General features: G+C 46.4%; 6 protein-coding genes and 9 long non-coding RNA genes across 20 annotated transcripts; all 15 read left to right on the forward strand.

Moving 5' to 3' along the window:
* The first annotated feature begins 8,402 nt into the window (after nt 1-8,402).
* Nucleotides 8,403-17,584, forward strand: LOC148378076 (uncharacterized). The gene is made up of 8 exons (XR_015856210.1): nt 8,403-8,568; nt 8,692-8,769; nt 10,614-10,702; nt 15,513-15,542; nt 15,733-15,900; nt 16,013-16,089; nt 16,295-16,380; nt 16,557-17,584. It is a non-coding gene; the product is annotated as an uncharacterized LOC148378076 (long non-coding RNA).
* A 4,879-nt stretch (nt 17,585-22,463) lies between these two features.
* On the forward strand, nt 22,464-24,667 carry LOC148378077 (janus kinase and microtubule-interacting protein 3-like). Its single transcript, XM_088368014.1, has 9 exons — nt 22,464-22,577; nt 22,795-22,857; nt 22,944-23,042; nt 23,128-23,361; nt 23,482-23,547; nt 23,609-23,677; nt 23,754-23,831; nt 23,888-24,121; nt 24,201-24,667. Exons 1-9 carry the CDS (start codon nt 22,509-22,511, stop codon nt 24,315-24,317), a joined length of 1,029 nt encoding a protein of 342 aa, XP_088224140.1. The 5' UTR covers nt 22,464-22,508; the 3' UTR covers nt 24,318-24,667.
* Nucleotides 24,668-30,126: 5,459 nt separating this feature from the next.
* On the forward strand, nt 30,127-39,307 carry LOC148378078 (uncharacterized). The gene is made up of 8 exons (XR_015856209.1): nt 30,127-30,292; nt 30,416-30,493; nt 32,338-32,426; nt 37,237-37,266; nt 37,457-37,624; nt 37,737-37,813; nt 38,019-38,104; nt 38,281-39,307. It is a non-coding gene; the product is annotated as an uncharacterized LOC148378078 (long non-coding RNA).
* A 4,215-nt stretch (nt 39,308-43,522) lies between these two features.
* Nucleotides 43,523-44,092, forward strand: LOC148378079 (uncharacterized). The gene is made up of 3 exons (XR_015856205.1): nt 43,523-43,593; nt 43,730-43,834; nt 43,979-44,092. It is a non-coding gene; the product is annotated as an uncharacterized LOC148378079 (long non-coding RNA).
* A 90-nt stretch (nt 44,093-44,182) lies between these two features.
* LOC148378080 (janus kinase and microtubule-interacting protein 3-like) lies at nt 44,183-46,397 on the forward strand. Of its 2 annotated transcripts, none has more exons than XM_088368025.1 (9): nt 44,183-44,290; nt 44,499-44,561; nt 44,648-44,746; nt 44,832-45,071; nt 45,186-45,251; nt 45,313-45,381; nt 45,458-45,535; nt 45,592-45,825; nt 45,905-46,397. In XM_088368025.1, the coding sequence occupies exons 1-9, from the start codon at nt 44,222-44,224 to the stop codon at nt 46,019-46,021; spliced, it is 1,035 nt and encodes a 344-aa protein (XP_088224151.1). In that variant the 5' UTR covers nt 44,183-44,221; the 3' UTR covers nt 46,022-46,397. The 2 variants fall into 2 exon arrangements, with proteins under 2 accessions (XP_088224151.1, XP_088224153.1); XM_088368027.1 differs by having other exon boundaries at nt 44,832-45,065.
* A 5,446-nt stretch (nt 46,398-51,843) lies between these two features.
* Nucleotides 51,844-61,977, forward strand: LOC148378081 (uncharacterized). Its single transcript, XR_015856208.1, has 8 exons — nt 51,844-52,009; nt 52,133-52,210; nt 54,055-54,143; nt 59,905-59,934; nt 60,125-60,292; nt 60,405-60,481; nt 60,687-60,772; nt 60,949-61,977. It is a non-coding gene; the product is annotated as an uncharacterized LOC148378081 (long non-coding RNA).
* A 4,222-nt stretch (nt 61,978-66,199) lies between these two features.
* LOC148378082 (uncharacterized) lies at nt 66,200-66,769 on the forward strand. The gene is made up of 3 exons (XR_015856204.1): nt 66,200-66,270; nt 66,407-66,511; nt 66,656-66,769. It is a non-coding gene; the product is annotated as an uncharacterized LOC148378082 (long non-coding RNA).
* Nucleotides 66,770-66,859: 90 nt separating this feature from the next.
* On the forward strand, nt 66,860-69,089 carry LOC148378083 (janus kinase and microtubule-interacting protein 3-like). Of its 2 annotated transcripts, none has more exons than XM_088368023.1 (9): nt 66,860-66,967; nt 67,191-67,253; nt 67,340-67,438; nt 67,524-67,763; nt 67,878-67,943; nt 68,005-68,073; nt 68,150-68,227; nt 68,284-68,517; nt 68,597-69,089. In XM_088368023.1, the coding sequence occupies exons 1-9, from the start codon at nt 66,899-66,901 to the stop codon at nt 68,711-68,713; spliced, it is 1,035 nt and encodes a 344-aa protein (XP_088224149.1). In that variant the 5' UTR covers nt 66,860-66,898; the 3' UTR covers nt 68,714-69,089. The 2 variants fall into 2 exon arrangements, with proteins under 2 accessions (XP_088224149.1, XP_088224150.1); XM_088368024.1 differs by having other exon boundaries at nt 67,524-67,757.
* A 1,874-nt stretch (nt 69,090-70,963) lies between these two features.
* LOC148378084 (uncharacterized) lies at nt 70,964-85,151 on the forward strand. The gene is made up of 11 exons (XM_088368020.1): nt 70,964-71,026; nt 72,591-72,761; nt 72,885-72,962; nt 74,527-74,697; nt 74,821-74,898; nt 76,743-76,831; nt 83,076-83,105; nt 83,296-83,463; nt 83,576-83,652; nt 83,858-83,943; nt 84,120-85,151. Exons 1-8 carry the CDS (start codon nt 71,024-71,026, stop codon nt 83,321-83,323), a joined length of 648 nt encoding a protein of 215 aa, XP_088224146.1. The 5' UTR covers nt 70,964-71,023; the 3' UTR covers nt 83,324-83,463; nt 83,576-83,652; nt 83,858-83,943; nt 84,120-85,151.
* A 2,405-nt stretch (nt 85,152-87,556) lies between these two features.
* LOC148378085 (uncharacterized) lies at nt 87,557-88,698 on the forward strand. Its single transcript, XR_015856201.1, has 3 exons — nt 87,557-87,702; nt 87,827-87,940; nt 88,172-88,698. It is a non-coding gene; the product is annotated as an uncharacterized LOC148378085 (long non-coding RNA).
* Nucleotides 88,699-89,018: 320 nt separating this feature from the next.
* LOC148378086 (janus kinase and microtubule-interacting protein 3-like) lies at nt 89,019-92,264 on the forward strand. 2 transcript variants are annotated; one of them, XM_088368019.1, is made up of 12 exons: nt 89,019-89,288; nt 89,373-89,443; nt 89,580-89,684; nt 89,829-90,140; nt 90,362-90,424; nt 90,511-90,609; nt 90,699-90,932; nt 91,053-91,118; nt 91,180-91,248; nt 91,325-91,402; nt 91,459-91,692; nt 91,772-92,264. In XM_088368019.1, the coding sequence occupies exons 4-12, from the start codon at nt 90,072-90,074 to the stop codon at nt 91,886-91,888; spliced, it is 1,029 nt and encodes a 342-aa protein (XP_088224145.1). In that variant the 5' UTR covers nt 89,019-89,288; nt 89,373-89,443; nt 89,580-89,684; nt 89,829-90,071; the 3' UTR covers nt 91,889-92,264. The 2 variants fall into 2 exon arrangements, with proteins under 2 accessions (XP_088224145.1, XP_088224144.1); XM_088368018.1 differs by having other exon boundaries at nt 89,831-90,140; nt 90,699-90,938.
* A 3,786-nt stretch (nt 92,265-96,050) lies between these two features.
* On the forward strand, nt 96,051-108,318 carry LOC148378087 (uncharacterized). Its single transcript, XR_015856211.1, has 9 exons — nt 96,051-96,129; nt 97,694-97,864; nt 97,988-98,065; nt 99,910-99,998; nt 106,243-106,272; nt 106,463-106,630; nt 106,743-106,819; nt 107,025-107,110; nt 107,287-108,318. It is a non-coding gene; the product is annotated as an uncharacterized LOC148378087 (long non-coding RNA).
* Nucleotides 108,319-110,723: 2,405 nt separating this feature from the next.
* LOC148378088 (uncharacterized) lies at nt 110,724-111,865 on the forward strand. Its single transcript, XR_015856200.1, has 3 exons — nt 110,724-110,869; nt 110,994-111,107; nt 111,339-111,865. It is a non-coding gene; the product is annotated as an uncharacterized LOC148378088 (long non-coding RNA).
* A 320-nt stretch (nt 111,866-112,185) lies between these two features.
* On the forward strand, nt 112,186-115,431 carry LOC148378089 (janus kinase and microtubule-interacting protein 3-like). Of its 2 annotated transcripts, none has more exons than XM_088368016.1 (12): nt 112,186-112,455; nt 112,540-112,610; nt 112,747-112,851; nt 112,996-113,307; nt 113,529-113,591; nt 113,678-113,776; nt 113,866-114,099; nt 114,220-114,285; nt 114,347-114,415; nt 114,492-114,569; nt 114,626-114,859; nt 114,939-115,431. In XM_088368016.1, exons 4-12 carry the CDS (start codon nt 113,239-113,241, stop codon nt 115,053-115,055), a joined length of 1,029 nt encoding a protein of 342 aa, XP_088224142.1. In that variant the 5' UTR covers nt 112,186-112,455; nt 112,540-112,610; nt 112,747-112,851; nt 112,996-113,238; the 3' UTR covers nt 115,056-115,431. The 2 variants fall into 2 exon arrangements, with proteins under 2 accessions (XP_088224142.1, XP_088224141.1); XM_088368015.1 differs by having other exon boundaries at nt 112,998-113,307; nt 113,866-114,105.
* A 5,722-nt stretch (nt 115,432-121,153) lies between these two features.
* On the forward strand, nt 121,154-131,485 carry LOC148378090 (uncharacterized). Of its 2 annotated transcripts, XR_015856214.1 has the most exons (7): nt 121,154-121,232; nt 123,077-123,165; nt 129,410-129,439; nt 129,630-129,797; nt 129,910-129,986; nt 130,192-130,277; nt 130,454-131,485. It is a non-coding gene; the product is annotated as an uncharacterized LOC148378090 (long non-coding RNA). The 2 variants fall into 2 exon arrangements; XR_015856213.1 differs by lacking the exon at nt 121,154-121,232 and having other exon boundaries at nt 122,815-123,165.
* Nucleotides 131,486-132,240: the final 755 nt, after the last annotated feature.

Here is a 132,240-nt window from a genome sequence, read left to right on the forward strand (position 1 = left end):
GTTTTGTTGATGGGTCTTCTAAGAAAAATGAATCTGGTGTGACCCTTACTGGGTATGCCATTGTTACTGCCGACATGGTTTTGGAGGCTGCTAAACTGCCATCCTATATGTCAGCACAGGCCGCTGAGCTCATTGCTTTGACTGGGGCCTGCAAATTGTTTGCAAACAAATCCGTCACTATCTGGATTGATAGTCAGTATGCTTTTGCTACAGTGCACGTTTTTGCTCAGCAGTGGAGCAACCGTGGCATGATAACTTCTACAGCGAAGCCCGTCACCCATTCCACATTACTAACTCAACGTTTGGACGCTGTCCAGCTACCTTTAAAGGTGGCGGTTTGCAAATGTGCTGCTCACACTGCAAGATCTGATCCTGTTTCTCTTGGTACTGCTTTTGCTGACAAATCCGCTAAGGCCGCTGCAGAAGGCCTGCTCCATGTCCTCTCGTCTCTCGCTGATCATGATTCGATGTCACACTTCTCCCCTGATGTGTTGCTTGACATGCAGTCTCGGAGCCCCTCCCAGGAACGACACTCTTGGGAAAAACGGGGTGCAACTAAAAACACTGATGGTCTTTTTGTGTGACCTTTGGGCAGACCTGTCTTGCCTCGTAACTTGTTCAAATGGGCTGCTATTTCGAGTCATGGGGTCACCCATGTCTCGACAGGGGGTATGGTGAAACAAGTTGAAGCTATTTATACGACATACGGTTTTGCAGCTTTTTCACGAGGCAATTTAAGACCTCAGAGAGGAAAGTTCCCGGCTCTATTGTATCCGTTTCAGGCAATACATATGGTTTATATCCAATTACATAAATGTGAAGGGAAAGAATATTGTTTTTTCTGCATTTATTTGTTTTCTGCATTTATCTTATTGTAAAAAGGTGATCTCTGCAGACCCAACCTAAGTACGGAAGGTGAGCAAAGTCTGGTAATAGTGCCTGATCCTGGTGCCAAGATCCAGGGTTGACACGAAAGCTAGCAGAAGCCAATTTCCAAGACACCAACCCGAAGCTCAGGGTGTTGACTCTGAGGAGATCCAAACACATGAGCATTAGAGGGTCATTTGGTGAGTGCTTTAATCAGGCTGTGGCCTGCGCTAAGTCTGCCATGTGTTTTTGGTTGCTTTTGCTGGTTTGTGTTACCATTGTGTTTTTTTCGGGGGTTATTTTATTTGGAGGGATAGAGTACCATGAGCCTCGAACATTATTCTCTCAGGCGACTGCTAACGCTAATTCTAGTCGATGTGGCTCATGGGGAGAACTTGCTAGACATAAGCGCGACACTAAATCCCCTTTTGATCATGTTGTTTGTGTTCCAGGAGCCGTCCGTGTTCCAACCTGTGTACCATGGCTTTTGTCTTTGGCTTATAATAACTCATTAATGTTTACTGTGGCTCCTAACACATCTTCTTCTATTATTTTACCTTTGAAAAGTTTGAAAGGGTTTCGTAATGGTCGCCCCACTACTGGAGATAGATGGCTCGGGTATTGGTGGTATTTAACTGGCCACCCGGTTAACACCGGCTGGGGCACCCTTGTCACCACGCAAATGCGAGGGTATTGGCCCTCTGGTTCCAGTGACGAGGCTGTGTTCTTTGCTAAACGAGTGACTTTGATAAATCGGGGCACAAGCCTCCTTTTGACTCTTACACTCCCTGATGGTCATATTCGTCATCCAAATGCCACCTTGTTTAACACTTCTTGTTGGGGTTTCAACTGTGGGCTTGGTCCTCTGGAATCGATCCTCGCTTTCCTATTGCTATTTGCCTTAATAGAACAATGTCGGTCGCAGACCGTCCCGTTACAAATAAATACACCCTGTCAGCAGGAGCGAAAATCACAAGTACGCTCCTCACTGATGTAGACAGCTATTTTGTGGCCTCCACAGGGATAAGCGGTCATACTAACAACTGGCTTCTTATGGCTGAGCAGGCCGCAAAGATGGCTGGCGCCAGTTGCGTTGCATGCATGGGTCCAAGACCTCTTTTGAAAATCATACCTGCGAATATAGGTCCTAAGTGTGCTGTTACTTTAATGTTAAGCCTGTCCATTTCACCCACTCATGATTGTTTTAAATGGGATAAGGTTTACCCTGTTGCCTCTATGACAAAATATAAACCCCTTTTTTCGTCCGATGTAGCTAAGGGTAATTTTACATGTATTAGATTACCTGATACCGGTGAGAGGCTCGGCGCCCTACCTCCTCTATGGTGTGGGTCCATGACCAATGTCACTGCCCCTTTTTTGCCCATTGCTCGTAGTGATGTTTGGTTTTGGTGTAATAGTAACAAACTTTATGATAGGTTGCCTTTCGACGGCTCCGGAATTTGCGCTTTGGTAACCCTATTGCTACCTGTTCATTTGTTACCGATGTCCTCTTATGATCTAACATCTTTTGCTAAGTCCGTGGTTCCCGTTTTCTGGCTGAGAACGAAACGAAGCGCCGAGTGGCGGGGCGCGGCTAATCCAACTTACATTGACGCCATTGGTGTTCCTAGAGGAGTACCGGATGAGTATAAGCTGGTGGATCAGATAGCAGCTGGTTTTGAATCCGCCCTGTGTTGGTGGTGTACTATTAACAAAACTGTTGACAGGATTAACTACGTCCATTACAATGTGCAGAGGCTTGGAATCTGGTCCGAGGCGGGTTTCAGGGCGGTCCACTCCCAACTGGCCGCTACTTCCCTCATGGCTTTCCAGAATCGACTGGCCCTTGACATGCTTCTCTCAAAGGAGGGCGGTGTCTGCGCCATGTTCGGTGAGCAATGTTGCACGTTTATTCCGAATGATGCTGCAGCCGGCGGAAGCCTGTCCCAGGCCCTTGAGGGCCTGCGGACCTTGAACGGGAAGATGGAGGAGCACAGTGGGGTGAACACAGGCGTTTGGACCGGCTGGTTGAACGTGTTCTGAAAGTACCGCACCCTGGTTTCCTCTGCCCTGGTCTCCTTAGCCGTTTTCTCTGCCATTTTGACCTTGTGTGGCTGTTGTTGCATCCCTTGTCTCCGATCCCTAATTAACAGACTAATTACGACTGCTATCTCTCCACCAGCTGAGACTTTCCCGTTGCTCCAACGGGATGACCTTTTGATCGACGCGGGTTCCTTCTCTAGTGACGACCCGGTCGGCGACTCTATTGTGGTAAAACTGTCCGGTTTTGTTTCTTGACCCTAGCTTTGCCGATTATGACTCAGTTTCCTCCTGTGTGTCAGTTAGTTCTTGCGAAATGTGATCCCTCGGCTGAAAATCTTTTTGAAGTGGCCATATGGGTGATGTGTTGTTCTCCGGGAACTTATGATAAAACAGGGGGGAATTGTTAGATAAATTGTATATATATGTTATCATGCGTTCCCTAATGCGAACTTATTAATAAAGTTATTGCGCAGAATGCTTGCTGTTTCTTCTTGCAGACATCACCCAGTCCACAACAAGTCAAACGATGCTGTCTGGAGTTTCCTGACCTTCTACACATCTGGGAATCCAAGAAAGTTGTTGATGTCTGCACATGTCATTTTGTCTATGCACTCTTTTCACATGACTACTTTGTTTCCCATAACATTCACTTTTCGTTTCTCGTGGGATCCTGTCCGCGACTTCTAGTTTCACATAGAATCTCGTTTCTTCACTCCTGAGACAAAGCCCACGCTTTCCCCCCCACCTATCAGGGGCTAGTCTCACATTGTAGGTAGGGCATTCCTAAATAAAAAGAGAGGAGTGTAAACAAGACCTTTAGTGTATTTTGGATTGATGTAAGTCTGTTTGCACTCCTCGCGAGAAAAGACTCAACATTCTGTCTCACTGGTTTTGTCTGCTGATCCTTTCGCTGAATCTGAACCTAACAACTTGTTTAAAAGGGAGTAGGCAGAAGAAATATTTAATTTATTTAAATCTATTTTGAGTGCACACCATTATGCCAATGCATAACAACTGTAAATCTACTAAACAAAACAGCGGTTGCTATATGACATCTGCCACGTCGTGGTCACGTGACATACGTGACGTCGATGGGCGTAACTTTCGCCGGAATTCAAATCCGCGGGGAGAGTTAACTTGTTTAAAAGAGAGTGGGCAGAAGAATTATTTAATTTATTTAAATCTATTTGGTGTGTGCGCCATTATGTCAATGCATAACAACTGTAAGTCTACTAAACAAAACAGCGGTTGCTATTTGACATCTGCCACGTCGTGGTCACGTGACGCGGACGTGACGTCGACGCCTACTTTACATCCCACCGATCACAGGACTCCTCGGCTGCATAACCGTGCCCCCTTCCCAACCAATCGGATTTGCTATACGCGAAAACGACGCCAATGGAAAGAGCTTCCGCCCAAATTTAAATCCGTGGGCGTGGCTCGCAGCAGGAAGTAGGAAAATGGCGGCGATGTTGACAAAGACACAGCGGATGGTAACATACGACTAACAAGAGAAATATTTTTATTTTCTGCTTGCAACTGGACCGTCCAGAGCGTACACGGTAAGTACAACTCATCGTTTTTAAAAAGAAGTACTTTTGTTGCCCTGAAAAGCGAGTGAGCGTGGCGTTTGTGGGGGACGTCGAATTTCGACGATTCTTTCTGGTCAACGGTTGTAAATGATTGTGTTGATTAAAAAAGAAAACTTGATGTAACTCTACTTTTAACTGCCGTTTCAGATAGATTTGGAATTGCATCACATCCAATTTTGCCTAGAGCGTACACGGTAAGTAACACTCGTTGTGTTTAAGGAGATTTACGTTTGTAATAGCAGAAGTGTAGCCGCGTTGCGTTGTACGTGTGAATGTTGGTCCGGGCGAAATGTTAATGTTTAATTTCATTCCTTTAGGTTCCACGGTGTTTGTTGGCTGCAAGTTTTCCACTGCAAGAAGAGGCTCATATCATTGACCAGGAGCGAGCTACAATGGTGAGTAGCCATAACATTTATGTTAAACACTTCCTATTTCATGTCTAACAGTACTTGATTTAACAAATAACCATAAATAAATACAGTGTGGGCACTGAAGTTAACATATGTGATTATACTGCCTAATCTGTCACCGAGTAGATTGTTGCAAAGTAATATAAGATCCAAAGTTGTAATTCAGAATAGTTTTCAAAAGAAGGCCATTAGAATTATATACAAGTCTGATTACCCTGAACAAGCTATTAATTAAATCACAAATTCTTCAATTCAAAGATTTGGTAGATTATCAGACAAATAATGTCTAACAGTAATTGATTTAACACATCACGATAAGTAGATTGAGTGTGGGCACTCTCAAGTTAACATATGTGATTATACTGCCTAATCTGTTACAGAGTATGTTGTTGCCAAGTAATGTAGAATAGATCCAAAGTAGTAATCCAGAATAGTTTTGAAGAGGCCATTAGAATGATAAACAAATCTGATTACCTTGAACATAATAACAAGCTAAGTGTTTAATATGTCCTATGAAGTCAAAATTGGGCACCATCATGTGGTGAAATTTGGAATTGCATCACATCCAATTTTGCCTGGGAACAAACAGATTACATAAATCTTAGTTTTGAATAAGCCACTCCTTCTCAAACAAGTAAACTCTGCCCATTTTGCGCAGTAGATGTTCTGTTAATATCTAGTATTTATACAAAGTCATAATTTAAATTGCTTTCAACCTTCATTCATCGGTTCAACCAACATTACTCGCTCTTATTACCAACTTGTATTGATTTAACTAAGCGTTTAATACTTCCTATCAGGTCTCAAATCGAGATTTGGCAAAATACAATTTCAGCAAATCCAATTTTGCCAGGGAACAAAAATAGATTAAATAAACTAAATAAGTCCTCTTCCCATTAAATAAATCAGAAAAGTCTGTCTTGTAACCAGTCCTCTTCAAACAAGTAAAGTCTGCCCATTTTGTGCCGTAGATTTTGTGTCTATGCCTAGTATTTAAACAAAATCATAATTTAAACGACTTCTTTCCTTCATTCACTTTGGAAATTTGGAATTGCAGCAAATCGAATTTTGGCAGGGAACAAAAATAGATCAATTAAACTAAATAAGTCTTCTTCCCATTAAATAAATTAAAAAAGTCTGTCTTGTAACCAGTCCTTTTCAAACAAGTAAAGTCTGCCCATTTTGTGCCGTCGATTTTGTGTTAATGCCTAGTATTTATACAAAATCATAATTTAAAGGACTTCATTCCTTCATTCACTTTGGAAATTTGGAATTGCAGCACATCAAATTTTGCCTGGGAAGAAAAGTAGATTAAATAAATTTAATAAGTCTTACTACTTCCCATTAAATAAATTAAATACGTCTTACTTGTTCCCACTCCTTTTCAAAACAGTAGTTTAAAACGAGGGCCCTTCACTCAATCTTTAACCTCAACCCCGCACGTTGTGTTGTATCTGTGAATGTTGGTTGTGGCCAAATGATAGTTTTCTTTCATTCGTTTAGGTTCCAAGAAAACTTGATGTAACTCTACTTTTAACTGCCGTTTCAGATAAGCGGGTATTACGTCGCAGTCAAATGCCGCGGATATGACGTAATTGCCCGAACCTCCGCCAAAATTCAAATCTGTTGGCGCGATGGCCGTGAGCCACTGAGCAGCGACGATTATCAACAGAAATATCTTTATTTTCTGCTTGCAACTGGACCGTCTAGAGCGTACACGGTAAGTAACACTCATTGTGTTTAAGGAGATTTACGTTTGTAATAGCAGAAGTGTAGCCGCGTTGCGTTGTACGTGTGAAAATTGGTCGAGGCGAAATGTTAATGTTTAATTTCATTCCTTTAGGTTCCACGGTGTTTGTTGGCTGCAAGTTTTCCACTGCAAGAAGAGGCTCGTATCATTGACCAGGAGCGAGCTACAATGGTGAGTAGCCATAACATTTATGTTAAACACTTCCTATTTCATGTCTAACAGTACTTGATTTAACAAATAACCATAAATAAATACAGTGTGGGCACTGAAGTTAACATATGTGATTATACTGCCTAATCTGTCACGGAGTAGATTGTTGCAAAGTAATATAAGATCCAAAGTTGTAATTCAGAATAGTTTTCAAAAGAAGGCCATTAGAATTATATACAAGTCTGATTACCCTGAACAAGCTATTAATTAAATCACAAATTCTTCAATTCAAAGATTTGGTAGATTATCAGACAAATAATGTCTAACAGTAATTGATTTAACACATCACGATAAGTAGATTGAGTGTGGGCACTCTCAAGTTAACATATGTGATTATACTGCCTAATCTGTTACAGAGTATGTTGTTGCCAAGTAATGTAGAATAGATCCAAAGTAGTAATCCAGAATAGTTTTGAAGAGGCCATTAGAATGATAAACAAATCTGATTACCTTGAACAGAATAACAAGCTAAGTGTTTAATATGTCCTATGAAGTCAAAATTGGGCACCATCATGTGGTGAAATTTGGAATTGCATCACATCCAATTTTGCCTGGGAACAAACAGATTACATAAATCTTAGTTTTGAATAAGCCACTCCTTCTCAAACAAGTAAACTCTGCCCATTTTGCGCAGTAGATGTTCTGTTAATATCTAGTATTTATACAAAGTCATAATTTAAATTGCTTTCAACCTTCATTCATCGGTTCAACCAACATTACTCGCTCTTATTACCAACTTGTATTGATTTAACTAAGCGTTTAATACTTCCTATCAGGTCTCAAATCGAGATTTGGCAAAATACAATTTCAGCAAATCCAATTTTGCCAGGGAACAAAAATAGATTAAATAAACTAAATAAGTCCTCTTCCCATTAAATAAATCAGAAAAGTCTGTCTTGTAACCAGTCCTCTTCAAACAAGTAAAGTCTGCCCATTTTGTGCCGTAGATTTTGTGTCTATGCCTAGTATTTAAACAAAATCATAATTTAAACGACTTCTTTCCTTCATTCACTTTGGAAATTTGGAATTGCAGCAAATCGAATTTTGGCAGGGAACAAAAATAGATCAATTAAACTAAATAAGTCTTCTTCCCATTAAATAAATTAAAAAAGTCTGTCTTGTAACCAGTCCTTTTCAAACAAGTAAAGTCTGCCCATTTTGTGCCGTCGATTTTGTGTTAATGCCTAGTATTTATACAAAATCATAATTTAAAGGACTTCATTCCTTCATTCACTTTGGAAATTTGGAATTGCAGCACATCAAATTTTGCCTGGGAAGAAAAGTAGATTAAATAAATTTAATAAGTCTTACTACTTCCCATTAAATAAATTAAATACGTCTTACTTGTTCCCACTCCTTTTCAAAACAGTAGTTTAAAACGAGGGCCCTTCACTCAATCTTTAACCCCAACCCCGCACGTTGTGTTGTATCTGTGAATGTTGGTTGTGGCCAAATGATAGTTTTCTTTCATTCGTTTAGGTTCCAAGAAAACTTGATGTAACTCTACTTTTAACTGCCGTTTCAGATAAGCGGGTATTACGTCGCAGTCATGTGCCGTGGATATGACGTAATTGCCCGAACCTCCGCCAAAATTCAAATCTGTTGGCGCGATGGCCGTGAGCCACTGAGCAGCGACGATTATCAACAGAAATATCTTTATTTTCTGCTTGCAACTGGACCGTCTAGAGCGTACACGGTAAGTAACACTCATTGTGTTTAAGGAGATTTACGTTTGTAATAGCAGAAGTGTAGCCGCGTTGCGTTGTACGTGTGAAAATTGGTCGAGGCGAAATGTTAATGTTTAATTTCATTCCTTTAGGTTCCACGGTGTTTGTTGGCTGCAAGTTTTCCACTGCAAGAAGAGGCTCGTATCATTGACCAGGAGCGAGCTACAATGGTGAGTAGCCATAACATTTATGTTAAACACTTCCTATTTCATGTCTAACAGTACTTGATTTAACAAATAACCATAAATAAATACAGTGTGGGCACTGAAGTTAACATATGTGATTATACTGCCTAATCTGTCACGGAGTAGATTGTTGCAAAGTAATATAAGATCCAAAGTTGTAATTCAGAATAGTTTTCAAAAGAAGTTCATTAGAATTATATACAAGTCTGATTACCCTTAACATAACAACAAGCTATTGATTAAATCACAAATTCTTCAATTCAAAGATTTGGTAGATTATCAGACAAATAATGTCTAACAGTAATTGATTTAACACATCACGATAAGTAGATTGAGTGTGGGCACTCTCAAGTTAACAGATATGATTATACTGCCTAATCTGTTACAGAGTATGTTGTTGCCAAGTAATGTAGAATAGATCCAAAGTAGTAATCCAGAATAGTTTTGAAGAGGCCATTAGAATAATAAACAAATCTGATTACCTTGAACATAATAACAAGCTAAGTGTTTAATATGTCCTATGAAGTCAAAATTGGGCACCATCATGTGGTGAAATTTGGAATTGCATCACATCCAATTTTGCCTGGGAACAAACAGATTAAATAAATCTTAGTTTTGAATAAGCCACTCCTTCTCAAACAAGTAAACTCTGCCCATTTCGCGCAGTAGATGTTCTGTTAATATCTAGTATTTATACAAAGTCATAATTTAAATTGCTTTCAACCTTCATTCATCGGTTCAACCAACATTACTCGCTCTTATTACCAACTTGTATTGATTTAACTAAGCGTTTAATACTTCCTATCAGGTCTCAAGGCAAGATTTGGCAAAATACAATTTCAGCAAATCCAATTTTGCCAGGGAACAAAAATAGATTAAATAAACTAAATAAGTCTTCTTCCCATTAAATAAATCAGAAAAGTCTGTCTTGTAACCAGTCCTCTTCAAACAAGTAAAGTCTGCCCATTTTGTGCCGTAGATTTTGTGTCTATGCCTAGTATTTAAACAAAATCATAATTTAAACGACTTCTTTCCTTCATTCACTTTGGAAATTTGGAATTGCAGCAAATCGAATTTTGCCAGGGAACAAAAATAGATCAATTAAACTAAATAAGTCTTCTTCCCATTAAATAAATTAAAAAAGTCTGTCTTGTAACCAGTCCTTTTCAAACAAGTAAAGTCTGCCCATTTTGTGCCGTCGATTTTGTGTTAATGCCTAGTATTTATACAAAATCATAATTTAAAGGACTTCATTCCTTCATTCACTTTGGAAATTTGGAATTGCAGCACATCAAATTTTGCCTGGGAAGAAAAGTAGATTAAATAAATTTAATAAGTCTTACTACTTCCCATTAAATAAATTAAATACGTCTTACTTGTTCCCACTCCTTTACAAAAAAGTAGTTTAAAACGAGGTCCCTTCACTCAACCTTTAACCCTATTTATTCACCTTCTAGGCTAAGTGTTAAAGGCTAAGTGTTAAAGGCTAAGTGTTAAAGGCTAAGTGTTAGAGGCTAAGTGCCAGAGGCTAGGCGCCAGAGGCGAGTTTTTGTGGGCTGAAGTTTTAGTGGGGTTAGTGTGAATACAATCCAAAAGAATACAACAGAATACAATACAATAGAATATAATACATAGATTAAATTCAATAGCTCTTACTACTTCCCATTAAATAAATTAAATACGTCTTACTTGTTCCCAATCCTTTTCAAAAAAGTAGTTTAAAACGAGGGCCCTTCACTCAACCTTTAACCTCAACCCCGCACGTCACATTGTGTTGTATCTGTGAATGTTGGTTGTGGCCAAATGATAGTTTTCTTTCATTCGTTTAGGTTCCACGGTGTTTGTTGGCTATGTTTTCCACTGTCAGAAGGATGAAAATACAAAGTACAACGCTTGGACGTGGGCGAAGACGTCACCGGTGAGTCCTTCCTTCCTATTTATTTACCTTCTAGATGCTAGAGGCTAAGTGTTAGAGGCTAAGTGTTAGAGGCTAAGTGTTAAACACAATACGAACAACACAACGATACTGCACTGAACAACACGATACCGCACTGAGAAACACGATACCGCACTGAACAACACGATACCGCACTGAACAACACCATGCCGCACTGAACACCATGCCACACTGAACAACACCATCCCGCACTGAACAACACCATGCCGCACTAAACAACACCATGCCGCACTGAACAACACCATGCCTCACTGAACGACACCATGCCGCACTGAAAGACACCATGCCGCACTGAACGACACCATGCCGCACTGAAAGACACCATCCCGCACTGAACACCATGCCGCACTGAACAACACCATCCTGCACTGAACAACACCATCCCGCACTGAACAACACCATGCCGCACTGAACAACATTATGCCGCACTGAACATTATGCCGCACTGAACAACACCATGCCGCACTGAACAACACCATGCCGCACTGAACAACATTATGCCGCACTGAACAACACCATGCCGCACTGAACAACACCATGCCGCACTGAACAACACCATGCCGCACTGAACAACATTATGCCGCACTGAACAACACCATGCCGCACTGAACAACACCATCCTGCACTGAACAACACCATTCCGCATTGAACACCATGCCGCACTGAACAACACCATCCCGCACTGAACAACACCATCCCGCACTGAACAACACCATGCTGCACTGAACAACATTATGCCGCACTGAACAACATTATGCCGCACTGAACAACACCATGCCGCACTGAACAACACCATGCCGCACTGAACAACACCATGCCGCACTGAACAACATTATAACGCACTGAACAACACCATCCCGCACTGAACAACACCATGCCGCACTAAACAACATTATGCCGCACTGAACAACATTATGCCGAAATGAACAACACCATAACGCAATGAACAACACCATGCCGCACTGAACAACACCATCCTGCACTGAACAACACCATCCCGCACTGAACAACACCATGCCGCACTGAACAACACCATGCCGCACTGAACAACACCATGCCGCAATGAACAACATTATGGCGCACTGAACAACATTATGCCGCACTGAACAACACCATGCCGCACTGAACAACACCATGCCGCACTGAACAACACCATGCCGCAATGAACAACACCATCCCGCACTGAACAACACCATGCCGCACTGAGCAACACCATGCCGCACTGAACAACACCATGCCGCACTGAACAACACCATGCCGCACTGAACAACATTATGCCGCACTGAAAAACACCATGCCGCACTGAACAACACCATCCCGCACTGAACAACACCATGCCGCATTGAACAACACCATGCCGCACTGAACAACACCATGCTGCACTGAACAACATTATGCTGCACTGAACAACACGATCCTGCATTGAACAACACCATGCCGCACTGAACAACACCATCCTGCACTGAACAACACCATCCTGCACTGAACAACACCACCCCGCACTGAACAACACGATCCCGCATTGAACAACACCATCCCGCACTGAACAACACCATGCCGCACTGAACAACACCATTCCGCACTGAACAACACCATGCCGCACTGAACAACACCATGCCGCACTGAACAACACCATGCCGCACTGAACAACACCATGCCGCACTGAACAACATTATGCCGCACTGAACAACACCATGCCGCACTGAACAACACCATCCCGCACTGAACAACACCATGCCGCATTGAACAACACCATGCCGCACTGAACAACACCATCCTGCACTGAACAACACCATCCCGCACTAAACAACACCATGCCGCACTGAACAACATTATGGCGCACTGGACAACATTATGCCGCACTGAACAACACCATGCCGCACTGAACAACACCATGCCGCACTGAACAACACCATGCCGCACTGAACAACACCATGCCGCACTGAACAACACTATGCCGCACTGAACAACACCATGCCGCACTGAACAACACCATGCCGCACTGAACAACACGATCCCGCATCGAACAACACCATCCTGCACTGAACAACACCATGCCGCACTGAACAACACCATGCCGCACTGAACAACACCATGCCGCACTGAACAACATTATGCCGCACTGAACAACATTATGCCGCACTAAACAACATTATGTCGCACTGAACAACACCATGCCGCACTGAACAACACCATGCTGCACTGAACAACATTATGCCGCACTGAACAACACGATCCCGCATTGAACAACACCATCCCGCAGTGAACAACACCATGCCGCATTGAACAACACCATGCCGCACTGAACAACACCATGCTGCACTGAACAACATTATGCTGCACTGAACAACACGATCCTGCATTGAACAACACCATGCCGCACTGAACAACACCATCCTGCACTGAACAACACCATGCCGCACTGAACAACACCATGCCGCACTGAACAACATTATGCCGCACTGAAAAACACCATGCCGCACTGAACAACACCATCCCGCACTGAACAACACCATGCCGCATTGAACAACACCATGCCGCACTGAACAACACCATGCTGTACTGAACAACATTATGCTGCACTGAACAACACGATCCTGCATTGAACAACACCATGCCGCACTGAACAACACCATCCTGCACTGAACAACACCATCCTGCACTGAACAACACCACCCCGCACTGAACAACACGATCCCGCATTGAACAACACCATCCCGCACTGAACAACACCATGCCGCACTGAACAACACCATTCCGCACTGAACAACACCATGCCGCACTGAACAACACCATGCCGCACTGAACAACACCATGCCGCACTGAACAACACCATGCCGCACTGAACAACATTATGCCGCACTGAACAACACCATGCCGCACTGAACAACACCATCCCGCACTGAACACCACCATGCCGCATTGAACAACACCATGCCGCACTGAACAACACCATCCTGCACTGAACAACACCATCCCGCACTAAACAACACCATGCCGCACTGAACAACATTATGGCGCACTGGACAACATTATGCCGCACTGAACAACACCATGCCGCACTGAACAACACCATGCCGCACTGAACAACACCATGCCGCACTGAACAACACCATGCCGCACTGAACAACATTATGCCGCACTGAACAACACCATGCCGCACTGAACAACACCATGCCGCACTGAACAACACGATCCCGCATCGAACAACACCATCCTGCACTGAACAACACCATGCCGCACTGAACAACACCATGCCGCACTGAACAACACCATTCCGCACTGAACAACACCATGCCGCACTGAACAACACCATCCTGCACTGAACAACACCATCCCGCACTGAACAACACCATGCCGCATTGAACAACACCATGCCGCACTGAACAACACCATCCTGCACTGAACAACACCATGCCGCACTGAACAACACCATGCCGCACTGAACAACACCATGCCGCACTGAACAACATTATGTCGCACTGAACAACACCATGCCGCACTGAACAACACCATGCTGCACTGAACAACATTATGCCGCACTGAACAACACGATCCCGCATTGAACAACACCATCCCGCAGTGAACAACACCATGCCGCATTGAACAACACCATGCCGCACTGAACAACACCATGCTGCACTGAACAACATTATGCTGCACTGAACAACACGATCCTGCATTGAACAACACCATGCCGCACTGAACAACACCATCCTGCACTGAACAACACCTTTCCACACTGAACAACACCATGCCGCACTGAACAACATTATGCCGCACTGAACAACACCATGCCGCACTGAACAACACCATGCCGCACTGAACAACACCATGCCGCACTGAACAACACCATGCCGCAATGAACAACACCATCCCGCACTGAACAACACCATGCCGCATTGAACAACACCATGCCGCACTGAACAACACCATCCCGCACTGAACAACACCACCCCGCACTGAACAACACGATCCCGCATTGAACAACACCATCCCGGACTGAACAACACCATGCCGCACTGAACAACACCATTCCGCACTGAACAACACCATGCCGCACTGAACAACACCATGCCGCACTGAACAACACCATGCCGCACTGAACAACACCATGCCGCACTGAACAACATTATGCCGCACTGAACAACACCATGCCGCACTGAACAACACCATCCCGCACTGAACAACACCATGCCGCATTGAACAACACCGTGCCGCACTGAACAACACCATCCTGCACTGAACAACACCATCCCGCACTGAACAACACCATGCCGCACTGAACAACATTATGGCGCACTGAACAACATTATGCCGCACTGAACAACACCATGCCGCACTGAACAACACCATGCCGCACTGAACAACACCATGCCGCACTGAACAACATTATGCCGCACTGAACAACATTATGCCGCACTGAACAACACCATGCCGCACTGAACAACACCATGCCGCACTGAACAACACCATGCCGCACTGAACAACACGACGTCGCACTGAACAACACGACGCCGCACAGAACAACACGACGCCGCACAGAATAACACAATACCGCACAGAACAACACAATACCGCACAAACAGTTTTAGATAATATTACGTCGCAGTCATGTGACGCGGACATGACGTCAATAGGCGGAACTCACGGCAAAATTATAATCCGTGGGCGTGGCTTGCAACAGGAAGTAGGAAAGCGGCAGTTCTGGCAAACAAGACACAGCTGTTAGTAACACGATGACTAACAAGGCAAATATTTTTGTTTTCAGCTTGCAACTTGACCGTCTAGAGCGTACAAGGTAATTACAACTGTTTTTTTTTAGCCCTGAAAAGCAAGGGAGTGTGGCGTTTGGGAGGAATGTCGAACTCGGCGTCTGCTTCCAGCCACAGACGCCAAATTTCGACGATTATTTCGACTGGTCAACGGTTGTAAATTATTGCGTTGACTAAAAACTTTATTTAACTCTACTCTTAACTTTGCCGTTTCAGATATGCGGGTATTACACCGCGGAAATGACGTCAATAGGCTGAACTCTCGCCAAAATTCAAATCTGTGGGCGCAATGGCCTTGAGCGAGACACCGGATACAAACACGACGATTATCAACAGAAATATCTTTATTTTCCGCTTGCAAGTGGACCGTCTAGAGCGTACACGGTAAGTACAACTCATTGTGTTTAAAAAGATTTACGTTTGTGTAGTTTGCGTTGCGTTGTATCTGTGAATGTTGGTTGAGGCTAAATGTTAATGTTTAATTTCATTCCTTTAGGTTCCACGGTGTTTGTTGGCTGTATGTTTTCCACTGCAAGAAGAGGCTCGTATCATTGACCAGCAGGAGCTACAATGGTGAGTACCCCTTTCGTCTTCCATTTATGTTAAACACTTCCTATTTCATGTCTAACAGTACTCGATTTAACAAATAACCATAAATAAATACAGTGTGGGCAGTCACGTTAACATATGTGATTATCCTGCCTAATATGTTTATCACAAATATGTCACTAATCACTAATATGTTTATTTGTTTATCACAACACCTTTGGACCTTCAGCAATCGATTATTTACCTTCATCTACATAGAGACAGAACGATGGTGTCTTAAACATCTCATTCATTTCACCAAATAACTTCACGCAGGTGGATAACGGCCGTCTCGGTCACGCTATGTTGCGTGATGCAGTTTTGAAGAACCAAATGCATTTATTCAATGAATAAGTCAAGCTAGTTCTATGTTTATGATGTTGTAAGTTACGGTACCGATTGAAGTTGAGTTCGAAGCCAGTGGAAAACAGCGCTGCGTTTGTGCTCTCCAGGTACAAATGTTGTGATCTCTGACTGACGACCGGGCGAGACTCGAGTAAGAGATGTCCAAACGAGCTCCGGCAGGGCGGGCCAAGGCGGAGCGAACGGACGCCCTTCAGGCCGCCAATGACGAGCTGAGAACCAAACTGATGGACGTCCAGTTAGAACTTCAGCAGGAGAAGAACAAGGTGAAAACCTCAACAGACAGACACTGCCTGCCTGCCTGCCTGCCTCCCTGCCTGCCTCCCTGCCTGCCTCCCTCCCTCCCAGTTTTCCCGATGTAGATTAGACATGCGTGTGCCATGACTGTGTCAGCCTACATCAACAAATGCACCGAGGACGTCAGCACCACTAAGAATATCATCACCCGGGGCAACCAACGACCCTGGATGACTGAGGAGGTACGTCAAACGCTACGAGCGCGGAACTCTGCCTTCAAGTCTGGCGACAAGGAGACACTGAGGACAGCGAGAGCCAACTTGAACCGTGCCATCAGGATAGCGAAGCGAGACCGCAGTCGAAAATTTCAGGATCGTTTCCACGACGTCAAAAACATCAGGAGTATGTGGCAAGGCATACGGGCGATTACAGACTACAACTCACCCTCCCCCCCCCCCGGTGGGTGTAGTTGATGCTGACTTTCTAAATGGTCTAAATAACTTCTTTGGGAGGTTCGAGGCACTAAACGGCACTCCAGCAGTTAAAACTGTCCCCCATCAGGAAGAGGAGGTACTCTGCCTTGACTCCGCCGATGTGTTGAAGACCCTGAGGAGAGTCAACCCCTGTAAGGCCCCTGGCCCCGACAACATTCCTGGGCGTGTGTTCAGGGAATGTGCAAGTCATCTGGCTGGGGTCATCACAGACATTTTTAACACCTCGCTGGGCCAAGCCACAGTGCCGGCGTGCTTTAAGACTGCCTCCATCATTCCGGTGCCGAAGAAACCTCAAATCACCTCATTTAATGATTACCGGCCTGTTGCACTGACTCCGGTTATGATGAAGTGCTTCGAAAGGCTGCTTAAAGGTCACATCGTTTCCAGACTCCCCCTATTATTTGACCCGTTCCAGTTTGCCGACCGGCAAAACCGCTCCACTCAGGACGCCATCTCCTCCGTTCTTCACCTGAGCCTGGCTCACCTGGAGGAGAAGAACACCCATGTGCGGAGGCTGTTCCTGGACTTCAGCTCAGCGTTTAACACCATCATCCCACAGCATCTGGTAGGAAAATTGGAACACCTGGGCTTCAACACCCCCCTTCGCAACTGGCTGCTAGACTTCCTCACCAACAGACCTCAGTCAGTCCGGGTCGGACAGAACACCTCTGATGTCATCACCCTCAGCACAGGCTCCCTTCAGGGCTGCGTCCTGAGCCCCCTGCTGTGCACCCTGATGACACACGACTGCGTCCTCAGGTTCACCACCAATCACATCGTGAAGTCAGCAGACGACACAACGGTGGTGGGGCTCATCAGAGACAACAACGACCTGGACTACAGAGAGGAGGTGGAGCAGCTGGTGGGCTGGTGCAGAGAAAACAGCCTGATCCTGAATGAGGAGAAGATGAAGGAGATCATCGTCGACTTCAGGAAAAAACAGCCTCACCACGCTCCACTGATCATCAACAGCTCAGCTGTGGAGGTGGTCAGCACCACCAAATTCCTGGGGGTCCACATCACAGAAGACCTCACCTGGACTATGAACACTACGGCACTGGTCAAGAGGGCACAGAAGCGCTTGTACTTCCTGCGGAGGATGAGGAGAGCCCACCTGCCCCCACCCATCATGAGGACGTTCTACAGGAGCACCATAGAGAGCATTCTGACAAGCTGTCTCTCTGTGTGGTGTGGAGGCTGCACCGCCTCCGATTGGAAGAACGTGAGGAGAGTGGTGAGGACAGCAGAGAGGATCATAGGGGCTCCTCTTCCCTCCATTCAGGACATTTCATCTCAGCGCTGCATGTCCCGTGCCCGTAACATCATCAATGACCCATCACACCCCCACCATGGACTGTTCTCCCTGCTGCCCTCTGGGAAGAGGTTTGCAGCATCCGCTGCAGGTCCACCAGGTTCTGCAACAGCTTTTTCCCTGCTGTCATCAGACTGTTGAACACTAGAACTGTTGAGCTCTAAACTGAACTCTGCATCACACATTCACAGAACTGTACTTTATGACACTACGGACCTCTATCTTGCACTATCTCGCACTACCAACTTTACTGAACTTGTATAAACCCTTTAAATAGAAGTTTAATACATGGTTTAGCATTCCTCTGCACACTCTTGAATACTGTTTTGCCTACTTGCACTATTGCATAATTATCACTGCTGCACTTTATACTTATTTTTAATATATATATATATATATATATATATATATAGTATATATGTATATATATATATTTTCATAGGATATGTTACTTCTATTCAACTGCAATATCACTACTTTGTTGTAAGACGTATGCAACGGAATTTCGTTTTGTATGCACCATGTGCAGACAAGATGACAATAAAGTTTGTCTAAGTCTAAGTCATGTCAGGTCAGCTGTCTGGAGAGAGAGAGAAGTCAGGACCTGCGGGCGGAGCACCACCGTGCCACCGCCGCCATGACGGAACTCAAAAGCAAACTCCATGAGGAGAAGCAGAAAGAGTTAGCCATTACCAGGGAGACATTACTGCGGCAGCATGAAATGGAGCTGATGAGAGTGATCAAAATCAAAGATGGAGAGATCCAGCGACTGAATGCCTTGGTCCTCAGCCTGAGGGACGGCTCCATGGACAAGGTGATCCGCTCTATCCGTGTCTGACTATCCGCACGCCACGTCGGGCTTCGATGCGGCCGCTACCGTATTGTGTAGCTTGTCCCCAGTAAGCGTCGCGGCGCTCCGTTGCGGTCTCAACGGCCCGGTGTGGCGCAATGTCTGCTCAGGTGAGGAGGGGGGGCGCTTTGCTGGCGGAGGTGGAGGAGACGCGGCGGTGTCGGGAGACCGAGCGGTGTCGCCTCCACCAGGAGCGCGGAAGAAGCCCTGGCAGCGGCCCAGCAGGCCTGGCAGTCCCGAGCGGCCGAGCTCCGATCGGCTCATCACCAGCATCGGGAGGAGCTGAGCCGAACCAAGAGAGACTGCGAGAGGGAGATCCGCCGACTGGTAGGACTGATCAGATGCGCGGTGCGTGGCTATGTTCCCAATTTCGTTGTATACCTGCAGTGCAGTGACACCTAAGGCATTCTATTCTATTCTATTTCACAAGAAGAAAATGTCCGGTTGCTCGCTTCGCTTTTGTCACAGCAAAGGTGTTCTAGTCGATTCAAGAAAAAAATTGGCCGGTTGCTCTCTTTGTTTTTGTCACAATTCTGGCAAATGAGTTTGCCCGCCTGCCTGAGCGCTCCCCGTTTGTACATCCAGACGGATGAGATCAAGCTGAAAGACAGAGCGGTTAGTGTTTTGGATGAAGCCCTGGGGCCGGCCACGTCCACCGCCTTCAGCTGCAGACTCAGGCTGCCGAGCAGCAGATCGCTGCCCTGAGGGATTCCCAAAGGGCGGGCCTAAACTACCCTGGAAGTGGGGTCAACGCCGCTACTAGCAATCCTCTTCATTGCGTAAGCCACCTCATCACACACTTGCAGTACGCATGACTTAGTTCGTTGCTGGAGGAAGGTAGCACAAAAACAGTTTTGAACTTTGAACGAGTGCTTGTGTGTGTGTGTTGCGGGGCGTTTTCAGTCTCAGGAGGATCGGGACACGCGACGGTTTCATCTGAAAATCGCTGAGCTCAGCGCAGTCATCAGGAAACTGGAGGATCGAAACGCCCTGCTTTCTGAAGAGCGCAATGAACTGGTAATTTATTGACGGCACGCTTGAAGGTTTGCGCTACGTTTGATGCGCGCCATCCAGCGAGGCACCCATTGCGCTTGCTTATTAGTTGAGCGGCGCGGCGAGTCGGTTGCCTGGTAGATGTCTTTTATTGGGAGCCAAAGCCACAATTCCGTTCAAACCGATGCAAAAGGAATGGATACGTTCTGGCCCGCGTGTTGTGCGTCTTTCACATCCCGCACTTCATGCTTGCAGCTAAAGCGACTGAGAGAAACAGAAAGCCAGTTTCTGCCACTCCTGTACAAAAACAAACGCCTGAGCAGGAAGAATGAAGAACTCTCGCTGGTGCTGTGTCGCCTTGAAAACAAAGTGCGCTTTGTCACCCAGGAGAACGAGGAGATGGCAAGCTTGGTAAGTCGACGCGGACAACGGCGGCGTGCCAACAGAGTCCACTGCATTTGTGTTCCACAGAGAAGGCCTAGTTCGCTCAATGACCTGGACCGCGGTTGCGGCCAGCAGGACGGTGAAATGGAGTTCCTTCAAGTTGTGGAGCAGCGGCACATCATCGACGACTTGTCCAAGGTCTTCAGGCAGGCGACTCGGTGCACGTACGGCAGCGCCGCGCTCGCTCGCTGTCGCCAGGAAACCTTTTCCGTCCAAAGCTTGGCCGGCGGCCGCCATCCAAAAAATTGGCCCCTTAAATTCCGACCTTTCAAGCAGGAGCATTGTGCGCACGCGTTTGAACACGCTTTAGACTTGTTTTGCCGTTTTCAGCAGCTCAAAGCTCCCGTTTTGTCAGCGCCTTTGCCACTCGCTGTGCGCTGAAAACGACGGACTTGCCCGGCTGCTCAGCCCGTCAACCATGAGCCGCGAGCGCGACGTCATTGTCCGTAGGCAGCTAGTGGCAAAATGCACCCTGTTAGAGTTGCGCTCGCTCCAACTTATTTTGCAAGAACCACACGGGAGACAAGTAAGTTCTTTTGGACACCTGCAGGTGGAGAGTCCATCCGTTGTACGAATGAAGTCTGACTCTCGGCTCCTGCACGAGCATTTTAATTAAGAGAAACAGGGTGGGTGTAAGAGTGGATTGAATAGAGGAAGCCCTTGACCTCTAGTCAAAACATAGCAAGGGGTGTTTTACGACTTTGTGTAGGAAGGGATAAGCGATAGGGATAAATAAGGGATAAATAATATTATTTATTACAGGTCGCAGTCAAAGTCAAAGCAACACAATGATACGATAAAGATAATCTGGAAAACCCTGACACACCCTGTAGTTGTCACTTTTGGAAAAGACGAGCGTCCCTCCAATCATCGCCGGTGACGTGTTTTTCAGGCTCTGGAGACAGGAGCTCATGTCAGAAATGTCATTGTGAGTCGCGTTTGTTTCTGCGCCGGAGCCGTTCGTTCCCTTTGCATCCAAAGAATCTCAAAGGCGGATTATTTGTGTCGACAGGAGAGAGATTTGCTGCTACGATACCGACGTCGAGAATCTCTGAGGAGGAACAAAGCGTGAGGTCCTGCAAGGTGAGTCTGTTTGTTTGCGGCTGCTTGGTGTTGCGCAAGATGAAATGGCCTTTTTCTCGCTATCGTTCCTCTCGTCGATTCATCGTGAGGTGTCGCTTCAGTTTGTTCAGAGAGATGTTCGCTTCCGCGCCCGCAGGTCATCGAAACATTTTACGGCTACGACGAAGACGTGTTGGTGGACTCGGACGGATCGTCCTTGTCTTTTCACACCGACAGAACCCCCGACACGGAACCCGAAGAGGTAGCCCGCCATTTCTGCCAGCGTATTGGCACCAAACATTCCTCTTCAGCCTGGAATCGGACTCGTCTTTGCGTCGCGGGTGCTTTGTCGCCGGTCTGACTGATTCTGGTACTAGTGCTGTGTTGCATTGGTGTGTGCATGAAGAGGCGGAGCTTCGCTACCGCCAGCTGACGCAAGAATATCAAGCGCTGCAACGAGCCTACGCTCTGCTAGCCCAGACCAGCGAAAGGGGACTACGACGCCGAGAAGGAGATCAAGGTGGCGCCCCTTCCCGCAACCCCCGGCCGGGTCGCAGCCTCCCCGTTCTCACCCAGCCTCGGGTGTTCTCTGGTCTGAAAGGAGGAGGAGGAGCCTCCCTCCTCCTCCTTTCAGACCAGAGAAAAGCTGATGGTAGAAATGGGTCACTATCAAAGCAGAGTAGCAGATCTGGAGTCAGCGCTGAAGCAACAAGGACAGGTAAGCTCATCAATGAGCACACCTTTTTCTCAGACAAAATAGCTACATTCTTCAGTCACTCATCCGTCTGGCATTACTGGACCAACCCCCACCCCCCCCCCCGAACGTGGCTGGGAAAATGCGGAGAAAAGCAAATGTCATTTTCCAGTCAACCAAAGAATTTGTGGATGAAAATGACACAACATTCCAAAGCTGTCCACGCGTTTGTCTCTTCTAGAATGTCAAGTGGGTGGAGGAGAAGCAGCTGCTGCGTCAGAGCAATCAGCAGTTGGCCGAAAAGGTGACGGAAAGAAAGGCGCTGGGCGGAGTCGCTTGGCGTCACACCTGTCGGGAAGCCCCGCAGATGAGGTCTGACTGTCTTTTCAGGTCAGGCGGATGGAGGCGGAAGAAGCGCGTCTGAAAGAGCACATCCAGGATATCCGAGACCAAAACGAACTGCTTGAGTTCCGCATCCTGGAGATGGAGGTGGGAAGACTCGCACAAGCGTGTTGAGGCCAGAGATGTGACGGACGGACGGACGGACGGACGGATGCATGCCTCTGCCTTTCAGGAGAGGGAGTGGCGCTCCCCCGTCTTGAAGTTTCTGCAAGTCCGTTTCCCAGACGGCCTCAGCCCTTTGCAGATCTACTGCGAGGCCGAGGGCGTGAGCGTACGTAAGGCGTCTCTCGCAACCCTAACCTTAACCCGAGGTCCCAGAACACCTTACATTGCTCCTTGCGCCTTTCCCCCGGACATCGTCATCAGTGATCTGATGAAGAAGCTGGACATCCTGGGCTATAACGCCGTAAGTGTATGTCGAACTCCTTATGTTCGCACTCCACGAGACTCGGCGGCTCAAATGTGACTTTTGGAAGGCTTTGCGCTGAAAGAAGCTTGTTGACGCTGTGCCTTTGGGCTCTTGCAGAATCTCACTAACGAGGAGCAGGTGGTCGTGATTCACGCCAGGACCCTTCTCACCCTAGCCGAGAAGGTAACGCGCACGTCCACGCACGCTCTCGCATTCTGCTTATGTGACAGCAGCCTTTCCTCAGTGGTTAGAATACATCAAAGTGACCAAGTCAGCACTTCAACAGAAGATGTTGGACATTGAAAGTGAGAAGGTAGACAGACACGCGACATCAGCCAAGGGGAACTCCGGCAATGTGCCCCAACAATTCTGACCTTGAGCTGTGCTAGGATATGTTCTGCAAGCAGAAGGGCTACCTGGATGAAGAGTTGGACTTCAGGAAGTGTTCCATGGACCAGGCTCATAAGGTAAGCCGCCCTCAAATCTCCCGCCGGACCACTGATGGACGAGGATTGCGGCCCAGAGGATCCTGGAGCTGGAGGCCATGTTGTACGAGGCGCTACCGCAGCGGGACTGCCCCGCCACGGACGGCGAAAAAGCCAGCCACGCTGGCGTGAATGACGTGCTGACGGCGGATCAGAGAGAAGAGCTTAGGAGCGCCGTGGACCAATGGAAGCGAGCCCTGATGTGCGAGTTGAGGGAGCGCGACGCTTGCATCCTCCAAGAGAGAATGGATCTGCTGCACAGCGCGAAACAGGTAAGGGCCCAAAGCCAGCCCGGCACTTACTTGCACGCTTACTGGCTTTTGAATGCCACTTTCCATTTGTCCGTCCTAGAGGAACAAAGAGCTGAAAGAATTCATCGAAGCTCAGAAGAGACAAATCAAACAATTGGAGGAGAAGTTTCTGTTTCTCTTTCTATTCTTCTCCTTGGCCTTCATTCTGTGGCCCTAACACCAGCTGGTGAGTGAGCTCCAGCGGCACCGCACTCGACACCTCCGATACACCGCCAGCCGGTCTCAGACGTTGGCAGACGCTCCGATGCCAACGTATACCCCCCGCCACGGTGACAGAGGCACCGCGTCACACCGGCGCTCATCCAATCAGAAGGCAGGAAAAGCAAATTCACATGCAGGGCACTTTTGAACCAGAAGAGAGCGCCACAAAAAACGGTTGTTGCCCCAAACGCGCACTAAAAAGGGTCAGAATAACAAGAGTCCCACTGGCCAGCCGGGGCCACCCGTCCAGCTGTTTCTTCAGGGGGGAAAAAAATTGGAGTCACCGGTGAGTACATTTTGCATTTAGCTCTGCTTTTCTGCTTCTGTCTTCAAGTGTGTGGCATCCTGCGATCAAAGAGTCAGCCAACCCCAAAGCGGTTGACCTCAACGTCCCACCACCATGCCTACCAGAGCAGGTGACGTGATGCTTTGGACATCCTTCCGTCTCAGATGCCCAAAAGTACTCTTTGCCACATCTGCGGCAATACGGTGTCTTTTCAAAGGTGCAAATAAATCCAGCGTGGGCGGAACACGCACGTCTTCGGTTTTTCCCGCTTTGTTTGTGTGACAGCTGTTGTGAAAATTTTATACAAATAAAGTTGTATAGTACAGGTTTGGCCAAGCCGCAACTCCCGAACCGCATGCGGCTCTTTTATGTTCATATCAACATTTGTGTGTGTGTGTGTGTGTGTGTGTGTGTGGGGGGGGGTTGTGCGTGTTGGCTTCACTTGAGTTCAATTTGGTATTTTGGTCAAAAGCGCATGTGGTGAAATTCCACAAAGTAGGATGGGCAAACACATTTCTTTAAACTATGAGTGTCAATTGGGCTCTCGAAATGGCAGGGAAAAGATGCACAGCAAAACGAAAATACGTAGATGAACACAGGACGTTTTAATCAGAGTGGGAAAGTTTCTATTTTTTGTTGAACGTGATGGCAAACCATTCTGCCTGATATGTCAGACCTCAGCGCATTTCAAAGATTCAAATCTTCAGCGCCATGCACTTCAGCTCACTCCATGCTAACATTGATCAGGCGTCGAACCCGCATCATCATGCTTAAGAGGTGGCCATGCTAACCAGTGCGCCATTATGTCAACGCATAATAACTAAGTCTACTGGTCAAAACAGCGGTTACTATATGACGTCGCTACGTCGTGGTCACGTGACGCAGACAAGACGTCAATGGACGTGGGCAGAGTTAACTTGTTTAAAAGGGAGTAGGCAGAAGAAATATTTAATTTATTTAAATCTATTTTGAGTGCACACCATTATGCCAATGCATAACAACTGTAAATCTACTAAACAAAACAGCGGTTGCTATATGACATCTGCCACGTCGTGGTCACGTGACATACGTGACGTCGATGGGCGTAACTTTCGCCGGAATTCAAATCCGCGGGGAGAGTTAACTTGTTTAAAAGAGAGTGGGCAGAAGAATTATTTAATTTATTTAAATCTATTTGGTGTGTGCGCCATTATGTCAATGCATAACAACTGTAAGTCTACTAAACAAAACAGCGGTTGCTATTTGACGTCTGCCACGTCGTGGTCACGTGACGCGGACGTGACGTCGACGCCTACTTTACATCCCACCGATCACAGGACTCCTCGGCTGCATAACCGTGCCCCCTTCCCAACCAATCGGATTTGCTATACGCGAAAACGACGCCAATGGAAAGAGCTTCCGCCCAAATTTAAATCCGTGGGCGTGGCTCGCAGCAGGAAGTAGGAAAATGGCGGCGATGTTGACAAAGACACAGCGGATGGTAACATACGACTAACAAGAGAAATATTTTTATTTTCTGCTTGCAACTGGACCGTCCAGAGCGTACACGGTAAGTACAACTCATCGTTTTTAAAAAGAAGTACTTTTGTTGCCCTGAAAAGCGAGTGAGCGTGGCGTTTGTGGGGGACGTCGAATTTCGACGATTCTTTCTGGTCAACGGTTGTAAATGATTGTGTTGATTAAAAAAGAAAACTTGATGTAACTCTACTTTTAACTGCCGTTTCAGATAGATTTGGAATTGCATCACATCCAATTTTGCCTAGAGCGTACACGGTAAGTAACACTCGTTGTGTTTAAGGAGATTTACGTTTGTAATAGCAGAAGTGTAGCCGCGTTGCGTTGTACGTGTGAATGTTGGTCCGGGCGAAATGTTAATGTTTAATTTCATTCCTTTAGGTTCCACGGTGTTTGTTGGCTGCAAGTTTTCCACTGCAAGAAGAGGCTCATATCATTGACCAGGAGCGAGCTACAATGGTGAGTAGCCATAACATTTATGTTAAACACTTCCTATTTCATGTCTAACAGTACTTGATTTAACAAATAACCATAAATAAATACAGTGTGGGCACTGAAGTTAACATATGTGATTATACTGCCTAATCTGTCACCGAGTAGATTGTTGCAAAGTAATATAAGATCCAAAGTTGTAATTCAGAATAGTTTTCAAAAGAAGGCCATTGGAATTATATACAAGTCTGATTACCCCGAACAAGCTATTAATTAAATCACAAATTCTTCAATTCAAAGATTTGGTAGATTATCAGACAAATAATGTCTAACAGTAATTGATTTAACACATCACGATAAGTAGATTGAGTGTGGGCACTCTCAAGTTAACATATGTGATTATACTGCCTAATCTGTTACAGAGTATGTTGTTGCCAAGTAATGTAGAATAGATCCAAAGTAGTAATCCAGAATAGTTTTGAAGAGGCCATTAGAATGATAAACAAATCTGATTACCTTGAACATAATAACAAGCTAAGTGTTTAATATGTCCTATGAAGTCAAAATTGGGCACCATCATGTGGTGAAATTTGGAATTGCATCACATCCAATTTTGCCTGGGAACAAACAGATTACATAAATCTTAGTTTTGAATAAGCCACTCCTTCTCAAACAAGTAAACTCTGCCCATTTTGCGCAGTAGATGTTCTGTTAATATCTAGTATTTATACAAAGTCATAATTTAAATTGCTTTCAACCTTCATTCATCGGTTCAACCAACATTACTCGCTCTTCTTACCAACTTGTATTGATTTAACTAAGCGTTTAATACTTCCTATCAGGTCTCAAATCGAGATTTGGCAAAATACAATTTCAGCAAATCCAATTTTGCCAGGGAACAAAAATAGATTAAATAAACTAAATAAGTCCTCTTCCCATTAAATAAATCAGAAAAGTCTGTCTTGTAACCAGTCCTCTTCAAACAAGTAAAGTCTGCCCATTTTGTGCCGTAGATTTTGTGTCTATGCCTAGTATTTAAACAAAATCATAATTTAAACGACTTCTTTCCTTCATTCACTTTGGAAATTTGGAATTGCAGCAAATCGAATTTTGGCAGGGAACAAAAATAGATCAATTAAACTAAATAAGTCTTCTTCCCATTAAATAAATTAAAAAAGTCTGTCTTGTAACCAGTCCTTTTCAAACAAGTAAAGTCTGCCCATTTTGTGCCGTCGATTTTGTGTTAATGCCTAGTATTTATACAAAATCATAATTTAAAGGACTTCATTCCTTCATTCACTTTGGAAATTTGGAATTGCAGCACATCAAATTTTGCCTGGGAAGAAAAGTAGATTAAATAAATTTAATAAGTCTTACTACTTCCCATTAAATAAATTAAATACGTCTTACTTGTTCCCACTCCTTTTCAAAACAGTAGTTTAAAACGAGGGCCCTTCACTCAATCTTTAACCTCAACCCCGCACGTTGTGTTGTATCTGTGAATGTTGGTTGTGGCCAAATGATAGTTTTCTTTCATTCGTTTAGGTTCCAAGAAAACTTGATGTAACTCTACTTTTAACTGCCGTTTCAGATAAGCGGGTATTACGTCGCAGTCAAATGCCGCGGATATGACGTAATTGCCCGAACCTCCGCCAAAATTCAAATCTGTTGGCGCGATGGCCGTGAGCCACTGAGCAGCGACGATTATCAACAGAAATATCTTTATTTTCTGCTTGCAACTGGACCGTCTAGAGCGTACACGGTAAGTAACACTCATTGTGTTTAAGGAGATTTACGTTTGTAATAGCAGAAGTGTAGCCGCGTTGCGTTGTACGTGTGAAAATTGGTCGAGGCGAAATGTTAATGTTTAATTTCATTCCTTTAGGTTCCACGGTGTTTGTTGGCTGCAAGTTTTCCACTGCAAGAAGAGGCTCGTATCATTGACCAGGAGCGAGCTACAATGGTGAGTAGCCATAACATTTATGTTAAACACTTCCTATTTCATGTCTAACAGTACTTGATTTAACAAATAACCATAAATAAATACAGTGTGGGCACTGAAGTTAACATATGTGATTATACTGCCTAATCTGTCACGGAGTAGATTGTTGCAAAGTAATATAAGATCCAAAGTTGTAATTCAGAATAGTTTTCAAAAGAAGGCCATTAGAATTATATACAAGTCTGATTACCCTGAACAAGCTATTAATTAAATCACAAATTCTTCAATTCAAAGATTTGGTAGATTATCAGACAAATAATGTCTAACAGTAATTGATTTAACACATCACGATAAGTAGATTGAGTGTGGGCACTCTCAAGTTAACATATGTGATTATACTGCCTAATCTGTTACAGAGTATGTTGTTGCCAAGTAATGTAGAATAGATCCAAAGTAGTAATCCAGAATAGTTTTGAAGAGGCCATTAGAATGATAAACAAATCTGATTACCTTGAACAGAATAACAAGCTAAGTGTTTAATATGTCCTATGAAGTCAAAATTGGGCACCATCATGTGGTGAAATTTGGAATTGCATCACATCCAATTTTGCCTGGGAACAAACAGATTACATAAATCTTAGTTTTGAATAAGCCACTCCTTCTCAAACAAGTAAACTCTGCCCATTTTGCGCAGTAGATGTTCTGTTAATATCTAGTATTTATACAAAGTCATAATTTAAATTGCTTTCAACCTTCATTCATCGGTTCAACCAACATTACTCGCTCTTATTACCAACTTGTATTGATTTAACTAAGCGTTTAATACTTCCTATCAGGTCTCAAATCGAGATTTGGCAAAATACAATTTCAGCAAATCCAATTTTGCCAGGGAACAAAAATAGATTAAATAAACTAAATAAGTCCTCTTCCCATTAAATAAATCAGAAAAGTCTGTCTTGTAACCAGTCCTCTTCAAACAAGTAAAGTCTGCCCATTTTGTGCCGTAGATTTTGTGTCTATGCCTAGTATTTAAACAAAATCATAATTTAAACGACTTCTTTCCTTCATTCACTTTGGAAATTTGGAATTGCAGCAAATCGAATTTTGGCAGGGAACAAAAATAGATCAATTAAACTAAATAAGTCTTCTTCCCATTAAATAAATTAAAAAAGTCTGTCTTGTAACCAGTCCTTTTCAAACAAGTAAAGTCTGCCCATTTTGTGCCGTCGATTTTGTGTTAATGCCTAGTATTTATACAAAATCATAATTTAAAGGACTTCATTCCTTCATTCACTTTGGAAATTTGGAATTGCAGCACATCAAATTTTGCCTGGGAAGAAAAGTAGATTAAATAAATTTAATAAGTCTTACTACTTCCCATTAAATAAATTAAATACGTCTTACTTGTTCCCACTCCTTTTCAAAACAGTAGTTTAAAACGAGGGCCCTTCACTCAATCTTTAACCCCAACCCCGCACGTTGTGTTGTATCTGTGAATGTTGGTTGTGGCCAAATGATAGTTTTCTTTCATTCGTTTAGGTTCCAAGAAAACTTGATGTAACTCTACTTTTAACTGCCGTTTCAGATAAGCGGGTATTACGTCGCAGTCATGTGCCGTGGATATGACGTAATTGCCCGAACCTCCGCCAAAATTCAAATCTGTTGGCGCGATGGCCGTGAGCCACTGAGCAGCGACGATTATCAACAGAAATATCTTTATTTTCTGCTTGCAACTGGACCGTCTAGAGCGTACACGGTAAGTAACACTCATTGTGTTTAAGGAGATTTACGTTTGTAATAGCAGAAGTGTAGCCGCGTTGCGTTGTACGTGTGAAAATTGGTCGAGGCGAAATGTTAATGTTTAATTTCATTCCTTTAGGTTCCACGGTGTTTGTTGGCTGCAAGTTTTCCACTGCAAGAAGAGGCTCGTATCATTGACCAGGAGCGAGCTACAATGGTGAGTAGCCATAACATTTATGTTAAACACTTCCTATTTCATGTCTAACAGTACTTGATTTAACAAATAACCATAAATAAATACAGTGTGGGCACTGAAGTTAACATATGTGATTATACTGCCTAATCTGTCACGGAGTACATTGTTGCAAAGTAATATAAGATCCAAAGTTGTAATTCAGAATAGTTTTCAAAAGAAGTTCATTAGAATTATATACAAGTCTGATTACCCTTAACATAACAACAAGCTATTGATTAAATCACAAATTCTTCAATTCAAAGATTTGGTAGATTATCAGACAAATAATGTCTAACAGTAATTGATTTAACACATCACGATAAGTAGATTGAGTGTGGGCACTCTCAAGTTAACAGATATGATTATACTGCCTAATCTGTTACAGAGTATGTTGTTGCCAAGTAATGTAGAATAGATCCAAAGTAGTAATCCAGAATAGTTTTGAAGAGGCCATTAGAATAATAAACAAATCTGATTACCTTGAACATAATAACAAGCTAAGTGTTTAATATGTCCTATGAAGTCAAAATTGGGCACCATCATGTGGTGAAATTTGGAATTGCATCACATCCAATTTTGCCTGGGAACAAACAGATTAAATAAATCTTAGTTTTGAATAAGCCACTCCTTCTCAAACAAGTAAACTCTGCCCATTTCGCGCAGTAGATGTTCTGTTAATATCTAGTATTTATACAAAGTCATAATTTAAATTGCTTTCAACCTTCATTCATCGGTTCAACCAACATTACTCGCTCTTATTACCAACTTGTATTGATTTAACTAAGCGTTTAATACTTCCTATCAGGTCTCAAGGCAAGATTTGGCAAAATACAATTTCAGCAAATCCAATTTTGCCAGGGAACAAAAATAGATTAAATAAACTAAATAAGTCTTCTTCCCATTAAATAAATCAGAAAAGTCTGTCTTGTAACCAGTCCTCTTCAAACAAGTAAAGTCTGCCCATTTTGTGCCGTAGATTTTGTGTCTATGCCTAGTATTTAAACAAAATCATAATTTAAACGACTTCTTTCCTTCATTCACTTTGGAAATTTGGAATTGCAGCAAATCGAATTTTGCCAGGGAACAAAAATAGATCAATTAAACTAAATAAGTCTTCTTCCCATTAAATAAATTAAAAAAGTCTGTCTTGTAACCAGTCCTTTTCAAACAAGTAAAGTCTGCCCATTTTGTGCCGTCGATTTTGTGTTAATGCCTAGTATTTATACAAAATCATAATTTAAAGGACTTCATTCCTTCATTCACTTTGGAAATTTGGAATTGCAGCACATCAAATTTTGCCTGGGAAGAAAAGTAGATTAAATAAATTTAATAAGTCTTACTACTTCCCATTAAATAAATTAAATACGTCTTACTTGTTCCCACTCCTTTACAAAAAAGTAGTTTAAAACGAGGTCCCTTCACTCAACCTTTAACCCTATTTATTCACCTTCTAGGCTAAGTGTTAAAGGCTAAGTGTTAAAGGCTAAGTGTTAAAGGCTAAGTGTTAGAGGCTAAGTGCCAGAGGCTAGGCGCCAGAGGCGAGTTTTTGTGGGCTGAAGTTTTAGTGGGGTTAGTGTGAATACAATCCAAAAGAATACAACAGAATACAATACAATAGAATATAATACATAGATTAAATTCAATAGCTCTTACTACTTCCCATTAAATAAATTAAATACGTCTTACTTGTTCCCAATCCTTTTCAAAAAAGTAGTTTAAAACGAGGGCCCTTCACTCAACCTTTAACCTCAACCCCGCACGTCACATTGTGTTGTATCTGTGAATGTTGGTTGTGGCCAAATGATAGTTTTCTTTCATTCGTTTAGGTTCCACGGTGTTTGTTGGCTATGTTTTCCACTGTCAGAAGGATGAAAATACAAAGTACAACGCTTGGACGTGGGCGAAGACGTCACCGGTGAGTCCTTCCTTCCTATTTATTTACCTTCTAGATGCTAGAGGCTAAGTGTTAGAGGCTAAGTGTTAGAGGCTAAGTGTTAAACACAATACGAACAACACAACGATACTGCACTGAACAACACGATACCGCACTGAGAAACACGATACCGCACTGAACAACACGATACCGCACTGAACAACACCATGCCGCACTGAACACCATGCCACACTGAACAACACCATCCCGCACTGAACAACACCATGCCGCACTAAACAACACCATGCCGCACTGAACAACACCATGCCTCACTGAACGACACCATGCCGCACTGAAAGACACCATGCCGCACTGAACGACACCATGCCGCACTGAAAGACACCATCCCGCACTGAACACCATGCCGCACTGAACAACACCATCCTGCACTGAACAACACCATCCCGCACTGAACAACACCATGCCGCACTGAACAACATTATGCCGCACTGAACATTATGCCGCACTGAACAACACCATGCCGCACTGAACAACACCATGCCGCACTGAACAACATTATGCCGCACTGAACAACACCATGCCGCACTGAACAACACCATGCCGCACTGAACAACACCATGCCGCACTGAACAACATTATGCCGCACTGAACAACACCATGCCGCACTGAACAACACCATCCTGCACTGAACAACACCATTCCGCATTGAACACCATGCCGCACTGAACAACACAATCCCGCACTGAACAACACCATCCCGCACTGAACAACACCATGCTGCACTGAACAACATTATGCCGCACTGAACAACATTATGCCGCACTGAACAACACCATGCCGCACTGAACAACACCATGCCGCACTGAACAACACCATGCCGCACTGAACAACATTATAACGCACTGAACAACACCATCCCGCACTGAACAACACCATGCCGCACTAAACAACATTATGCCGCACTGAACAACATTATGCCGAAATGAACAACACCATAACGCAATGAACAACACCATGCCGCACTGAACAACACCATCCTGCACTGAACAACACCATCCCGCACTGAACAACACCATGCCGCACTGAACAACACCATGCCGCACTGAACAACACCATGCCGCAATGAACAACATTATGGCGCACTGAACAACATTATGCCGCACTGAACAACACCATGCCGCACTGAACAACACCATGCCGCACTGAACAACACCATGCCGCAATGAACAACACCATCCCGCACTGAACAACACCATGCCGCACTGAGCAACACCATGCCGCACTGAACAACACCATGCCGCACTGAACAACACCATGCCGCACTGAACAACATTATGCCGCACTGAAAAACACCATGCCGCACTGAACAACACCATCCCGCACTGAACAACACCATGCCGCATTGAACAACACCATGCCGCACTGAACAACACCATGCTGCACTGAACAACATTATGCTGCACTGAACAACACGATCCTGCATTGAACAACACCATGCCGCACTGAACAACACCATCCTGCACTGAACAACACCATCCTGCACTGAACAACACCACCCCGCACTGAACAACACGATCCCGCATTGAACAACACCATCCCGCACTGAACAACACCATGCCGCACTGAACAACACCATTCCGCACTGAACAACACCATGCCGCACTGAACAACACCATGCCGCACTGAACAACACCATGCCGCACTGAACAACACCATGCCGCACTGAACAACATTATGCCGCACTGAACAACACCATGCCGCACTGAACAACACCATCCCGCACTGAACAACACCATGCCGCATTGAACAACACCATGCCGCACTGAACAACACCATCCTGCACTGAACAACACCATCCCGCACTAAACAACACCATGCCGCACTGAACAACATTATGGCGCACTGGACAACATTATGCCGCACTGAACAACACCATGCCGCACTGAACAACACCATGCCGCACTGAACAACACCATGCCGCACTGAACAACACCATGCCGCACTGAACAACACTATGCCGCACTGAACAACACCATGCCGCACTGAACAACACCATGCCGCACTGAACAACACGATCCCGCATCGAACAACACCATCCTGCACTGAACAACACCATGCCGCACTGAACAACACCATGCCGCACTGAACAACACCATGCCGCACTGAACAACATTATGCCGCACTGAACAACATTATGCCGCACTAAACAACATTATGTCGCACTGAACAACACCATGCCGCACTGAACAACACCATGCTGCACTGAACAACATTATGCCGCACTGAACAACACAATCCCGCATTGAACAACACCATCCCGCAGTGAACAACACCATGCCGCATTGAACAACACCATGCCGCACTGAACAACACCATGCTGCACTGAACAACATTATGCTGCACTGAACAACACGATCCTGCATTGAACAACACCATGCCGCACTGAACAACACCATCCTGCACTGAACAACACCATGCCGCACTGAACAACACCATGCCGCACTGAACAACATTATGCCGCACTGAAAAACACCATGCCGCACTGAACAACACCATCCCGCACTGAACAACACCATGCCGCATTGAACAACACCATGCCGCACTGAACAACACCATGCTGTACTGAACAACATTATGCTGCACTGAACAACACGATCCTGCATTGAACAACACCATGCCGCACTGAACAACACCATCCTGCACTGAACAACACCATCCTGCACTGAACAACACCACCCCGCACTGAACAACACGATCCCGCATTGAACAACACCATCCCGCACTGAACAACACCATGCCGCACTGAACAACACCATTCCGCACTGAACAACACCATGCCGCACTGAACAACACCATGCCGCACTGAACAACACCATGCCGCACTGAACAACACCATGCCGCACTGAACAACATTATGCCGCACTGAACAACACCATGCCGCACTGAACAACACCATCCCGCACTGAACACCACCATGCCGCATTGAACAACACCATGCCGCACTGAACAACACCATCCTGCACTGAACAACACCATCCCGCACTAAACAACACCATGCCGCACTGAACAACATTATGGCGCACTGGACAACATTATGCCGCACTGAACAACACCATGCCGCACTGAACAACACCATGCCGCACTGAACAACACCATGCCGCACTGAACAACACCATGCCGCACTGAACAACATTATGCCGCACTGAACAACACCATGCCGCACTGAACAACACCATGCCGCACTGAACAACACGATCCCGCATCGAACAACACCATCCTGCACTGAACAACACCATGCCGCACTGAACAACACCATGCCGCACTGAACAACACCATTCCGCACTGAACAACACCATGCCGCACTGAACAACACCATCCTGCACTGAACAACACCATCCCGCACTGAACAACACCATGCCGCATTGAACAACACCATGCCGCACTGAACAACACCATCCTGCACTGAACAACACCATGCCGCACTGAACAACACCATGCCGCACTGAACAACACCATGCCGCACTGAACAACATTATGTCGCACTGAACAACACCATGCCGCACTGAACAACACCATGCTGCACTGAACAACATTATGCCGCACTGAACAACACGATCCCGCATTGAACAACACCATCCCGCAGTGAACAACACCATGCCGCATTGAACAACACCATGCCGCACTGAACAACACCATGCTGCACTGAACAACATTATGCTGCACTGAACAACACGATCCTGCATTGAACAACACCATGCCGCACTGAACAACACCATCCTGCACTGAACAACACCTTTCCACACTGAACAACACCATGCCGCACTGAACAACATTATGCCGCACTGAACAACACCATGCCGCACTGAACAACACCATGCCGCACTGAACAACACCATGCCGCACTGAACAACACCATGCCGCAATGAACAACACCATCCCGCACTGAACAACACCATGCCGCATTGAACAACACCATGCCGCACTGAACAACACCATCCCGCACTGAACAACACCACCCCGCACTGAACAACACGATCCCGCATTGAACAACACCATCCCGGACTGAACAACACCATGCCGCACTGAACAACACCATTCCGCACTGAACAACACCATGCCGCACTGAACAACACCATGCCGCACTGAACAACACCATGCCGCACTGAACAACACCATGCCGCACTGAACAACATTATGCCGCACTGAACAACACCATGCCGCACTGAACAACACCATCCCGCACTGAACAACACCATGCCGCATTGAACAACACCGTGCCGCACTGAACAACACCATCCTGCACTGAACAACACCATCCCGCACTGAACAACACCATGCCGCACTGAACAACATTATGGCGCACTGAACAACATTATGCCGCACTGAACAACACCATGCCGCACTGAACAACACCATGCCGCACTGAACAACACCATGCCGCACTGAACAACATTATGCCGCACTGAACAACATTATGCCGCACTGAACAACACCATGCCGCACTGAACAACACCATGCCGCACTGAACAACACCATGCCGCACTGAACAACACGACGTCGCACTGAACAACACGACGCCGCACAGAACAACACGACGCCGCACAGAATAACACAATACCGCACAGAACAACACAATACCGCACAAACAGTTTTAGATAATATTACGTCGCAGTCATGTGACGCGGACATGACGTCAATAGGCGGAACTCACGGCAAAATTATAATCCGTGGGCGTGGCTTGCAACAGGAAGTAGGAAAGCGGCAGTTCTGGCAAACAAGACACAGCTGTTAGTAACACGATGACTAACAAGGCAAATATTTTTGTTTTCAGCTTGCAACTTGACCGTCTAGAGCGTACAAGGTAATTACAACTGTTTTTTTTTAGCCCTGAAAAGCAAGGGAGTGTGGCGTTTGGGAGGAATGTCGAACTCGGCGTCTGCTTCCAGCCACAGACGCCAAATTTCGACGATTATTTCGACTGGTCAACGGTTGTAAATTATTGCGTTGACTAAAAACTTTATTTAACTCTACTCTTAACTTTGCCGTTTCAGATATGCGGGTATTACACCGCGGAAATGACGTCAATAGGCTGAACTCTCGCCAAAATTCAAATCTGTGGGCGCAATGGCCTTGAGCGAGACACCGGATACAAACACGACGATTATCAACAGAAATATCTTTATTTTCCGCTTGCAAGTGGACCGTCTAGAGCGTACACGGTAAGTACAACTCATTGTGTTTAAAAAGATTTACGTTTGTGTAGTTTGCGTTGCGTTGTATCTGTGAATGTTGGTTGAGGCTAAATGTTAATGTTTAATTTCATTCCTTTAGGTTCCACGGTGTTTGTTGGCTGTATGTTTTCCACTGCAAGAAGAGGCTCGTATCATTGACCAGCAGGAGCTACAATGGTGAGTACCCCTTTCGTCTTCCATTTATGTTAAACACTTCCTATTTCATGTCTAACAGTACTCGATTTAACAAATAACCATAAATAAATACAGTGTGGGCAGTCACGTTAACATATGTGATTATCCTGCCTAATATGTTTATCACAAATATGTCACTAATCACTAATATGTTTATTTGTTTATCACAACACCTTTGGACCTTCAGCAATCGATTATTTACCTTCATCTACATAGAGACAGAACGATGGTGTCTTAAACATCTCATTCATTTCACCAAATAACTTCACGCAGGTGGATAACGGCCGTCTCGGTCACGCTATGTTGCGTGATGCAGTTTTGAAGAACCAAATGCATTTATTCAATGAATAAGTCAAGCTAGTTCTATGTTTATGATGTTGTAAGTTACGGTACCGATTGAAGTTGAGTTCGAAGCCAGTGGAAAACAGCGCTGCGTTTGTGCTCTCCAGGTACAAATGTTGTGATCTCTGACTGACGACCGGGCGAGACTCGAGTAAGAGATGTCCAAACGAGCTCCGGCAGGGCGGGCCAAGGCGGAGCGAACGGACGCCCTTCAGGCCGCCAATGACGAGCTGAGAACCAAACTGATGGACGTCCAGTTAGAACTTCAGCAGGAGAAGAACAAGGTGAAAACCTCAACAGACAGACACTGCCTGCCTGCCTGCCTGCCTCCCTGCCTGCCTCCCTGCCTGCCTCCCTCCCTCCCAGTTTTCCCGATGTAGATTAGACATGCGTGTGCCATGACTGTGTCAGCCTACATCAACAAATGCACCGAGGACGTCAGCACCACTAAGAATATCATCACCCGGGGCAACCAACGACCCTGGATGACTGAGGAGGTACGTCAAACGCTACGAGCGCGGAACTCTGCCTTCAAGTCTGGCGACAAGGAGACACTGAGGACAGCGAGAGCCAACTTGAACCGTGCCATCAGGATAGCGAAGCGAGACCGCAGTCGAAAATTTCAGGATCGTTTCCACGACGTCAAAAACATCAGGAGTATGTGGCAAGGCATACGGGCGATTACAGACTACAACTCACCCTCCCCCCCCCCGGTGGGTGTAGTTGATGCTGACTTTCTAAATGGTCTAAATAACTTCTTTGGGAGGTTCGAGGCACTAAACGGCACTCCAGCAGTTAAAACTGTCCCCCATCAGGAAGAGGAGGTACTCTGCCTTGACTCCGCCGATGTGTTGAAGACCCTGAGGAGAGTCAACCCCTGTAAGGCCCCTGGCCCCGACAACATTCCTGGGCGTGTGTTCAGGGAATGTGCAAGTCATCTGGCTGGGGTCATCACAGACATTTTTAACACCTCGCTGGGCCAAGCCACAGTGCCGGCGTGCTTTAAGACTGCCTCCATCATTCCGGTGCCGAAGAAACCTCAAATCACCTCATTTAATGATTACCGGCCTGTTGCACTGACTCCGGTTATGATGAAGTGCTTCGAAAGGCTGCTTAAAGGTCACATCGTTTCCAGACTCCCCCTATTATTTGACCCGTTCCAGTTTGCCGACCGGCAAAACCGCTCCACTCAGGACGCCATCTCCTCCGTTCTTCACCTGAGCCTGGCTCACCTGGAGGAGAAGAACACCCATGTGCGGAGGCTGTTCCTGGACTTCAGCTCAGCGTTTAACACCATCATCCCACAGCATCTGGTAGGAAAATTGGAACACCTGGGCTTCAACACCCCCCTTCGCAACTGGCTGCTAGACTTCCTCACCAACAGACCTCAGTCAGTCCGGGTCGGACAGAACACCTCTGATGTCATCACCCTCAGCACAGGCTCCCTTCAGGGCTGCGTCCTGAGCCCCCTGCTGTGCACCCTGATGACACACGACTGCGTCCTCAGGTTCACCACCAATCACATCGTGAAGTCAGCAGACGACACAACGGTGGTGGGGCTCATCAGAGACAACAACGACCTGGACTACAGAGAGGAGGTGGAGCAGCTGGTGGGCTGGTGCAGAGAAAACAGCCTGATCCTGAATGAGGAGAAGATGAAGGAGATCATCGTCGACTTCAGGAAAAAACAGCCTCACCACGCTCCACTGATCATCAACAGCTCAGCTGTGGAGGTGGTCAGCACCACCAAATTCCTGGGGGTCCACATCACAGAAGACCTCACCTGGACTATGAACACTACGGCACTGGTCAAGAGGGCACAGAAGCGCTTGTACTTCCTGCGGAGGATGAGGAGAGCCCACCTGCCCCCACCCATCATGAGGACGTTCTACAGGAGCACCATAGAGAGCATTCTGACAAGCTGTCTCTCTGTGTGGTGTGGAGGCTGCACCGCCTCCGATTGGAAGAACGTGAGGAGAGTGGTGAGGACAGCAGAGAGGATCATAGGGGCTCCTCTTCCCTCCATTCAGGACATTTCATCTCAGCGCTGCATGTCCCGTGCCCGTAACATCATCAATGACCCATCACACCCCCACCATGGACTGTTCTCCCTGCTGCCCTCTGGGAAGAGGTTTGCAGCATCCGCTGCAGGTCCACCAGGTTCTGCAACAGCTTTTTCCCTGCTGTCATCAGACTGTTGAACACTAGAACTGTTGAGCTCTAAACTGAACTCTGCATCACACATTCACAGAACTGTACTTTATGACACTACGGACCTCTATCTTGCACTATCTCGCACTACCAACTTTACTGAACTTGTATAAACCCTTTAAATAGAAGTTTAATACATGGTTTAGCATTCCTCTGCACACTCTTGAATACTGTTTTGCCTACTTGCACTATTGCATAATTATCACTGCTGCACTTTATACTTATTTTTAATATATATATATATATATATAGTATATATGTATATATATATATTTTCATAGGATATGTTACTTCTATTCAACTGCAATATCACTACTTTGTTGTAAGACGTATGCAACGGAATTTCGTTTTGTATGCACCATGTGCAGACAAGATGACAATAAAGTTTGTCTAAGTCTAAGTCATGTCAGGTCAGCTGTCTGGAGAGAGAGAGAAGTCAGGACCTGCGGGCGGAGCACCACCGTGCCACCGCCGCCATGACGGAACTCAAAAGCAAACTCCATGAGGAGAAGCAGAAAGAGTTAGCCATTACCAGGGAGACATTACTGCGGCAGCATGAAATGGAGCTGATGAGAGTGATCAAAATCAAAGATGGAGAGATCCAGCGACTGAATGCCTTGGTCCTCAGCCTGAGGGACGGCTCCATGGACAAGGTGATCCGCTCTATCCGTGTCTGACTATCCGCACGCCACGTCGGGCTTCGATGCGGCCGCTACCGTATTGTGTAGCTTGTCCCCAGTAAGCGTCGCGGCGCTCCGTTGCGGTCTCAACGGCCCGGTGTGGCGCAATGTCTGCTCAGGTGAGGAGGGGGGGCGCTTTGCTGGCGGAGGTGGAGGAGACGCGGCGGTGTCGGGAGACCGAGCGGTGTCGCCTCCACCAGGAGCGCGGAAGAAGCCCTGGCAGCGGCCCAGCAGGCCTGGCAGTCCCGAGCGGCCGAGCTCCGATCGGCTCATCACCAGCATCGGGAGGAGCTGAGCCGAACCAAGAGAGACTGCGAGAGGGAGATCCGCCGACTGGTAGGACTGATCAGATGCGCGGTGCGTGGCTATGTTCCCAATTTCGTTGTATACCTGCAGTGCAATGACACCTAAGGCATTCTATTCTATTCTATTTCACAAGAAGAAAATGTCCGGTTGCTCGCTTCGCTTTTGTCACAGCAAAGGTGTTCTAGTCGATTCAAGAAAAAAATTGGCCGGTTGCTCTCTTTGTTTTTGTCACAATTCTGGCAAATGAGTTTGCCCGCCTGCCTGAGCGCTCCCCGTTTGTACATCCAGACGGATGAGATCAAGCTGAAAGACAGAGCGGTTAGTGTTTTGGATGAAGCCCTGGGGCCGGCCACGTCCACCGCCTTCAGCTGCAGACTCAGGCTGCCGAGCAGCAGATCGCTGCCCTGAGGGATTCCCAAAGGGCGGGCCTAAACTACCCTGGAAGTGGGGTCAACGCCGCTACTAGCAATCCTCTTCATTGCGTAAGCCACCTCATCACACACTTGCAGTACGCATGACTTAGTTCGTTGCTGGAGGAAGGTAGCACAAAAACAGTTTTGAACTTTGAACGAGTGCTTGTGTGTGTGTGTTGCGGGGCGTTTTCAGTCTCAGGAGGATCGGGACACGCGACGGTTTCATCTGAAAATCGCTGAGCTCAGCGCAGTCATCAGGAAACTGGAGGATCGAAACGCCCTGCTTTCTGAAGAGCGCAATGAACTGGTAATTTATTGACGGCACGCTTGAAGGTTTGCGCTACGTTTGATGCGCGCCATCCAGCGAGGCACCCATTGCGCTTGCTTATTAGTTGAGCGGCGCGGCGAGTCGGTTGCCTGGTAGATGTCTTTTATTGGGAGCCAAAGCCACGATTCCGTTCAAACCGATGCAAAAGGAATGGATACGTTCTGGCCCGCGTGTTGTGCGTCTTTCACATCCCGCACTTCATGCTTGCAGCTAAAGCGACTGAGAGAAACAGAAAGCCAGTTTCTGCCACTCCTGTACAAAAACAAACGCCTGAGCAGGAAGAATGAAGAACTCTCGCTGGTGCTGTGTCGCCTTGAAAACAAAGTGCGCTTTGTCACCCAGGAGAACGAGGAGATGGCAAGCTTGGTAAGTCGACGCGGACAACGGCGGCGTGCCAACAGAGTCCACTGCATTTGTGTTCCACAGAGAAGGCCTAGTTCGCTCAATGACCTGGACCGCGGTTGCGGCCAGCAGGACGGTGAAATGGAGTTCCTTCAAGTTGTGGAGCAGCGGCACATCATCGACGACTTGTCCAAGGTCTTCAGGCAGGCGACTCGGTGCACGTACGGCAGCGCCGCGCTCGCTCGCTGTCGCCAGGAAACCTTTTCCGTCCAAAGCTTGGCCGGCGGCCGCCATCCAAAAAATTGGCCCCTTAAATTCCGACCTTTCAAGCAGGAGCATTGTGCGCACGCGTTTGAACACGCTTTAGACTTGTTTTGCCGTTTTCAGCAGCTCAAAGCTCCCGTTTTGTCAGCGCCTTTGCCACTCGCTGTGCGCTGAAAACGACGGACTTGCCCGGCTGCTCAGCCCGTCAACCATGAGCCGCGAGCGCGACGTCATTGTCCGTAGGCAGCTAGTGGCAAAATGCACCCTGTTAGAGTTGCGCTCGCTCCAACTTATTTTGCAAGAACCACACGGGAGACAAGTAAGTTCTTTTGGACACCTGCAGGTGGAGAGTCCATCCGTTGTACGAATGAAGTCTGACTCTCGGCTCCTGCACGAGCATTTTAATTAAGAGAAACAGGGTGGGTGTAAGAGTGGATTGAATAGAGGAAGCCCTTGACCTCTAGTCAAAACATAGCAAGGGGTGTTTTACGACTTTGTGTAGGAAGGGATAAGCGATAGGGATAAATAAGGGATAAATAATATTATTTATTACAGGTCGCAGTCAAAGTCAAAGCAACACAATGATACGATAAAGATAATCTGGAAAACCCTGACACACCCTGTAGTTGTCACTTTTGGAAAAGACGAGCGTCCCTCCAATCATCGCCGGTGACGTGTTTTTCAGGCTCTGGAGACAGGAGCTCATGTCAGAAATGTCATTGTGAGTCGCGTTTGTTTCTGCGCCGGAGCCGTTCGTTCCCTTTGCATCCAAAGAATCTCAAAGGCGGATTATTTGTGTCGACAGGAGAGAGATTTGCTGCTACGATACCGACGTCGAGAATCTCTGAGGAGGAACAAAGCGTGAGGTCCTGCAAGGTGAGTCTGTTTGTTTGCGGCTGCTTGGTGTTGCGCAAGATGAAATGGCCTTTTTCTCGCTATCGTTCCTCTCGTCGATTCATCGTGAGGTGTCGCTTCAGTTTGTTCAGAGAGATGTTCGCTTCCGCGCCCGCAGGTCATCGAAACATTTTACGGCTACGACGAAGACGTGTTGGTGGACTCGGACGGATCGTCCTTGTCTTTTCACACCGACAGAACCCCCGACACGGAACCCGAAGAGGTAGCCCGCCATTTCTGCCAGCGTATTGGCACCAAACATTCCTCTTCAGCCTGGAATCGGACTCGTCTTTGCGTCGCGGGTGCTTTGTCGCCGGTCTGACTGATTCTGGTACTAGTGCTGTGTTGCATTGGTGTGTGCATGAAGAGGCGGAGCTTCGCTACCGCCAGCTGACGCAAGAATATCAAGCGCTGCAACGAGCCTACGCTCTGCTAGCCCAGACCAGCGAAAGGGGACTACGACGCCGAGAAGGAGATCAAGGTGGCGCCCCTTCCCGCAACCCCCGGCCGGGTCGCAGCCTCCCCGTTCTCACCCAGCCTCGGGTGTTCTCTGGTCTGAAAGGAGGAGGAGGAGCCTCCCTCCTCCTCCTTTCAGACCAGAGAAAAGCTGATGGTAGAAATGGGTCACTATCAAAGCAGAGTAGCAGATCTGGAGTCAGCGCTGAAGCAACAAGGACAGGTAAGCTCATCAATGAGCACACCTTTTTCTCAGACAAAATAGCTACATTCTTCAGTCACTCATCCGTCTGGCATTACTGGACCAACCCCCCCCGAACGTGGCTGGGAAAATGCGGAGAAAAGCAAATGTCATTTTCCAGTCAACCAAAGAATTTGTGGATGAAAATGACACAACATTCCAAAGCTGTCCACGCGTTTGTCTCTTCTAGAATGTCAAGTGGGTGGAGGAGAAGCAGCTGCTGCGTCAGAGCAATCAGCAGTTGGCCGAAAAGGTGACGGAAAGAAAGGCGCTGGGCGGAGTCGCTTGGCGTCACACCTGTCGGGAAGCCCCGCAGATGAGGTCTGACTGTCTTTTCAGGTCAGGCGGATGGAGGCGGAAGAAGCGCGTCTGAAAGAGCACATCCAGGATATCCGAGACCAAAACGAACTGCTTGAGTTCCGCATCCTGGAGCTGGAGGTGGGAAGACTCGCACAAGCGTGTTGAGGCCAGAGATGTGACGGACGGACGGACGGACGGACGGATGCATGCCTCTGCCTTTCAGGAGAGGGAGTGGCGCTCCCCCGTCTTGAAGTTTCTGCAAGTCCGTTTCCCAGACGGCCTCAGCCCTTTGCAGATCTACTGCGAGGCCGAGGGCGTGAGCGTACGTAAGGCGTCCCTCGCAACCCTAACCTTAACCCGAGGTCCCAGAACACCTTACATTGCTCCTTGCGCCTTTCCCCCGGACATCGTCATCAGTGATCTGATGAAGAAGCTGGACATCCTGGGCTATAACGCCGTAAGTGTATGTCGAACTCCTTATGTTCGCACTCCACGAGACTCGGCGGCTCAAATGTGACTTTTGGAAGGCTTTGCGCTGAAAGAAGCTTGTTGACGCTGTGCCTTTGGGCTCTTGCAGAATCTCACCAACGAGGAGCAGGTGGTCGTGATTCACGCCAGGACCCTTCTCACCCTAGCCGAGAAGGTAACGCGCACGTCCACGCACGCTCTCGCATTCTGCTTATGTGACAGCAGCCTTTCCTCAGTGGTTAGAATACATCAAAGTGACCAAGTCAGCACTTCAACAGAAGATGTTGGACATTGAAAGTGAGAAGGTAGACAGACACGCGACATCAGCCAAGGGGAACTCCGGCAATGTGCCCCAACAATTCTGACCTTGAGCTGTGCTAGGATATGTTCTGCAAGCAGAAGGGCTACCTGGATGAAGAGTTGGACTTCAGGAAGTGTTCCATGGACCAGGCTCATAAGGTAAGCCGCCCTCAAATCTCCCGCCGGACCACTGATGGACGAGGATTGCGGCCCAGAGGATCCTGGAGCTGGAGGCCATGTTGTACGAGGCGCTACCGCAGCGGGACTGCCCCGCCACGGACGGCGAAAAAGCCAGCCACGCTGGCGTGAATGACGTGCTGACGGCGGATCAGAGAGAAGAGCTTAGGAGCGCCGTGGACCAATGGAAGCGAGCCCTGATGTGCGAGTTGAGGGAGCGCGACGCTTGCATCCTCCAAGAGAGAATGGATCTGCTGCACAGCGCGCAACAGGTAAGGGCCCAAAGCCAGCCCGGCACTTACTTGCACGCTTACTGGCTTTTGAATGCCACTTTCCATTTGTCCGTCCTAGAGGAACAAAGAGCTGAAAGAATTCATCGAAGCTCAGAAGAGACAAATCAAACAATTGGAGGAGAAGTTTCTGTTTCTCTTTCTATTCTTCTCCTTGGCCTTCATTCTGTGGCCCTAACACCAGCTGGTGAGTGAGCTCCAGCGGCACCGCACTCGACACCTCCGATACACTGCCAGCCGGTCTCAGACGTTGGCAGACGCTCCGATGCCAACGTATACCCCCCGCCACGGTGACAGAGGCACCGCGTCACACCGGCGCTCATCCAATCAGAAGGCAGGAAAAGCAAATTCACATGCAGGGCACTTTTGAACCAGAAGAGAGCGCCACAAAAAACGGTTGTTGCCCCAAACGCGCACTAAAAAGGGTCAGAATAACAAGAGTCCCACTGGCCAGCCGGGGCCACCCGTCCAGCTGTTTCTTCAGGGGGGAAAAAAATTGGAGTCACCGGTGAGTACATTTTGCATTTAGCTCTGCTTTTCTGCTTCTGTCTTCAAGTGTGTGGCATCCTGCGATCAAAGAGTCAGCCAACCCCAAAGCGGTTGACCTCAACGTCCCACCACCATGCCTACCAGAGCAGGTGACGTGATGCTTTGGACATCCTTCCGTCTCAGATGCCCAAAAGTACTCTTTGCCACATCTGCGGCAATACGGTGTCTTTTCAAAGGTGCAAATAAATCCAGCGTGGGCGGAACACGCACGTCTTCGGTTTTTCCCGCTTTGTTTGTGTGACAGCTGTTGTGAAAATTTTATACAAATAAAGTTGTATAGTACAGGTTTGGCCAAGCCGCAACTCCCGAACCGCATGCGGCTCTTTTATGTTCATATCAACATTTGTGTGTGTGTGTGTGTGTGTGTGTGGGGGGGGGGGGGGGGGGGGGGGGGGTTGTGCGTGTTGGCTTCACTTGAGTTCAATTTGGTATTTTGGTCAAAAGCGCATGTGGTGAAATTCCACAAAGTAGGATGGGCAAACACATTTCTTTAAACTATGAGTGTCAATTGGGCTCTCGAAATGGCAGGGAAAAGATGCACAGCAAAACGAAAATACGTAGATGAACACAGGACGTTTTAATCAGAGTGGGAAAGTTTCTATTTTTTGTTGAACGTGATGGCAAACCATTCTGCCTGATATGTCAGACCTCAGCGCATTTCAAAGATTCAAATCTTCAGCGCCATGCACTTCAGCTCACTCCATGCTAACATTGATCAGGCGTCGAACCCGCATCATCATGCTTAAGAGGTGGCCATGCTAACCAGTGCGCCATTATGTCAACGCATAATAACTAAGTCTACTGGTCAAAACAGCGGTTACTATATGACGTCGCTACGTCGTGGTCACGTGACGCAGACAAGACGTCAATGGACGTGGGCAGAGTTAACTTGTTTAAAAGGGAGTAGGCAGAAGAAATATTTAATTTATTTAAATCTATTTTGAGTGCACACCATTATGCCAATGCATAACAACTGTAAATCTACTAAACAAAACAGCGGTTGCTATATGACATCTGCCACGTCGTGGTCACGTGACATACGTGACGTCGATGGGCGTAACTTTCGCCGGAATTCAAATCCGCGGGGAGAGTTAACTTGTTTAAAAGAGAGTGGGCAGAAGAATTATTTAATTTATTTAAATCTATTTGGTGTGTGCGCCATTATGTCAATGCATAACAACTGTAAGTCTACTAAACAAAACAGCGGTTGCTATTTGACGTCTGCCACGTCGTGGTCACGTGACGCGGACGTGACGTCGACGCCTACTTTACATCCCACCGATCACAGGACTCCTCGGCTGCATAACCGTGCCCCCTTCCCAACCAATCGGATTTGCTATACGCGAAAACGACGCCAATGGAAAGAGCTTCCGCCCAAATTTAAATCCGTGGGCGTGGCTCGCAGCAGGAAGTAGGAAAATGGCGGCGATGTTGACAAAGACACAGCGGATGGTAACATACGACTAACAAGAGAAATATTTTTATTTTCTGCTTGCAACTGGACCGTCCAGAGCGTACACGGTAAGTACAACTCATCGTTTTTAAAAAGAAGTACTTTTGTTGCCCTGAAAAGCGAGTGAGCGTGGCGTTTGTGGGGGACGTCGAATTTCGACGATTCTTTCTGGTCAACGGTTGTAAATGATTGTGTTGATTAAAAAAGAAAACTTGATGTAACTCTACTTTTAACTGCCGTTTCAGATAGATTTGGAATTGCATCACATCCAATTTTGCCTAGAGCGTACACGGTAAGTAACACTCGTTGTGTTTAAGGAGATTTACGTTTGTAATAGCAGAAGTGTAGCCGCGTTGCGTTGTACGTGTGAATGTTGGTCCGGGCGAAATGTTAATGTTTAATTTCATTCCTTTAGGTTCCACGGTGTTTGTTGGCTGCAAGTTTTCCACTGCAAGAAGAGGCTCATATCATTGACCAGGAGCGAGCTACAATGGTGAGTAGCCATAACATTTATGTTAAACACTTCCTATTTCATGTCTAACAGTACTTGATTTAACAAATAACCATAAATAAATACAGTGTGGGCACTGAAGTTAACATATGTGATTATACTGCCTAATCTGTCACCGAGTAGATTGTTGCAAAGTAATATAAGATCCAAAGTTGTAATTCAGAATAGTTTTCAAAAGAAGGCCATTAGAATTATATACAAGTCTGATTACCCCGAACAAGCTATTAATTAAATCACAAATTCTTCAATTCAAAGATTTGGTAGATTATCAGACAAATAATGTCTAACAGTAATTGATTTAACACATCACGATAAGTAGATTGAGTGTGGGCACTCTCAAGTTAACATATGTGATTATACTGCCTAATCTGTTACAGAGTATGTTGTTGCCAAGTAATGTAGAATAGATCCAAAGTAGTAATCCAGAATAGTTTTGAAGAGGCCATTAGAATGATAAACAAATCTGATTACCTTGAACATAATAACAAGCTAAGTGTTTAATATGTCCTATGAAGTCAAAATTGGGCACCATCATGTGGTGAAATTTGGAATTGCATCACATCCAATTTTGCCTGGGAACAAACAGATTACATAAATCTTAGTTTTGAATAAGCCACTCCTTCTCAAACAAGTAAACTCTGCCCATTTTGCGCAGTAGATGTTCTGTTAATATCTAGTATTTATACAAAGTCATAATTTAAATTGCTTTCAACCTTCATTCATCGGTTCAACCAACATTACTCGCTCTTATTACCAACTTGTATTGATTTAACTAAGCGTTTAATACTTCCTATCAGGTCTCAAATCGAGATTTGGCAAAATACAATTTCAGCAAATCCAATTTTGCCAGGGAACAAAAATAGATTAAATAAACTAAATAAATCCTCTTCCCATTAAATAAATCAGAAAAGTCTGTCTTGTAACCAGTCCTCTTCAAACAAGTAAAGTCTGCCCATTTTGTGCCGTAGATTTTGTGTCTATGCCTAGTATTTAAACAAAATCATAATTTAAACGACTTCTTTCCTTCATTCACTTTGGAAATTTGGAATTGCAGCAAATCGAATTTTGGCAGGGAACAAAAATAGATCAATTAAACTAAATAAGTCTTCTTCCCATTAAATAAATTAAAAAAGTCTGTCTTGTAACCAGTCCTTTTCAAACAAGTAAAGTCTGCCCATTTTGTGCCGTCGATTTTGTGTTAATGCCTAGTATTTATACAAAATCATAATTTAAAGGACTTCATTCCTTCATTCACTTTGGAAATTTGGAATTGCAGCACATCAAATTTTGCCTGGGAAGAAAAGTAGATTAAATAAATTTAATAAGTCTTACTACTTCCCATTAAATAAATTAAATACGTCTTACTTGTTCCCACTCCTTTTCAAAACAGTAGTTTAAAACGAGGGCCCTTCACTCAATCTTTAACCTCAACCCCGCACGTTGTGTTGTATCTGTGAATGTTGGTTGTGGCCAAATGATAGTTTTCTTTCATTCGTTTAGGTTCCAAGAAAACTTGATGTAACTCTACTTTTAACTGCCGTTTCAGATAAGCGGGTATTACGTCGCAGTCAAATGCCGCGGATATGACGTAATTGCCCGAACCTCCGCCAAAATTCAAATCTGTTGGCGCGATGGCCGTGAGCCACTGAGCAGCGACGATTATCAACAGAAATATCTTTATTTTCTGCTTGCAACTGGACCGTCTAGAGCGTACACGGTAAGTAACACTCATTGTGTTTAAGGAGATTTACGTTTGTAATAGCAGAAGTGTAGCCGCGTTGCGTTGTACGTGTGAAAATTGGTCGAGGCGAAATGTTAATGTTTAATTTCATTCCTTTAGGTTCCACGGTGTTTGTTGGCTGCAAGTTTTCCACTGCAAGAAGAGGCTCGTATCATTGACCAGGAGCGAGCTACAATGGTGAGTAGCCATAACATTTATGTTAAACACTTCCTATTTCATGTCTAACAGTACTTGATTTAACAAATAACCATAAATAAATACAGTGTGGGCACTGAAGTTAACATATGTGATTATACTGCCTAATCTGTCACGGAGTAGATTGTTGCAAAGTAATATAAGATCCAAAGTTGTAATTCAGAATAGTTTTCAAAAGAAGGCCATTAGAATTATATACAAGTCTGATTACCCTGAACAAGCTATTAATTAAATCACAAATTCTTCAATTCAAAGATTTGGTAGATTATCAGACAAATAATGTCTAACAGTAATTGATTTAACACATCACGATAAGTAGATTGAGTGTGGGCACTCTCAAGTTAACATATGTGATTATACTGCCTAATCTGTTACAGAGTATGTTGTTGCCAAGTAATGTAGAATAGATCCAAAGTAGTAATCCAGAATAGTTTTGAAGAGGCCATTAGAATGATAAACAAATCTGATTACCTTGAACATAATAACAAGCTAAGTGTTTAATATGTCCTATGAAGTCAAAATTGGGCACCATCATGTGGTGAAATTTGGAATTGCATCACATCCAATTTTGCCTGGGAACAAACAGATTACATAAATCTTAGTTTTGAATAAGCCACTCCTTCTCAAACAAGTAAACTCTGCCCATTTTGCGCAGTAGATGTTCTGTTAATATCTAGTATTTATACAAAGTCATAATTTAAATTGCTTTCAACCTTCATTCATCGGTTCAACCAACATTACTCGCTCTTATTACCAACTTGTATTGATTTAACTAAGCGTTTAATACTTCCTATCAGGTCTCAAATCGAGATTTGGCAAAATACAATTTCAGCAAATCCAATTTTGCCAGGGAACAAAAATAGATTAAATAAACTAAATAAGTCCTCTTCCCATTAAATAAATCAGAAAAGTCTGTCTTGTAACCAGTCCTCTTCAAACAAGTAAAGTCTGCCCATTTTGTGCCGTAGATTTTGTGTCTATGCCTAGTATTTAAACAAAATCATAATTTAAACGACTTCTTTCCTTCATTCACTTTGGAAATTTGGAATTGCAGCAAATCGAATTTTGGCAGGGAACAAAAATAGATCAATTAAACTAAATAAGTCTTCTTCCCATTAAATAAATTAAAAAAGTCTGTCTTGTAACCAGTCCTTTTCAAACAAGTAAAGTCTGCCCATTTTGTGCCGTCGATTTTGTGTTAATGCCTAGTATTTATACAAAATCATAATTTAAAGGACTTCATTCCTTCATTCACTTTGGAAATTTGGAATTGCAGCACATCAAATTTTGCCTGGGAAGAAAAGTAGATTAAATAAATTTAATAAGTCTTACTACTTCCCATTAAATAAATTAAATACGTCTTACTTGTTCCCACTCCTTTTCAAAACAGTAGTTTAAAACGAGGGCCCTTCACTCAATCTTTAACCCCAACCCCGCACGTTGTGTTGTATCTGTGAATGTTGGTTGTGGCCAAATGATAGTTTTCTTTCATTCGTTTAGGTTCCAAGAAAACTTGATGTAACTCTACTTTTAACTGCCGTTTCAGATAAGCGGGTATTACGTCGCAGTCATGTGCCGTGGATATGACGTAATTGCCCGAACCTCCGCCAAAATTCAAATCTGTTGGCGCGATGGCCGTGAGCCACTGAGCAGCGACGATTATCAACAGAAATATCTTTATTTTCTGCTTGCAACTGGACCGTCTAGAGCGTACACGGTAAGTAACACTCATTGTGTTTAAGGAGATTTGCGTTTGTAATAGCAGAAGTGTAGCCGCGTTGCGTTGTACGTGTGAAAATTGGTCGAGGCGAAATGTTAATGTTTAATTTCATTCCTTTAGGTTCCACGGTGTTTGTTGGCTGCAAGTTTTCCACTGCAAGAAGAGGCTCGTATCATTGACCAGGAGCGAGCTACAATGGTGAGTAGCCATAACATTTATGTTAAACACTTCCTATTTCATGTCTAACAGTACTTGATTTAACAAATAACCATAAATAAATACAGTGTGGGCACTGAAGTTAACATATGTGATTATACTGCCTAATCTGTCACGGAGTAGATTGTTGCAAAGTAATATAAGATCCAAAGTTGTAATTCAGAATAGTTTTCAAAAGAAGGCCATTAGAATTATATACAAGTCTGATTACCCTTAACATAACAACAAGCTATTAATTAAATCACAAATTCTTCAATTCAAAGATTTGGTAGATTATCAGACAAATAATGTCTAACAGTAATTGATTTAACACATCACGATAAGTAGATTGAGTGTGGGCACTCTCAAGTTAACAGATATGATTATACTGCCTAATCTGTTACAGAGTATGTTGTTGCCAAGTAATGTAGAATAGATCCAAAGTAGTAATCCAGAATAGTTTTGAAGAGGCCATTAGAATAATAAACAAATCTGATTACCTTGAACATAATAACAAGCTAAGTGTTTAATATGTCCTATGAAGTCAAAATTGGGCACCATCATGTGGTGAAATTTGGAATTGCATCACATCCAATTTTGCCTGGGAACAAACAGATTAAATAAATCTTAGTTTTGAATAAGCCACTCCTTCTCAAACAAGTAAACTCTGCCCATTTCGCGCAGTAGATGTTCTGTTAATATCTAGTATTTATACAAAGTCATAATTTAAATTGCTTTCAACCTTCATTCATCGGTTCAACCAACATTACTCGCTCTTATTACCAACTTGTATTGATTTAACTAAGCGTTTAATACTTCCTATCAGGTCTCAAGGCAAGATTTGGCAAAATACAATTTCAGCAAATCCAATTTTGCCAGGGAACAAAAATAGATTAAATAAACTAAATAAGTCTTCTTCCCATTAAATAAATCAGAAAAGTCTGTCTTGTAACCAGTCCTCTTCAAACAAGTAAAGTCTGCCCATTTTGTGCCGTAGATTTTGTGTCTATGCCTAGTATTTAAACAAAATCATAATTTAAACGACTTCTTTCCTTCATTCACTTTGGAAATTTGGAATTGCAGCAAATCGAATTTTGCCAGGGAACAAAAATAGATCAATTAAACTAAATAAGTCTTCTTCCCATTAAATAAATTAAAAAAGTCTGTCTTGTAACCAGTCCTTTTCAAACAAGTAAAGTCTGCCCATTTTGTGCCGTCGATTTTGTGTTAATGCCTAGTATTTATACAAAATCATAATTTAAAGGACTTCATTCCTTCATTCACTTTGGAAATTTGGAATTGCAGCACATCAAATTTTGCCTGGGAAGAAAAGTAGATTAAATAAATTTAATAAGTCTTACTACTTCCCATTAAATAAATTAAATACGTCTTACTTGTTCCCACTCCTTTACAAAAAAGTAGTTTAAAACGAGGTCCCTTCACTCAACCTTTAACCCTATTTATTCACCTTCTAGGCTAAGTGTTAAAGGCTAAGTGTTAAAGGCTAAGTGTTAAAGGCTAAGTGTTAGAGGCTAAGTGCCAGAGGCTAGGCGCCAGAGGCGAGTTTTTGTGGGCTGAAGTTTTAGTGGGGTTAGTGTGAATACAATCCAAAAGAATACAACAGAATACAATACAATAGAATATAATACATAGATTAAATTCAATAGCTCTTACTACTTCCCATTAAATAAATTAAATACGTCTTACTTGTTCCCAATCCTTTTCAAAAAAGTAGTTTAAAACGAGGGCCCTTCACTCAACCTTTAACCTCAACCCCGCACGTCACATTGTGTTGTATCTGTGAATGTTGGTTGTGGCCAAATGATAGTTTTCTTTCATTCGTTTAGGTTCCACGGTGTTTGTTGGCTATGTTTTCCACTGTCAGAAGGATGAAAATACAAAGTACAACGCTTGGACGTGGGCGAAGACGTCACCGGTGAGTCCTTCCTTCCTATTTATTTACCTTCTAGATGCTAGAGGCTAAGTGTTAGAGGCTAAGTGTTAGAGGCTAAGTGTTAAACACAATACGAACAACACAACGATACTGCACTGAACAACACGATACCGCACTGAGAAACACGATACCGCACTGAACAACACGATACCGCACTGAACAACACCATGCCGCACTGAACACCATGCCACACTGAACAACACCATCCCGCACTGAACAACACCATGCCGCACTAAACAACACCATGCCGCACTGAACAACACCATGCCTCACTGAACGACACCATGCCGCACTGAAAGACACCATGCCGCACTGAACGACACCATGCCGCACTGAAAGACACCATCCCGCACTGAACACCATGCCGCACTGAACAACACCATCCTGCACTGAACAACACCATCCCGCACTGAACAACACCATGCCGCACTGAACAACATTATGCCGCACTGAACATTATGCCGCACTGAACAACACCATGCCGCACTGAACAACACCATGCCGCACTGAACAACATTATGCCGCACTGAACAACACCATGCCGCACTGAACAACACCATGCCGCACTGAACAACACCATGCCGCACTGAACAACATTATGCCGCACTGAACAACACCATGCCGCACTGAACAACACCATCCTGCACTGAACAACACCATTCCGCATTGAACACCATGCCGCACTGAACAACACCATCCCGCACTGAACAACACCATCCCGCACTGAACAACACCATGCCGCACTGAACAACATTATGCCGCACTGAACAACATTATGCCGCACTGAACAACACCATGCCGCACTGAACAACACCATGCCGCACTGAACAACACCATGCCGCACTGAACAACATTATAACGCACTGAACACCATCCCACACTGAACAACACCATGCCGCACTAAACAACATTATGCCGCACTGAACAACATTATGCCGAAATGAACAACACCATGCCGCACTGAACAACACCATGCCGCACTGAACAACACCATCCTGCACTGAACAACACCATCCCGCACTGAACAACAACATGCCGCACTGAACAACACCATGCCGCACTGAACAACACCATGCCGCAATGAACAACACCATCCCGCACTGAACAACATTATGCCGCACTGAACAACATTATGCCGCACTGAACAACACCATGCCGCACTGAACAACACCATGCCGCACTGAACAACACCATCCTGCACTGAACAACACCATCCCGCACTGAACAACACCATGCCGCACTGAACAACATTATGGCGCACTGAACAACATTATGCCGCACTGAACAACACCATGCCGCACTGAACAACACCATGCCGCACTGAACAACACCATGCCGCAATGAACAACACCATCCCGCACTGAACAACACCATGCCGCACTGAGCAACACCATGCCACACTGAACAACACCATCCTGCACTGAACAACACCATGCCGCACTGAACAACACCATTCCGCACTGAACAACACCATGCCGCACTGAACAACATTACGCTGCACTGAACAACACCATGCCGCACTGAACAACACCATGCCGCACTGAACAACACCATGCCGCATTGAACAACACCATGCCGCATTGAACAACACCATGCCGCACTGAACAACACCATCCTGCACTGAACAACACCATGCCGCATTGAACAACACCATGCTGCACTGAACAACACCATCCCGCACTGAACAACACCATCCCGCATTGAACAACACCATCCTGCACTGAACAACACCATGCCGCACTGAACAACACCATGCCGCACTGAACAACACCATTCCGCACTGAACAACACCATGCCGCACTGAACAACACCATCCTGCACTGAACAACACCATCCCGCACTGAACAACACCATGCCGCATTGAACAACACCATCCTGCACTGAACAACACCATCCTGCACTGAACAACACCATGCCGCACTGAACAACACCATGCCGCACTGAACAACACCATGCCGCACTGAACAACACCATGCCGCACTGAACAACATTATGCCGCACTGAACAACATTATGTCGCACTGAACAACACCATGCCGCACTGAACAACACCATGCCGCACTGAACAACATTATGCCGCACTGAAAAACACCATGCCGCACTGAACAACACCATCCCGCACTGAACAACACCATGCCACATTGAACAACACCATGCCGCACTGAACAACACCATGCTGCACTGAACAACATTATGCTGCACTGAACAACACGATCCTGCATTGAACAACACCATGCCACACTGAACAACACCATCCTGCACTGAACAACACCATCCTGCACTGAACAACACCACCCCGCACTGAACAACACGATCCCGCATTGAACACCATCCCGCACTGAACAACACCATGCCGCACTGAACAACACCATTCCGCACTGAACAACACCATGCCGCACTGAACAACACCATGCCGCACTGAACAACACCATGCCGCACTGAACAACACCATGCCGCACTGAACAACATTATGCCGCACTGAACAACACCATGCCGCACTGAACAACACCATGCCGCACTGAACAACACCATCCTGCACTGAACAACACCATCCCGCACTAAACAACACCATGCCGCACTGAACAACATTATGGCGCACTGGACAACATTATGCCGCACTGAACAACACCATGCCGCACTGAACAACACCATGCCGCACTGAACAACACCATGCCGCACTGAACAACACCATGCCGCACTGAACAACATTATGCCGCACTGAACAACACCATGCCGCACTGAACAACACCATGCCGCACTGAACAACACGATCCCGCATTGAACAACACCATCCTGCACTGAACAACACCATGCCGCACTGAACAACACCATGCCGCACTGAACAACACCATTCCGCACTGAACAACACCATGCCGCACTGAACGACACCATCCTGCACTGAACGACACCATCCCGCACTGAACAACACCATGCCGCATTAAACAACACCATGCCGCACTGAACAACACCATCCTGCACTGAACAACACCATGCCGCACTGAACAACACCATGCCGCACTGAACAACACCATGCCGCACTGAACAACATTATGCCGCACTGAACAACATTATGCCGCACTAAACAACATTATGTTGCACTGAACAACACCATGCCGCACTGAACAACACCATGCTGCACTGAACAACATTATGCCGCACTGAACAACACGATCCCGCATTGAACAACACCATCCCGCAGTGAACAACACCATGCCGCATTGAACAACACCATGCCGCACTGAACAACACCATGCTGCACTGAACAACATTATGCTGCACTGAACAACACGATCCTGCATTGAACAACACCATGCCGCACTGAACAACATCATCCTGCACTGAACAACACCGTGCCGCACTGAACAACACCATGCCGCACTGAACAACACCATGCCGCACTGAACAACACCATGCCGCACTGAACAACACCATCCCGCACTGAACAACACCATGCCGCATTGAACAACACCATGCCGCACTGAACAACACCATGCTGCACTGAACAACATTATGCTGCACTGAACAACACGATCCTGCATTGAACAACACCATGCCGCACTGAACAACACCATCCTGCACTGAACAACACCATCCTGCACTGAACAACACCACCCCGCACTGAACAACACGATCCCGCATTGAACAACACCATCCCGCACTGAACAACACCATGCCGCACTGAACAACACCATTCCGCACTGAACAACACCATGCCGCACTGAACAACACCATGCCGCACTGAACAACACCATGCCGCACTGAACAACACCATGCCGCACTGAACAACATTATGCCGCACTGAACAACACCATGCCGCACTGAACAACACCATCCCGCACTGAACAACACCATGCCGCATTGAACAACACCATGCCGCACTGAACAACACCATCCTGCACTGAACAACACCATCCCGCACTAAACAACACCATGCCGCACTGAACAACATTATGGCGCACTGGACAACATTATGCCGCACTGAACAACACCATGCCGCACTGAACAACACCATGCCGCACTGAACAACACCATGCCGCACTGAACAACACCATGCCGCACTGAACAACATTATGCCGCACTGAACAACACCATGCCGCACTGAACAACACCATGCCGCACTGAACAACACGATCCCGCATTGAACAACACCATCCTGCACTGAACAACACCATGCCGCACTGAACAACACCATGCCGCACTGAACAACACCATTCCGCACTGAACAACACCATGCCGCACTGAACAACACCATCCTGCACTGAACAACACCATCCCGCACTGAACAACACCATGCCGCATTGAACAACACCATGCCGCACTGAACAACACCATCCTGCACTGAACAACACCATGCCGCACTGAACAACACCATGCCGCACTGAACAACACCATGCCGCACTGAACAACATTATGCCGCACTGAACAACATTATGCCGCACTAAACAACATTATGTCGCACTGAACAACACCATGCCGCACTGAACAACACCATGCTGCACTGAACAACATTATGCCGCACTGAACAACACGATCCCGCATTGAACAACACCATCCCGCAGTGAACAACACCATGCCGCATTGAACAACACCATGCCGCACTGAACAACACCATGCTGCACTGAACAACATTATGCTGCACTGAACAACACGATCCTGCATTGAACAACACCATGCCGCACTGAACAACACCATCCTGCACTGAACAACACCTTTCCACACTGAACAACACCATGCCGCACTGAACAACATTATGCCGCACTGAACAACACCATGCCGCACTGAACAACACCATGCCGCACTGAACAACACCATGCCGCACTGAACAACACCATGCCGCAATGAACAACACCATCCCGCACTGAACAACACCATGCCGCATTGAACAACACCATGCCGCACTGAACAACACCATCCCGCACTGAACAACACCACCCCGCACTGAACAACACGATCCCGCATTGAACAACACCATCCCGGACTGAACAACACCATGCCGCACTGAACAACACCATTCCGCACTGAACAACACCATGCCGCACTGAACAACACCATGCCGCACTGAACAACACCATGCCGCACTGAACAACACCATGCCGCACTGAACAACATTATGCCGCACTGAACAACACCATGCCGCACTGAACAACACCATCCCGCACTGAACACCATGCCGCATTGAACAACACCGTGCCGCACTGAACAACACCATCCTGCACTGAACAACACCATCCCGCACTGAACAACACCATGCCGCACTGAACAACATTATGGCGCACTGAACAACATTATGCCGCACTGAACAACACCATGCCGCACTGAACAACACCATGCCGCACTGAACAACACCATGCCGCACTGAACAACATTATGCCGCACTGAACAACATTATGCCGCACTGAACAACACCATGCCGCACTGAACAACACCATGCCGCACTGAACAACACCATGCCGCACTGAACAACACGACGTCGCACTGAACAACACGACGCCGCACAGAACAACACGACGCCGCACAGAATAACACAATACCGCACAGAACAACACAATACCGCACAAACAGTTTTAGATAATATTACGTCGCAGTCATGTGACGCGGACATGACGTCAATAGGCGGAACTCACGGCAAAATTATAATCCGTGGGCGTGGCTTGCAACAGGAAGTAGGAAAGCGGCAGTTCTGGCAAACAAGACACAGCTGTTAGTAACACGATGACTAACAAGGCAAATATTTTTGTTTTCAGCTTGCAACTTGACCGTCTAGAGCGTACAAGGTAATTACAACTGTTTTTTTTTAGCCCTGAAAAGCAAGGGAGTGTGGCGTTTGGGAGGAATGTCGAACTCGGCGTCTGCTTCCAGCCACAGACGCCAAATTTCGACGATTATTTCGACTGGTCAACGGTTGTAAATTATTGCGTTGACTAAAAACTTTATTTAACTCTACTCTTAACTTTGCCGTTTCAGATATGCGGGTATTACACCGCGGAAATGACGTCAATAGGCTGAACTCTCGCCAAAATTCAAATCTGTGGGCGCAATGGCCTTGAGCGAGACACCGGATACAAACACGACGATTATCAACAGAAATATCTTTATTTTCCGCTTGCAAGTGGACCGTCTAGAGCGTACACGGTAAGTACAACTCATTGTGTTTAAAAAGATTTACGTTTGTGTAGTTTGCGTTGCGTTGTATCTGTGAATGTTGGTTGAGGCTAAATGTTAATGTTTAATTTCATTCCTTTAGGTTCCACGGTGTTTGTTGGCTGTATGTTTTCCACTGCAAGAAGAGGCTCGTATCATTGACCAGCAGGAGCTACAATGGTGAGTACCCCTTTCGTCTTCCATTTATGTTAAACACTTCCTATTTCATGTCTAACAGTACTCGATTTAACAAATAACCATAAATAAATACAGTGTGGGCAGTCACGTTAACATATGTGATTATCCTGCCTAATATGTTTATCACAAATATGTCACTAATCACTAATATGTTTATTTGTTTATCACAACACCTTTGGACCTTCAGCAATCGATTATTTACCTTCATCTACATAGAGACAGAACGATGGTGTCTTAAACATCTCATTCATTTCACCAAATAACTTCACGCAGGTGGATAACGGCCGTCTCGGTCACGCTATGTTGCGTGATGCAGTTTTGAAGAACCAAATGCATTTATTCAATGAATAAGTCAAGCTAGTTCTATGTTTATGATGTTGTAAGTTACGGTACCGATTGAAGTTGAGTTCGAAGCCAGTGGAAAACAGCGCTGCGTTTGTGCTCTCCAGGTACAAATGTTGTGATCTCTGACTGACGACCGGGCGAGACTCGAGTAAGAGATGTCCAAACGAGCTCCGGCAGGGCGGGCCAAGGCGGAGCGAACGGACGCCCTTCAGGCCGCCAATGACGAGCTGAGAACCAAACTGATGGACGTCCAGTTAGAACTTCAGCAGGAGAAGAACAAGGTGAAAACCTCAACAGACAGACACTGCCTGCCTCCCTGCCTGCCTCCCTGCCTGCCTCCCTGCCTGCCTCCCTCCCTCCCAGTTTTCCCGATGTAGATTAGACATGCGTGTGCCATGACTGTGTCAGCCTACATCAACAAATGCACCGAGGACGTCAGCACCACTAAGAATATCATCACCCGGGGCAACCAACGACCCTGGATGACTGAGGAGGTACGTCAAACGCTACGAGCGCGGAACTCTGCCTTCAAGTCTGGCGACAAGGAGACACTGAGGACAGGGAGAGCCAACTTGAACCGTGCCATCAGGATAGCGAAGCGAGACCGCAGTCGAAAATTTCAGGATCGTTTCCACGACGTCAAAAACATCAGGAGTATGTGGCAAGGCATACGGGCGATTACAGACTACAACTCACCCTCCCCCCCCCCCGGTGGGTGTAGTTGATGCTGACTTTCTAAATGGTCTAAATAACTTCTTTGGGAGGTTCGAGGCACTAAACGGCACTCCAGCAGTTAAAACTGTCCCCCATCAGGAAGAGGAGGTACTCTGCCTTGACTCCGCCGATGTGTTGAAGACCCTGAGGAGAGTCAACCCCTGTAAGGCCCCTGGCCCCGACAACATTCCTGGGCGTGTGTTCAGGGAATGTGCAAGTCATCTGGCTGGGGTCATCACAGACATTTTTAACACCTCGCTGGGCCAAGCCACAGTGCCGGCGTGCTTTAAGACTGCCTCCATCATTCCGGTGCCGAAGAAACCTCAAATCACCTCATTTAATGATTACCGGCCTGTTGCACTGACTCCGGTTATGATGAAGTGCTTCGAAAGGCTGCTTAAAGGTCACATCGTTTCCAGACTCCCCCTATTATTTGACCCGTTCCAGTTTGCCGACCGGCAAAACCGCTCCACTCAGGACGCCATCTCCTCCGTTCTTCACCTGAGCCTGGCTCACCTGGAGGAGAAGAACACCCATGTGCGGAGGCTGTTCCTGGACTTCAGCTCAGCGTTTAACACCATCATCCCACAGCATCTGGTAGGAAAATTGGAACACCTGGGCTTCAACACCCCCCTTCGCAACTGGCTGCTAGACTTCCTCACCAACAGACCTCAGTCAGTCCGGGTCGGACAGAACACCTCTGATGTCATCACCCTCAGCACAGGCTCCCTTCAGGGCTGCGTCCTGAGCCCCCTGCTGTGCACCCTGATGACACACGACTGCGTCCTCAGGTTCACCACCAATCACATCGTGAAGTCAGCAGACGACACAACGGTGGTGGGGCTCATCAGAGACAACAACGACCTGGACTACAGAGAGGAGGTGGAGCAGCTGGTGGGCTGGTGCAGAGAAAACAGCCTGATCCTGAATGAGGAGAAGATGAAGGAGATCATCGTCGACTTCAGGAAAAAACAGCCTCACCACGCTCCACTGATCATCAACAGCTCAGCTGTGGAGGTGGTCAGCACCACCAAATTCCTGGGGGTCCACATCACAGAAGACCTCACCTGGACTATGAACACTACGGCACTGGTCAAGAGGGCACAGAAGCGCTTGTACTTCCTGCGGAGGATGAGGAGAGCCCACCTGCCCCCACCCATCATGAGGACGTTCTACAGGAGCACCATAGAGAGCATTCTGACAAGCTGTCTCTCTGTGTGGTGTGGAGGCTGCACCGCCTCCGATTGGAAGAACGTGAGGAGAGTGGTGAGGACAGCAGAGAGGATCATAGGGGCTCCTCTTCCCTCCATTCAGGACATTTCATCTCAGCGCTGCATGTCCCGTGCCCGTAACATCATCAATGACCCATCACACCCCCACCATGGACTGTTCTCCCTGCTGCCCTCTGGGAAGAGGTTTGCAGCATCCGCTGCAGGTCCACCAGGTTCTGCAACAGCTTTTTCCCTGCTGTCATCAGACTGTTGAACACTAGAACTGTTGAGCTCTAAACTGAACTCTGCATCACACATTCACAGAACTGTACTTTATGACACTACGGACCTCTATCTTGCACTATCTCGCACTACCAACTTTACTGAACTTGTATAAACCCTTTAAATAGAAGTTTAATACATGGTTTAGCATTCCTCTGCACACTCTTGAATACTGTTTTGCCTACTTGCACTATTGCATAATTATCACTGCTGCACTTTATACTTATTTTTAATATATATATATATATATATATACATATAGTATATATGTATATATATATATTTTCATAGGATATGTTACTTCTATTCAACTGCAATATCACTACTTTGTTGTAAGACGTATGCAACGGAATTTCGTTTTGTATGCACCATGTGCAGACAAGATGACAATAAAGTTTGTCTAAGTCTAAGTCATGTCAGGTCAGCTGTCTGGAGAGAGAGAGAAGTCAGGACCTGCGGGCGGAGCACCACCGTGCCACCGCCGCCATGACGGAACTCAAAAGCAAACTCCATGAGGAGAAGCAGAAAGAGTTAGCCATTACCAGGGAGACATTACTGCGGCAGCATGAAATGGAGCTGATGAGAGTGATCAAAATCAAAGATGGAGAGATCCAGCGACTGAATGCCTTGGTCCTCAGCCTGAGGGACGGCTCCATGGACAAGGTGATCCGCTCTATCCGTGTCTGACTATCCGCACGCCACGTCGGGCTTCGATGCGGCCGCTACCGTATTGTGTAGCTTGTCCCCAGTAAGCGTCGCGGCGCTCCGTTGCGGTCTCAACGGCCCGGTGTGGCGCAATGTCTGCTCAGGTGAGGAGGGGGGGCGCTTTGCTGGCGGAGGTGGAGGAGACGCGGCGGTGTCGGGAGACCGAGCGGTGTCGCCTCCACCAGGAGCGCGGAAGAAGCCCTGGCAGCGGCCCAGCAGGCCTGGCAGTCCCGAGCGGCCGAGCTCCGATCGGCTCATCACCAGCATCGGGAGGAGCTGAGCCGAACCAAGAGAGACTGCGAGAGGGAGATCCGCCGACTGGTAGGACTGATCAGATGCGCGGTGCGTGGCTATGTTCCCAATTTCGTTGTATACCTGCAGTGCAATGACACCTAAGGCATTCTATTCTATTCTATTTCACAAGAAGAAAATGTCCGGTTGCTCGCTTCGCTTTTGTCACAGCAAAGGTGTTCTAGTCGATTCAAGAAAAAAATTGGCCGGTTGCTCTCTTTGTTTTTGTCACAATTCTGGCAAATGAGTTTGCCCGCCTGCCTGAGCGCTCCCCGTTTGTACATCCAGACGGATGAGATCAAGCTGAAAGACAGAGCGGTTAGTGTTTTGGATGAAGCCCTGGGGCCGGCCACGTCCACCGCCTTCAGCTGCAGACTCAGGCTGCCGAGCAGCAGATCGCTGCCCTGAGGGATTCCCAAAGGGCGGGCCTAAACTACCCTGGAAGTGGGGTCAACGCCGCTACTAGCAATCCTCTTCATTGCGTAAGCCACCTCATCACACACTTGCAGTACGCATGACTTAGTTCGTTGCTGGAGGAAGGTAGCACAAAAACAGTTTTGAACTTTGAACGAGTGCTTGTGTGTGTGTGTTGCGGGGCGTTTTCAGTCTCAGGAGGATCGGGACACGCGACGGTTTCATCTGAAAATCGCTGAGCTCAGCGCAGTCATCAGGAAACTGGAGGATCGAAACGCCCTGCTTTCTGAAGAGCGCAATGAACTGGTAATTTATTGACGGCACGCTTGAAGGTTTGCGCTACGTTTGATGCGCGCCATCCAGCGAGGCACCCATTGCGCTTGCTTATTAGTTGAGCGGCGCGGCGAGTCGGTTGCCTGGTAGATGTCTTTTATTGGGAGCCAAAGCCACGATTCCGTTCAAACCGATGCAAAAGGAATGGATACGTTCTGGCCCGCGTGTTGTGCGTCTTTCACATCCCGCACTTCATGCTTGCAGCTAAAGCGACTGAGAGAAACAGAAAGCCAGTTTCTGCCACTCCTGTACAAAAACAAACGCCTGAGCAGGAAGAATGAAGAACTCTCGCTGGTGCTGTGTCGCCTTGAAAACAAAGTGCGCTTTGTCACCCAGGAGAACGAGGAGATGGCAAGCTTGGTAAGTCGACGCGGACAACGGCGGCGTGCCAACAGAGTCCACTGCATTTGTGTTCCACAGAGAAGGCCTAGTTCGCTCAATGACCTGGACCGCGGTTGCGGCCAGCAGGACGGTGAAATGGAGTTCCTTCAAGTTGTGGAGCAGCGGCACATCATCGACGACTTGTCCAAGGTCTTCAGGCAGGCGACTCGGTGCACGTACGGCAGCGCCGCGCTCGCTCGCTGTCGCCAGGAAACCTTTTCCGTCCAAAGCTTGGCCGGCGGCCGCCATCCAAAAAATTGGCCCCTTAAATTCCGACCTTTCAAGCAGGAGCATTGTGCGCACGCGTTTGAACACGCTTTAGACTTGTTTTGCCGTTTTCAGCAGCTCAAAGCTCCCGTTTTGTCAGCGCCTTTGCCACTCGCTGTGCGCTGAAAACGACGGACTTGCCCGGCTGCTCAGCCCGTCAACCATGAGCCGCGAGCGCGACGTCATTGTCCGTAGGCAGCTAGTGGCAAAATGCACCCTGTTAGAGTTGCGCTCGCTCCAACTTATTTTGCAAGAACCACACGGGAGACAAGTAAGTTCTTTTGGACACCTGCAGGTGGAGAGTCCATCCGTTGTACGAATGAAGTCTGACTCTCGGCTCCTGCACGAGCATTTTAATTAAGAGAAACAGGGTGGGTGTAAGAGTGGATTGAATAGAGGAAGCCCTTGACCTCTAGTCAAAACATAGCAAGGGGTGTTTTACGACTTTGTGTAGGAAGGGATAAGCGATAGGGATAAATAAGGGATAAATAATATTATTTATTACAGGTCGCAGTCAAAGTCAAAGCAACACAATGATACGATAAAGATAATCTGGAAAACCCTGACACACCCTGTAGTTGTCACTTTTGGAAAAGACGAGCGTCCCTCCAATCATCGCCGGTGACGTGTTTTTCAGGCTCTGGAGACAGGAGCTCATGTCAGAAATGTCATTGTGAGTCGCGTTTGTTTCTGCGCCGGAGCCGTTCGTTCCCTTTGCATCCAAAGAATCTCAAAGGCGGATTATTTGTGTCGACAGGAGAGAGATTTGCTGCTACGATACCGACGTCGAGAATCTCTGAGGAGGAACAAAGCGTGAGGTCCTGCAAGGTGAGTCTGTTTGTTTGCGGCTGCTTGGTGTTGCGCAAGATGAAATGGCCTTTTTCTCGCTATCGTTCCTCTCGTCGATTCATCGTGAGGTGTCGCTTCAGTTTGTTCAGAGAGATGTTCGCTTCCGCGCCCGCAGGTCATCGAAACATTTTACGGCTACGACGAAGACGTGTTGGTGGACTCGGACGGATCGTCCTTGTCTTTTCACACCGACAGAACCCCCGACACGGAACCCGAAGAGGTAGCCCGCCATTTCTGCCAGCGTATTGGCACCAAACATTCCTCTTCAGCCTGGAATCGGACTCGTCTTTGCGTCGCGGGTGCTTTGTCGCCGGTCTGACTGATTCTGGTACTAGTGCTGTGTTGCATTGGTGTGTGCATGAAGAGGCGGAGCTTCGCTACCGCCAGCTGACGCAAGAATATCAAGCGCTGCAACGAGCCTACGCTCTGCTAGCCCAGACCAGCGAAAGGGGACTACGACGCCGAGAAGGAGATCAAGGTGGCGCCCCTTCCCGCAACCCCCGGCCGGGTCGCAGCCTCCCCGTTCTCACCCAGCCTCGGGTGTTCTCTGGTCTGAAAGGAGGAGGAGGAGCCTCCCTCCTCCTCCTTTCAGACCAGAGAAAAGCTGATGGTAGAAATGGGTCACTATCAAAGCAGAGTAGCAGATCTGGAGTCAGCGCTGAAGCAACAAGGACAGGTAAGCTCATCAATGAGCACACCTTTTTCTCAGACAAAATAGCTACATTCTTCAGTCACTCATCCGTCTGGCATTACTGGACCAACCCCCCCCCCCCCCCCCCCCCCCGAACGTGGCTGGGAAAATGCGGAGAAAAGCAAATGTCATTTTCCAGTCAACCAAAGAATTTGTGGATGAAAATGACACAACATTCCAAAGCTGTCCACGCGTTTGTCTCTTCTAGAATGTCAAGTGGGTGGAGGAGAAGCAGCTGCTGCGTCAGAGCAATCAGCAGTTGGCCGAAAAGGTGACGGAAAGAAAGGCGCTGGGCGGAGTCGCTTGGCGTCACACCTGTCGGGAAGCCCCGCAGATGAGGTCTGACTGTCTTTTCAGGTCAGGCGGATGGAGGCGGAAGAAGCGCGTCTGAAAGAGCACATCCAGGATATCCGAGACCAAAACGAACTGCTTGAGTTCCGCATCCTGGAGCTGGAGGTGGGAAGACTCGCACAAGCGTGTTGAGGCCAGAGATGTGACGGACGGACGGACGGACGGACGGATGCATGCCTCTGCCTTTCAGGAGAGGGAGTGGCGCTCCCCCGTCTTGAAGTTTCTGCAAGTCCGTTTCCCAGACGGCCTCAGCCCTTTGCAGATCTACTGCGAGGCCGAGGGCGTGAGCGTACGTAAGGCGTCCCTCGCAACCCTAACCTTAACCCGAGGTCCCAGAACACCTTACATTGCTCCTTGCGCCTTTCCCCCGGACATCGTCATCAGTGATCTGATGAAGAAGCTGGACATCCTGGGCTATAACGCCGTAAGTGTATGTCGAACTCCTTATGTTCGCACTCCACGAGACTCGGCGGCTCAAATGTGACTTTTGGAAGGCTTTGCGCTGAAAGAAGCTTGTTGACGCTGTGCCTTTGGGCTCTTGCAGAATCTCACCAACGAGGAGCAGGTGGTCGTGATTCACGCCAGGACCCTTCTCACCCTAGCCGAGAAGGTAACGCGCACGTCCACGCACGCTCTCGCATTCTGCTTATGTGACAGCAGCCTTTCCTCAGTGGTTAGAATACATCAAAGTGACCAAGTCAGCACTTCAACAGAAGATGTTGGACATTGAAAGTGAGAAGGTAGACAGACACGCGACATCAGCCAAGGGGAACTCCGGCAATGTGCCCCAACAATTCTGACCTTGAGCTGTGCTAGGATATGTTCTGCAAGCAGAAGGGCTACCTGGATGAAGAGTTGGACTTCAGGAAGTGTTCCATGGACCAGGCTCATAAGGTAAGCCGCCCTCAAATCTCCCGCCGGACCACTGATGGACGAGGATTGCGGCCCAGAGGATCCTGGAGCTGGAGGCCATGTTGTACGAGGCGCTACCGCAGCGGGACTGCCCCGCCACGGACGGCGAAAAAGCCAGCCACGCTGGCGTGAATGACGTGCTGACGGCGGATCAGAGAGAAGAGCTTAGGAGCGCCGTGGACCAATGGAAGCGAGCCCTGATGTGCGAGTTGAGGGAGCGCGACGCTTGCATCCTCCAAGAGAGAATGGATCTGCTGCACAGCGCGCAACAGGTAAGGGCCCAAAGCCAGCCCGGCACTTACTTGCACGCTTACTGGCTTTTGAATGCCACTTTCCATTTGTCCGTCCTAGAGGAACAAAGAGCTGAAAGAATTCATCGAAGCTCAGAAGAGACAAATCAAACAATTGGAGGAGAAGTTTCTGTTTCTCTTTCTATTCTTCTCCTTGGCCTTCATTCTGTGGCCCTAACACCAGCTGGTGAGTGAGCTCCAGCGGCACCGCACTCGACACCTCCGATACACTGCCAGCCGGTCTCAGACGTTGGCAGACGCTCCGATGCCAACGTATACCCCCCGCCACGGTGACAGAGGCACCGCGTCACACCGGCGCTCATCCAATCAGAAGGCAGGAAAAGCAAATTCACATGCAGGGCACTTTTGAACCAGAAGAGAGCGCCACAAAAAACGGTTGTTGCCCCAAACGCGCACTAAAAAGGGTCAGAATAACAAGAGTCCCACTGGCCAGCCGGGGCCACCCGTCCAGCTGTTTCTTCAGGGGGGAAAAAAATTGGAGTCACCGGTGAGTACATTTTGCATTTAGCTCTGCTTTTCTGCTTCTGTCTTCAAGTGTGTGGCATCCTGCGATCAAAGAGTCAGCCAACCCCAAAGCGGTTGACCTCAACGTCCCACCACCATGCCTACCAGAGCAGGTGACGTGATGCTTTGGACATCCTTCCGTCTCAGATGCCCAAAAGTACTCTTTGCCACATCTGCGGCAATACGGTGTCTTTTCAAAGGTGCAAATAAATCCAGCGTGGGCGGAACACGCACGTCTTCGGTTTTTCCCGCTTTGTTTGTGTGACAGCTGTTGTGAAAATTTTATACAAATAAAGTTGTATAGTACAGGTTTGGCCAAGCCGCAACTCCCGAACCGCATGCGGCTCTTTTATGTTCATATCAACATTTGTGTGTGTGTGTGTGTGTGTGGGGGGGGGGGGGGGGGGGGGGGGGGTTGTGCGTGTTGGCTTCACTTGAGTTCAATTTGGTATTTTGGTCAAAAGCGCATGTGGTGAAATTCCACAAAGTAGGATGGGCAAACACATTTCTTTAAACTATGAGTGTCAATTGGGCTCTCGAAATGGCAGGGAAAAGATGCACAGCAAAACGAAAATACGTAGATGAACACAGGACGTTTTAATCAGAGTGGGAAAGTTTCTATTTTTTGTTGAACGTGATGGCAAACCATTCTGCCTGATATGTCAGACCTCAGCGCATTTCAAAGATTCAAATCTTCAGCGCCATGCACTTCAGCTCACTCCATGCTAACATTGATCAGGCGTCGAACCCGCATCATCATGCTTAAGAGGTGGCCATGCTAACCAGTGCGCCATTATGTCAACGCATAATAACTAAGTCTACTGGTCAAAACAGCGGTTACTATATGACGTCGCTACGTCGTGGTCACGTGACGCAGACAAGACGTCAATGGACGTGGGCAGAGTTAACTTGTTTAAAAGGGAGTAGGCAGAAGAAATATTTAATTTATTTAAATCTATTTTGAGTGCACACCATTATGCCAATGCATAACAACTGTAAATCTACTAAACAAAACAGCGGTTGCTATATGACATCTGCCACGTCGTGGTCACGTGACATACGTGACGTCGATGGGCGTAACTTTCGCCGGAATTCAAATCCGCGGGGAGAGTTAACTTGTTTAAAAGAGAGTGGGCAGAAGAATTATTTAATTTATTTAAATCTATTTGGTGTGTGCGCCATTATGTCAATGCATAACAACTGTAAGTCTACTAAACAAAACAGCGGTTGCTATTTGACGTCTGCCACGTCGTGGTCACGTGACGCGGACGTGACGTCGACGCCTACTTTACATCCCACCGATCACAGGACTCCTCGGCTGCATAACCGTGCCCCCTTCCCAACCAATCGGATTTGCTATACGCGAAAACGACGCCAATGGAAAGAGCTTCCGCCCAAATTTAAATCCGTGGGCGTGGCTCGCAGCAGGAAGTAGGAAAATGGCGGCGATGTTGACAAAGACACAGCGGATGGTAACATACGACTAACAAGAGAAATATTTTTATTTTCTGCTTGCAACTGGACCGTCCAGAGCGTACACGGTAAGTACAACTCATCGTTTTTAAAAAGAAGTACTTTTGTTGCCCTGAAAAGCGAGTGAGCGTGGCGTTTGTGGGGGACGTCGAATTTCGACGATTCTTTCTGGTCAACGGTTGTAAATGATTGTGTTGATTAAAAAAGAAAACTTGATGTAACTCTACTTTTAACTGCCGTTTCAGATAGATTTGGAATTGCATCACATCCAATTTTGCCTAGAGCGTACACGGTAAGTAACACTCGTTGTGTTTAAGGAGATTTACGTTTGTAATAGCAGAAGTGTAGCCGCGTTGCGTTGTACGTGTGAATGTTGGTCCGGGCGAAATGTTAATGTTTAATTTCATTCCTTTAGGTTCCACGGTGTTTGTTGGCTGCAAGTTTTCCACTGCAAGAAGAGGCTCATATCATTGACCAGGAGCGAGCTACAATGGTGAGTAGCCATAACATTTATGTTAAACACTTCCTATTTCATGTCTAACAGTACTTGATTTAACAAATAACCATAAATAAATACAGTGTGGGCACTGAAGTTAACATATGTGATTATACTGCCTAATCTGTCACCGAGTAGATTGTTGCAAAGTAATATAAGATCCAAAGTTGTAATTCAGAATAGTTTTCAAAAGAAGGCCATTAGAATTATATACAAGTCTGATTACCCCCAACAAGCTATTAATTAAATCACAAATTCTTCAATTCAAAGATTTGGTAGATTATCAGACAAATAATGTCTAACAGTAATTGATTTAACACATCACGATAAGTAGATTGAGTGTGGGCACTCTCAAGTTAACATATGTGATTATACTGCCTAATCTGTTACAGAGTATGTTGTTGCCAAGTAATGTAGAATAGATCCAAAGTAGTAATCCAGAATAGTTTTGAAGAGGCCATTAGAATGATAAACAAATCTGATTACCTTGAACATAATAACAAGCTAAGTGTTTAATATGTCCTATGAAGTCAAAATTGGGCACCATCATGTGGTGAAATTTGGAATTGCATCACATCCAATTTTGCCTGGGAACAAACAGATTACATAAATCTTAGTTTTGAATAAGCCACTCCTTCTCAAACAAGTAAACTCTGCCCATTTTGCGCAGTAGATGTTCTGTTAATATCTAGTATTTATACAAAGTCATAATTTAAATTGCTTTCAACCTTCATTCATCGGTTCAACCAACATTACTCGCTCTTCTTACCAACTTGTATTGATTTAACTAAGCGTTTAATACTTCCTATCAGGTCTCAAATCGAGATTTGGCAAAATACAATTTCAGCAAATCCAATTTTGCCAGGGAACAAAAATAGATTAAATAAACTAAATAAGTCCTCTTCCCATTAAATAAATCAGAAAAGTCTGTCTTGTAACCAGTCCTCTTCAAACAAGTAAAGTCTGCCCATTTTGTGCCGTAGATTTTGTGTCTATGCCTAGTATTTAAACAAAATCATAATTTAAACGACTTCTTTCCTTCATTCACTTTGGAAATTTGGAATTGCAGCAAATTGAATTTTGGCAGGGAACAAAAATAGATCAATTAAACTAAATAAGTCTTCTTCCCATTAAATAAATTAAAAAAGTCTGTCTTGTAACCAGTCCTTTTCAAACAAGTAAAGTCTGCCCATTTTGTGCCGTCGATTTTGTGTTAATGCCTAGTATTTATACAAAATCATAATTTAAAGGACTTCATTCCTTCATTCACTTTGGAAATTTGGAATTGCAGCACATCAAATTTTGCCTGGGAAGAAAAGTAGATTAAATAAATTTAATAAGTCTTACTACTTCCCATTAAATAAATTAAATACGTCTTACTTGTTCCCACTCCTTTTCAAAACAGTAGTTTAAAACGAGGGCCCTTCACTCAATCTTTAACCTCAACCCCGCACGTTGTGTTGTATCTGTGAATGTTGGTTGTGGCCAAATGATAGTTTTCTTTCATTCGTTTAGGTTCCAAGAAAACTTGATGTAACTCTACTTTTAACTGCCGTTTCAGATAAGCGGGTATTACGTCGCAGTCAAATGCCGCGGATATGACGTAATTGCCCGAACCTCCGCCAAAATTCAAATCTGTTGGCGCGATGGCCGTGAGCCACTGAGCAGCGACGATTATCAACAGAAATATCTTTATTTTCTGCTTGCAACTGGACCGTCTAGAGCGTACACGGTAAGTAACACTCATTGTGTTTAAGGAGATTTACGTTTGTAATAGCAGAAGTGTAGCCGCGTTGCGTTGTACGTGTGAAACTTGGTCGAGGCGAAATGTTAATGTTTAATTTCATTCCTTTAGGTTCCACGGTGTTTGTTGGCTGCAAGTTTTCCACTGCAAGAAGAGGCTCGTATCATTGACCAGGAGCGAGCTACAATGGTGAGTAGCCATAACATTTATGTTAAACACTTCCTATTTCATGTCTAACAGTACTTGATTTAACAAATAACCATAAATAAATACAGTGTGGGCACTGAAGTTAACATATGTGATTATACTGCCTAATCTGTCACGGAGTAGATTGTTGCAAAGTAATATAAGATCCAAAGTTGTAATTCAGAATAGTTTTCAAAAGAAGGCCATTAGAATTATATACAAGTCTGATTACCCTGAACAAGCTATTAATTAAATCACAAATTCTTCAATTCAAAGATTTGGTAGATTATCAGACAAATAATGTCTAACAGTAATTGATTTAACACATCACGATAAGTAGATTGAGTGTGGGCACTCTCAAGTTAACATATGTGATTATACTGCCTAATCTGTTACAGAGTATGTTGTTGCCAAGTAATGTAGAATAGATCCAAAGTAGTAATCCAGAATAGTTTTGAAGAGGCCATTAGAATGATAAACAAATCTGATTACCTTGAACATAATAACAAGCTAAGTGTTTAATATGTCCTATGAAGTCAAAATTGGGCACCATCATGTGGTGAAATTTGGAATTGCATCACATCCAATTTTGCCTGGGAACAAACAGATTACATAAATCTTAGTTTTGAATAAGCCACTCCTTCTCAAACAAGTAAACTCTGCCCATTTTGCGCAGTAGATGTTCTGTTAATATCTAGTATTTATACAAAGTCATAATTTAAATTTCTTTCAACCTTCATTCATCGGTTCAACCAACATTACTCGCTCTTATTACCAACTTGTATTGATTTAACTAAGCGTTTAATACTTCCTATCAGGTCTCAAATCGAGATTTGGCAAAATACAATTTCAGCAAATCCAATTTTGCCAGGGAACAAAAATAGATTAAATAAACTAAATAAGTCCTCTTCCCATTAAATAAATCAGAAAAGTCTGTCTTGTAACCAGTCCTCTTCAAACAAGTAAAGTCTGCCCATTTTGTGCCGTAGATTTTGTGTCTATGCCTAGTATTTAAACAAAATCATAATTTAAACGACTTCTTTCCTTCATTCACTTTGGAAATTTGGAATTGCAGCAAATCGAATTTTGGCAGGGAACAAAAATAGATCAATTAAACTAAATAAGTCTTCTTCCCATTAAATAAATTAAAAAAGTCTGTCTTGTAACCAGTCCTTTTCAAACAAGTAAAGTCTGCCCATTTTGTGCCGTCGATTTTGTGTTAATGCCTAGTATTTATACAAAATCATAATTTAAAGGACTTCATTCCTTCATTCACTTTGGAAATTTGGAATTGCAGCACATCAAATTTTGCCTGGGAAGAAAAGTAGATTAAATAAATTTAATAAGTCTTACTACTTCCCATTAAATAAATTAAATACGTCTTACTTGTTCCCACTCCTTTTCAAAACAGTAGTTTAAAACGAGGGCCCTTCACTCAATCTTTAACCCCAACCCCGCACGTTGTGTTGTATCTGTGAATGTTGGTTGTGGCCAAATGATAGTTTTCTTTCATTCGTTTAGGTTCCAAGAAAACTTGATGTAACTCTACTTTTAACTGCCGTTTCAGATAAGCGGGTATTACGTCGCAGTCATGTGCCGTGGATATGACGTAATTGCCCGAACCTCCGCCAAAATTCAAATCTGTTGGCGCGATGGCCGTGAGCCACTGAGCAGCAACGATTATCAACAGAAATATCTTTATTTTCTGCTTGCAACTGGACCGTCTAGAGCGTACACGGTAAGTAACACTCATTGTGTTTAAGGAGATTTACGTTTGTAATAGCAGAAGTGTAGCCGCGTTGCGTTGTACGTGTGAAACTTGGTCGAGGCGAAATGTTAATGTTTAATTTCATTCCTTTAGGTTCCACGGTGTTTGTTGGCTGCAAGTTTTCCACTGCAAGAAGAGGCTCGTATCATTGACCAGGAGCGAGCTACAATGGTGAGTAGCCATAACATTTATGTTAAACACTTCCTATTTCATGTCTAACAGTACTTGATTTAACAAATAACCATAAATAAATACAGTGTGGGCACTGAAGTTAACATATGTGATTATACTGCCTAATCTGTCACGGAGTAGATTGTTGCAAAGTAATATAAGATCCAAAGTTGTAATTCAGAATAGTTTTCAAAAGAAGGCCATTAGAATTATATACAAGTCTGATTACCCTTAACATAACAACAAGCTATTAATTAAATCACAAATTCTTCAATTCAAAGATTTGGTAGATTATCAGACAAATAATGTCTAACAGTAATTGATTTAACACATCACGATAAGTAGATTGAGTGTGGGCACTCTCAAGTTAACAGATATGATTATACTGCCTAATCTGTTACAGAGTATGTTGTTGCCAAGTAATGTAGAATAGATCCAAAGTAGTAATCCAGAATAGTTTTGAAGAGGCCATTAGAATAATAAACAAATCTGATTACCTTGAACATAATAACAAGCTAAGTGTTTAATATGTCCTATGAAGTCAAAATTGGGCACCATCATGTGGTGAAATTTGGAATTGCATCACATCCAATTTTGCCTGGGAACAAACAGATTAAATAAATCTTAGTTTTGAATAAGCCACTCCTTCTCAAACAAGTAAACTCTGCCCATTTCGCGCAGTAGATGTTCTGTTAATATCTAGTATTTATACAAAGTCATAATTTAAATTGCTTTCAACCTTCATTCATCGGTTCAACCAACATTACTCGCTCTTATTACCAACTTGTATTGATTTAACTAAGCGTTTAATACTTCCTATCAGGTCTCAAGGCAAGATTTGGCAAAATACAATTTCAGCAAATCCAATTTTGCCAGGGAACAAAAATAGATTAAATAAACTAAATAAGTCTTCTTCCCATTAAATAAATCAGAAAAGTCTGTCTTGTAACCAGTCCTCTTCAAACAAGTAAAGTCTGCCCATTTTGTGCCGTAGATTTTGTGTCTATGCCTAGTATTTAAACAAAATCATAATTTAAACGACTTCTTTCCTTCATTCACTTTGGAAATTTGGAATTGCAGCAAATCGAATTTTGCCAGGGAACAAAAATAGATCAATTAAACTAAATAAGTCTTCTTCCCATTAAATAAATTAAAAAAGTCTGTCTTGTAACCAGTCCTTTTCAAACAAGTAAAGTCTGCCCATTTTGTGCCGTCGATTTTGTGTTAATGCCTAGTATTTATACAAAATCATAATTTAAAGGACTTCATTCCTTCATTCACTTTGGAAATTTGGAATTGCAGCACATCAAATTTTGCCTGGGAAGAAAAGTAGATTAAATAAATTTAATAAGTCTTACTACTTCCCATTAAATAAATTAAATACGTCTTACTTGTTCCCACTCCTTTACAAAAAAGTAGTTTAAAACGAGGTCCCTTCACTCAACCTTTAACCCTATTTATTCACCTTCTAGGCTAAGTGTTAAAGGCTAAGTGTTAAAGGCTAAGTGTTAAAGGCTAAGTGTTAGAGGCTAAGTGCCAGAGGCTAGGCGCCAGAGGCGAGTTTTTGTGGGCTGAAGTTTTAGTGGGGTTAGTGTGAATACAATCCAAAAGAATACAACAGAATACAATACAATAGAATATAATACATAGATTAAATTCAATAGCTCTTACTACTTCCCATTAAATAAATTAAATACGTCTTACTTGTTCCCAATCCTTTTCAAAAAAGTAGTTTAAAACGAGGGCCCTTCACTCAACCTTTAACCTCAACCCCGCACGTCACATTGTGTTGTATCTGTGAATGTTGGTTGTGGCCAAATGATAGTTTTCTTTCATTCGTTTAGGTTCCACGGTGTTTGTTGGCTATGTTTTCCACTGTCAGAAGGATGAAAATACAAAGTACAACGCTTGGACGTGGGCGAAGACGTCACCGGTGAGTCCTTCCTTCCTATTTATTTACCTTCTAGATGCTAGAGGCTAAGTGTTAGAGGCTAAGTGTTAGAGGCTAAGTGTTAAACACAATACGAACAACACAACGATACTGCACTGAACAACACGATACCGCACTGAGAAACACGATACCGCACTGAACAACACGATACCGCACTGAACAACACCATGCCGCACTGAACACCATGCCACACTGAACAACACCATCCCGCACTGAACAACACCATGCCGCACTAAACAACACCATGCCGCACTGAACAACACCATGCCTCACTGAACGACACCATGCCGCACTGAAAGACACCATGCCGCACTGAACGACACCATGCCGCACTGAAAGACACCATCCCGCACTGAACACCATGCCGCACTGAACAACACCATCCTGCACTGAACAACACCATCCCGCACTGAACAACACCATGCCGCACTGAACAACATTATGCCGCACTGAACATTATGCCGCACTGAACAACACCATGCCGCACTGAACAACACCATGCCGCACTGAACAACATTATGCAGCACTGAACAACACCATGCCGCACTGAACAACACCATGCCGCACTGAACAACACCATGCCGCACTGAACAACATTATGCCGCACTGAACAACACCATGCCGCACTGAACAACACCATCCTGCACTGAACAACACCATTCCGCATTGAACACCATGCCGCACTGAACAACACCATCCCGCACTGAACAACACCATCCCGCACTGAACAACACCATCCTGCACTGAACAACACCATCCCGCACTGAACAACACCATGCCGCATTGAACAACACCATGCCGCACTGAACAACACCATCCTGCACTGAACAACACCATGCCGCACTGAACAACACCATGCCGCACTGAACAACACCATGCCGCACTGAACAACATTATGCCGCACTGAACAACATTATGCCGCACTAAACAACATTATGTCGCACTGAACAACACCATGCCGCACTGAACAACACCATGCTGCACTGAACAACATTATGCCGCACTGAACAACACGATCCCGCATTGAACAACACCATCCCGCAGTGAACAACACCATGCCGCATTGAACAACACCATGCCGCACTGAACAACACCATGCTGCACTGAACAACATTATGCTGCACTGAACAACACGATCCTGCATTGAACAACACCATGCCGCACTGAACAACACCATCCTGCACTGAACAACACCTTTCCACACTGAACAACACCATGCCGCACTGAACAACATTATGCCGCACTGAACAACACCATGCCGCACTGAACAACACCATGCCGCACTGAACAACACCATGCCGCACTGAACAACACCATGCCGCAATGAACAACACCATGCCGCACTGAACAACACCATCCTGCACTGAACAACACCATCCCGCACTGAACAACACCATGCCGCACTGAACAACATTATGCCGCACTGAACATTATGCCGCACTGAAAAACACCATGCCGCACTGAACAACACCATGCCGCACTGAACAACATTATGCAGCACTGAACAACACCATGCCGCACTGAACAACACCATGCCGCACTGAACAACACCATGCCGCACTGAACAACATTATGCCGCACTGAACAACACCATGCCGCACTGAACAACACCATCCTGCACTGAACAACACCATTCCGCATTGAACACCATGCCGCACTGAACAACACCATGCCGCACTGAACAACACCATCCCGCACTGAACAACACCATTTCGCACTGAACAACACCATGCCGCACTGAACAACACCATGCCGCACTGAACAACATTATAACGCACTGAACAACACCATCCCGCACTGAACAACACCATGCCGCACTAAACAACATTATGCCGCACTGAACAACATTATGCCGAAATGAACAACACCATGCCGCACTGAACAAAACCATGCCGCACTGAACAACACCATCCTGCACTGAACAAAACCATCCCGCACTGAACAACACCATGCCGCACTGAACAACACCATGCCGCACTGAACAACACCATGCCGCAATGAACAACACCATCCCGCACTGAACAACATTATGCCGCACTGAACAACATTATGCCGCACTGAACAACATTATGTCGCACTGAACAACATTATGCCGCACTGAACAACACCATGCCGCACTGAACAACACCATGCCGCACTGAACAACACCATGCCGCACTGAACAACACCATGCCGCACTGAACAACACGATCCCGCATTGAACAACACCATGCCGCACTGAACAACACCATCCTGCACTGAACAACACCATCCCGCACTGAACAACACCATGCCGCACTGAACAACATTATGGCGCACTGAACAACATTATGCCGCACTGAACAACACCATGCCGCACTGAACAACACCATGCCGCACTGAACAACACCATGCCGCACTGAACAACACCATGCCGCACTGAACAACACCATGCCGCACTGAACAACACCATGCCGCACTGAACAACATTATGCCGCACTGAACAACACCATGCCGCACTGAACAACACCATGCCGCACTGAACAACACGATCCCGCATTGAACAACACCATCCTGCACTGAACAACACCATGCCGCACTGAACAACACCATGCCGCACTGAACAACACCATGCCGCACTGAACAACACCATTCCGCACTGAACAACACCATGCCGCACTGAACAACACCATCCTGCACTGAACAACACCATCCCGCACTGAACAACACCATGCCGCATTAAACAACACCATGCCGCACTGAACAACACCATCCTGCACTGAACAACACCATGCCGCACTGAACAACACCATGCCGCACTGAACAACACCATGCCGCACTGAACAACATTATGCCGCACTGAACAACATTATGCCGCACTAAACAACATTATGCCGCACTGAACAACACCATGCTGCACTGAACAACATTATGCCGCACTGAACAACACGATCCCGCATTGAACAACACCATCCCGCAGTGAACAACACCATGCCGCATTGAACAACACCATGCCGCACTGAACAACACCATGCTGCACTGAACAACATTATGCTGCACTGAACAACACGATCCTGTATTGAACAACACCATGCCGCACTGAACAACACCATCCTGCACTGAACAACACCATGCCGCACTGAACAACACCATGCCGCACTGAACAACATTATGCCGCACTGAAAAACACCATGCCGCACTGAACAACACCATCCCGCACTGAACAACACCATGCCGCATTGAACAACACCATGCCGCACTGAACAACACCATGCTGCACTGAACAACACCATGCTGCACTGAACAACACGATCCTGCATTGAACAACACCATGCCGCACTGAACAACACCATCCTGCACTGAACAACACCATCCTGCACTGAACAACACCACCCCGCACTGAACAACATGATCCCGCATTGAACAACACCATCCCGCACTGAACAACACCATGCCGCACTGAACAACACCATTCCGCACTGAACAACACCATGCCGAACTGAACAACACCATGCCGCACTGAACAACACCATGCCGCACTGAACAACACCCTGCCGCACTGAACAACACCATGCCGCACTGAACAACACCATGCCGCACTGAACAACACCATGCCGCACTGAACAACATTATGCCGCACTGAACAACACCATGCCGCACTTAACAACACCATCCCGCACTGAACAACACCATGCCGCATTGAACAACACCATGCCGCACTGAACAACACCATCCTGCACTGAACAACACCATCCCGCACTAAACAACACCATGCCGCACTGAACAACATTATGGCGCACTGGACAACATTATGCCGCACTGAACAACACCATGCTGCACTGAACAACATTATGCTGCACTGAACAACACGATCCTGCATTGAACAACACCATGCCGCACTGAACAACACCATCCTGCACTGAACAACACCATGCCGCACTGAACAACACCATGCCGCACTGAACAACATTATGCCGCACTGAAAAACACCATGCCGCACTGAACAACACCATCCCGCACTGAACAACACCATGCCGCATTGAACAACACCATGCCGCACTGAACAACACCATGCTGCACTGAACAACATTATGCTGCACTGAACAACACGATCCTGCATTGAACAACACCATGCCGCACTGAACAACACCATCCTGCACTGAACAACACCATCCTGCACTGAACAACACCACCCCGCACTGAACAACATGATCCCGCATTGAACAACACCATCCCGCACTGAACAACACCATGACGCACTGAACAACACCATGACGCACTGAACAACACCATGCCGCACTGAACAACACCATGCCGCACTGAACAACACCATGCCGCACTGAACAACACCATGCCGCACTGAACAACACCATGCCGCACTGAACAACACCATGCCGCACTGAACAACACCATGCCGCATTGAACAACACCATGCCGCATTGAACAACACCATCCTGCACTGAACAACACCATCCCGCACTGAACAACACCATCCCGCACTGAACAACATTATGGCGCACTGGACAACATTATGCCGCACTGAACAACACCATGCCGCACTGAACAACACCATGCCGCACTGAACAACACCATGCCGCACTGAACAACACCATGCCGCACTGAACAACATTATGCCGCACTGAACAACACCATGCCGCACTGAACAACACCATGCCGCACTGAACAACACGATCCCGCATCGAACAACACCATCCTGCACTGAACAACACCATGCCGCACTGAACAACACCATGCCGCACTGAACAACACCATTCCACACTGAACAACACCATGCCGCACTGAACAACACCATCCTGCACTGAACAACACCATCCCGCACTGAACAACACCATGCCGCATTGAACAACACCATGCCGCACTGAACAACACCATCCTGCACTGAACAACACCATGCCGCACTGAACAACACCATGCCGCACTGAACAACACCATGCCGCACTGAACAACATTATGCCGCACTGAACAACATTATGCCGCACTAAACAACATTATGTCGCACTGAACAACACCATGCCGCACTGAACAACACCATGCTGCACTGAACAACATTATGCCGCACTGAACAACACGATCCCGCATTGAACAACACCATCCCGCAGTGAACAACACCATGCCGCATTGAACAACACCATGCCGCACTGAACAACACCATGCTGCACTGAACAACATTATGCTGCACTGAACAACACGATCCTGCATTGAACAACACCATGCCGCACTGAACAACACCATCCTGCACTGAACAACACCTTTCCACACTGAACAACACCATACCGCACTGAACAACATTATGCCGCACTGAACAACACCATGCCGCACTGAACAACACCATGCCGCACTGAACAACACCATGCCGCAATGAACAACACCATCCCGCACTGAACAACACCATGCCGCATTGAACAACACCATGCCGCACTGAACAACACCATCCCGCACTGAACAACACCACCCCGCACTGAACAACACGATCCCGCATTGAACAACACCATCCCGGACTGAACAACACCATGCCGCACTGAACAACACCATTCCGCACTGAACAACACCATGCCGCACTGAACAACACCATGCCGCACTGAACAACACCATGCCGCACTGAACAACACCATGCCGCACTGAACAACATTATGCCGCACTGAACAACACCATGCCGCACTGAACAACACCATCCCGCACTGAACAACACCATGCCGCATTGAACAACACCATGCCGCACTGAACAACACCATCCTGCACTGAACAACACCATCCCGCACTGAACAACACCATGCCGCACTGAACAACATTATGGCGCACTGAACAACATTATGCCGCACTGAACAACACCATGCCGCACTGAACAACACCATGCCGCACTGAACAACACCATGCCGCACTGAACAACATTATGCCGCACTGAACAACACCATGCCGCACTGAACAACACCATGCCGCACTGAACAACACCATGCCGCACTGAACAACACGACGTCGCACTGAACAACACGACGCCGCACAGAACAACACGACGCCGCACAGAATAACACAATACCGCACAGAACAACACAATACCGCACAAACAGTTTTAGATAATAGTACGTCGCAGTCATGTGACGCGGACATGACGTCAATAGGCGGAACTCACGGCAAAATTATAATCCGTGGGCGTGGCTTGCAACAGGAAGTAGGAAAGCGGCAGTTCTGGCAAACAAGACACAGCTGTTAGTAACACGATGACTAACAAGGCAAATATTTTTGTTTTCAGCTTGCAACTTGACCGTCTAGAGCGTACAAGGTAATTACAACTGTTTTTTTTTAGCCCTGAAAAGCAAGGGAGTGTGGCGTTTGGGAGGAATGTCGAACTCGGCGTCTGCTTCCAGCCACAGACGCCAAATTTCGACGATTATTTCGACTGGTCAACGGTTGTAAATTATTGCGTTGACTAAAAACTTTATTTAACTCTACTCTTAACTTTGCCGTTTCAGATATGCGGGTATTACACCGCGGAAATGACGTCAATAGGCTGAACTCTCGCCAAAATTCAAATCTGTGGGCGCAATGGCCTTGAGCGAGACACCGGATACAAACACGACGATTATCAACAGAAATATCTTTATTTTCCGCTTGCAAGTGGACCGTCTAGAGCGTACACGGTAAGTACAACTCATTGTGTTTAAAAAGATTTACGTTTGTGTAGTTTGCGTTGCGTTGTATCTGTGAATGTTGGTTGAGGCTAAATGTTAATGTTTAATTTCATTCCTTTAGGTTCCACGGTGTTTGTTGGCTGTATGTTTTCCACTGCAAGAAGAGGCTCGTATCATTGACCAGCAGGAGCTACAATGGTGAGTACCCCTTTCGTCTTCCATTTATGTTAAACACTTCCTATTTCATGTCTAACAGTACTCGATTTAACAAATAACCATAAATAAATACAGTGTGGGCAGTCACGTTAACATATGTGATTATCCTGCCTAATATGTTTATCACAAATATGTCACTAATCACTGATATGTTTATTTGTTTATCACAACACCTTTGGACCTTCAGCAATCGATTATTTACCTTCATCTACATAGAGACAGAACGATGGTGTCTTAAACATCTCATTCATTTCACCAAATAACTTCACGCAGGTGGATAACGGCCGTCTCGGTCACGCTATGTTGCGTGATGCAGTTTTGAAGAACCAAATGCATTTATTCAATGAATAAGTCAAGCTAGTTCTATGTTTATGATGTTGTAAGTTACGGTACCGATTGAAGTTGAGTTCGAAGCCAGTGGAAAACAGCGCTGCGTTTGTGCTCTCCAGGTACAAATGTTGTGATCTCTGACTGACGACCGGGCGAGACTCGAGTAAGAGATGTCCAAACGAGCTCCGGCAGGGCGGGCCAAGGCGGAGCGAACGGACGCCCTTCAGGCCGCCAATGACGAGCTGAGAACCAAACTGATGGACGTCCAGTTAGAACTTCAGCAGGAGAAGAACAAGGTGAAAACCTCAACAGACAGACACTGCCTGCCTCCCTGCCTGCCTCCCTGCCTGCCTCCCTGCCTGCCTCCCTCCCTCCCTCCCAGTTTTCCCGATGTAGATTAGACATGCGTGTGCCATGACTGTGTCAGCCTACATCAACAAATGCACCGAGGACGTCAGCACCACTAAGAATATCATCACCCGGGGCAACCAACGACCCTGGATGACTGAGGAGGTACGTCAAACGCTACGAGCGCGGAACTCTGCCTTCAAGTCTGGCGACAAGGAGACACTGAGGACAGCGAGAGCCAACTTGAACCGTGCCATCAGGATAGCGAAGCGAGACCGCAGTCGAAAATTTCAGGATCGTTTCCACGACGTCAAAAACATCAGGAGTATGTGGCAAGGCATACGGGCGATTACAGACTACAACTCACCCTCCCCCCCCCCCGGTGGGTGTAGTTGATGCTGACTTTCTAAATGGTCTAAATAACTTCTTTGGGAGGTTCGAGGCACTAAACGGCACTCCAGCAGTTAAAACTGTCCCCCATCAGGAAGAGGAGGTACTCTGCCTTGACTCCGCCGATGTGTTGAAGACCCTGAGGAGAGTCAACCCCTGTAAGGCCCCTGGCCCCGACAACATTCCTGGGCGTGTGTTCAGGGAATGTGCAAGTCATCTGGCTGGGGTCATCACAGACATTTTTAACACCTCGCTGGGCCAAGCCACAGTGCCGGCGTGCTTTAAGACTGCCTCCATCATTCCGGTGCCGAAGAAACCTCAAATCACCTCATTTAATGATTACCGGCCTGTTGCACTGACTCCGGTTATGATGAAGTGCTTCGAAAGGCTGCTTAAAGGTCACATCGTTTCCAGACTCCCCCTATTATTTGACCCGTTCCAGTTTGCCGACCGGCAAAACCGCTCCACTCAGGACGCCATCTCCTCCGTTCTTCACCTGAGCCTGGCTCACCTGGAGGAGAAGAACACCCATGTGCGGAGGCTGTTCCTGGACTTCAGCTCAGCGTTTAACACCATCATCCCACAGCATCTGGTAGGAAAATTGGAACACCTGGGCTTCAACACCCCCCTTCGCAACTGGCTGCTAGACTTCCTCACCAACAGACCTCAGTCAGTCCGGGTCGGACAGAACACCTCTGATGTCATCACCCTCAGCACAGGCTCCCTTCAGGGCTGCGTCCTGAGCCCCCTGCTGTGCACCCTGATGACACACGACTGCGTCCTCAGGTTCACCACCAATCACATCGTGAAGTCAGCAGACGACACAACGGTGGTGGGGCTCATCAGAGACAACAACGACCTGGACTACAGAGAGGAGGTGGAGCAGCTGGTGGGCTGGTGCAGAGAAAACAGCCTGATCCTGAATGAGGAGAAGATGAAGGAGATCATCGTCGACTTCAGGAAAAAACAGCCTCACCACGCTCCACTGATCATCAACAGCTCAGCTGTGGAGGTGGTCAGCACCACCAAATTCCTGGGGGTCCACATCACAGAAGACCTCACCTGGACTATGAACACTACGGCACTGGTCAAGAGGGCACAGAAGCGCTTGTACTTCCTGCGGAGGATGAGGAGAGCCCACCTGCCCCCACCCATCATGAGGACGTTCTACAGGAGCACCATAGAGAGCATTCTGACAAGCTGTCTCTCTGTGTGGTGTGGAGGCTGCACCGCCTCCGATTGGAAGAACGTGAGGAGAGTGGTGAGGACAGCAGAGAGGATCATAGGGGCTCCTCTTCCCTCCATTCAGGACATTTCATCTCAGCGCTGCATGTCCCGTGCCCGTAACATCATCAATGACCCATCACACCCCCACCATGGACTGTTCTCCCTGCTGCCCTCTGGGAAGAGGTTTGCAGCATCCGCTGCAGGTCCACCAGGTTCTGCAACAGCTTTTTCCCTGCTGTCATCAGACTGTTGAACACTAGAACTGTTGAGCTCTAAACTGAACTCTGCATCACACATTCACAGAACTGTACTTTATGACACTACGGACCTCTATCTTGCACTATCTCGCACTACCAACTTTACTGAACTTGTATAAACCCTTTAAATAGAAGTTTAATACATGGTTTAGCATTCCTCTGCACACTCTTGAATACTGTTTTGCCTACTTGCACTATTGCATAATTATCACTGCTGCACTTTATACTTATTTTTAATATATATATATATATATATATATATAGTATATATGTATATATATATATTTTCATAGGATATGTTACTTCTATTCAACTGCAATATCACTACTTTGTTGTAAGACGTATGCAACGGAATTTCGTTTTGTATGCACCATGTGCAGACAAGATGACAATAAAGTTTGTCTAAGTCTAAGTCATGTCAGGTCAGCTGTCTGGAGAGAGAGAGAAGTCAGGACCTGCGGGCGGAGCACCACCGTGCCACCGCCGCCATGACGGAACTCAAAAGCAAACTCCATGAGGAGAAGCAGAAAGAGTTAGCCATTACCAGGGAGACATTACTGCGGCAGCATGAAATGGAGCTGATGAGAGTGATCAAAATCAAAGATGGAGAGATCCAGCGACTGAATGCCTTGGTCCTCAGCCTGAGGGACGGCTCCATGGACAAGGTGATCCGCTCTATCCGTGTCTGACTAGCCGCACGCCACGTCGGGCTTCGATGCGGCCGCTACCGTATTGTGTAGCTTGTCCCCAGTAAGCGTCGCGGCGCTCCGTTGCGGTCTCAACGGCCCGGTGTGGCGCAATGTCTGCTCAGGTGAGGAGGGGGGGCGCTTTGCTGGCGGAGGTGGAGGAGACGCGGCGGTGTCGGGAGACCGAGCGGTGTCGCCTCCACCAGGAGCGCGGAAGAAGCCCTGGCAGCGGCCCAGCAGGCCTGGCAGTCCCGAGCGGCCGAGCTCCGATCGGCTCATCACCAGCATCGGGAGGAGCTGAGCCGAACCAAGAGAGACTGCGAGAGGGAGATCCGCCGACTGGTAGGACTGATCAGATGCGCGGTGCGTGGCTATGTTCCCAATTTCGTTGTATACCTGCAGTGCAATGACACCTAAGGCATTCTATTCTATTCTATTTCACAAGAAGAAAATGTCCGGTTGCTCGCTTCGCTTTTGTCACAGCAAAGGTGTTCTAGTCGATTCCAGAAAAAAATTGGCCGGTTGCTCTCTTTGTTTTTGTCACAATTCTGGCAAATGAGTTTGCCCGCCTGCCTGAGCGCTCCCCGTTTGTACATCCAGACGGATGAGATCAAGCTGAAAGACAGAGCGGTTAGTGTTTTGGATGAAGCCCTGGGGCCGGCCACGTCCACCGCCTTCAGCTGCAGACTCAGGCTGCCGAGCAGCAGATCGCTGCCCTGAGGGATTCCCAAAGGGCGGGCCTAAACTACCCTGGAAGTGGGGTCAACGCCGCTACTAGCAATCCTCTTCATTGCGTAAGCCACCTCATCACACACTTGCAGTACGCATGACTTAGTTCGTTGCTGGAGGAAGGTAGCACAAAAACAGTTTTGAACTTTGAACGAGTGCTTGTGTGTGTGTGTTGCGGGGCGTTTTCAGTCTCAGGAGGATCGGGACACGCGACGGTTTCATCTGAAAATCGCTGAGCTCAGCGCAGTCATCAGGAAACTGGAGGATCGAAACGCCCTGCTTTCTGAAGAGCGCAATGAACTGGTAATTTATTGACGGCACGCTTGAAGGTTTGCGCTACGTTTGATGCGCGCCATCCAGCGAGGCACCCATTGCGCTTGCTTATTAGTTGAGCGGCGCGGCGAGTCGGTTGCCTGGTAGATGTCTTTTATTGGGAGCCAAAGCCACGATTCCGTTCAAACCGATGCAAAAGGAATGGATACGTTCTGGCCCGCGTGTTGTGCGTCTTTCACATCCCGCACTTCATGCTTGCAGCTAAAGCGACTGAGAGAAACAGAAAGCCAGTTTCTGCCACTCCTGTACAAAAACAAACGCCTGAGCAGGAAGAATGAAGAACTCTCGCTGGTGCTGTGTCGCCTTGAAAACAAAGTGCGCTTTGTCACCCAGGAGAACGAGGAGATGGCAAGCTTGGTAAGTCGACGCGGACAACGGCGGCGTGCCAACAGAGTCCACTGCATTTGTGTTCCACAGAGAAGGCCTAGTTCGCTCAATGACCTGGACCGCGGTTGCGGCCAGCAGGACGGTGAAATGGAGTTCCTTCAAGTTGTGGAGCAGCGGCACATCATCGACGACTTGTCCAAGGTCTTCAGGCAGGCGACTCGGTGCACGTACGGCAGCGCCGCGCTCGCTCGCTGTCGCCAGGAAACCTTTTCCGTCCAAAGCTTGGCCGGCGGCCGCCATCCAAAAAATTGGCCCCTTAAATTCCGACCTTTCAAGCAGGAACATTGTGCGCACGCGTTTGAACACGCTTTAGACTTGTTTTGCCGTTTTCAGCAGCTCAAAGCTCCCGTTTTGTCAGCGCCTTTGCCACTCGCTGTGCGCTGAAAACGACGGACTTGCCCGGCTGCTCAGCCCGTCAACCATGAGCCGCGAGCGCGACGTCATTGTCCGTAGGCAGCTAGTGGCAAAATGCACCCTGTTAGAGTTGCGCTCGCTCCAACTTATTTTGCAAGAACCACACGGGAGACAAGTAAGTTCTTTTGGACACCTGCAGGTGGAGAGTCCATCCGTTGTACGAATGAAGTCTGACTCTCGGCTCCTGCACGAGCATTTTAATTAAGAGAAACAGGGTGGGTGTAAGAGTGGATTGAATAGAGGAAGCCCTTGACCTCTAGTCAAAACATAGCAAGGGGTGTTTTACGACTTTGTGTAGGAAGGGATAAGCGATAGGGATAAATAAGGGATAAATAATATTATTTATTACAGGTCGCAGTCAAAGTCAAAGCAACACAATGATACGATAAAGATAATCTGGAAAACCCTGACACACCCTGTAGTTGTCACTTTTGGAAAAGACGAGCGTCCCTCCAATCATCGCCGGTGACGTGTTTTTCAGGCTCTGGAGACAGGAGCTCATGTCAGAAATGTCATTGTGAGTCGCGTTTGTTTCTGCGCCGGAGCCGTTCGTTCCCTTTGCATCCAAAGAATCTCAAAGGCGGATTATTTGTGTCGACAGGAGAGAGATTTGCTGCTACGATACCGACGTCGAGAATCTCTGAGGAGGAACAAAGCGTGAGGTCCTGCAAGGTGAGTCTGTTTGTTTGCGGCTGCTTGGTGTTGCGCAAGATGAAATGGCCTTTTTCTCGCTATCGTTCCTCTCGTCGATTCATCGTGAGGTGTCGCTTCAGTTTGTTCAGAGAGATGTTTGCTTCCGCGCCCGCAGGTCATCGAAACATTTTACGGCTACGACGAAGACGTGTTGGTGGACTCGGACGGATCGTCCTTGTCTTTTCACTCCGACAGAACCCCCGACACGGAACCCGAAGAGGTAGCCCGCCATTTCTGCCAGCGTATTGGCACCAAACATTCCTCTTCAGCCTGGAATCGGACTCGTCTTTGCGTCGCGGGTGCTTTGTCGCCGGTCTGACTGATTCTGGTACTAGTGCTGTGTTGCATTGGTGTGTGCATGAAGAGGCGGAGCTTCGCTACCGCCAGCTGACGCAAGAATATCAAGCGCTGCAACGAGCCTACGCTCTGCTAGCCCAGACCAGCGAAAGGGGACTACGACGCCGAGAAGGAGATCAAGGTGGCGCCCCTTCCCGCAACCCCCGGCCGGGTCGCAGCCTCCCCGTTCTCACCCAGCCTCGGGTGTTCTCTGGTCTGAAAGGAGGAGGAGGAGCCTCCCTCCTCCTCCTTTCAGACCAGAGAAAAGCTGATGGTAGAAATGGGTCACTATCAAAGCAGAGTAGCAGATCTGGAGTCAGCGCTGAAGCAACAAGGACAGGTAAGCTCATCAATGAGCACACCTTTTTCTCAGACAAAATAGCTACATTCTTCAGTCACTCATCCGTCTGGCATTACTGGACCAACCCCCCCCCCCCCCCCCCCCCGAACGTGGCTGGGAAAATGCGGAGAAAAGCAAATGTCATTTTCCAGTCAACCAAAGAATTTGTGGATGAAAATGACACAACATTCCAAAGCTGTCCACGCGTTTGTCTCTTCTAGAATGTCAAGTGGGTGGAGGAGAAGCAGCTGCTGCGTCAGAGCAATCAGCAGTTGGCCGAAAAGGTGACGGAAAGAAAGGCGCTGGGCAGAGTCGCTTGGCGTCACACCTGTCGGGAAGCCCCGCAGATGAGGTCTGACTGTCTTTTCAGGTCAGGCGGATGGAGGCGGAAGAAGCGCGTCTGAAAGAGCACATCCAGGATATCCGAGACCAAAACGAACTGCTTGAGTTCCGCATCCTGGAGCTGGAGGTGGGAAGACTCGCACAAGCGTGTTGAGGCCAGAGATGTGACGGACGGACGGACGGACGGACGGACGGATGCATGCCTCTGCCTTTCAGGAGAGGGAGTGGCGCTCCCCCGTCTTGAAGTTTCTGCAAGTCCGTTTCCCAGACGGCCTCAGCCCTTTGCAGATCTACTGCGAGGCCGAGGGCGTGAGCGTACGTAAGGCGTCCCTCGCAACCCTAACCTTAACCCGAGGTCCCAGAACACCTTACATTGCTCCTTGCGCCTTTCCCCCGGACATCGTCATCAGTGATCTGATGAAGAAGCTGGACATCCTGGGCTATAACGCCGTAAGTGTATGTCGAACTCCTTATGTTCGCACTCCACGAGACTCGGCGGCTCAAATGTGACTTTTGGAAGGCTTTGCGCTGAAAGAAGCTTGTTGACGCTGTGCCTTTGGGCTCTTGCAGAATCTCACCAACGAGGAGCAGGTGGTCGTGATTCACGCCAGGACCCTTCTCACCCTAGCCGAGAAGGTAACGCGCACGTCCACGCACGCTCTCGCATTCTGTTTATGTGACAGCAGCCTTTCCTCAGTGGTTAGAATACATCAAAGTGACCAAGTCAGCACTTCAACAGAAGATGTTGGACATTGAAAGTGAGAAGGTAGACAGACACGCGACATCAGCCAAGGGGAACTCCGGCAATGTGCCCCAACAATTCTGACCTTGAGCTGTGCTAGGATATGTTCTGCAAGCAGAAGGGCTACCTGGATGAAGAGTTGGACTTCAGGAAGTGTTCCATGGACCAGGCTCATAAGGTAAGCCGCCCTCAAATCTCCCGCCGGACCACTGATGGACGAGGATTGCGGCCCAGAGGATCCTGGAGCTGGAGGCCATGTTGTACGAGGCGCTACCGCAGCGGGACTGCCCCGCCACGGACGGCGAAAAAGCCAGCCACGCTGGCGTGAATGACGTGCTGACGGCGGATCAGAGAGAAGAGCTTAGGAGCGCCGTGGACCAATGGAAGCGAGCCCTGATGTGCGAGTTGAGGGAGCGCGACGCTTGCATCCTCCAAGAGAGAATGGATCTGCTGCACAGCGCGCAACAGGTAAGGGCCCAAAGCCAGCCCGGCACTTACTTGCACGCTTACTGGCTTTTGAATGCCACTTTCCATTTGTCCGTCCTAGAGGAACAAAGAGCTGAAAGAATTCATCGAAGCTCAGAAGAGACAAATCAAACAATTGGAGGAGAAGTTTCTGTTTCTCTTTCTATTCTTCTCCTTGGCCTTCATTCTGTGGCCCTAACACCAGCTGGTGAGTGAGCTCCAGCGGCACCGCACTCGACACCTCCGATACACTGCCAGCCGGTCTCAGACGTTGGCAGACGCTCCGATGCCAACGTATACCCCCCGCCACGGTGACAGAGGCACCGCGTCACACCGGCGCTCATCCAATCAGAAGGCAGGAAAAGCAAATTCACATGCAGGGCACTTTTGAACCAGAAGAGAGCGCCACAAAAAACGGTTGTTGCCCCAAACGCGCACTAAAAAGGGTCAGAATAACAAGAGTCCCACTGGCCAGCCGGGGCCACCCGTCCAGCTGTTTCTTCAGGGGGGAAAAAAATTGGAGTCACCGGTGAGTACATTTTGCATTTAGCTCTGCTTTTCTGCTTCTGTCTTCAAGTGTGTGGCATCCTGCGATCAAAGAGTCAGCCAACCCCAAAGCGGTTGACCTCAACGTCCCACCACCATGCCTACCAGAGCAGGTGACGTGATGCTTTGGACATCCTTCCGTCTCAGATGCCCAAAAGTACTCTTTGCCACATCTGCGGCAATACGGTGTCTTTTCAAAGGTGCAAATAAATCCAGCGTGGGCGGAACACGCACGTCTTCGGTTTTTCCCGCTTTGTTTGTGTGACAGCTGTTGTGAAAATTTTATACAAATAAAGTTGTATAGTACAGGTTTGGCCAAGCCGCAACTCCCGAACCGCATGCGGCTCTTTTATGTTCATATCAACATTTGTGTGTGTGTGTGTGTGTGTGTGTGGGGGGGGGGGGGGTTGTGCGTGTTGGCTTCACTTGAGTTCAATTTGGTATTTTGGTCAAAAGCGCATGTGGTGAAATTCCACAAAGTAGGATGGGCAAACACATTTCTTTAAACTATGAGTGTCAATTGGGCTCTCGAAATGGCAGGGAAAAGATGCACAGCAAAACGAAAATACGTAGATGAACACAGGACGTTTTAATCAGAGTGGGAAAGTTTCTATTTTTTGTTGAACGTGATGGCAAACCATTCTGCCTGATATGTCAGACCTCAGCGCATTTCAAAGATTCAAATCTTCAGCGCCATGCACTTCAGCTCACTCCATGCTAACATTGATCAGGCGTCGAACCCGCATCATCATGCTTAAGAGGTGGCCATGCTAACCAGTGCGCCATTATGTCAACGCATAATAACTAAGTCTACTGGTCAAAACAGCGGTTACTATATGACGTCGCTACGTCGTGGTCACGTGACGCAGACAAGACGTCAATGGACGTGGGCAGAGTTAACTTGTTTAAAAGGGAGTAGGCAGAAGAAATATTTAATTTATTTAAATCTATTTTGAGTGCACACCATTATGCCAATGCATAACAACTGTAAATCTACTAAACAAAACAGCGGTTGCTATATGACATCTGCCACGTCGTGGTCACGTGACATACGTGACGTCGATGGGCGTAACTTTCGCCGGAATTCAAATCCGCGGGGAGAGTTAACTTGTTTAAAAGAGAGTGGGCAGAAGAATTATTTAATTTATTTAAATCTATTTGGTGTGTGCGCCATTATGTCAATGCATAACAACTGTAAGTCTACTAAACAAAACAGCGGTTGCTATTTGACGTCTGCCACGTCGTGGTCACGTGACGCGGACGTGACGTCGACGCCTACTTTACATCCCACCGATCACAGGACTCCTCGGCTGCATAACCGTGCCCCCTTCCCAACCAATCGGATTTGCTATACGCGAAAACGACGCCAATGGAAAGAGCTTCCGCCCAAATTTAAATCCGTGGGCGTGGCTCGCAGCAGGAAGTAGGAAAATGGCGGCGATGTTGACAAAGACACAGCGGATGGTAACATACGACTAACAAGAGAAATATTTTTATTTTCTGCTTGCAACTGGACCGTCCAGAGCGTACACGGTAAGTACAACTCATCGTTTTTAAAAAGAAGTACTTTTGTTGCCCTGAAAAGCGAGTGAGCGTGGCGTTTGTGGGGGACGTCGAATTTCGACGATTCTTTCTGGTCAACGGTTGTAAATGATTGTGTTGATTAAAAAAGAAAACTTGATGTAACTCTACTTTTAACTGCCGTTTCAGATAGATTTGGAATTGCATCACATCCAATTTTGCCTAGAGCGTACACGGTAAGTAACACTCGTTGTGTTTAAGGAGATTTACGTTTGTAATAGCAGAAGTGTAGCCGCGTTGCGTTGTACGTGTGAATGTTGGTCCGGGCGAAATGTTAATGTTTAATTTCATTCCTTTAGGTTCCACGGTGTTTGTTGGCTGCAAGTTTTCCACTGCAAGAAGAGGCTCATATCATTGACCAGGAGCGAGCTACAATGGTGAGTAGCCATAACATTTATGTTAAACACTTCCTATTTCATGTCTAACAGTACTTGATTTAACAAATAACCATAAATAAATACAGTGTGGGCACTGAAGTTAACATATGTGATTATACTGCCTAATCTGTCACGGAGTAGATTGTTGCAAAGTAATATAAGATCCAAAGTTGTAATTCAGAATAGTTTTCAAAAGAAGGCCATTAGAATTATATACAAGTCTGATTACCCTGAACAAGCTATTAATTAAATCACAAATTCTTCAATTCAAAGATTTGGTAGATTATCAGACAAATAATGTCTAACAGTAATTGATTTAACACATCACGATAAGTAGATTGAGTGTGGGCACTCTCAAGTTAACATATGTGATTATACTGCCTAATCTGTTACAGAGTATGTTGTTGCCAAGTAATGTAGAATAGATCCAAAGTAGTAATCCAGAATAGTTTTGAAGAGGCCATTAGAATGATAAACAAATCTGATTACCTTGAACATAATAACAAGCTAAGTGTTTAATATGTCCTATGAAGTCAAAATTGGGCACCATCATGTGGTGAAATTTGGAATTGCATCACATCCAATTTTGCCTGGGAACAAACAGATTACATAAATCTTAGTTTTGAATAAGCCACTCCTTCTCAAACAAGTAAACTCTGCCCATTTTGCGCAGTAGATGTTCTGTTAATATCTAGTATTTATACAAAGTCATAATTTAAATTGCTTTCAACCTTCATTCATCGGTTCAACCAACATTACTCGCTCTTATTACCAACTTGTATTGATTTAACTAAGCGTTTAATACTTCCTATCAGGTCTCAAATCGAGATTTGGCAAAATACAATTTCAGCAAATCCAATTTTGCCAGGGAACAAAAATAGATTAAATAAACTAAATAAGTCCTCTTCCCATTAAATAAATCAGAAAAGTCTGTCTTGTAACCAGTCCTCTTCAAACAAGTAAAGTCTGCCCATTTTGTGCCGTAGATTTTGTGTCTATGCCTAGTATTTAAACAAAATCATAATTTAAACGACTTCTTTCCTTCATTCACTTTGGAAATTTGGAATTGCAGCAAATCGAATTTTGGCAGGGAACAAAAATAGATCAATTAAACTAAATAAGTCTTCTTCCCATTAAATAAATTAAAAAAGTCTGTCTTGTAACCAGTCCTTTTCAAACAAGTAAAGTCTGCCCATTTTGTGCCGTCGATTTTGTGTTAATGCCTAGTATTTATACAAAATCATAATTTAAAGGACTTCATTCCTTCATTCACTTTGGAAATTTGGAATTGCAGCACATCAAATTTTGCCTGGGAAGAAAAGTAGATTAAATAAATTTAATAAGTCTTACTACTTCCCATTAAATAAATTAAATACGTCTTACTTGTTCCCACTCCTTTTCAAAACAGTAGTTTAAAACGAGGGCCCTTCACTCAATCTTTAACCTCAACCCCGCACGTTGTGTTGTATCTGTGAATGTTGGTTGTGGCCAAATGATAGTTTTCTTTCATTCGTTTAGGTTCCAAGAAAACTTGATGTAACTCTACTTTTAACTGCCGTTTCAGATAAGCGGGTATTACGTCGCAGTCAAATGCCGCGGATATGACGTAATTGCCCGAACCTCCGCCAAAATTCAAATCTGTTGGCGCGATGGCCGTGAGCCACTGAGCAGCGACGATTATCAACAGAAATATCTTTATTTTCTGCTTGCAACTGGACCGTCTAGAGCGTACACGGTAAGTAACACTCATTGTGTTTAAGGAGATTTACGTTTGTAATAGCAGAAGTGTAGCCGCGTTGCGTTGTACGTGTGAAAATTGGTCGAGGCGAAATGTTAATGTTTAATTTCATTCCTTTAGGTTCCACGGTGTTTGTTGGCTGCAAGTTTTCCACTGCAAGAAGAGGCTCGTATCATTGACCAGGAGCGAGCTACAATGGTGAGTAGCCATAACATTTATGTTAAACACTTCCTATTTCATGTCTAACAGTACTTGATTTAACAAATAACCATAAATAAATACAGTGTGGGCACTGAAGTTAACATATGTGATTATACTGCCTAATCTGTCACGGAGTAGATTGTTGCAAAGTAATATAAGATCCAAAGTTGTAATTCAGAATAGTTTTCAAAAGAAGGCCATTAGAATTATATACAAGTCTGATTACCCTGAACAAGCTATTAATTAAATCACAAATTCTTCAATTCAAAGATTTGGTAGATTATCAGACAAATAATGTCTAACAGTAATTGATTTAACACATCACGATAAGTAGATTGAGTGTGGGCACTCTCAAGTTAACATATGTGATTATACTGCCTAATCTGTTACAGAGTATGTTGTTGCCAAGTAATGTAGAATAGATCCAAAGTAGTAATCCAGAATAGTTTTGAAGAGGCCATTAGAATGATAAACAAATCTGATTACCTTGAACATAATAACAAGCTAAGTGTTTAATATGTCCTATGAAGTCAAAATTGGGCACCATCATGTGGTGAAATTTGGAATTGCATCACATCCAATTTTGCCTGGGAACAAACAGATTACATAAATCTTAGTTTTGAATAAGCCACTCCTTCTCAAACAAGTAAACTCTGCCCATTTTGCGCAGTAGATGTTCTGTTAATATCTAGTATTTATACAAAGTCATAATTTAAATTGCTTTCAACCTTCATTCATCGGTTCAACCAACATTACTCGCTCTTATTACCAACTTGTATTGATTTAACTAAGCGTTTAATACTTCCTATCAGGTCTCAAATCGAGATTTGGCAAAATACAATTTCAGCAAATCCAATTTTGCCAGGGAACAAAAATAGATTAAATAAACTAAATAAGTCCTCTTCCCATTAAATAAATCAGAAAAGTCTGTCTTGTAACCAGTCCTCTTCAAACAAGTAAAGTCTGCCCATTTTGTGCCGTAGATTTTGTGTCTATGCCTAGTATTTAAACAAAATCATAATTTAAACGACTTCTTTCCTTCATTCACTTTGGAAATTTGGAATTGCAGCAAATCGAATTTTGGCAGGGAACAAAAATAGATCAATTAAACTAAATAAGTCTTCTTCCCATTAAATAAATTAAAAAAGTCTGTCTTGTAACCAGTCCTTTTCAAACAAGTAAAGTCTGCCCATTTTGTGCCGTCGATTTTGTGTTAATGCCTAGTATTTATACAAAATCATAATTTAAAGGACTTCATTCCTTCATTCACTTTGGAAATTTGGAATTGCAACACATCAAATTTTGCCTGGGAAGAAAAGTAGATTAAATAAATTTAATAAGTCTTACTACTTCCCATTAAATAAATTAAATACGTCTTACTTGTTCCCACTCCTTTTCAAAACAGTAGTTTAAAACGAGGGCCCTTCACTCAATCTTTAACCCCAACCCCGCACGTTGTGTTGTATCTGTGAATGTTGGTTGTGGCCAAATGATAGTTTTCTTTCATTCGTTTAGGTTCCAAGAAAACTTGATGTAACTCTACTTTTAACTGCCGTTTCAGATAAGCGGGTATTACGTCGCAGTCATGTGCCGTGGATATGACGTAATTGCCCGAACCTCCGCCAAAATTCAAATCTGTTGGCGCGATGGCCGTGAGCCACTGAGCAGCGACGATTATCAACAGAAATATCTTTATTTTCTGCTTGCAACTGGACCGTCTAGAGCGTACACGGTAAGTAACACTCATTGTGTTTAAGGAGATTTACGTTTGTAATAGCAGAAGTGTAGCCGCGTTGCGTTGTACGTGTGAAAATTGGTCGAGGCGAAATGTTAATGTTTAATTTCATTCCTTTAGGTTCCACGGTGTTTGTTGGCTGCAAGTTTTCCACTGCAAGAAGAGGCTCGTATCATTGACCAGGAGCGAGCTACAATGGTGAGTAGCCATAACATTTATGTTAAACACTTCCTATTTCATGTCTAACAGTACTTGATTTAACAAATAACCATAAATAAATACAGTGTGGGCACTGAAGTTAACATATGTGATTATACTGCCTAATCTGTCACGGAGTAGATTGTTGCAAAGTAATATAAGATCCAAAGTTGTAATTCAGAATAGTTTTCAAAAGAAGGCCATTAGAATTATATACAAGTCTGATTACCCTTAACATAACAACAAGCTATTAATTAAATCACAAATTCTTCAATTCAAAGATTTGGTAGATTATCAGACAAATAATGTCTAACAGTAATTGATTTAACACATCACGATAAGTAGATTGAGTGTGGGCACTCTCAAGTTAACAGATATGATTATACTGCCTAATCTGTTACAGAGTATGTTGTTGCCAAGTAATGTAGAATAGATCCAAAGTAGTAATCCAGAATAGTTTTGAAGAGGCCATTAGAATAATAAACAAATCTGATTACCTTGAACATAATAACAAGCTAAGTGTTTAATATGTCCTATGAAGTCAAAATTGGGCACCATCATGTGGTGAAATTTGGAATTGCATCACATCCAATTTTGCCTGGGAACAAACAGATTAAATAAATCTTAGTTTTGAATAAGCCACTCCTTCTCAAACAAGTAAACTCTGCCCATTTCGCGCAGTAGATGTTCTGTTAATATCTAGTATTTATACAAAGTCATAATTTAAATTGCTTTCAACCTTCATTCATCGGTTCAACCAACATTACTCGCTCTTATTACCAACTTGTATTGATTTAACTAAGCGTTTAATACTTCCTATCAGGTCTCAAGGCAAGATTTGGCAAAATACAATTTCAGCAAATCCAATTTTGCCAGGGAACAAAAATAGATTAAATAAACTAAATAAGTCTTCTTCCCATTAAATAAATCAGAAAAGTCTGTCTTGTAACCAGTCCTCTTCAAACAAGTAAAGTCTGCCCATTTTGTGCCGTAGATTTTGTGTCTATGCCTAGTATTTAAACAAAATCATAATTTAAACGACTTCTTTCCTTCATTCACTTTGGAAATTTGGAATTGCAGCAAATCGAATTTTGCCAGGGAACAAAAATAGATCAATTAAACTAAATAAGTCTTCTTCCCATTAAATAAATTAAAAAAGTCTGTCTTGTAACCAGTCCTTTTCAAACAAGTAAAGTCTGCCCATTTTGTGCCGTCGATTTTGTGTTAATGCCTAGTATTTATACAAAATCATAATTTAAAGGACTTCATTCCTTCATTCACTTTGGAAATTTGGAATTGCAGCACATCAAATTTTGCCTGGGAAGAAAAGTAGATTAAATAAATTTAATAAGTCTTACTACTTCCCATTAAATAAATTAAATACGTCTTACTTGTTCCCACTCCTTTACAAAAAAGTAGTTTAAAACGAGGTCCCGTCACTCAACCTTTAACCCTATTTATTCACCTTCTAGGCTAAGTGTTAAAGGCTAAGTGTTAAAGGCTAAGTGTTAAAGGCTAAGTGTTAGAGGCTAAGTGCCAGAGGCTAGGCGCCAGAGGCGAGTTTTTGTGGGCTGAAGTTTTAGTGGGGTTAGTGTGAATACAATCCAAAAGAATACAACAGAATACAATACAATAGAATATAATACATAGATTAAATTCAATAGCTCTTACTACTTCCCATTAAATAAATTAAAGACGTCTTACTTGTTCCCAATCCTTTTCAAAAAAGTAGTTTAAAACGAGGGCCCTTCACTCAACCTTTAACCTCAACCCCGCACGTCACATTGTGTTGTATCTGTGAATGTTGGTTGTGGCCAAATGATAGTTTTCTTTCATTCGTTTAGGTTCCACGGTGTTTGTTGGCTATGTTTTCCACTGTCAGAAGGATGAAAATACAAAGTACAACGCTTGGACGTGGGCGAAGACGTCACCGGTGAGTCCTTCCTTCCTATTTATTTACCTTCTAGATGCTAGAGGCTAAGTGTTAGAGGCTAAGTGTTAGAGGCTAAGTGTTAAACACAATACGAACAACACAACGATACTGCACTGAACAACACGATACCGCACTGAGAAACACGATACCGCACTGAACAACACGATACCGCACTGAACAACACCATGCCGCACTGAACACCATGCCACACTGAACAACACCATCCCGCACTGAACAACACCATGCCGCACTAAACAACACCATGCCGCACTGAACAACACCATGCCTCACTGAACGACACCATGCCGCACTGAAAGACACCATGCCGCACTGAACGACACCATGCCGCACTGAAAGACACCATCCCGCACTGAACACCATGCCGCACTGAACAACACCATCCTGCACTGAACAACACCATCCCGCACTGAACAACACCATGCCGCACTGAACAACATTATGCCGCACTGAACATTATGCCGCACTGAACAACACCATGCCGCACTGAACAACACCATGCCGCACTGAACAACATTATGCAGCACTGAACAACACCATGCCGCACTGAACAACACCATGCCGCACTGAACAACACCATGCCGCACTGAACAACATTATGCCGCACTGAACAACACCATGCCGCACTGAACAACACCATCCTGCACTGAACAACACCATTCCGCATTGAACACCATGCCGCACTGAACAACACCATCCCGCACTGAACAACACCATCCCGCACTGAACAACACCATCCTGCACTGAACAACACCATCCCGCACTGAACAACACCATGCCGCATTGAACAACACCATGCCGCACTGAACAACACCATCCTGCACTGAACAACACCATGCCGCACTGAACAACACCATGCCGCACTGAACAACACCATGCCGCACTGAACAACATTATGCCGCACTGAACAACATTATGCCGCACTAAACAACATTATGTCGCACTGAACAACACCATGCCGCACTGAACAACACCATGCTGCACTGAACAACATTATGCCGCACTGAACAACACGATCCCGCATTGAACAACACCATCCCGCAGTGAACAACACCATGCCGCATTGAACAACACCATGCCGCACTGAACAACACCATGCTGCACTGAACAACATTATGCTGCACTGAACAACACGATCCTGCATTGAACAACACCATGCCGCACTGAACAACACCATCCTGCACTGAACAACACCTTTCCACACTGAACAACACCATGCCGCACTGAACAACATTATGCCGCACTGAACAACACCATGCCGCACTGAACAACACCATGCCGCACTGAACAACACCATGCCGCACTGAACAACACCATGCCGCAATGAACAACACCATGCCGCACTGAACAACACCATCCTGCACTGAACAACACCATCCCGCACTGAACAACACCATGCCGCACTGAACAACATTATGCCGCACTGAACATTATGCCGCACTGAAAAACACCATGCCGCACTGAACAACACCATGCCGCACTGAACAACATTATGCAGCACTGAACAACACCATGCCGCACTGAACAACACCATGCCGCACTGAACAACACCATGCCGCACTGAACAACATTATGCCGCACTGAACAACACCATGCCGCACTGAACAACACCATCCTGCACTGAACAACACCATTCCGCATTGAACACCATGCCGCACTGAACAACACCATGCCGCACTGAACAACACCATCCCGCACTGAACAACACCATTTCGCACTGAACAACACCATGCCGCACTGAACAACACCATGCCGCACTGAACAACATTATAACGCACTGAACAACACCATCCCGCACTGAACAACACCATGCCGCACTAAACAACATTATGCCGCACTGAACAACATTATGCCGAAATGAACAACACCATGCCGCACTGAACAAAACCATGCCGCACTGAACAACACCATCCTGCACTGAACAAAACCATCCCGCACTGAACAACACCATGCCGCACTGAACAACACCATGCCGCACTGAACAACACCATGCCGCAATGAACAACACCATCCCGCACTGAACAACATTATGCCGCACTGAACAACATTATGCCGCACTGAACAACATTATGTCGCACTGAACAACATTATGCCGCACTGAACAACACCATGCCGCACTGAACAACACCATGCCGCACTGAACAACACCATGCCGCACTGAACAACACCATGCCGCACTGAACAACACGATCCCGCATTGAACAACACCATGCCGCACTGAACAACACCATCCTGCACTGAACAACACCATCCCGCACTGAACAACACCATGCCGCACTGAACAACATTATGGCGCACTGAACAACATTATGCCGCACTGAACAACACCATGCCGCACTGAACAACACCATGCCGCACTGAACAACACCATGCCGCACTGAACAACACCATGCCGCACTGAACAACACCATGCCGCACTGAACAACACCATGCCGCACTGAACAACATTATGCCGCACTGAACAACACCATGCCGCACTGAACAACACCATGCCGCACTGAACAACACGATCCCGCATTGAACAACACCATCCTGCACTGAACAACACCATGCCGCACTGAACAACACCATGCCGCACTGAACAACACCATGCCGCACTGAACAACACCATTCCGCACTGAACAACACCATGCCGCACTGAACAACACCATCCTGCACTGAACAACACCATCCCGCACTGAACAACACCATGCCGCATTAAACAACACCATGCCGCACTGAACAACACCATCCTGCACTGAACAACACCATGCCGCACTGAACAACACCATGCCGCACTGAACAACACCATGCCGCACTGAACAACATTATGCCGCACTGAACAACATTATGCCGCACTAAACAACATTATGCCGCACTGAACAACACCATGCTGCACTGAACAACATTATGCCGCACTGAACAACACGATCCCGCATTGAACAACACCATCCCGCAGTGAACAACACCATGCCGCATTGAACAACACCATGCCGCACTGAACAACACCATGCTGCACTGAACAACATTATGCTGCACTGAACAACACGATCCTGTATTGAACAACACCATGCCGCACTGAACAACACCATCCTGCACTGAACAACACCATGCCGCACTGAACAACACCATGCCGCACTGAACAACATTATGCCGCACTGAAAAACACCATGCCGCACTGAACAACACCATCCCGCACTGAACAACACCATGCCGCATTGAACAACACCATGCCGCACTGAACAACACCATGCTGCACTGAACAACACCATGCTGCACTGAACAACACGATCCTGCATTGAACAACACCATGCCGCACTGAACAACACCATCCTGCACTGAACAACACCATCCTGCACTGAACAACACCACCCCGCACTGAACAACATGATCCCGCATTGAACAACACCATCCCGCACTGAACAACACCATGCCGCACTGAACAACACCATTCCGCACTGAACAACACCATGCCGCACTGAACAACACCATGCCGCACTGAACAACACCATGCCGCACTGAACAACACCCTGCCGCACTGAACAACACCATGCCGCACTGAACAACACCATGCCGCACTGAACAACACCATGCCGCACTGAACAACATTATGCCGCACTGAACAACACCATGCCGCACTTAACAACACCATCCCGCACTGAACAACACCATGCCGCATTGAACAACACCATGCCGCACTGAACAACACCATCCTGCACTGAACAACACCATCCCGCACTAAACAACACCATGCCGCACTGAACAACATTATGGCGCACTGGACAACATTATGCCGCACTGAACAACACCATGCTGCACTGAACAACATTATGCTGCACTGAACAACACGATCCTGCATTGAACAACACCATGCCGCACTGAACAACACCATCCTGCACTGAACAACACCATGCCGCACTGAACAACACCATGCCGCACTGAACAACATTATGCCGCACTGAAAAACACCATGCCGCACTGAACAACACCATCCCGCACTGAACAACACCATGCCGCATTGAACAACACCATGCCGCACTGAACAACACCATGCTGCACTGAACAACATTATGCTGCACTGAACAACACGATCCTGCATTGAACAACACCATGCCGCACTGAACAACACCATCCTGCACTGAACAACACCATCCTGCACTGAACAACACCACCCCGCACTGAACAACATGATCCCGCATTGAACAACACCATCCCGCACTGAACAACACCATGACGCACTGAACAACACCATGACGCACTGAACAACACCATGCCGCACTGAACAACACCATGCCGCACTGAACAACACCATGCCGCACTGAACAACACCATGCCGCACTGAACAACACCATGCCGCACTGAACAACACCATGCCGCACTGAACAACACCATGCCGCATTGAACAACACCATGCCGCATTGAACAACACCATCCTGCACTGAACAACACCATCCCGCACTGAACAACACCATCCCGCACTGAACAACATTATGGCGCACTGGACAACATTATGCCGCACTGAACAACACCATGCCGCACTGAACAACACCATGCCGCACTGAACAACACCATGCCGCACTGAACAACACCATGCCGCACTGAACAACATTATGCCGCACTGAACAACACCATGCCGCACTGAACAACACCATGCCGCACTGAACAACACGATCCCGCATCGAACAACACCATCCTGCACTGAACAACACCATGCCGCACTGAACAACACCATGCCGCACTGAACAACACCATTCCACACTGAACAACACCATGCCGCACTGAACAACACCATCCTGCACTGAACAACACCATCCCGCACTGAACAACACCATGCCGCATTGAACAACACCATGCCGCACTGAACAACACCATCCTGCACTGAACAACACCATGCCGCACTGAACAACACCATGCCGCACTGAACAACACCATGCCGCACTGAACAACATTATGCCGCACTGAACAACATTATGCCGCACTAAACAACATTATGTCGCACTGAACAACACCATGCCGCACTGAACAACACCATGCTGCACTGAACAACATTATGCCGCACTGAACAACACGATCCCGCATTGAACAACACCATCCCGCAGTGAACAACACCATGCCGCATTGAACAACACCATGCCGCACTGAACAACACCATGCTGCACTGAACAACATTATGCTGCACTGAACAACACGATCCTGCATTGAACAACACCATGCCGCACTGAACAACACCATCCTGCACTGAACAACACCTTTCCACACTGAACAACACCATACCGCACTGAACAACATTATGCCGCACTGAACAACACCATGCCGCACTGAACAACACCATGCCGCACTGAACAACACCATGCCGCAATGAACAACACCATCCCGCACTGAACAACACCATGCCGCATTGAACAACACCATGCCGCACTGAACAACACCATCCCGCACTGAACAACACCACCCCGCACTGAACAACACGATCCCGCATTGAACAACACCATCCCGGACTGAACAACACCATGCCGCACTGAACAACACCATTCCGCACTGAACAACACCATGCCGCACTGAACAACACCATGCCGCACTGAACAACACCATGCCGCACTGAACAACACCATGCCGCACTGAACAACATTATGCCGCACTGAACAACACCATGCCGCACTGAACAACACCATCCCGCACTGAACAACACCATGCCGCATTGAACAACACCATGCCGCACTGAACAACACCATCCTGCACTGAACAACACCATCCCGCACTGAACAACACCATGCCGCACTGAACAACATTATGGCGCACTGAACAACATTATGCCGCACTGAACAACACCATGCCGCACTGAACAACACCATGCCGCACTGAACAACACCATGCCGCACTGAACAACATTATGCCGCACTGAACAACACCATGCCGCACTGAACAACACCATGCCGCACTGAACAACACCATGCCGCACTGAACAACACGACGTCGCACTGAACAACACGACGCCGCACAGAACAACACGACGCCGCACAGAATAACACAATACCGCACAGAACAACACAATACCGCACAAACAGTTTTAGATAATAGTACGTCGCAGTCATGTGACGCGGACATGACGTCAATAGGCGGAACTCACGGCAAAATTATAATCCGTGGGCGTGGCTTGCAACAGGAAGTAGGAAAGCGGCAGTTCTGGCAAACAAGACACAGCTGTTAGTAACACGATGACTAACAAGGCAAATATTTTTGTTTTCAGCTTGCAACTTGACCGTCTAGAGCGTACAAGGTAATTACAACTGTTTTTTTTTAGCCCTGAAAAGCAAGGGAGTGTGGCGTTTGGGAGGAATGTCGAACTCGGCGTCTGCTTCCAGCCACAGACGCCAAATTTCGACGATTATTTCGACTGGTCAACGGTTGTAAATTATTGCGTTGACTAAAAACTTTATTTAACTCTACTCTTAACTTTGCCGTTTCAGATATGCGGGTATTACACCGCGGAAATGACGTCAATAGGCTGAACTCTCGCCAAAATTCAAATCTGTGGGCGCAATGGCCTTGAGCGAGACACCGGATACAAACACGACGATTATCAACAGAAATATCTTTATTTTCCGCTTGCAAGTGGACCGTCTAGAGCGTACACGGTAAGTACAACTCATTGTGTTTAAAAAGATTTACGTTTGTGTAGTTTGCGTTGCGTTGTATCTGTGAATGTTGGTTGAGGCTAAATGTTAATGTTTAATTTCATTCCTTTAGGTTCCACGGTGTTTGTTGGCTGTATGTTTTCCACTGCAAGAAGAGGCTCGTATCATTGACCAGCAGGAGCTACAATGGTGAGTACCCCTTTCGTCTTCCATTTATGTTAAACACTTCCTATTTCATGTCTAACAGTACTCGATTTAACAAATAACCATAAATAAATACAGTGTGGGCAGTCACGTTAACATATGTGATTATCCTGCCTAATATGTTTATCACAAATATGTCACTAATCACTGATATGTTTATTTGTTTATCACAACACCTTTGGACCTTCAGCAATCGATTATTTACCTTCATCTACATAGAGACAGAACGATGGTGTCTTAAACATCTCATTCATTTCACCAAATAACTTCACGCAGGTGGATAACGGCCGTCTCGGTCACGCTATGTTGCGTGATGCAGTTTTGAAGAACCAAATGCATTTATTCAATGAATAAGTCAAGCTAGTTCTATGTTTATGATGTTGTAAGTTACGGTACCGATTGAAGTTGAGTTCGAAGCCAGTGGAAAACAGCGCTGCGTTTGTGCTCTCCAGGTACAAATGTTGTGATCTCTGACTGACGACCGGGCGAGACTCGAGTAAGAGATGTCCAAACGAGCTCCGGCAGGGCGGGCCAAGGCGGAGCGAACGGACGCCCTTCAGGCCGCCAATGACGAGCTGAGAACCAAACTGATGGACGTCCAGTTAGAACTTCAGCAGGAGAAGAACAAGGTGAAAACCTCAACAGACAGACACTGCCTGCCTCCCTGCCTGCCTCCCTGCCTGCCTCCCTGCCTGCCTCCCTCCCTCCCTCCCAGTTTTCCCGATGTAGATTAGACATGCGTGTGCCATGACTGTGTCAGCCTACATCAACAAATGCACCGAGGACGTCAGCACCACTAAGAATATCATCACCCGGGGCAACCAACGACCCTGGATGACTGAGGAGGTACGTCAAACGCTACGAGCGCGGAACTCTGCCTTCAAGTCTGGCGACAAGGAGACACTGAGGACAGCGAGAGCCAACTTGAACCGTGCCATCAGGATAGCGAAGCGAGACCGCAGTCGAAAATTTCAGGATCGTTTCCACGACGTCAAAAACATCAGGAGTATGTGGCAAGGCATACGGGCGATTACAGACTACAACTCACCCTCCCCCCCCCCCGGTGGGTGTAGTTGATGCTGACTTTCTAAATGGTCTAAATAACTTCTTTGGGAGGTTCGAGGCACTAAACGGCACTCCAGCAGTTAAAACTGTCCCCCATCAGGAAGAGGAGGTACTCTGCCTTGACTCCGCCGATGTGTTGAAGACCCTGAGGAGAGTCAACCCCTGTAAGGCCCCTGGCCCCGACAACATTCCTGGGCGTGTGTTCAGGGAATGTGCAAGTCATCTGGCTGGGGTCATCACAGACATTTTTAACACCTCGCTGGGCCAAGCCACAGTGCCGGCGTGCTTTAAGACTGCCTCCATCATTCCGGTGCCGAAGAAACCTCAAATCACCTCATTTAATGATTACCGGCCTGTTGCACTGACTCCGGTTATGATGAAGTGCTTCGAAAGGCTGCTTAAAGGTCACATCGTTTCCAGACTCCCCCTATTATTTGACCCGTTCCAGTTTGCCGACCGGCAAAACCGCTCCACTCAGGACGCCATCTCCTCCGTTCTTCACCTGAGCCTGGCTCACCTGGAGGAGAAGAACACCCATGTGCGGAGGCTGTTCCTGGACTTCAGCTCAGCGTTTAACACCATCATCCCACAGCATCTGGTAGGAAAATTGGAACACCTGGGCTTCAACACCCCCCTTCGCAACTGGCTGCTAGACTTCCTCACCAACAGACCTCAGTCAGTCCGGGTCGGACAGAACACCTCTGATGTCATCACCCTCAGCACAGGCTCCCTTCAGGGCTGCGTCCTGAGCCCCCTGCTGTGCACCCTGATGACACACGACTGCGTCCTCAGGTTCACCACCAATCACATCGTGAAGTCAGCAGACGACACAACGGTGGTGGGGCTCATCAGAGACAACAACGACCTGGACTACAGAGAGGAGGTGGAGCAGCTGGTGGGCTGGTGCAGAGAAAACAGCCTGATCCTGAATGAGGAGAAGATGAAGGAGATCATCGTCGACTTCAGGAAAAAACAGCCTCACCACGCTCCACTGATCATCAACAGCTCAGCTGTGGAGGTGGTCAGCACCACCAAATTCCTGGGGGTCCACATCACAGAAGACCTCACCTGGACTATGAACACTACGGCACTGGTCAAGAGGGCACAGAAGCGCTTGTACTTCCTGCGGAGGATGAGGAGAGCCCACCTGCCCCCACCCATCATGAGGACGTTCTACAGGAGCACCATAGAGAGCATTCTGACAAGCTGTCTCTCTGTGTGGTGTGGAGGCTGCACCGCCTCCGATTGGAAGAACGTGAGGAGAGTGGTGAGGACAGCAGAGAGGATCATAGGGGCTCCTCTTCCCTCCATTCAGGACATTTCATCTCAGCGCTGCATGTCCCGTGCCCGTAACATCATCAATGACCCATCACACCCCCACCATGGACTGTTCTCCCTGCTGCCCTCTGGGAAGAGGTTTGCAGCATCCGCTGCAGGTCCACCAGGTTCTGCAACAGCTTTTTCCCTGCTGTCATCAGACTGTTGAACACTAGAACTGTTGAGCTCTAAACTGAACTCTGCATCACACATTCACAGAACTGTACTTTATGACACTACGGACCTCTATCTTGCACTATCTCGCACTACCAACTTTACTGAACTTGTATAAACCCTTTAAATAGAAGTTTAATACATGGTTTAGCATTCCTCTGCACACTCTTGAATACTGTTTTGCCTACTTGCACTATTGCATAATTATCACTGCTGCACTTTATACTTATTTTTAATATATATATATATATATATATATATAGTATATATGTATATATATATATTTTCATAGGATATGTTACTTCTATTCAACTGCAATATCACTACTTTGTTGTAAGACGTATGCAACGGAATTTCGTTTTGTATGCACCATGTGCAGACAAGATGACAATAAAGTTTGTCTAAGTCTAAGTCATGTCAGGTCAGCTGTCTGGAGAGAGAGAGAAGTCAGGACCTGCGGGCGGAGCACCACCGTGCCACCGCCGCCATGACGGAACTCAAAAGCAAACTCCATGAGGAGAAGCAGAAAGAGTTAGCCATTACCAGGGAGACATTACTGCGGCAGCATGAAATGGAGCTGATGAGAGTGATCAAAATCAAAGATGGAGAGATCCAGCGACTGAATGCCTTGGTCCTCAGCCTGAGGGACGGCTCCATGGACAAGGTGATCCGCTCTATCCGTGTCTGACTAGCCGCACGCCACGTCGGGCTTCGATGCGGCCGCTACCGTATTGTGTAGCTTGTCCCCAGTAAGCGTCGCGGCGCTCCGTTGCGGTCTCAACGGCCCGGTGTGGCGCAATGTCTGCTCAGGTGAGGAGGGGGGGCGCTTTGCTGGCGGAGGTGGAGGAGACGCGGCGGTGTCGGGAGACCGAGCGGTGTCGCCTCCACCAGGAGCGCGGAAGAAGCCCTGGCAGCGGCCCAGCAGGCCTGGCAGTCCCGAGCGGCCGAGCTCCGATCGGCTCATCACCAGCATCGGGAGGAGCTGAGCCGAACCAAGAGAGACTGCGAGAGGGAGATCCGCCGACTGGTAGGACTGATCAGATGCGCGGTGCGTGGCTATGTTCCCAATTTCGTTGTATACCTGCAGTGCAATGACACCTAAGGCATTCTATTCTATTCTATTTCACAAGAAGAAAATGTCCGGTTGCTCGCTTCGCTTTTGTCACAGCAAAGGTGTTCTAGTCGATTCCAGAAAAAAATTGGCCGGTTGCTCTCTTTGTTTTTGTCACAATTCTGGCAAATGAGTTTGCCCGCCTGCCTGAGCGCTCCCCGTTTGTACATCCAGACGGATGAGATCAAGCTGAAAGACAGAGCGGTTAGTGTTTTGGATGAAGCCCTGGGGCCGGCCACGTCCACCGCCTTCAGCTGCAGACTCAGGCTGCCGAGCAGCAGATCGCTGCCCTGAGGGATTCCCAAAGGGCGGGCCTAAACTACCCTGGAAGTGGGGTCAACGCCGCTACTAGCAATCCTCTTCATTGCGTAAGCCACCTCATCACACACTTGCAGTACGCATGACTTAGTTCGTTGCTGGAGGAAGGTAGCACAAAAACAGTTTTGAACTTTGAACGAGTGCTTGTGTGTGTGTGTTGCGGGGCGTTTTCAGTCTCAGGAGGATCGGGACACGCGACGGTTTCATCTGAAAATCGCTGAGCTCAGCGCAGTCATCAGGAAACTGGAGGATCGAAACGCCCTGCTTTCTGAAGAGCGCAATGAACTGGTAATTTATTGACGGCACGCTTGAAGGTTTGCGCTACGTTTGATGCGCGCCATCCAGCGAGGCACCCATTGCGCTTGCTTATTAGTTGAGCGGCGCGGCGAGTCGGTTGCCTGGTAGATGTCTTTTATTGGGAGCCAAAGCCACGATTCCGTTCAAACCGATGCAAAAGGAATGGATACGTTCTGGCCCGCGTGTTGTGCGTCTTTCACATCCCGCACTTCATGCTTGCAGCTAAAGCGACTGAGAGAAACAGAAAGCCAGTTTCTGCCACTCCTGTACAAAAACAAACGCCTGAGCAGGAAGAATGAAGAACTCTCGCTGGTGCTGTGTCGCCTTGAAAACAAAGTGCGCTTTGTCACCCAGGAGAACGAGGAGATGGCAAGCTTGGTAAGTCGACGCGGACAACGGCGGCGTGCCAACAGAGTCCACTGCATTTGTGTTCCACAGAGAAGGCCTAGTTCGCTCAATGACCTGGACCGCGGTTGCGGCCAGCAGGACGGTGAAATGGAGTTCCTTCAAGTTGTGGAGCAGCGGCACATCATCGACGACTTGTCCAAGGTCTTCAGGCAGGCGACTCGGTGCACGTACGGCAGCGCCGCGCTCGCTCGCTGTCGCCAGGAAACCTTTTCCGTCCAAAGCTTGGCCGGCGGCCGCCATCCAAAAAATTGGCCCCTTAAATTCCGACCTTTCAAGCAGGAACATTGTGCGCACGCGTTTGAACACGCTTTAGACTTGTTTTGCCGTTTTCAGCAGCTCAAAGCTCCCGTTTTGTCAGCGCCTTTGCCACTCGCTGTGCGCTGAAAACGACGGACTTGCCCGGCTGCTCAGCCCGTCAACCATGAGCCGCGAGCGCGACGTCATTGTCCGTAGGCAGCTAGTGGCAAAATGCACCCTGTTAGAGTTGCGCTCGCTCCAACTTATTTTGCAAGAACCACACGGGAGACAAGTAAGTTCTTTTGGACACCTGCAGGTGGAGAGTCCATCCGTTGTACGAATGAAGTCTGACTCTCGGCTCCTGCACGAGCATTTTAATTAAGAGAAACAGGGTGGGTGTAAGAGTGGATTGAATAGAGGAAGCCCTTGACCTCTAGTCAAAACATAGCAAGGGGTGTTTTACGACTTTGTGTAGGAAGGGATAAGCGATAGGGATAAATAAGGGATAAATAATATTATTTATTACAGGTCGCAGTCAAAGTCAAAGCAACACAATGATACGATAAAGATAATCTGGAAAACCCTGACACACCCTGTAGTTGTCACTTTTGGAAAAGACGAGCGTCCCTCCAATCATCGCCGGTGACGTGTTTTTCAGGCTCTGGAGACAGGAGCTCATGTCAGAAATGTCATTGTGAGTCGCGTTTGTTTCTGCGCCGGAGCCGTTCGTTCCCTTTGCATCCAAAGAATCTCAAAGGCGGATTATTTGTGTCGACAGGAGAGAGATTTGCTGCTACGATACCGACGTCGAGAATCTCTGAGGAGGAACAAAGCGTGAGGTCCTGCAAGGTGAGTCTGTTTGTTTGCGGCTGCTTGGTGTTGCGCAAGATGAAATGGCCTTTTTCTCGCTATCGTTCCTCTCGTCGATTCATCGTGAGGTGTCGCTTCAGTTTGTTCAGAGAGATGTTTGCTTCCGCGCCCGCAGGTCATCGAAACATTTTACGGCTACGACGAAGACGTGTTGGTGGACTCGGACGGATCGTCCTTGTCTTTTCACTCCGACAGAACCCCCGACACGGAACCCGAAGAGGTAGCCCGCCATTTCTGCCAGCGTATTGGCACCAAACATTCCTCTTCAGCCTGGAATCGGACTCGTCTTTGCGTCGCGGGTGCTTTGTCGCCGGTCTGACTGATTCTGGTACTAGTGCTGTGTTGCATTGGTGTGTGCATGAAGAGGCGGAGCTTCGCTACCGCCAGCTGACGCAAGAATATCAAGCGCTGCAACGAGCCTACGCTCTGCTAGCCCAGACCAGCGAAAGGGGACTACGACGCCGAGAAGGAGATCAAGGTGGCGCCCCTTCCCGCAACCCCCGGCCGGGTCGCAGCCTCCCCGTTCTCACCCAGCCTCGGGTGTTCTCTGGTCTGAAAGGAGGAGGAGGAGCCTCCCTCCTCCTCCTTTCAGACCAGAGAAAAGCTGATGGTAGAAATGGGTCACTATCAAAGCAGAGTAGCAGATCTGGAGTCAGCGCTGAAGCAACAAGGACAGGTAAGCTCATCAATGAGCACACCTTTTTCTCAGACAAAATAGCTACATTCTTCAGTCACTCATCCGTCTGGCATTACTGGACCAACCCCCCCCCCCCCCCCCCCCCGAACGTGGCTGGGAAAATGCGGAGAAAAGCAAATGTCATTTTCCAGTCAACCAAAGAATTTGTGGATGAAAATGACACAACATTCCAAAGCTGTCCACGCGTTTGTCTCTTCTAGAATGTCAAGTGGGTGGAGGAGAAGCAGCTGCTGCGTCAGAGCAATCAGCAGTTGGCCGAAAAGGTGACGGAAAGAAAGGCGCTGGGCAGAGTCGCTTGGCGTCACACCTGTCGGGAAGCCCCGCAGATGAGGTCTGACTGTCTTTTCAGGTCAGGCGGATGGAGGCGGAAGAAGCGCGTCTGAAAGAGCACATCCAGGATATCCGAGACCAAAACGAACTGCTTGAGTTCCGCATCCTGGAGCTGGAGGTGGGAAGACTCGCACAAGCGTGTTGAGGCCAGAGATGTGACGGACGGACGGACGGACGGACGGACGGATGCATGCCTCTGCCTTTCAGGAGAGGGAGTGGCGCTCCCCCGTCTTGAAGTTTCTGCAAGTCCGTTTCCCAGACGGCCTCAGCCCTTTGCAGATCTACTGCGAGGCCGAGGGCGTGAGCGTACGTAAGGCGTCCCTCGCAACCCTAACCTTAACCCGAGGTCCCAGAACACCTTACATTGCTCCTTGCGCCTTTCCCCCGGACATCGTCATCAGTGATCTGATGAAGAAGCTGGACATCCTGGGCTATAACGCCGTAAGTGTATGTCGAACTCCTTATGTTCGCACTCCACGAGACTCGGCGGCTCAAATGTGACTTTTGGAAGGCTTTGCGCTGAAAGAAGCTTGTTGACGCTGTGCCTTTGGGCTCTTGCAGAATCTCACCAACGAGGAGCAGGTGGTCGTGATTCACGCCAGGACCCTTCTCACCCTAGCCGAGAAGGTAACGCGCACGTCCACGCACGCTCTCGCATTCTGTTTATGTGACAGCAGCCTTTCCTCAGTGGTTAGAATACATCAAAGTGACCAAGTCAGCACTTCAACAGAAGATGTTGGACATTGAAAGTGAGAAGGTAGACAGACACGCGACATCAGCCAAGGGGAACTCCGGCAATGTGCCCCAACAATTCTGACCTTGAGCTGTGCTAGGATATGTTCTGCAAGCAGAAGGGCTACCTGGATGAAGAGTTGGACTTCAGGAAGTGTTCCATGGACCAGGCTCATAAGGTAAGCCGCCCTCAAATCTCCCGCCGGACCACTGATGGACGAGGATTGCGGCCCAGAGGATCCTGGAGCTGGAGGCCATGTTGTACGAGGCGCTACCGCAGCGGGACTGCCCCGCCACGGACGGCGAAAAAGCCAGCCACGCTGGCGTGAATGACGTGCTGACGGCGGATCAGAGAGAAGAGCTTAGGAGCGCCGTGGACCAATGGAAGCGAGCCCTGATGTGCGAGTTGAGGGAGCGCGACGCTTGCATCCTCCAAGAGAGAATGGATCTGCTGCACAGCGCGCAACAGGTAAGGGCCCAAAGCCAGCCCGGCACTTACTTGCACGCTTACTGGCTTTTGAATGCCACTTTCCATTTGTCCGTCCTAGAGGAACAAAGAGCTGAAAGAATTCATCGAAGCTCAGAAGAGACAAATCAAACAATTGGAGGAGAAGTTTCTGTTTCTCTTTCTATTCTTCTCCTTGGCCTTCATTCTGTGGCCCTAACACCAGCTGGTGAGTGAGCTCCAGCGGCACCGCACTCGACACCTCCGATACACTGCCAGCCGGTCTCAGACGTTGGCAGACGCTCCGATGCCAACGTATACCCCCCGCCACGGTGACAGAGGCACCGCGTCACACCGGCGCTCATCCAATCAGAAGGCAGGAAAAGCAAATTCACATGCAGGGCACTTTTGAACCAGAAGAGAGCGCCACAAAAAACGGTTGTTGCCCCAAACGCGCACTAAAAAGGGTCAGAATAACAAGAGTCCCACTGGCCAGCCGGGGCCACCCGTCCAGCTGTTTCTTCAGGGGGGAAAAAAATTGGAGTCACCGGTGAGTACATTTTGCATTTAGCTCTGCTTTTCTGCTTCTGTCTTCAAGTGTGTGGCATCCTGCGATCAAAGAGTCAGCCAACCCCAAAGCGGTTGACCTCAACGTCCCACCACCATGCCTACCAGAGCAGGTGACGTGATGCTTTGGACATCCTTCCGTCTCAGATGCCCAAAAGTACTCTTTGCCACATCTGCGGCAATACGGTGTCTTTTCAAAGGTGCAAATAAATCCAGCGTGGGCGGAACACGCACGTCTTCGGTTTTTCCCGCTTTGTTTGTGTGACAGCTGTTGTGAAAATTTTATACAAATAAAGTTGTATAGTACAGGTTTGGCCAAGCCGCAACTCCCGAACCGCATGCGGCTCTTTTATGTTCATATCAACATTTGTGTGTGTGTGTGTGTGTGTGTGTGGGGGGGGGGGGGGTTGTGCGTGTTGGCTTCACTTGAGTTCAATTTGGTATTTTGGTCAAAAGCGCATGTGGTGAAATTCCACAAAGTAGGATGGGCAAACACATTTCTTTAAACTATGAGTGTCAATTGGGCTCTCGAAATGGCAGGGAAAAGATGCACAGCAAAACGAAAATACGTAGATGAACACAGGACGTTTTAATCAGAGTGGGAAAGTTTCTATTTTTTGTTGAACGTGATGGCAAACCATTCTGCCTGATATGTCAGACCTCAGCGCATTTCAAAGATTCAAATCTTCAGCGCCATGCACTTCAGCTCACTCCATGCTAACATTGATCAGGCGTCGAACCCGCATCATCATGCTTAAGAGGTGGCCATGCTAACCAGTGCGCCATTATGTCAACGCATAATAACTAAGTCTACTGGTCAAAACAGCGGTTACTATATGACGTCGCTACGTCGTGGTCACGTGACGCAGACAAGACGTCAATGGACGTGGGCAGAGTTAACTTGTTTAAAAGGGAGTAGGCAGAAGAAATATTTAATTTATTTAAATCTATTTTGAGTGCACACCATTATGCCAATGCATAACAACTGTAAATCTACTAAACAAAACAGCGGTTGCTATATGACATCTGCCACGTCGTGGTCACGTGACATACGTGACGTCGATGGGCGTAACTTTCGCCGGAATTCAAATCCGCGGGGAGAGTTAACTTGTTTAAAAGAGAGTGGGCAGAAGAATTATTTAATTTATTTAAATCTATTTGGTGTGTGCGCCATTATGTCAATGCATAACAACTGTAAGTCTACTAAACAAAACAGCGGTTGCTATTTGACGTCTGCCACGTCGTGGTCACGTGACGCGGACGTGACGTCGACGCCTACTTTACATCCCACCGATCACAGGACTCCTCGGCTGCATAACCGTGCCCCCTTCCCAACCAATCGGATTTGCTATACGCGAAAACGACGCCAATGGAAAGAGCTTCCGCCCAAATTTAAATCCGTGGGCGTGGCTCGCAGCAGGAAGTAGGAAAATGGCGGCGATGTTGACAAAGACACAGCGGATGGTAACATACGACTAACAAGAGAAATATTTTTATTTTCTGCTTGCAACTGGACCGTCCAGAGCGTACACGGTAAGTACAACTCATCGTTTTTAAAAAGAAGTACTTTTGTTGCCCTGAAAAGCGAGTGAGCGTGGCGTTTGTGGGGGACGTCGAATTTCGACGATTCTTTCTGGTCAACGGTTGTAAATGATTGTGTTGATTAAAAAAGAAAACTTGATGTAACTCTACTTTTAACTGCCGTTTCAGATAGATTTGGAATTGCATCACATCCAATTTTGCCTAGAGCGTACACGGTAAGTAACACTCGTTGTGTTTAAGGAGATTTACGTTTGTAATAGCAGAAGTGTAGCCGCGTTGCGTTGTACGTGTGAATGTTGGTCCGGGCGAAATGTTAATGTTTAATTTCATTCCTTTAGGTTCCACGGTGTTTGTTGGCTGCAAGTTTTCCACTGCAAGAAGAGGCTCATATCATTGACCAGGAGCGAGCTACAATGGTGAGTAGCCATAACATTTATGTTAAACACTTCCTATTTCATGTCTAACAGTACTTGATTTAACAAATAACCATAAATAAATACAGTGTGGGCACTGAAGTTAACATATGTGATTATACTGCCTAATCTGTCACGGAGTAGATTGTTGCAAAGTAATATAAGATCCAAAGTTGTAATTCAGAATAGTTTTCAAAAGAAGGCCATTAGAATTATATACAAGTCTGATTACCCTGAACAAGCTATTAATTAAATCACAAATTCTTCAATTCAAAGATTTGGTAGATTATCAGACAAATAATGTCTAACAGTAATTGATTTAACACATCACGATAAGTAGATTGAGTGTGGGCACTCTCAAGTTAACATATGTGATTATACTGCCTAATCTGTTACAGAGTATGTTGTTGCCAAGTAATGTAGAATAGATCCAAAGTAGTAATCCAGAATAGTTTTGAAGAGGCCATTAGAATGATAAACAAATCTGATTACCTTGAACATAATAACAAGCTAAGTGTTTAATATGTCCTATGAAGTCAAAATTGGGCACCATCATGTGGTGAAATTTGGAATTGCATCACATCCAATTTTGCCTGGGAACAAACAGATTACATAAATCTTAGTTTTGAATAAGCCACTCCTTCTCAAACAAGTAAACTCTGCCCATTTTGCGCAGTAGATGTTCTGTTAATATCTAGTATTTATACAAAGTCATAATTTAAATTGCTTTCAACCTTCATTCATCGGTTCAACCAACATTACTCGCTCTTATTACCAACTTGTATTGATTTAACTAAGCGTTTAATACTTCCTATCAGGTCTCAAATCGAGATTTGGCAAAATACAATTTCAGCAAATCCAATTTTGCCAGGGAACAAAAATAGATTAAATAAACTAAATAAGTCCTCTTCCCATTAAATAAATCAGAAAAGTCTGTCTTGTAACCAGTCCTCTTCAAACAAGTAAAGTCTGCCCATTTTGTGCCGTAGATTTTGTGTCTATGCCTAGTATTTAAACAAAATCATAATTTAAACGACTTCTTTCCTTCATTCACTTTGGAAATTTGGAATTGCAGCAAATCGAATTTTGGCAGGGAACAAAAATAGATCAATTAAACTAAATAAGTCTTCTTCCCATTAAATAAATTAAAAAAGTCTGTCTTGTAACCAGTCCTTTTCAAACAAGTAAAGTCTGCCCATTTTGTGCCGTCGATTTTGTGTTAATGCCTAGTATTTATACAAAATCATAATTTAAAGGACTTCATTCCTTCATTCACTTTGGAAATTTGGAATTGCAGCACATCAAATTTTGCCTGGGAAGAAAAGTAGATTAAATAAATTTAATAAGTCTTACTACTTCCCATTAAATAAATTAAATACGTCTTACTTGTTCCCACTCCTTTTCAAAACAGTAGTTTAAAACGAGGGCCCTTCACTCAATCTTTAACCTCAACCCCGCACGTTGTGTTGTATCTGTGAATGTTGGTTGTGGCCAAATGATAGTTTTCTTTCATTCGTTTAGGTTCCAAGAAAACTTGATGTAACTCTACTTTTAACTGCCGTTTCAGATAAGCGGGTATTACGTCGCAGTCAAATGCCGCGGATATGACGTAATTGCCCGAACCTCCGCCAAAATTCAAATCTGTTGGCGCGATGGCCGTGAGCCACTGAGCAGCGACGATTATCAACAGAAATATCTTTATTTTCTGCTTGCAACTGGACCGTCTAGAGCGTACACGGTAAGTAACACTCATTGTGTTTAAGGAGATTTACGTTTGTAATAGCAGAAGTGTAGCCGCGTTGCGTTGTACGTGTGAAAATTGGTCGAGGCGAAATGTTAATGTTTAATTTCATTCCTTTAGGTTCCACGGTGTTTGTTGGCTGCAAGTTTTCCACTGCAAGAAGAGGCTCGTATCATTGACCAGGAGCGAGCTACAATGGTGAGTAGCCATAACATTTATGTTAAACACTTCCTATTTCATGTCTAACAGTACTTGATTTAACAAATAACCATAAATAAATACAGTGTGGGCACTGAAGTTAACATATGTGATTATACTGCCTAATCTGTCACGGAGTAGATTGTTGCAAAGTAATATAAGATCCAAAGTTGTAATTCAGAATAGTTTTCAAAAGAAGGCCATTAGAATTATATACAAGTCTGATTACCCTGAACAAGCTATTAATTAAATCACAAATTCTTCAATTCAAAGATTTGGTAGATTATCAGACAAATAATGTCTAACAGTAATTGATTTAACACATCACGATAAGTAGATTGAGTGTGGGCACTCTCAAGTTAACATATGTGATTATACTGCCTAATCTGTTACAGAGTATGTTGTTGCCAAGTAATGTAGAATAGATCCAAAGTAGTAATCCAGAATAGTTTTGAAGAGGCCATTAGAATGATAAACAAATCTGATTACCTTGAACATAATAACAAGCTAAGTGTTTAATATGTCCTATGAAGTCAAAATTGGGCACCATCATGTGGTGAAATTTGGAATTGCATCACATCCAATTTTGCCTGGGAACAAACAGATTACATAAATCTTAGTTTTGAATAAGCCACTCCTTCTCAAACAAGTAAACTCTGCCCATTTTGCGCAGTAGATGTTCTGTTAATATCTAGTATTTATACAAAGTCATAATTTAAATTGCTTTCAACCTTCATTCATCGGTTCAACCAACATTACTCGCTCTTATTACCAACTTGTATTGATTTAACTAAGCGTTTAATACTTCCTATCAGGTCTCAAATCGAGATTTGGCAAAATACAATTTCAGCAAATCCAATTTTGCCAGGGAACAAAAATAGATTAAATAAACTAAATAAGTCCTCTTCCCATTAAATAAATCAGAAAAGTCTGTCTTGTAACCAGTCCTCTTCAAACAAGTAAAGTCTGCCCATTTTGTGCCGTAGATTTTGTGTCTATGCCTAGTATTTAAACAAAATCATAATTTAAACGACTTCTTTCCTTCATTCACTTTGGAAATTTGGAATTGCAGCAAATCGAATTTTGGCAGGGAACAAAAATAGATCAATTAAACTAAATAAGTCTTCTTCCCATTAAATAAATTAAAAAAGTCTGTCTTGTAACCAGTCCTTTTCAAACAAGTAAAGTCTGCCCATTTTGTGCCGTCGATTTTGTGTTAATGCCTAGTATTTATACAAAATCATAATTTAAAGGACTTCATTCCTTCATTCACTTTGGAAATTTGGAATTGCAACACATCAAATTTTGCCTGGGAAGAAAAGTAGATTAAATAAATTTAATAAGTCTTACTACTTCCCATTAAATAAATTAAATACGTCTTACTTGTTCCCACTCCTTTTCAAAACAGTAGTTTAAAACGAGGGCCCTTCACTCAATCTTTAACCCCAACCCCGCACGTTGTGTTGTATCTGTGAATGTTGGTTGTGGCCAAATGATAGTTTTCTTTCATTCGTTTAGGTTCCAAGAAAACTTGATGTAACTCTACTTTTAACTGCCGTTTCAGATAAGCGGGTATTACGTCGCAGTCATGTGCCGTGGATATGACGTAATTGCCCGAACCTCCGCCAAAATTCAAATCTGTTGGCGCGATGGCCGTGAGCCACTGAGCAGCGACGATTATCAACAGAAATATCTTTATTTTCTGCTTGCAACTGGACCGTCTAGAGCGTACACGGTAAGTAACACTCATTGTGTTTAAGGAGATTTACGTTTGTAATAGCAGAAGTGTAGCCGCGTTGCGTTGTACGTGTGAAAATTGGTCGAGGCGAAATGTTAATGTTTAATTTCATTCCTTTAGGTTCCACGGTGTTTGTTGGCTGCAAGTTTTCCACTGCAAGAAGAGGCTCGTATCATTGACCAGGAGCGAGCTACAATGGTGAGTAGCCATAACATTTATGTTAAACACTTCCTATTTCATGTCTAACAGTACTTGATTTAACAAATAACCATAAATAAATACAGTGTGGGCACTGAAGTTAACATATGTGATTATACTGCCTAATCTGTCACGGAGTAGATTGTTGCAAAGTAATATAAGATCCAAAGTTGTAATTCAGAATAGTTTTCAAAAGAAGGCCATTAGAATTATATACAAGTCTGATTACCCTTAACATAACAACAAGCTATTAATTAAATCACAAATTCTTCAATTCAAAGATTTGGTAGATTATCAGACAAATAATGTCTAACAGTAATTGATTTAACACATCACGATAAGTAGATTGAGTGTGGGCACTCTCAAGTTAACAGATATGATTATACTGCCTAATCTGTTACAGAGTATGTTGTTGCCAAGTAATGTAGAATAGATCCAAAGTAGTAATCCAGAATAGTTTTGAAGAGGCCATTAGAATAATAAACAAATCTGATTACCTTGAACATAATAACAAGCTAAGTGTTTAATATGTCCTATGAAGTCAAAATTGGGCACCATCATGTGGTGAAATTTGGAATTGCATCACATCCAATTTTGCCTGGGAACAAACAGATTAAATAAATCTTAGTTTTGAATAAGCCACTCCTTCTCAAACAAGTAAACTCTGCCCATTTCGCGCAGTAGATGTTCTGTTAATATCTAGTATTTATACAAAGTCATAATTTAAATTGCTTTCAACCTTCATTCATCGGTTCAACCAACATTACTCGCTCTTATTACCAACTTGTATTGATTTAACTAAGCGTTTAATACTTCCTATCAGGTCTCAAGGCAAGATTTGGCAAAATACAATTTCAGCAAATCCAATTTTGCCAGGGAACAAAAATAGATTAAATAAACTAAATAAGTCTTCTTCCCATTAAATAAATCAGAAAAGTCTGTCTTGTAACCAGTCCTCTTCAAACAAGTAAAGTCTGCCCATTTTGTGCCGTAGATTTTGTGTCTATGCCTAGTATTTAAACAAAATCATAATTTAAACGACTTCTTTCCTTCATTCACTTTGGAAATTTGGAATTGCAGCAAATCGAATTTTGCCAGGGAACAAAAATAGATCAATTAAACTAAATAAGTCTTCTTCCCATTAAATAAATTAAAAAAGTCTGTCTTGTAACCAGTCCTTTTCAAACAAGTAAAGTCTGCCCATTTTGTGCCGTCGATTTTGTGTTAATGCCTAGTATTTATACAAAATCATAATTTAAAGGACTTCATTCCTTCATTCACTTTGGAAATTTGGAATTGCAGCACATCAAATTTTGCCTGGGAAGAAAAGTAGATTAAATAAATTTAATAAGTCTTACTACTTCCCATTAAATAAATTAAATACGTCTTACTTGTTCCCACTCCTTTACAAAAAAGTAGTTTAAAACGAGGTCCCGTCACTCAACCTTTAACCCTATTTATTCACCTTCTAGGCTAAGTGTTAAAGGCTAAGTGTTAAAGGCTAAGTGTTAAAGGCTAAGTGTTAGAGGCTAAGTGCCAGAGGCTAGGCGCCAGAGGCGAGTTTTTGTGGGCTGAAGTTTTAGTGGGGTTAGTGTGAATACAATCCAAAAGAATACAACAGAATACAATACAATAGAATATAATACATAGATTAAATTCAATAGCTCTTACTACTTCCCATTAAATAAATTAAATACGTCTTACTTGTTCCCAATCCTTTTCAAAAAAGTAGTTTAAAACGAGGGCCCTTCACTCAACCTTTAACCTCAACCCCGCACGTCACATTGTGTTGTATCTGTGAATGTTGGTTGTGGCCAAATGATAGTTTTCTTTCATTCGTTTAGGTTCCACGGTGTTTGTTGGCTATGTTTTCCACTGTCAGAAGGATGAAAATACAAAGTACAACGCTTGGACGTGGGCGAAGACGTCACCGGTGAGTCCTTCCTTCCTATTTATTTACCTTCTAGATGCTAGAGGCTAAGTGTTAGAGGCTAAGTGTTAGAGGCTAAGTGTTAAACACAATACGAACAACACAACGATACTGCACTGAACAACACGATACCGCACTGAGAAACACGATACCGCACTGAACAACACGATACCGCACTGAACAACACCATGCCGCACTGAACACCATGCCACACTGAACAACACCATCCCGCACTGAACAACACCATGCCGCACTAAACAACACCATGCCGCACTGAACAACACCATGCCTCACTGAACGACACCATGCCGCACTGAAAGACACCATGCCGCACTGAACGACACCATGCCGCACTGAAAGACACCATCCCGCACTGAACACCATGCCGCACTGAACAACACCATCCTGCACTGAACAACACCATCCCGCACTGAACAACACCATGCCGCACTGAACAACATTATGCCGCACTGAACATTATGCCGCACTGAACAACACCATGCCGCACTGAACAACACCATGCCGCACTGAACAACATTATGCAGCACTGAACAACACCATGCCGCACTGAACAACACCATGCCGCACTGAACAACACCATGCCGCACTGAACAACATTATGCCGCACTGAACAACACCATGCCGCACTGAACAACACCATCCTGCACTGAACAACACCATTCCGCATTGAACACCATGCCGCACTGAACAACACCATCCCGCACTGAACAACACCATCCCGCACTGAACAACACCATCCTGCACTGAACAACACCATCCCGCACTGAACAACACCATGCCGCATTGAACAACACCATGCCGCACTGAACAACACCATCCTGCACTGAACAACACCATGCCGCACTGAACAACACCATGCCGCACTGAACAACACCATGCCGCACTGAACAACATTATGCCGCACTGAACAACATTATGCCGCACTAAACAACATTATGTCGCACTGAACAACACCATGCCGCACTGAACAACACCATGCTGCACTGAACAACATTATGCCGCACTGAACAACACGATCCCGCATTGAACAACACCATCCCGCAGTGAACAACACCATGCCGCATTGAACAACACCATGCCGCACTGAACAACACCATGCTGCACTGAACAACATTATGCTGCACTGAACAACACGATCCTGCATTGAACAACACCATGCCGCACTGAACAACACCATCCTGCACTGAACAACACCTTTCCACACTGAACAACACCATGCCGCACTGAACAACATTATGCCGCACTGAACAACACCATGCCGCACTGAACAACACCATGCCGCACTGAACAACACCATGCCGCACTGAACAACACCATGCCGCAATGAACAACACCATGCCGCACTGAACAACACCATCCTGCACTGAACAACACCATCCCGCACTGAACAACACCATGCCGCACTGAACAACATTATGCCGCACTGAACATTATGCCGCACTGAAAAACACCATGCCGCACTGAACAACACCATGCCGCACTGAACAACATTATGCAGCACTGAACAACACCATGCCGCACTGAACAACACCATGCCGCACTGAACAACACCATGCCGCACTGAACAACATTATGCCGCACTGAACAACACCATGCCGCACTGAACAACACCATCCTGCACTGAACAACACCATTCCGCATTGAACACCATGCCGCACTGAACAACACCATGCCGCACTGAACAACACCATCCCGCACTGAACAACACCATTTCGCACTGAACAACACCATGCCGCACTGAACAACACCATGCCGCACTGAACAACATTATAACGCACTGAACAACACCATCCCGCACTGAACAACACCATGCCGCACTAAACAACATTATGCCGCACTGAACAACATTATGCCGAAATGAACAACACCATGCCGCACTGAACAAAACCATGCCGCACTGAACAACACCATCCTGCACTGAACAAAACCATCCCGCACTGAACAACACCATGCCGCACTGAACAACACCATGCCGCACTGAACAACACCATGCCGCAATGAACAACACCATCCCGCACTGAACAACATTATGCCGCACTGAACAACATTATGCCGCACTGAACAACATTATGTCGCACTGAACAACATTATGCCGCACTGAACAACACCATGCCGCACTGAACAACACCATGCCGCACTGAACAACACCATGCCGCACTGAACAACACCATGCCGCACTGAACAACACGATCCCGCATTGAACAACACCATGCCGCACTGAACAACACCATCCTGCACTGAACAACACCATCCCGCACTGAACAACACCATGCCGCACTGAACAACATTATGGCGCACTGAACAACATTATGCCGCACTGAACAACACCATGCCGCACTGAACAACACCATGCCGCACTGAACAACACCATGCCGCACTGAACAACACCATGCCGCACTGAACAACACCATGCCGCACTGAACAACACCATGCCGCACTGAACAACATTATGCCGCACTGAACAACACCATGCCGCACTGAACAACACCATGCCGCACTGAACAACACGATCCCGCATTGAACAACACCATCCTGCACTGAACAACACCATGCCGCACTGAACAACACCATGCCGCACTGAACAACACCATGCCGCACTGAACAACACCATTCCGCACTGAACAACACCATGCCGCACTGAACAACACCATCCTGCACTGAACAACACCATCCCGCACTGAACAACACCATGCCGCATTAAACAACACCATGCCGCACTGAACAACACCATCCTGCACTGAACAACACCATGCCGCACTGAACAACACCATGCCGCACTGAACAACACCATGCCGCACTGAACAACATTATGCCGCACTGAACAACATTATGCCGCACTAAACAACATTATGCCGCACTGAACAACACCATGCTGCACTGAACAACATTATGCCGCACTGAACAACACGATCCCGCATTGAACAACACCATCCCGCAGTGAACAACACCATGCCGCATTGAACAACACCATGCCGCACTGAACAACACCATGCTGCACTGAACAACATTATGCTGCACTGAACAACACGATCCTGTATTGAACAACACCATGCCGCACTGAACAACACCATCCTGCACTGAACAACACCATGCCGCACTGAACAACACCATGCCGCACTGAACAACATTATGCCGCACTGAAAAACACCATGCCGCACTGAACAACACCATCCCGCACTGAACAACACCATGCCGCATTGAACAACACCATGCCGCACTGAACAACACCATGCTGCACTGAACAACACCATGCTGCACTGAACAACACGATCCTGCATTGAACAACACCATGCCGCACTGAACAACACCATCCTGCACTGAACAACACCATCCTGCACTGAACAACACCACCCCGCACTGAACAACATGATCCCGCATTGAACAACACCATCCCGCACTGAACAACACCATGCCGCACTGAACAACACCATTCCGCACTGAACAACACCATGCCGCACTGAACAACACCATGCCGCACTGAACAACACCATGCCGCACTGAACAACACCCTGCCGCACTGAACAACACCATGCCGCACTGAACAACACCATGCCGCACTGAACAACACCATGCCGCACTGAACAACATTATGCCGCACTGAACAACACCATGCCGCACTTAACAACACCATCCCGCACTGAACAACACCATGCCGCATTGAACAACACCATGCCGCACTGAACAACACCATCCTGCACTGAACAACACCATCCCGCACTAAACAACACCATGCCGCACTGAACAACATTATGGCGCACTGGACAACATTATGCCGCACTGAACAACACCATGCTGCACTGAACAACATTATGCTGCACTGAACAACACGATCCTGCATTGAACAACACCATGCCGCACTGAACAACACCATCCTGCACTGAACAACACCATGCCGCACTGAACAACACCATGCCGCACTGAACAACATTATGCCGCACTGAAAAACACCATGCCGCACTGAACAACACCATCCCGCACTGAACAACACCATGCCGCATTGAACAACACCATGCCGCACTGAACAACACCATGCTGCACTGAACAACATTATGCTGCACTGAACAACACGATCCTGCATTGAACAACACCATGCCGCACTGAACAACACCATCCTGCACTGAACAACACCATCCTGCACTGAACAACACCACCCCGCACTGAACAACATGATCCCGCATTGAACAACACCATCCCGCACTGAACAACACCATGACGCACTGAACAACACCATGACGCACTGAACAACACCATGCCGCACTGAACAACACCATGCCGCACTGAACAACACCATGCCGCACTGAACAACACCATGCCGCACTGAACAACACCATGCCGCACTGAACAACACCATGCCGCACTGAACAACACCATGCCGCATTGAACAACACCATGCCGCATTGAACAACACCATCCTGCACTGAACAACACCATCCCGCACTGAACAACACCATCCCGCACTGAACAACATTATGGCGCACTGGACAACATTATGCCGCACTGAACAACACCATGCCGCACTGAACAACACCATGCCGCACTGAACAACACCATGCCGCACTGAACAACACCATGCCGCACTGAACAACATTATGCCGCACTGAACAACACCATGCCGCACTGAACAACACCATGCCGCACTGAACAACACGATCCCGCATCGAACAACACCATCCTGCACTGAACAACACCATGCCGCACTGAACAACACCATGCCGCACTGAACAACACCATTCCACACTGAACAACACCATGCCGCACTGAACAACACCATCCTGCACTGAACAACACCATCCCGCACTGAACAACACCATGCCGCATTGAACAACACCATGCCGCACTGAACAACACCATCCTGCACTGAACAACACCATGCCGCACTGAACAACACCATGCCGCACTGAACAACACCATGCCGCACTGAACAACATTATGCCGCACTGAACAACATTATGCCGCACTAAACAACATTATGTCGCACTGAACAACACCATGCCGCACTGAACAACACCATGCTGCACTGAACAACATTATGCCGCACTGAACAACACGATCCCGCATTGAACAACACCATCCCGCAGTGAACAACACCATGCCGCATTGAACAACACCATGCCGCACTGAACAACACCATGCTGCACTGAACAACATTATGCTGCACTGAACAACACGATCCTGCATTGAACAACACCATGCCGCACTGAACAACACCATCCTGCACTGAACAACACCTTTCCACACTGAACAACACCATACCGCACTGAACAACATTATGCCGCACTGAACAACACCATGCCGCACTGAACAACACCATGCCGCACTGAACAACACCATGCCGCAATGAACAACACCATCCCGCACTGAACAACACCATGCCGCATTGAACAACACCATGCCGCACTGAACAACACCATCCCGCACTGAACAACACCACCCCGCACTGAACAACACGATCCCGCATTGAACAACACCATCCCGGACTGAACAACACCATGCCGCACTGAACAACACCATTCCGCACTGAACAACACCATGCCGCACTGAACAACACCATGCCGCACTGAACAACACCATGCCGCACTGAACAACACCATGCCGCACTGAACAACATTATGCCGCACTGAACAACACCATGCCGCACTGAACAACACCATCCCGCACTGAACAACACCATGCCGCATTGAACAACACCATGCCGCACTGAACAACACCATCCTGCACTGAACAACACCATCCCGCACTGAACAACACCATGCCGCACTGAACAACATTATGGCGCACTGAACAACATTATGCCGCACTGAACAACACCATGCCGCACTGAACAACACCATGCCGCACTGAACAACACCATGCCGCACTGAACAACATTATGCCGCACTGAACAACACCATGCCGCACTGAACAACACCATGCCGCACTGAACAACACCATGCCGCACTGAACAACACGACGTCGCACTGAACAACACGACGCCGCACAGAACAACACGACGCCGCACAGAATAACACAATACCGCACAGAACAACACAATACCGCACAAACAGTTTTAGATAATAGTACGTCGCAGTCATGTGACGCGGACATGACGTCAATAGGCGGAACTCACGGCAAAATTATAATCCGTGGGCGTGGCTTGCAACAGGAAGTAGGAAAGCGGCAGTTCTGGCAAACAAGACACAGCTGTTAGTAACACGATGACTAACAAGGCAAATATTTTTGTTTTCAGCTTGCAACTTGACCGTCTAGAGCGTACAAGGTAATTACAACTGTTTTTTTTTAGCCCTGAAAAGCAAGGGAGTGTGGCGTTTGGGAGGAATGTCGAACTCGGCGTCTGCTTCCAGCCACAGACGCCAAATTTCGACGATTATTTCGACTGGTCAACGGTTGTAAATTATTGCGTTGACTAAAAACTTTATTTAACTCTACTCTTAACTTTGCCGTTTCAGATATGCGGGTATTACACCGCGGAAATGACGTCAATAGGCTGAACTCTCGCCAAAATTCAAATCTGTGGGCGCAATGGCCTTGAGCGAGACACCGGATACAAACACGACGATTATCAACAGAAATATCTTTATTTTCCGCTTGCAAGTGGACCGTCTAGAGCGTACACGGTAAGTACAACTCATTGTGTTTAAAAAGATTTACGTTTGTGTAGTTTGCGTTGCGTTGTATCTGTGAATGTTGGTTGAGGCTAAATGTTAATGTTTAATTTCATTCCTTTAGGTTCCACGGTGTTTGTTGGCTGTATGTTTTCCACTGCAAGAAGAGGCTCGTATCATTGACCAGCAGGAGCTACAATGGTGAGTACCCCTTTCGTCTTCCATTTATGTTAAACACTTCCTATTTCATGTCTAACAGTACTCGATTTAACAAATAACCATAAATAAATACAGTGTGGGCAGTCACGTTAACATATGTGATTATCCTGCCTAATATGTTTATCACAAATATGTCACTAATCACTGATATGTTTATTTGTTTATCACAACACCTTTGGACCTTCAGCAATCGATTATTTACCTTCATCTACATAGAGACAGAACGATGGTGTCTTAAACATCTCATTCATTTCACCAAATAACTTCACGCAGGTGGATAACGGCCGTCTCGGTCACGCTATGTTGCGTGATGCAGTTTTGAAGAACCAAATGCATTTATTCAATGAATAAGTCAAGCTAGTTCTATGTTTATGATGTTGTAAGTTACGGTACCGATTGAAGTTGAGTTCGAAGCCAGTGGAAAACAGCGCTGCGTTTGTGCTCTCCAGGTACAAATGTTGTGATCTCTGACTGACGACCGGGCGAGACTCGAGTAAGAGATGTCCAAACGAGCTCCGGCAGGGCGGGCCAAGGCGGAGCGAACGGACGCCCTTCAGGCCGCCAATGACGAGCTGAGAACCAAACTGATGGACGTCCAGTTAGAACTTCAGCAGGAGAAGAACAAGGTGAAAACCTCAACAGACAGACACTGCCTGCCTCCCTGCCTGCCTCCCTGCCTGCCTCCCTGCCTGCCTCCCTCCCTCCCTCCCAGTTTTCCCGATGTAGATTAGACATGCGTGTGCCATGACTGTGTCAGCCTACATCAACAAATGCACCGAGGACGTCAGCACCACTAAGAATATCATCACCCGGGGCAACCAACGACCCTGGATGACTGAGGAGGTACGTCAAACGCTACGAGCGCGGAACTCTGCCTTCAAGTCTGGCGACAAGGAGACACTGAGGACAGCGAGAGCCAACTTGAACCGTGCCATCAGGATAGCGAAGCGAGACCGCAGTCGAAAATTTCAGGATCGTTTCCACGACGTCAAAAACATCAGGAGTATGTGGCAAGGCATACGGGCGATTACAGACTACAACTCACCCTCCCCCCCCCCCGGTGGGTGTAGTTGATGCTGACTTTCTAAATGGTCTAAATAACTTCTTTGGGAGGTTCGAGGCACTAAACGGCACTCCAGCAGTTAAAACTGTCCCCCATCAGGAAGAGGAGGTACTCTGCCTTGACTCCGCCGATGTGTTGAAGACCCTGAGGAGAGTCAACCCCTGTAAGGCCCCTGGCCCCGACAACATTCCTGGGCGTGTGTTCAGGGAATGTGCAAGTCATCTGGCTGGGGTCATCACAGACATTTTTAACACCTCGCTGGGCCAAGCCACAGTGCCGGCGTGCTTTAAGACTGCCTCCATCATTCCGGTGCCGAAGAAACCTCAAATCACCTCATTTAATGATTACCGGCCTGTTGCACTGACTCCGGTTATGATGAAGTGCTTCGAAAGGCTGCTTAAAGGTCACATCGTTTCCAGACTCCCCCTATTATTTGACCCGTTCCAGTTTGCCGACCGGCAAAACCGCTCCACTCAGGACGCCATCTCCTCCGTTCTTCACCTGAGCCTGGCTCACCTGGAGGAGAAGAACACCCATGTGCGGAGGCTGTTCCTGGACTTCAGCTCAGCGTTTAACACCATCATCCCACAGCATCTGGTAGGAAAATTGGAACACCTGGGCTTCAACACCCCCCTTCGCAACTGGCTGCTAGACTTCCTCACCAACAGACCTCAGTCAGTCCGGGTCGGACAGAACACCTCTGATGTCATCACCCTCAGCACAGGCTCCCTTCAGGGCTGCGTCCTGAGCCCCCTGCTGTGCACCCTGATGACACACGACTGCGTCCTCAGGTTCACCACCAATCACATCGTGAAGTCAGCAGACGACACAACGGTGGTGGGGCTCATCAGAGACAACAACGACCTGGACTACAGAGAGGAGGTGGAGCAGCTGGTGGGCTGGTGCAGAGAAAACAGCCTGATCCTGAATGAGGAGAAGATGAAGGAGATCATCGTCGACTTCAGGAAAAAACAGCCTCACCACGCTCCACTGATCATCAACAGCTCAGCTGTGGAGGTGGTCAGCACCACCAAATTCCTGGGGGTCCACATCACAGAAGACCTCACCTGGACTATGAACACTACGGCACTGGTCAAGAGGGCACAGAAGCGCTTGTACTTCCTGCGGAGGATGAGGAGAGCCCACCTGCCCCCACCCATCATGAGGACGTTC

This window comes from Syngnathus floridae, unplaced genomic scaffold, assembly GCF_059516105.1.
Source record: "Syngnathus floridae isolate MCC-2025c unplaced genomic scaffold, RoL_Sflo_1.0 HiC_scaffold_66, whole genome shotgun sequence".
Classification (NCBI taxonomy): Eukaryota; Metazoa; Chordata; class Actinopteri; order Syngnathiformes; family Syngnathidae; genus Syngnathus; species Syngnathus floridae.

Coding starts and splice junctions, on each gene's coding strand:
- LOC148378089 (XM_088368015.1), top strand. CDS start 113,239: ATGGTAGAAATGGGTCACTATCAAAGCAGAGTAGCAGATCTGGAGTCA. Junction 113,592..113,677: donor ATCAGCAGTTGGCCGAAAAG/GTGACGGAAAGA, acceptor CTGTCTTTTCAG/GTCAGGCGGATGGAGGCGGA. Junction 114,286..114,346: donor TTCTCACCCTAGCCGAGAAG/GTAACGCGCACG, acceptor GCCTTTCCTCAG/TGGTTAGAATACATCAAAGT.
- LOC148378083 (XM_088368023.1), top strand. CDS start 66,899: ATGGTAGAAATGGGTCACTATCAAAGCAGAGTAGCAGATCTGGAGTCA. Junction 66,968..67,190: donor CGCTGAAGCAACAAGGACAG/GTAAGCTCATCA, acceptor TGTCTCTTCTAG/AATGTCAAGTGGGTGGAGGA. Junction 67,944..68,004: donor TTCTCACCCTAGCCGAGAAG/GTAACGCGCACG, acceptor GCCTTTCCTCAG/TGGTTAGAATACATCAAAGT.
- LOC148378084 (XM_088368020.1), top strand. Junction 72,963..74,526: donor ACCAGGAGCGAGCTACAATG/GTGAGTAGCCAT, acceptor CTGCCGTTTCAG/ATAAGCGGGTATTACGTCGC. Junction 74,899..76,742: donor ACCAGGAGCGAGCTACAATG/GTGAGTAGCCAT, acceptor TCATTCGTTTAG/GTTCCACGGTGTTTGTTGGC.
- LOC148378086 (XM_088368018.1), top strand. CDS start 90,072: ATGGTAGAAATGGGTCACTATCAAAGCAGAGTAGCAGATCTGGAGTCA. Junction 90,610..90,698: donor TCCGCATCCTGGAGCTGGAG/GTGGGAAGACTC, acceptor TCTGCCTTTCAG/GAGAGGGAGTGGCGCTCCCC. Junction 90,939..91,052: donor TGGGCTATAACGCCGTAAGT/GTATGTCGAACT, acceptor GGGCTCTTGCAG/AATCTCACCAACGAGGAGCA.
- LOC148378077 (XM_088368014.1), top strand. CDS start 22,509: ATGGTAGAAATGGGTCACTATCAAAGCAGAGTAGCAGATCTGGAGTCA. Junction 22,578..22,794: donor CGCTGAAGCAACAAGGACAG/GTAAGCTCATCA, acceptor TGTCTCTTCTAG/AATGTCAAGTGGGTGGAGGA. Junction 23,832..23,887: donor CCATGGACCAGGCTCATAAG/GTAAGCCGCCCT, acceptor ATTGCGGCCCAG/AGGATCCTGGAGCTGGAGGC.
- LOC148378080 (XM_088368025.1), top strand. CDS start 44,222: ATGGTAGAAATGGGTCACTATCAAAGCAGAGTAGCAGATCTGGAGTCA. Junction 44,291..44,498: donor CGCTGAAGCAACAAGGACAG/GTAAGCTCATCA, acceptor TGTCTCTTCTAG/AATGTCAAGTGGGTGGAGGA. Junction 45,072..45,185: donor TGGGCTATAACGCCGTAAGT/GTATGTCGAACT, acceptor GGGCTCTTGCAG/AATCTCACCAACGAGGAGCA.